The sequence below is a fragment of the Protopterus annectens genome, chromosome 9.part0 (genome assembly GCF_019279795.1).
Source record: "Protopterus annectens isolate FY-2018-M chromosome 9.part0, PAN1.0, whole genome shotgun sequence".
Taxonomy (NCBI): Eukaryota; Metazoa; Chordata; order Ceratodontiformes; family Protopteridae; genus Protopterus; species Protopterus annectens.
The window spans coordinates 1,326,005,890-1,326,150,068 of NC_056743.1; the positions used below are offsets into that span (position 1 = coordinate 1,326,005,890).

General features: G+C 39.7%; 1 long non-coding RNA gene across 2 annotated transcripts; it reads right to left on the reverse strand.

The window, feature by feature from the left end:
* Positions 1 to 34,373: 34,373 nt before the first annotated feature.
* LOC122812051 lies at positions 34,374 to 86,796 on the reverse strand. 2 transcript variants are annotated; one of them, XR_006366332.1, is made up of 3 exons: positions 86,613 to 86,796; positions 60,994 to 61,049; positions 34,374 to 35,688 (listed from the first exon to the last, which is right to left on the reverse strand). It is a non-coding gene; the product is annotated as an uncharacterized LOC122812051 (long non-coding RNA). The 2 variants fall into 2 exon arrangements; XR_006366331.1 differs by lacking the exons at positions 60,994 to 61,049; positions 86,613 to 86,796 and adding an exon at positions 40,632 to 41,258.
* Positions 86,797 to 144,179: the final 57,383 nt, after the last annotated feature.

Consider the following 144,179-nt stretch of genomic DNA (forward strand, 5'->3'; position numbering starts at 1 on the left):
CTATCCAGCCACCTCCAGGTCATGTACCTTACAGCTCACTAGCTCCATCCCTAATTACCAGATTAGCTGCTAGTATAATCTGCCCTCAACCCTAAACATAACTTCCCCTACTTACCACACCATCTGACTTGTTGTGTGCATAATATTTGCATGTCTCAGACACTCTTTTGCTTCCTCTCATTTAGCCTTTCTACTTAACTGAAAATTCTAAGTATCTAATTTCATGGTGTTCCCTCTTGTTTAGACTGTCTCCTTACATATCTCACCTGGAAACTTTAATGTCATATGATTCCACTCCAAAAACGCATGCCTTGATTAATTAAAGATATCCTTTTCAGGGCTCTAAACATATATAACGTTCTATACAATTTAAAGAAAAAAAAGAAACTGTACTAACCATGTTGTAAGTCTTTCTTAAAATGACTTTCCCACAACCAATTCATACACTCACACCACCACTCTTATTATAATTACAATTGTGCTTACCCCTGTGTTCCTGACTGTTGTGACTTATTTTGACTCAGTTTGTTGGCATATGTTATTTCCCTTAGCACCCCATGCCTTACCTTTCTAGAAACTCAGATTACCATACTCCACCTGTCTCACACTTACTCAAAGTTATATACAATACCTAGCGCTAAATCATTCTAATTCTCTGTCTCAAAAAGTTTACTACAAACACCTGCTATCCTATCTCTGAATCCTAAATTTAGTCAGAAATATGCTTGCCTTCCTCACTCCTGTTTATTGTGACTTTCTTAGCACAAGTACAAACCTCATTCTCAGCACTCACTAACTCACACAACAAAAACTCAAACACCAGTGAGAAAAGATAATGCTGTGGTTGGAGTGCAGTGCACTCAGGGCAGTTTTCTTGTTAGCAAATAAGTTGTTATAGTTTGTACATTTATATATTTGTTTTACTTTAGCAGGCAGCCAGTGATTATAGGCAGTGAATGATAGCAGCTGAATAGTATTATGTAAGTCTTTTTTTTTTATTTTATTATGGGCAGTGGACAGCTGGGTTAATTTGTATTTATGTTAAGTAAATTAGAAACTTGTCTCTGACTTTGCAAAGTGGCATGACTTTACCCCCTTATTTTTGGTCTGTTCTGTTTGCGATTTTCTGTCAAATCATTGAAAACTGTAGTGACTATATAATGACAGACATTTGAGTTTCATACATTGTATCCTTCATAAAATGTATGCTCATACAAAACCTGTTATTCTAGCAACTTGCTAAGTACGCACGAGTAATGTTTAAACTTTGTCACTGATTTGAGGCCTTTGTTCACCCTCCCTATTTTTGCTTTGTTCCTAAGTCTTTCACTGAAAGTTTAAGAACTATGTTTGGAATACTTATAATGAGGCTAGTGACTATGTGCTTACATGAAATGATGTAAAAATCACTGTGGCTATTTTTGTTGCAGTCAGACTCCTGAGGTATACATAGTGAAGAAAGTGACAAACTGCTAACCACTGGGGACTGTCCCTGTTGTCCTTTAAAGAATTAATGTGTATTTCTGTGAAGCAAGTGGATATTGTACTGTGGATAGCTAATACATGTGTATGTGAACCTGTGAATACAGATAAAAAACATTACTATAGCCATTTTATGTATTTTTATAGTAATCAGATATCTGAGGTGTAATTTGTCAACAATGTAGCCATAATTGCTGCCTGTGTTTGAAAATAACTGACTCTGCTGTTTCCTTAAATAGTCATTATACTGTTTTTGCATAGCTAATGTGAATTTGTTTGAAGCAATTTAGAATAGTTTACTGAGACAGGTTACTGTGTGTTTATTTGAAACTGAGTTCAAATAAATGACTGTGGCCACGCTTTTATGAGAGACATCAGAGATGTACACAGTCAGCAAAGTGGCTATAATGTTTGCTATGAGGGCTATCTCTGGATTAAAAGTGACCAACTCTGATGTCATTTGTACCACTTAAACAGTCATATTCTGACTTTGCAGGATTAATGTGTACTTGAGCAAAATGAATTTTTTGTGACTACTGTTTGTGTTGAACTATCTTACTCTGGTTGACATTATGTAAATTGCAATTTGACATCTATGTTATAGTCAGCCAACACACTGGCTGTAACTGCTAGGTACTGGAGCAAAGTGATTGACCCTACTGCTGTTTGAATAGTTTAAAAAGTCCTTAGCCTGACTTTGTAGATCTGGAGAGCATTTGTGAGAAGTAAGATGGACTATTTTGTTGTGGCTACAGTATTTTTGTGTGAAACAAATTTAAATTACATTATTCTGATTAATTCTATTACCATGATTGGACACCTGGAGTATACACAGTAAATGAAGTGGCTATAATTGTTGGGAATGGGAGCAGTATGTGGATAAAAATGACAGCCTGCTGTTGTTTGATCAGAGTTAAACAGTCACTGATCTGGCTTGGCAGGAATAAAGTCGCACAACGTGATGCATTTTGTTGAAATCATTGTAAAATAATCATTGTTGTGGATTATACATGTGTGTATGTGGGAATATTGCAGTGTACCTAAAAGTTACAAATTGACTGTAGTTTCCTTCACTTTCCTTTACAGTCAGTGGTTACCTTTGGTGTTCTTAAAAGAATGGGGTTGAAATCGACTGAACAGCCTACCTGCCCTTGGAAGAGTGGTTTCTGCCCAGAAACTGTAGTGTTATTTGCCATTTTGGGCTAATTTCTATCTCTTTAATCTTTCTGATATAAAAACTGCATTTGCCCAGTTTTTGTGTTTGTATAAGCTCAGCAGATCCTGCCCAGGTGTCCTGCAGAGACCTACAATACCAGAGAGCCAAAAGGAAAGACTTTGGAGTGTTTAAGTACCATTTTATTTTGTTTTTCTTGTTGTTTATTGCTATTTCCACCTAAACACTAATTTTCTGGTGTTTATTGCTTCTCAAAATGCTCATTTTACACTGAAATTGCATGTATTTTTACCTGTACTTTAAAATTAGTTTTTTGTTGTAAATTGTATTTTTAACTGTTACTGGCTTCTCACTCAAGTGCGACAGACATTACTACACTATAAAAATGTTTTTGCATTTGTTTCTACTGTTTTCTTGAAAAAAAAAACAAAAAAATTTAAAAATCTTGCTATTTTCCACCTTACTAAGCTAGAAAAGTCCAGTTTCAGATACCTGCTGATACCTGGACTGTGTTTAAGCTTTTGTGTTTGGCCATACCTTACTTGGGCAAAAAAGAATTTTCTTTGTTCACCAGTGAGAGTGGGGAGCTCTGAACAGCCTACCTGCCCTTGGAGGAGGGGTTTCTGCCCAGAAACTGTAGTTTTATTGGCCATTTTGGGCTAATTTCTATCTCTTTAATCTTTCTGATATAAAAAACACATTTGTGTGGTTTTGCGTGCTGGGTAGCACCGGTTAGCTAGGGTTAAACTATTCCCGACTCCACGAAGTCTACTCTTCGGTTTTTCCCTTGGAGCTAGACAAACCTTCAACTTTAGCAGTCAAACCATTCATTTTATAGCCCAGCACTTGCTTAAAACTCATAACAAGCACTAAATACCCCTAGCACTAGCCCCCCATATACTGTCCAGAAGGAAAAGGCTCTCTATTCGTCCACACCAGTCAATCAGAAAAACAGCTCACTCTATCTATTCAGGCATGTCCAAATGGCAGTTTCTGGTGTACTCCCCAGTCCAACTGGTGAATCTAGGCATTTTGAGGCAATGTTACAACTGCCTCATGTACACAGCCAACCCTCTCCTCCTACCACCAAACACTAATATATACGAGAGATGCAATTATACAGCAAGACTGGAGGCAAAGCTCTCACAACCCCAGACAGTAACTGACTGTCAAGAGGAGAAGAGTAATACTTGCAACACACCACCAGTCTCACATAGACCTAACAAACCAACAAAGGCAAATAACACACATAAATACACAAAAATATACTCAGAGGCTCTAAATAAAAATCTGCAAAAGTTACAGAGACCTCCAAAGCAGACATCAAAGCAACCTCCACAACCCATTACCAACCATTAAACACATACTTCACATAATCAGTGTGCCACACAATCACAGCCCTCAAGGCAAAATAACATACACAATACACTAGTGATAGGTGACTCTCAGCACACTGATGTCCCACTAACTAGGCTGGACAAGGAGAAGGTTACAGTTAGCTGCCTGTTGGGCACCAGGATCCACCACATAACACAAGCACTCAGGTCACTCCAGAACAAGTCCAAATACGACTCTGTCATTGTACATGTTGGTGTGAATGACCTGAGACATACCTCCCTGGACTACATGAAAAGAGACATGGAAGAGCTCTCTGATCATGTAGCCCAGGCAGGTATGACCCTGACCCTGAGTAGCATCCTACCCTCACCAAGAATGATTCCACAGTATAAAGAAAAAATGATCGACTTCAACAATTGGCTAAGTTTCTGGTGTCATTCAAAGGGGATCCAGTATCTGTCTGCCTGGGATGACATGCTCGACAAGCCATGTTGCTTTACAAGAGATGGCTTGCACCTGTCACCCTTAGGTTTTCGAATACTGGCAAAGGCTCTTGCTGCCCCCATAGTGCCTTTTTTAGGCAAGGCTCAAAAGCCAACCCACCACCGTAAATAGCACAAGTAACCAAAAACTGAGGGTAATGCTACTCAATGCCAGAAGTCTAAACCTCAGAATGCACACACTCGAGGCACTCCTCAGTATGGAGAACATCGATATCTGTGCAGTAACAGAAACCTGGTTTAAGGCTGCAGAGAGCACCCCAGCACTACCAGGCTATAACTCATACCATACCTTTCGGCTACAGAACCCGGACCGAAACACAAAAGGCGGGGGTGTATCCATATTCATCAAGGATACTCACACCTCCAGGTTAGTGACGCAGTGCAATGCATCAGAGATCATCCAAGTGCAACTAACAATGGGCAAAACTGCAATCCAAATTGTAGCTTGCTACAGATCATCCACCATGACCCATGACCCCCATTCCGCATTTCTGGAGACACTGGGAAATATGAAGGTCCTACCAAACACCCTAATACTGGGTGATTTCAATTACCCAAACATTAACTGGGAGAACTACTCAAGTACTAACTCCCTTTCCCAATGCTTCCTAGAATATATAAACTCGAACGCCCTGGATCAACTGGTCAACACCCTCACCAAAGGGAACAACATATTGGACCTGGTCATCACCAACATGGGCGACCGGTGTTCCACACCTGACTTCAACTCCTCGCTGGTTAGATCAGACCATAGACTAATCACTCTGGACATTCACATTCCACCCCCAACCCCTATCAAGGAAACCACCGTGAAAAACTTTTCAAAATCAAACTTCACGTTGCTTAAGACCGAGGTGGAAAGGTTCACAGCCCCCACACCAATGGGCAATGCTGTCCAAGCTGCTGAACCCTATACAAAGGCACTCTATGATCATCTGCAGGAATGCATGGATCCTGCTATCCCAAGTAAAACCAAGACTCCCTCCTCCAAGAAAAGGAAACCAGTCTGGTGGATCCCTGCCATAAACAGACTCTACAATAGAAGGAGGAAACTGGTATAGATAAGAGCAAAATCCCTAGAAGGAAAGACATCCCTGATCAGTATCAGCAAGAAACTACGATCCCTCATTAAATCATCCAAGGCTAGCTTCGAAAGAAAAATTGCCAAGGACTCCAAAGATAACCACAAAGCGTTCTTTAGCTATGTCAAGAACCTAAGTGGAAACTCTCATATCTGCTCTGAGTTGGTGCAGAATGGCACAAAATACACTGAACCAAAGGATATTGCCAACATTTTGGCAGACAGGTTCAGTGCAAACTTCACACCCCTCTCACCCCCTAAAGGGCCCATAACCATACCAGAAGAATGTAAGGCCCCAGCAATCTCCAACACACAGGTTAAAACAGCTCTATCCAAAGCCAAAAACACAGCCTCAATGGGACCGGACAGTGTCCCAGGCTGTGTCTTACAAGAGCTCCAAAACGAACTAACCCCTCACCTAAACACACTGTTCAAACTCAGCCTCTCTACAGGCTACGTACCCACAGAGTGGTGCACAGCAACAGTTATCCCACTCCACAAAGGTGGCGCCACAACGGACCCCAGGAACTATCGCCCAGTAAGCCTGACTAGCTGGTCTGCGAGGCTATGGCATGCATCATCATGGAACTCATTAACAGAGACATTGGGAACCTCCAAACTTTGGACCCCACCCAGTTTGGCTTTGTTAAGGGCAGATCATGCCTCTTAAACCTGATGGACTTCTTTGAGACAGTTACCAAGGCATTAGATGAGGGTAAGGAGGTCCGCACAGCCTACCTAGACCTCGCAAAGGCTTTTGACACCATTCCCCATTCTGGTATTATAGCCAGACTCACCAATCTGAACATTAACCCCTACATCATGAGATGGGTTGCAAACTGGCTCATGGACAGAACCCACACAGTGAGAGTTGTGGACTCTAGTTCCGACTCTAAACCAGCTACAAGTGGCGTCCCCCAGGGCTCAGTCCTAGGACCCCTCCTGTTTGGTATATATTTCTCAGAGGTACAGGCAAGCACAGGAGAACTTTGGCTGACCAAGTTCGCAGACGACTGCAAACTAGGGGCCATAATTGATTCTCCAGCTGTGACAGACCCTCCAGAAGGGTCTCACTGAGATGGATACCTGGTGTCAAAATCATGGCCTCAAGCTGAATGTCAAAAAGTGCATAATCATCCCCTTTGGAAAAAACAAAATACCCGCAAACTACCACATAAGTGGTAGCCCCCTAAATACAGAAAAAGTAATAAGGGATCTGGGGACCCAAGTAGATAGCAATCTCTCCTTTGATAATCATACTGCAAGGTGGTTAGAAACTCCTTCTATGTGGCCCACCTAATCTCAAAAGGGTTCTCATCCAGAACAAAGGAGGTTATTGTGCCTCTCTACTCATCACTTATTAGATCCGTTATAGAATGCAATGCCCCATTTGGGATGTATCTTACAAGACACCTGCAACAGCTGGAAAGACCACAAAAATACCTCACCAAGAGGATTACTGGCCTCAAACAGATGACTTATGCAGCCCGACTAAAGAAACTCCAGCTGTACTCGGTTGCATACCGCTTACTCAGAGGTGATCTCTGCTTGACATACAAGGCCATGTCCAACCCAGAATTGATGGATATCCTCCACCTAAAAAAAACAAATCCCTGAGAGCCACATACTCTAGGGATATAAACCTTACCACAACGATAAATTGGACGTGCTGAAGGGATAGATTCCTGACCCAGAGACTCCCCATGCTTTGGAACAAGATTCCAATATACATCAGGCAGAGCCCCTCACTAGCATCTTGACGAGAAACCTTGATAGGTGGATGGGAAATTGAAAGTTTACCCTGGGGATCACTGCAGTGGCTCTGCTGGACAGAGGTGCAGGGAACTAATGGCTCTGCTGGTCAGAGGCACAGGGAACTAATCTAAGGGGGTGGCGAAAGCCAACACACTCTGGCTAGGCTTATAAATGCCCTTGGGCAGATAGCCTAGTACTTACCTATGAACCTATGAACCTATGAACCATTGGCACAGTAGCTAAACAAGTAGCAATCCCATCTCACAAGACTTGGTTCTGTGGTTGAATTTTTGGCTATTGATTTTTCTGTATGGAGTCTCCATGCCCACTCTGCCTACATTTTTCCAGGTACTCTGGTTTCTTCTAACATCTCAAAGACATGCTGTAAGTGAATTATCATTCTTCTAATTTGCTTGCAGGTAATCCTGTGGGATGGCACAGTGGTGCAGTGAGTAACATTGTTGCTTCACACCATAGAGGCTGCCTGATTCAATCCTGATAAGATCTGACTGTAAATTGTCTTGAATAAAATCCTTGGAGACATAAATCATGTTGTGGCAAATAGCTTTTATTCAGTATAGGATAGCAGCTACTTCAAAATCACAAAAAGGGAATCTAACATGGCAGACTATAAAACCTAACTTGTTTGAGCATATGCAATGTAAAAAATTAGCAATTTCTCAGCTTAAGCGGTTCTTTCGGAAAATTTTCCACACACAATTCACACATTTTAGCTGACAGATACATCATGCAATACTCTTTTGTTTCATCATTCAAATAACAGCTCAAATTTTATTTATTTAATTATTTGGCATCTGTTGACCGGGTTGGTCCCACATTGTTACATTTCTGGAAACCTCTCCATTTCTGAACATATTTCCCAAGCTAGTTAATGCTAATTAGTCATCTTCTCACCCCTGGAAATGTTTGCAGGTATTGCATTATCGACTTAGTGATTCAGAAACTTCCTTACACCAGTAACATTTTATAAACTAGGAGGAAAATGTGAATGCTGTCAAAAGATGATGGTCATACTTTCACTTTTATGGGAACACTCTCAGTGCAAGTATATCCAGCTAAGCTGTGTGAGTGAGGGGTGCATCACTATGTATGCGTGTGAACATGTATGTGGATGTCTGTAGGAGTAAGGTTGAGGCTACATGAATTTGTGTATGTGTGTGTGTGTGTGTGTGTGTGTGTGTGTGTGTGTGTGTGTGTGTGTGTGTGTGTGTGTGTGTGTGTGTGTGTGTGTGTGTGTGTGTGTCTAGGTGAGTGTGCAAGTCTGTGTGGAGTATTTGTTTGTAGATGAGTGGATGTGAGGGTTTGTGCATCTGCGTGCATGTGTGCAGGGCCAGCCCAAAGCCTAGTAGAGTAATTGGACACAATAGGGTCCAGCACTTACCAGAAATGTAACTAAAATAACAAAAAAAAATAAAAATATTTGATGACCAAAAAAAGGGTTCTTCTGCTTTAAAAAAACTGTAGAAAATGTTTGCTACAAATGAAACAAGCATCTTGCTCCATTCAACCTACCACACACTGAGCACTTTAGCACTTCAGACATGACCACAGATGCAATACCGGCATTTGGTAATAACTTAAAATTTCACAGACAAATGCAGAATCTACAATCCATGCCACTGAACTGTCCAGAATTTCTCAGAGATTTTTGTCTCATATTTTTGATCTGCTCCTTATAAAATGTGTGATTATCTAGCAAATCATTGAGGACTGAAGTCAGTTAATAATGACAGATATTTCGGTTTCAGATTTCACATCTTTCAGAAAATGCATGCTAATGCAAAACCTGCCATTCTATCCATTTTCTAAGTTTGTATGAGCAATATTTAATATCTGTCCGTGATTTGGGGCCTTTGTTCCCCAGTTATTTTTGGCTTTGCCCAGATTTCTTCCACTAAGAGTTTGAGTATGCCATACTCACACCATTAGCACCTGCCAGATTCAAACCATGACAGATTCATGAGCAAGGGAAAAAAGGTCTTCACCTTGAAGATCAAAGGAAAAATTATAGTCAGTCAATAATGCCAGACTTTAGAGTTTCATACTTCATATTGTTCAGTTTTAGAAAAATGCATGTTGATGGAAAACCTATTTTATTAACCTTTATGTGAATTAAAATACTATTTAAAAAATGTCCCTGGTTTTGAACATTTGTTCCTACTTTATTTTTGCCTTTGTCCAAAATACTTGAGTAAAGAATTTGAGACATATTGTTGTAGCTCCCAAGCAGACATGCACCTAGAGTAGGGCAAAGCGGGCAGCCTTCCCAGATGCACATTATTAGGGTGCTGGAATGGCAGGTGCTGATCATTCAGTAGTGCAGTGCAGCATTCATCTCTGGAATGGCAGGTGCTGATCATTCAGTAGTGCAGTGCAGCATTCATCTCTGGAATGGCAGGTGCTGATCATTCAGTAGTGCAGTGCAGCATTCATCTCTGGAATGGCAGGTGCTGATCATTCAGTAGTGCAGTGCAGCATTCATCTCTGGAATGGCAGGTGCTGATCATTCAGTAGTACAGTGCAGCATTCATCTCTGGAATGGCAGGTGCTGATCATTCAGTAGTGCAGTGCAGCATTCATCTCTGGAATGGCAGGTGCTGATCATTCAGTAGTGCAGTGCAGCATTCATCTCTGGAATGGCATGTGAATTCCGATACCACTTATATTGTCTCAGTTAACAGTCGAAGGGAGCAGATCAGGGAGTGGCACAAGGTTCATACGTAGTTACTAGGTATGCAGTCCAAAAGACCATTAGGAGACTAGCCCAAATAAGAAATAAATGAGTGGTAATTATTAATTATACAGTTATAAGAATACTAAAAATCTAATGCAACATAAAAGGCTAAGAAAAAAGGAAAAAAACAAAGTTTAACTTCACACTGAAATATATGACAGTAAGTAAAAGTCATTTAACTCTGGTGCCTATTTTGCAGGTAGGGTAAACCAAAGGGGTACAGTACAGTACATGCTCTCTGTGTTCTATGCATTCTCTGTATATGCATGCGCGTGTGTGTGCATGTATGTATGTGTGTGTGTGTGTGTGTGTGTGTGTGTGTGTGTGTGTGTGTGTGTGTGTGTGTGTGTGTGTGCTTGTGTATCTGTATATTGGATAGCTCGGACAGAAACCGGCATCATTGCATGCTTCTCCTGCTTAAATGTTGAATGCTGTTCTCTGGTCTTCAAACGGTAACTGCTCATATTAGTGCTTTCAGAGGCTCTGTTCTGTGCCACAAGCAGCAGCAGCAGCTGTGGTAACCCTGCTAATCATCAAGCTAAACCTGGATGGATTAAGCCAGACAGATAGTGATTGTCCACTTAGGGGTTATCCAGAATGATGAAAAGCTGGTGTCACAGGGAAAGCATTGTCTTAGAGAAAGGATGGGAGCCAAACCAAAATAATAATAATAATAATGATAACAATGATAATAATAATAATAATAATAATAATAATAATAATAATAATAATAATAATTACTATTATTATTTTCTAGAAGTCTGACAGCAAAAATGAAAAAAATAATACACAGATTTGCTCTGAGCTACAGCACAACGGCACCACTTATACTGAACCAACTGATATTGCCAGTATCTTGGCAGACAGTTTTAGTGCGAACTTTACTCCCCTCTCACCCCCAAAAGGGCCCATCCACATACCCGAGGAATACCAACTCCCTATTATCACGACTGCACAAGTAGAAACCGCACTGACCAAAGCTAAGAATACAGCTTTCATGGACCAGATAATATACCGGGTTGTGTCCTACATGATCTACAAAAAGAACTAGCACCATACCTGAGTGCCTTGTTCAATTACAACCTCAGTTCTGACTTTGTCCCCACTGAATGGTGCACTGCTACAGTCATCCCACTCCACAAAGGCGTGTGAGTACTGATCCTGGAAACTGCCCCCCCCCCCCCCCCCCATCGGCTTGACGAACCTGATCTGTAAGGCTATGGAACATATTATTACGGATCTTATAAATAAGAATATAGGGAACCTTCAAACCCTGGACCCCACACAGTTTGGGTTTGTGAAAGGTAGATCATGTCTGGTCAGTCTTATAGATTTCTTCGAAGCTGTCATCAGAGCGGAGGATGAAGGCAAGGCTGTCCACACAGCCTACCTCAATCTAGACAAAGCCTTTGACACCATCCCACACTCTGGAATCATTGATAGGCTCACTAATCTGGGCATTAACCCATACATCACTAGATGGGTTGCCAAATGGCTCACTGACAGAACCCTCACAGTGAAAGTACCTGGCTCCAAATCTGACTACTGGGCAGTTACAAGTGGAGTCACACAGGGATTGGTTCTGTGTCCTCTCCTGTTTGGTATCTACTTCTCTGAAGTTCAAGCCAACACCAAGGGACTCTGGTTAATCAAATTTGCGGATGACTGCAAACTGGGAGCTATTATTGATTCTCATGCTGATGTGGATATCCTACAAAAAGGCCTAATGGAAACCAACGACTGCTGTCAAAACCATGGCCTTAGGCTCATTGCCAAAAAATGCATCATCATTCCCTTCGGGAAAAACACAGTGCCCACAAACTACCATATTGAAAGGAACCACCTTAACTCTAAAGGTGTTATAAGGGATCTAGGGACACAGGTAGATAGCAATCTCTCCTTCGACAACCACGTCGCCACTGTAGTTAGGAAGTCCTTCTATGTGGCACATCTCATCACAAAAGGGTTCTCATCCAGGAAAAAAGAAGTCATTATCTCTCTCTACTCAGCCCTCATCAGACCCATTATAGAGTGCAATGCCCCATTTGCCATGTACCTCACTAGACACCTCCAACAACTGGAAAGGCCACAGAAGTTCCTCACAAAGAGGATCTTAGGACTCAAACAAGTGCCTTATGCAGATAGACTTAAAAAACTTAAACTACTCCATCTCATATCATCTACTTAGAGGCGATCTCTGCTTGACATACAGATCCATGTCTGACTCAGTTTTGCTAGACATGCTTCATCTGAAAAAAATCCCAGTCCCTCCGTGCTACTCATTCCAAAGACCCCAACCTTATCACCACATTAAACAGAACCTGCTGGAGGGATATGTTCCTAACCCAGAGACTTCCAATACTCTGGAATAAACTCCCCATTCATGTCAAGCAGAGCACCTCACTGGCCCACTTCAAGAGAAATCTTGATGAGTGGATGGGAAATAGGAAATTCACCCCGGGGATCACTTCAATCGCATTGCTAGATAAGGGCACAGGGAACTAATGTCTGGAAGCCAGATGACTGGGAACACCATTAGGCTAGGCTTGCACTGGCTCCAGGGCCGTTAGCCTAGTACTTACCTATGAACCTATGAACCTATAAAGGGGAAAAGATTAACAAGTCTGCTGAAATCTGAGACTATGTGTCACAAATATGACATGGTTAACTTGCTTTGCATCATAGGGCATACATGAAAATCTAAGAGATGTAATCAGTTACTAGATGACAGCAGAGTCACAGTATTACCCAATAATATCACTATATCTTGACCAAACATGTAAAAATATAAATAGAAATGAGACATTTCTATTAGTAGTAAGATACTGTGGGACTGTATGTTACTGTGTAGTATCATTCCTTGAGGATGTGAAAACACTTGTTTTGCCTTGAACTTTGACACTTCTTAGGAATGATTTTAAACAGACAATAACATCAGTCTGTCATGTTGTCTGTTATTGCTTAACTAAACACTGACAGTTACATCTGGCAATTTCTCAGTAGTATTTCAGAAGGGGAAATGTTTAATCATTCTATCTAAAATGTTGTCACAATGTAAAAAGTCAGTCAAGTTCCGCCATAAAAACAGTTAGTAAACAAGAATATTTTCCAGATTGGAATTCTTCATTGTTTTGTATACATTATATAAAAATACTATTAAGTCATTCAAACTGTACGACTGAAATAGGAATATGCAGTTTACAGATCCACAAGGTGCAATTTGCTTAACCCTAAGATACCATCCTTGTTTTATTTGTGAGTGCAGAAGGTGCATATACAGTGGCTACAGAAAAAGGAAAGGATGCCACACTCAATGAGCTATGTTTCATCCAGCACACTTCACTGAATCAAGAAATAAACAAAAGTCCCAGCGCCAGTGCAAAGAGCAAGTATCCATTAATGGGAGGAGGCTACACCCTACCCTGAAGTCCAGTCACTGCATGCTGGTATTAACACTACTCTAATCTTAAGAACATGTGTTTTTAGAGGGGGAGGAAGATTTTCATCTGCCAAAGAGTACTTACATTTTGTACACCAAGATTTTGCTTGATCCTAATTTGGGAGAAATGGGGTCAGCACTGCTTATCAGTGACTTTCGATTCCATCATCTTAACAGATGATCAGCATTGATACTCATTTATTTGGCTTCCATCTTGTTGACTTTAGCAAGCACTTGAATTGTTTTGCATATTTCCTGGCTATTACTTACTCCAGTTGCAGTATCTGCCAAAAAATAAAAGGGAAAAAAGGTGCAGCTAATATTTCTTTGTTTCTTCTTTCGACTGATAGAGATTAGCTTTGTGAAAATTATTTAAATATTTAAAATATTACTACACCAATATGTCTGCTGCACTACAAACCCCATCTGTGATACCAACTTCATTTATACCATGTTTTCTGATTTCATTTTATTGCACTAGCCATTTAGAACTCAAACACAGCCACTTCTGCATATGTACCTACAGTTGCGGTTTAAGTCATCTTAGAAATATGCAATTGTCAAATCATTAACAAGTGCAGTTGACCTAGAATTCCACTGCTGCTGGGAAGAGTGATGTAGCAACACAGATACAAATCACTAAGACAATATTAATAAAGGATGAGCTAGGAAGGGATGCTGGGAAAGGAGAGAATGTGGATAAGATGTCAAGGTTGCAGAGCAACAATAGGTTCACAGAAATTTAGAAAGGAGCACGTTGGGTCGGGGTTGTGGAAGGCTGTATTTGCTTGGTACAATCAGGTGGCTGTGGGGAATACCGAGCACAAGCAAGACTAGTAAATGGACATGTTAATAGTGTTGTGCAAAGCACAGTACAAGCAGGTGCATTTCAAGAGTGCTGCAGAGCTCTACCAGGAGATGGGGTTTCTCTTGATGCCCCCCCCCCCCCCCCCCAGGGGCCAGGAAGAGAGCAGCAATGCAGGAAGACTTTAAAAATAAGGGACAGTGCACTCAGAGTAGGTGGGAGAAGAGGCAACAGCAATATAAACAGGAGGACATAAATCTAAAGGGAAATGCCTCTACAGAAGGATCCAGGAAGATAAAGGAACTGAAAACATGGCAGGTAAGGTTGCCAAAGGGTTAACACAGCATTTAGCAGGATAGCAGAGCTGTTAGAAAAACAAGAGCACTTCCTATGATGATGAAGACAGGAAGTAAAGTCTCAGTGTTTTGGAAGGGTAAGGACACAGACAGGGTAAGGACACAAGGAAGGGGCCCAGAAGTGATGACATACAGCGATCATAAGACAAAAGTAATAAATAAAAGAAAAAGAATGAAAGTACAGCTGTGTATGTAAACTTACTATTATAGTATATGTTTGAATGATCACTGCTGTAGTAGCCTAAACTATATGGATTATATTGTGCATCGGATAAAACAACTGGCCAGCTTCCACAGCTTCAGGACACTTTCTACTCACTCAAACTGGTAGTCAGCTTGAGCTGAGATGACTAAAATACAGGTGTGGGCATCAGGCCCTTCAGAGCTTTCATGACAACTGGGAGAAGGAGGGAGACTGAGCTCTGAGATGACACTGTTAGGAACAACATAAATCAAAAGCCAACACCCTGGCATAAAAAAAACGCACACAAAAATATAGGGGGTGTGGAGGGAGGGAGTGGCGACTGCAGCAGTGATCATTCGAATGTCTACTGTTATGGTAATTTTACTTACACAACTGTACTATATTCTTCATATTCATCACTGATGAATTAGCCTTAGCTATACGGGTAGATTGTGCTGGCTCAGAACAATTGGGAGGCATACCTCTCAACTGTACAGATTTTCATAGACTGTCTAGATTTTTGCCTAATATTTTTGGCCTGCTCCTCATAAAAATCATTGATGTTGAAGTAAAAAAATGATGACAGACGTTTGCGTTACAGACTTTATACACTTCAGAAATTCAAGCTAATGCAAAATCTGTTATTCTAGCAACTTTCTGTTTGTAAGAGCAACATTTAAAAATTGTCCCTGTTTTTGGGCCTTTGCCCTCCCAAATTATATATGTCTTTGTCCATATTTCTCAGTCTTAGAGGTTGAGAGGCATGTTGGGAGGTAGACGTAAAAGGGTCCAAGAGCTCCTGAAGAATGGTCCTAGTAAAGTCTGGCCTAGAAATGGAGAAGGAATCTAGCTTGTAGTGCTTTGTAAAAGTACATTCAGAGGACCAAGTTGCTGCTTCTAGAATACTTCTAGAGGCCAGTCCTTTACAACCCTTTACAAAAAGCCATATATGAAGCCAAGGTTCTGCTAGAGTGGGCCTTTACTCTGCTTGGAATAGTTTTGTTATAGTGAGTATAACAAAAGTTAATAGCCTGAGACGACCACTTGAAAATAGTCTGTTTTGACACGGATTGCTTCTTCTTACCTTTACAAGAAATGAACAACTGATTGGAAGGGTCTATATTATATAATCAAACTTTCAAAACTTCGAATCCAATATGTTCGACAACATATGATCAAAGTTCAAAAGTTTGAATATATAATAAAAAACAAAAAAAAACTTACCTTAACAGTGCAGGCAGGGGGGCAAGCCCCCCTGCACCCCCACACCCCCTTACTTAAATATACCAACTCCGAAATTGCACTTCAGTGTAGAAAAGGGGAATTTTCCCATTTTGCACTGAATGGCGCCATTATGCTTAACCTTCGAACACTTGAAATGTCGTTCATATGGTGTCGACCATATGATGTTCGACATTTCAATCATTCGAGGTTCTAATAGGAACCTGATTGGAAGTTCTGAAAGAGTTTGTTCTGTCAAGATAGAGCTTGAGTTGTCTGTGAACATTCAAGATATGAAACATTTTTCTCCCTCATTTTTAGGATCGGGGAAGAACACAGAGAGATGGATAGTGTGGCTTAAAATAAAGTTGGATACTATCTTAGCCATAAAAGAAGAATTAGTTCTCGAATAAATCCTGTCTCTGTAGAAAATTAATAAGGTTGGCCCACCATAAGAATTTGCAATTCAGATACTCCTCTTGAAGAGGTCAGAGCAACCAATAAAACAGTTTTCCATATTAAAAACATCAAGTCAGCCAGCTGACCTGGTGCAAATGGAATAAATGTTAGCATCTTTAACACAAAATTAAAGTCTCAAGAAGGAGCCACAATTTTTCTTGGAGGTCTCTTATGCAATACCCCTTTCAAAAGCATTTTGACATGAAAACGTCTTTAATGCGGGGATCCATGGGCAGACATGCTAAAACGGCTGACAAATGAACCTTGATAGAGGATTAAGACAGATTATAGAAAAGTAACTCACACAACTCTAGCCCTGAATGGGTGCTGGCTATGTTGTTGGCAGCAACTAGAAAGCCTTTTCCATTTGCTTATATATGACTCTCTAGTAGTAGGTTTCCTTACCTCCATTAGTATCTGCTGCACATCCTCAGTAAACAGGTGTTTAAAAGGTACTAAAACCCTATCATCCAGGCAGTCAGTTGAAGTTATTTGGGGTTGGGATATATAGAACACTCCTCTATTTATGTAAGAAGATACAGACTATGAGGAAGCCTGTAGTAATTGCCCCTGGCCACTTCCAAAAGAAGGGAGAACCATTGTTGCCTGGGCCAGAAGGAAGTGACCACAATGTTCTTGGGGGATTCCTTCTGAAACTTCAGAAGTACCCCAGATATCTGTAGAAAGGGTGGAACAGCATATATGAGCATTTCTATCCAAGAAAAGGAAATTGCCTCTGTCTTCCAGGCTTTGTTGTATGGAGTCCCAGAGCAGAATTTTGCCAGTTGACTGCTCAGACAGGAGACAAAAATGTCTGCTTGAGGAACTTGCCACAAATGGATCAAATCTTAGAAGACCCCCAAACTACTTTCCATTCGTGGGGGTCTGCCCTTGTCCTGTTCAGTTTGTCTGCCACACATTTTTGCTCTGATGGAATATAGCATGCCTGTAGACTGAGATTTTTCTGTAAACTTATATCCTGTGCTAACATGGCTAGTCTACATGGGGGGGGGGGGGGGGGTAAGGCCTGGTTCCTCCTTAGTTGTTCATGTACCACATCACTGTGGTATTGTCTGTAACAACTTGAAGAGGTCCTGGGACCAAAGGTGATTCAGAGAGTTGAGAACTTTGATAAGAGCAAGTATCTCTTTTATATTCATGCGCTTGTGTCTGTCTTTGTTAAACAAGATACCTTGTACTTTTATCTCCTTTGACACTGCTCCCCAAGCAAAGTCTGAGGCATCTGTGGTGACTGACTGCTTTGGAGCACGAGGGAAGAGGGGAGACCTGGACTCAGGGATATTTCACGTCTCCACCAAGTGATTTCTCTTCTGAGAAATCCCAGAACTGGAAACTGAAAAGATAACTGATGTTAGAGCTGGGACTAAACATACATCAGATACCATTGTAACTTTCGCGTGTGGAATCTTACCAGGGGTATCATGAAAATCACAGATGCCATGAGACCTAGAATCCTAAGGTATTCCCTTGCATTTCTTACATCTTCTGGGAGGTTCTGAGAACACAGCCAGGCAAATCTCCTCAGCATAGTACCAGTGGTAACAGCCTTGCATGTAATATCTAGAGTCATAAACACACTTTAAACAGTGAGTTGTGACCTGAAAATTTGAACACATTAAACCACACAAAGCAGATTTTTCCACACGAGGGAACTGCAGATAAAACATTCCTCATATTTTCACAATTAGTTAGAATAAACTTTAACATATGCACCTAACAATTAAAAATTCTAAAAATTGAAGTTGCAGAAGCATATACTTTTTCCCAAACAAATTTTATGAGGGACAGACCAAAATCATAAGGAAAAAATCTGAACATAATGCAAAAATATGTACAAGTGAGAGGTATTCCAGTGAAACAGGTGCAGGAGAAGATACTTTTAGTTTTCTGTTTCATTTTGCTAGGAAAGTGAGGCAAACAGGATTATTAATGGCAACAACAGCTTCTGGGATGGGCACAACATTCTGGCTAATCAGGTGCATTTTCCCTGACTCTTCTCTCAAAATCAACAAGAGTGGCTTTCCCTTGCCCACTAAAGGGACCCCAACAGCTAAAAAAAGATGTGGTGAACCCCTGCTTGAATTGTGGCTGCATGCACAACAGCAGACGGATATGGTGGGAAAACGATGAGCGGTCTGAGGAACCAGATTTGGTCACAGCAGAGTCGTCCACTGGCTGAGGCAAATTGTTACCCTGCTATAGTGACAAAAGCTATTTAGTAAACTTCTTCTTTCTGTGGCTTGAAGAAGGACTAAATGTGGGACCGGTAGTTTGTTCCATGGTCAAGCCAAAAATGCTGCTTCTTTCTTGGGGAAACTTAAAAACACAAGCTGGTAAAATTGAAAAAGTATTAAAAAGTCACTTTTTATCCAGTAGAAAAATATAAAAAGAACTCTAGTACACTTTACCAGCCCCAAAAAGTAATATGAAAACAGTTTTTACACAGAAAAAGCAGTTTTAGAATGTTTAAATTGACTTGTAAACTATCAGAAACAAAAGCGTGCTCACGTTTAAAAATACAGTAAAGTCATGTGACAGTCAATAAAAATGTACTTTCCCACACAGGAATTTAAACCTTAAAAAATATATTTGGAAAGTCTTCCTCAAAGGGAATTTATCTTTCAGCAATGCAACAACACAAGCCAACTTTTGATCCTCGAAAGCCCGAGCAGGAATGTTGTCTTCAGTGGGAGGAAAGCTCTGAAGGGCTTGCTGATCAAACCAGTGTTTCAGTAACCTCACCTCAAGCAGACCTACAGTTTAAGTACATGGAAGGTACCCTGAAACTTTGACAACTGTCTGGCTGTTATTTCTTGTGTAGGATTTAATGCATACAGCTTAGTCTACTATAGTAGTGATCGATATGAACATGTATGTGTTGAATGGGCAGCTTCTGCACAGACACACACAGACACACACACACACACACACACACACACACACACATATATATATATATATATATATATATATATATATATATATATATATATATATATATATAGTTAGCAATTATAGATAATGTTAGATGTGAGTGTGAAAGAGATGTTTTCTTGGGATGGATACTGCCTTAAATCTCCCAGCAGTTTGAAAATAATGGGGTAAGTGCCACATGATTGAGCACTTGGAAGGAAGGCCTCTACCTACTGGTGAGGTGGCACAGCACAAAGCAACAGAGGTGGGGGAACTCTGCAGACAGGTAGGCACCAGGAAGGTAGGCAGCAGAGTGCCTTTTCTGTTTAACTTCCACTGTCATATGCAAGTAGAGAATGGAGTATGAGACATACAATCTACTGAGTGAAAGTGGAAATGGTGCTATGAGAATGCAATAGTGAGAATAGTGAATAGTGAAAGGAAACTACAATGAAAGATCAAAAGCTCTTCACCAGGGAACATTTGCATGCAAGTCTGAATGGGAAACAATATATCAAGGGTGAAAACAAAGTGTTCCTCTAAGTTATATTTAAATAGAAATGGTGTGGAAGTATATTATCACTACTTCAAGCGTGGAGAGAATTCAAGGAGCACAAAAGGAATGTACCAGAACAGGAAGCATTAAGAGACGAAACATGAAAACAGTAAAAAGGGGGTGATGCTATACTATTGTATAACTATGTAAAATCATGAATTAGCGGGACATTATATTTGGAAAAGAAGCTGTAATTACAGAAATCATAACAGACTGGCAACAGTGGGAAAGGACCTGAACATAGTGATGCCACAATGCAGGATGTACAGAAGGGAGAGACCAGTAAAGCAAGCAGGTGTAGCAATGTATATTCAGTCTGGATAAAATGCACAGTGAAAGGACTGATAATGGTGAGAAAAGGAAGGGCATATTAGAAAGACTCGAGAGATGAGTAGTAGAAGATGGTTATTGGAAAACTAAGCTGTACGTACCGCCAGATGCAAGAAAGAAGGATGACCACAGGTCAAAGCCGCAATAAGTGGATAGGTAAAAAGCAGGTGACAGAACTGGGAGACCTGTATTTTCCAGACATTAAATAGCAGATGCCCTCATCTAGGCTAAGGAGCAACAAGGAACCAATTGATGTTTTGATTAAAGTTGATCTTGAATAAAGAATGAAGAGCCCCCAGTCAGGGAGAAGAATCAGGAATCAGGCAGCTATTTATTTACTTACTTACTTATTATATGTTTTAAGCAGAGCAAAGACGTATTGAGAACCTATTTCAGCCATTGCATAGAAACACAATAAGATAAAGAGTTTGGCATGACAGTCACTGATCAGAAGTGATAACACCACAGTGTGAATCACTACCCTAAACAAATACTGGGGTATTCCATACACAAAAACATTTGGGAATACAGGATGGTTGACTTCAATCTGTCGGCAAACACAGTCACAAATACTACTCAAAGGTGGTAGCAGTGAAGGGAAAACTGAGGTTGCATTAAAAGCAAGGCAAGAAAAAGAAAGTTTTATTCCAGGACATGAAAATACTTAGGATGTTAATATGATCTGGCTAAAGAGAGAGAATTCATTTTCCATTTCACTTGAAATGGAAAGGCTCGTGGGATGACTTGTTATCAATATGTCAACATCATATGTTCAGTTATCAGTTTACTCAGTTACCTGATTGTTTCCAGCCCCCTCATAAGAGCTACTAACAGGGTCTCTACCCGCTTCGCTCCCCACCCTGCCCCCATTCACTCCCGCCCCCAGTGGTCCTACCTTTATTACACTCACAAACCCCTCCCATCTTTCCAATAGCCAATCACAGCACTACCCCAACACTACCTCCTCCATCTTCCCACTACTATCACATGCCCTCAACTAACATGTACAAGCATACCTTACCTATGCTCAGTGCATGCACTCTCCTTACATATCTTACATCCTACCAAAGCTCCATCATTCCCCCACTCAGCCACTACCACTGTACTACTACTCACACCACCGCTCATGTCTCACCCTCACTCAGCTCCCCTCCCACCAACTCAAGAACCATCCCTATGCACCCCCACATATTCTACCAACTATATTACTGAAACATAAATCATCCCTACAACTTAACATAGTAACCCTCCCACCATAACTATTACCCACAGATCACAATCATAAAGTTTCCCTAATAAACAAACACATTCAAAAACTGAGAAAACTAATAACCTCATGCATATCAAAACTAGACCTAAGTGGAGCCATCTCCAACCCCAATTCTCATAATCAGACTAGAAACCATAACTTCTCCCATATCACAGCCAATAGAAAGCCAAGTGACTTCCTTCTACTAAGCCTAAATATTAGAAGTATATCCAACAAAGTCCATGAACTCCATGCCACCATAGACTTGTACTCCCCAGATATAGTCATCCTGACAGAAACCTGGCTAAAACCTCACATTACCAGTGAGCAAATACTCCCTACCGGTTACAGCATACTAAGAGTAGACCGGCTAAACAAGAAAGGAGGCATTGTAGCTATAATATTTAAACAGCATCTAAACATCCAGATCTTAAAATCATCAGCTCCACAAATAGGCAATGAAGAAATAATATATACCAACCTCAAAAATAAACCTAAACAAAACCATCAACATAACTGGATGCTACTTCCCACCTGGCCAAAACATCCCTCCAGTAGAAAACCTCAGCTGGCCTACCCACCATCTCCCCCAAGAAACTATAATTTTAGGTGATTTCAAAATTGACTGGCAATCCTGTTCTGGCAACCATCCAACCCATCATGTAAACCTTCATGGTTTCACCCAACTAGTCCAGTCGCCAACCAGGATAATTAAAAACTCCAGCAAGCACACTACCCTGGACTGGATACTAGTCAGTAAGAGCCCCCAGTCATATATAACAGGCTGCTTATCAGATAGCCTCAGTGATCACTCCCCGACATTCCTACTCAAAAAATACCTATACCAAGCTAAACCTGTCATCTACCATCAAATACATAAAAAACTAAACTTTAACCCATTCACATTCATCTTATCCCTCAAAGATTGTAACTAGCATCCTCTAAAGTACCTCAGTCTTGATGACGCAGTTGAATTTTTTAATACTACCTTCCTGAGCATCCTTAATTACCATGCCCCCATAAGACTTTCCAGAACCAAAGCACAACCCTCCCCATGGCTACAGAAAAACACTAAGTCAGAAATGAAAAACAGGGATAAAGCCTGGGAGCACTGGTGCAAAACCAAAACCCCTTCAACTAGACAGAAATTTCTAGAACTACGCTATAGAATCAAAAAGCTAATAAAACAGGCCAAATTCCAATACTACCAGTCTGCCCTAGACTCCTCCCAACACAGCCCCAAACAATTCTGGTCCTCCATAAACTCCATCCTCCACCCAGGTAAAGTCAGTACCCCTCCTCCTAACATCCCTCACAAAATATTGCTACCTCATTCAAAACACACTTCACACAAAACATACTATCACTAGCTAAACAACACAACCCCCCTCCCCTCCAACCCACACCTTCAACTAGTAATCTCCCCACTGCCTTCTCTTTTTTTCCTGTACCTACCTCCAACATAAAAAAACTCTTAACTAAACTTAAGCCCACCAAATTAGCAGCAGACAACCTCCCAACTGAATACCTACAAATCGCAGCTGATGTTCTGGCCTACCCAGTATTCATCTTGATTAACCGATCTCTGTCAGAAAGTTACGTTCCCACACTGTGGAAAGTATCACATATAATTCCCCTCCACAAAGGCGGCACCTCCACAGAACTAACCAATTACCGCCCCATAGCTATTCTCTCTCCACTCTGCAAAATATTAGAGAGATGCATACACTCTCAGGTCTCAGACTACCTCCTTACTAACAATCTCCTTTCCAGTATTCAGCATGGTTTCTGACCAAACCATAGCACCACCACTGCCTTACTCTCCTTTACTAACACTATCCTTCAGCATAAAAACAATGGCTATCTCTCCTCTGCTACTTTCCTAGACCTATCTAAAGCATTTGACATGGTCCCACACAAACAAATCATCTCTGTCCTCAATAACCTATCCTTCTCTCAATCAGTCACCAACTGGTTTCAGAGTTACCTGTCTGACCGCCAACAATCCATTGTATGGCAGAATGACATGTCTCCCCAACTACCTGTCTCCATAGGGGTTCCCCAAGGATCCATCCTTGGACCCCTACTCTTCTCTGTTTTCACCAATAATCTAGCCTCTGCCACCAAACATGGCACACTCATACAATACACAGATGACTCAACCATCATTTGCTCAGCCCAGTCCCTACTCAAACTGCAAAATGTCACACAGGAAGCCTTTTCCTCTATTGAACTTGGTTATCCGATGCCCAGTTAATACTCAACCCAAACAAAACTAAACTACTCATCTTCCAACCCACCAAACATACTTAAAACAACTCTCTCTTTAACATCACAGCAAAAGACAACACCACTATATACCCAACTGAACACACCAAATTGCTAGGAGTGAAAATAGACAATAAACTAAAATTTGACATTCACATATCCGTGACCATAAAAAAAGTCCACAAAAAACTAGGAGCGTTATACAGAAATAAGCAACTTCTCACCAAAGCAGCAAAGATTTCAATAGCAAATTCCCACTGTATGCCTCTCCAATATATACCAACCTAAGGCAATGCGATCTAAACAAGCTAGAGACCTGCTACAACAAAATCGCCAAATTCGCCACAGGGGCATCCTACCATAGTCACCACTGTCTCTCACTTGCTGAACTGGGCTGGCTTGAACTCCCTCACCTCCTTCAGTGGTATCAACTCTCACTCGCCCACAAACTAGTAAACCATCCACTAAATGTCCCATCTCTCCAGAATCTACTCCAACCCTATCGCACCACCAGACCATTAAGATCCATCAACAAAAATCACTTGCAGATCACTAAAGCCAATAACTCTGCTGGTGAAGCACTATTCTCTTGCACCATAGCCAAATTATGGAACTCCCTCCCACCCACAATTACCTCCGTACCATCATTCACCCACTTCAAAACTTTACTAAAAGTGCACCTAAAAACATGCTGGCTATGCCCTTGCAACTCCCACTCTAATATCAACCACCCCATCCAATCACTACCTTTCTTTCCACTCCACTGACTACCTTGATTATAGCAAGCTCAGATGCTCATAAGCCTAGTACTTATTATACAGCAGGAACTTCTTATTGTAACATTTGTTAATGTTTGTTATGTACTTTGCAGATAAAGATTCTAGTTGTCTACTGATGTATTATGTTCTTCATCTGTAAATATGTTTGTAATTAATTGCTATGTTAATCAAATTGTTAATCGCTATGTAATCCAATGTAACTACTGTCTGTTTATTTTAACTGTGGAGCTTTTCTCCCCGGGCCTCCGCTGAAAATGGACCTACGTCCAGTCAGACACTCCCGGTCAACAAATGCAAATAAATAAATAAATAAATAGAAAAAATGATCACCACAGGCTATAGTGAAGGTACTTGCAGAAGTTTTTTTTTTTTTTTTTTGAAATTTCACATTAAATAGAAATGCGTCAGAGTGTTACTCAAACAAGGGGTGTTATCTGTAGACAAGATAATTGCTGCTCCAAATAAAATTAAAAACTTATGTTTGATGGGTCCAGACAGCATAACAAACAAAACTTTTGCTAAACTCCTTTCAATCATTTTAAACAAAATATTACCATTAAGACATGTCTGTGACCTATTGCAAACAGGCAGAAGTAATACAAATTCACAAGGAGGAGGCATGTCAGATGCAAACAATTTTAGACTAATTAGCTTCACTGATGTTCTGTGTAAAATCACAGAGAAAGTCATAGTGGAAATTACATAAAATGACAAAGGAGACCCACTTCTGTTACATGTGAAACAGTATGAGCACAGTAAGCGGCAAGCTTGAGTTTTGAATTTTGTGATATTCCTTGAAGAAGTAAAAGCAGCACTTAAGTGATGGGCTGACACTGCATTCAGGTTACCTTGATCTAGCGAAGGCATTTGACACTATTGCACATAAGGGAATACTTGTCAAATTAAAAACACTGAGGCCACGATTCATAGATAAATGCTGCACTAGTGCTAAATCTCAAGGAGGTCACTGCACAAACAGCCACACCACTAATCAGACATGTACAAGGCAGTGAATAACACAGGCATATCAAGCAAAGAGCAACATAAGAAAAGAGAGGTGTAGTTATACCAGGATAACTGCATAAGAAAAGAGAGGTGTAGTCATACAAGCATAACTGCATATGAAAAGAGAGGTTTAGACATACCAGGATAGCTGCACAAGAAAAGAGAGGTGTAGTCATACAAGGATAACTGCATAAGAAAAGAGAGGTTTAGACATACCAGGATAGCTGCATAAGAAAAGAGAGGTGCAGTCATACCAGGATAACTGCATAAGAAAAGAGAGATGTAGTCATACCAGGATAGCTGCACAAGAAAAGAGAGGTGCAGTCATACAAGGATAACTGCATAAGAAAAGAGAGGTGTAGTCATACCAGGATAGCTGCATAAGAACAGAGAGGTGTAATCTTACAAGGATAACTGCATAAGAAAAGAGAGGTTTAGTCATACTAGGGTAGCTGCATAAAAAAGAGAGGTGCAGCCATACCAGGATAACTGCAAAAGAAAACTGAGGTGTAGTCCTACCAGGATAGCTGCATAAGAAAAGAGAGTTGCAGTCCTACCAGGATATCTGTATACGAAAAGACAGGTGTAGTTATACCAGTATAACTGTGTAAGAAAAGATAGATGCAGTCATACAAGGATAACTGTGTAAGAAAAGAGAGGTGTAGTCATACCAGGATAACTGCGTACCACCCTTCTCAGGCACATCATCTCAACCTCTTCTAGCATCCTCAGCTGCACTGCCATTACTGCCCAGGTTTCTGTACCATACAGTAGTACTGGTCACATCACTGTTTTGTACACCTTACATTTCAGCTTCTTTGACATTCTTCTGTCACATGCTACTCCTTACACTCTGATTCTAGCTTTGACCTCCTCATTCAGATTACCCTTCTTCTCAACTACCCCTCCCAGATTCTCAAAGCTGTTAAACCTTTTCACTATTTTCCCTTCTATCTCAGTTTTTAGCTTTTTCTGAAAGTCATCATTTGCTGCCATGACAACTGTCTCATCTGTATATAGTTTCATCCCATGTGCCTTTAGTTTTGGATTCTATTCCTGTATCTTTTGCTGAAGCTCTTCTCAGAGTCTGCCTGTAGTACCACACCATCTGCATACAGAAACTTTGTTGATCTGTCCCCTCTGATTTGTTTGCTAATGTAGTCCATAACCAATGTGATCAGCAGTGGGCTCAGAGCCAAACCCTGGTGCCTACCCACTCCCACTGGGAACCCCTCTGTTAGATTAAACACTGTTTGAACTTGAGTCATTGGATCCTTGTACATAGCTTGCACTAATTCTACCAATGTTTCTGGGACTTCGAGCCACCACAGTAATGCCTAAATCATCTTTCTTGGGACCTTGTTATATGCTTTCTTCAAGTCTAGGAATGTCCATTTAGACTCTTTCCTCATCTCTATCTTCTTCTCAACTATGTCTCATTGCAAACATCAGGTCAGTTGTGCTAACATCTTGATCTGAATCTGAACTGCTCATCTTCCATCTTACTAACTACTACTCTGTGTATCAATTTATCAGTCACCCTCTCCAGAATTTTCATGCAATGTGACAGGGGTTTGATAGCTCTGTACTGCCAATGGCTGTAAATGTCCCCTTTGGTTTTGAACACTGGCACTAGTATGCTTATTCACCAGTCATCTGGGATATGCCTTTCTCTCCACACTGTTATGAGTACCCCCAGGAGCCATTTCTCCTCTGTCTCCCAGCATCTTTATCATATCTGCTGTGAACTCATCTGATCCTGCTGCTTTCCCTGACCATCTTAATTAGTGCTATTCCTACTTCTTCTATGGTGGACTCCTCCTCTTCTCTTATCGTAGGCTGTGTCTGGGGCAGTACAGCATCTGTAGGGGTTTCTTCATTTAGAAGCTACAGAAAGTGCTCCTTCCATCTGCCTTTGATGTCCTATGTACTAGTGAGAAGGTCATTGCTGACATCTATGTGAAGTGTCTCTGACTATCTTCGTTATCTTTCTATCTTTGCCTTACAACCTGATATAGTTTTGTTGTTCCATCTACTGATTTACTTTCCAAAAGTTGGTAGACTAGCTCTGATACCTTGTTTTTTTCTATTGCATCTGCTCTCTTAGCCTCTTCGTTAACCAGCCAGTATTCCTTCCTAATGTGATTCGTCCTTTCTATCTCCCACTTTTTCCTCCAATTCATTCTTTTGATGACTTCCAGGACTTCTGCATTCCACCATCAGCTTTCCATATGTACCTTAATTCTGTACCTGGCTTGGCCATATATTTGTTCTATAGTCCTCAAACATACTATTTTGAGACTCTGCCATTCTTTTTCAACTCCATCTACTTCCTCTTCTTCCTGAGGTGCTAGAACCCTGAGTAATTTCTTGAAGTGTTGTGCTTTCTCTCCAGTCAACTTCCAGGTATTCAGCTTGGTCTCTGTTGACCTTAGAGCCTTCTCTGACCACTGCTTGTAGCTGACTGTGGCAATCAGTGGTTTATGCCGTGGGCTGACTGTTTCACTGGGGATGACTTTGCAATTGCTAATTCTACCCCAGTGCCCTTTCCTTACTAGGAAGAAGTCTACCTAAGCTGCATCTTGGCCACTTTTGTATGTTCATAGATTCATAGGGGGTTACTAGGCTAGCAGTGCTAGAACCCTTACAGTCCTAGCTATTTTAATCCCGAGTTGCCTCAATTGTCCTTGGTTAGATGGGCATAATTTGTAACGAGTCTATGATAAACTCTGACTACTCCTGCCCATGAAGGAGATGGGTGCCACTCCCAGAGGTGAATCTGTGGTCTCCCATCCATTTGTCCAGGATGCACTTGAATAGGGTCAGTGAGGAGCTCTGCTTCACAAAAATTGGAAGTTTATTCCAGGGTAGCATCAATCTCTGGGAGATATATCTACCTCTCCAGCATGTTCTGTTAATGTTACAGGCTAGGTTAAGATCTTTAGAGCGAGTGACTCTTGTGCCATTTTCTTGCAGATATGCAGCACTTCCATCAGGGCAGGGTCAGAGAGTGCCCTGTGGGCTAGGCACAAGTCACCTCTCAGCAGCTTATACAATACAGGGTACAGTCATATGGCTTTCAGTCTATCCATGTAAGTCATAGGTTGGAGGCCCTATATTTTCTTGGTGAGAAACTAATGTGGTCTCTCCAGCTACTGCAGGTGTCTGCTGAGGTACATGCAGAAGGGAGCATTGTACTCTATTAATGGTCTAATGTGGGTCAAGTACAGTGGAATTATAACATCCTTAGACCTGGAGGCAAGGCCTTACTTATGAATGTGCAACATAGGAGGCTTTCCTTACCAGTGCGGAAACTTGGTGGCCAAAGTTCAGATTGCCATCTACCTGTGTTCCCAGAACTCCTACCACTGGGTTTGAACTTGGGAGGATGCTGTCAATATTGTAATAAGCTGGGAATTCTGCTTCACCATAGGGGATAATAATGCACTTTTTTGTGTTTAGTTTTAGACCATGGCTTTGGTACCAGTCATTTGTCTATGTTAGCCCCTCCAGTAATATGTTAACAGTGTTGGGGGACTCGATGATTGCATCCAATTTGCAATCATCAGCAAACTTGGTAAGCCAAAGGCCATCTACTTTAGCCTAGACTTTCAAGAAATAGATTCTAAACAGTAAAGGGCTTAGCACAGATCTTATGGTACGCCAGTGGTGACAGGTCTACTGGTAGAGGTGGAGTCACCACCTTTGACGGTATATGTTCTGTTGGTGAGCCATTTGGCTACCCATCTTGTGATGCAAAGATTAATCCCTGGCTGGGAGAGTTTCAGAATGATAGAGTGGGGGACTGTGTCAAAAACCTTGGCTAGGTCAAGATAGACAGTATGCACTCTCTTATCTTCATCCAGGGTTTTGGTGACTTTCTTGAAGATGTCTACTAAAGCCAAACTGAGTTGGGTCTAGAGTTTGAAGGTCATCTATGTCCTTGTTGATAAGGTCCAGAATGATTCTTTTCATGGCCTTGCAGATGAGGATGGTTAGACTTATGGGTCTATAGTTCCCAGGATCGCTTGGTGGCTACCCTTTATGCACGGGGATTACTGTTGCTATTCTCCACTCTGCTAGAACAAAACCGGCTCTCAGGCTATGGTTAAAGAGAATACCAAGTGGGTCTGCTAGGTCCTGTTTTATAGGTTCATAGGTGTGTACTAGGCTAATGCACCTGGAGCCTTTACAAGCCTAGCCCATAGAAGTGCCCTGGCATCATGCCATCTGACGTTAGTTCCCAATGCCTCTATCAAATAGAGCCACTGGAGTGATCCCTGGGGTGAACTTTCTATTACCCATCCACTCATCAAGATTTCTCTTGAAGAGGGTCAGCGAGGTACTCTGCTTGACATGTATGGGAAATCTATTCCAGAGCATGGGCAGTCTCTGGGTGAGGAACCTGTCCCTCCAGCATGTTCTGTTGATTGTGATAATAAGGTTGAAGTCTCTGGAGTGTGTGGTGCGGAGAGACTGGGATTTCCTTAGATATATCATTTCTAGCAGAGCTGGTTCAGACATGGCATTGTAAGTCAAGCAGAGATCACCTCTAAGTAGGCAATATGAGACAGAGAATAGCTGGAGTCTTTTGAGTCTCTCCATGTAGGACGTGTGTTTAATGCCAAGGATCCTCTTCATGAGGTACTTCTGTGGCCTCTCCAGCTGTTGCAGGTGTCTAGTGAGGTACATGCCAAATGGGGCATTATACTCGATGATTGGTCTAATGAAGGAAGAGAAGAGAGAGAGACAATGACCTCTTTCTTCCTGGATGCAAAACTCTTGGTAATGAGATGTGCCACACAGAAGGACTTTCTGAACATAGTGGCAATGTGGTGGTCGAAGGAGAGGTTGCGGTCAACCTGCATCCCCAGATCACTTATAATGCCTTCAATGTTCAGTGGTCTCCCATCTATGTCTTAATTAGTGGGGAACTGAGTTTTTACCAAAGGGGATGATGACGCATTTTAGGCGTTAAGCTTAAGGCCATGGTTTCGACACCAGTCATTGGTCTCGGTGAGGCCTTTCTGTAGGATGTCTGCATCACTTGGGGAGTTAATAATGGCTCCTAGCTTGCAGTCATCTGCAAACTTGGTCAGCCAAAGTCCCTTTGTGTTGGCCTGGACTTCTGAGAAGTAGATGCTGAACAGGAGAGGACCCAGGACAGACCCCTCTGGGACTCCACTTGTGACTGGTCAGCAGTCTGACTTGGAGTCTGCTACTTTCACACTGTGTGTTCTATCTGTGAGTCAGTTTGCAACCCACTTAGTGATATAGGGGTTGATGACTAGTTTGGTGAGTTTATCAATAGTTCCTGAGTGAGGAATGGTATCAAAGCCTTGGCCAGATCAAGGTAGGCTGTATGCACTGCCTTACCTTCATCCACAGCCCTGGTGACTGACTCAAAGAAGTCAATCACATTGAGCAGGCATGACCTCCCTTTCACAAAGCCAAATTGCTTGGAGTCTAGAGTTTGGAGATTTCATATATCTTTGTTAATCAGGTCCATGATGATGTGCTCCATAGCTTTACATATCAGATTTGTCAGGCTAATGGGGCAATAATTCCCAGGGTCTGTAGTTGCTTCCCCTTTATGAAAAGGGATGACTGTAGAAATGCACCATTTGGTAGGGACAAACCCTGAGGAGAGGCTGTGACTGAACAGGGCACACAGATGTGGTGCCAGTTTGCTTTGTAGTTCAAGTAGAACACAGCCAGGGATATTATTGGGTCCCATGGAAGCTGTATTCCTGACCTTGGACAATCCAGCGTTAACCTGTGCTGCAGTAATGATGGGTGCCTGGCATTCTTCCGATATTGTGATTGGTCCTTTGGGGGGGAGACGGGCACTGAATCTGTCGGCCAGTATGTTGGCAATATCTGTTGGCTGAGTATAGGAGGTACCATTGTGCAGTATCTCAGAGCAAATCTGGGTATTGCCGTGGAGGGTCTTGATATAGCTATAGAAGGCTTTGTGATTGTTTTTACTGTCTGCACAATTCTGCCTTCATAGCTGGCTTTAGAGGATTTGATGAGGGATCTCAACTTTTTGTTGAGGCTAATAAGGGAGTTTTTCCAGTCTTGGGACTTCACCTTTTTCTGCAACAGTTTCTTCCTTCTGTTGTAGAGTTTATTAATAGCAGGCGACCATCAGATTGGCTTCCTTTTTTAGATTGCTTAATAAGCAACCTGGGATGTTATCTGGTCCCATTTAGGCCATGTTGTTGGGCTTGGAAAGGGCAGATATGACCTGATCTCTAGAGATACTAGGCAGAGGACTGGTATCAGGTATGCTTTGGAGTATGGCTGGTGTGGAAAGGGGGGTGATGTTTCCGCCAAATCTGTCAGCTAGCAGCTTGACAATTTCCTCCAGTATAGTATTAGTGGTGCCATTTGCTACCAGTTTGGCACATACACGGGCATTCCATTTCAGATTTTGGACATAGTTAAAGAATGACTTATGATTATCCTCAGCTAAGGATGCTATTTTAGCTTTGTAATTAGCTTTAAAGAACTTTACAAGATTTCTGATTTTCTTGTTCAAGCTGTGGAGGGAATTCTTCCTCTGTTGAGTCAGTTCCCTCTTGTTGTTGGACATCAGTTTCTTCCTTTTGTTATATAACCTGTTTATACTTGAGGTCCACCAGAGTGGTTTGTTTTTTCAGAAGGACCTGGTTTTAATCCTGTCAGGTACAGTCATTATCTGTGATTGTGGTGGATATAAAACTTTTTATGTCATCACTTAGTAGGCTGTAGTTTGCTTTGGAAAAGTTTTTTTTGCTCCTGTGTTGGTAACTGATTCAACGGTTACTTCAAATGGGATTGATTTATGGTCTGACCTTATCAGGGAGGGTATCACACAGTGGGGAGTGCAGTGACCTCCCCCCATGTTGGTGTGCTATGTCTAGGACATTTCAGTCCCCTGCAGGGGTGCAGACTATCTGTTCCAGAACATTTGTATAGACAAAGCCCAGGGACCTTTGGGCAAGCATGTTTGTGCTCGTGTATGTCACCCAATTGATTTAAGGATAGTTGAAATCTGCCATGACTAAAGTGCTGGGCTGCATGGTGAATGACTCCTGTAAGTCCATGAAGGCGGTGTGCTTTTCTTGGTTCATGGTGGGGAATCTATAGCTAGCAATGATGTGGTAGGGTATTTTTCCTTTAGTTAATTGGGCATGGAGTAGTTTGATAGAGTCATACTGTTTGACCAGTCTTGAGGTGCATTTAGCTTTACTGAAGATGTATACACCTCCACCTTTGGTTCTTTCATGCTCATTTTGAGGTCTGAACATGTGGAAGGCATTGCAGCCTTGCATAGCCGGGGTGCCCTCTGTGGCCTTGAACCATGTCTCAGTGACTGCACAGATGTCAGCATCTTCCAAGATGAGGACTCCTTCCAGGGAGTGCAGTTTCATGTTTAGACTCCTAGAATTAAGCAGCAGAACCTTGAGTTTGTCTCAAGTGGATTTTGTTACATGGGAAATTTTGCTGTATTGACATTGCCTAAAAAAAGCACTATGGGGGAGGCAAGCACCTTTGCCAGTATCTGAAACCCTAGAGGAGACAGGTGCAGACCATCTCTGGCAAAGCAGCATGGCCTGTCAACCATGTCTTCCCAGGCTGACAGATACTGGATCCCCCTGGACTGACACCACAAGCTAAGCCAATTGTTAAATCGATAATTTTTTGTTTATATTGTGGCATCATCCTGGGTGAAGGTAGAATGCTGCTTAGGGCTAGGTTCACACCTGCCTAGGAAACATTATCTGAGAGTTCAGTCATGTCTCTCTTCATATAGTCCAGAGACATATGTATCAAGTCGTTTACCCCAACATGGACTATGACAGAGTCATAGCAGTACTTGTTGTTGAGTGACTTGAGTGCATATGTGATTTGACGGATCCTGGCACCTAACAGACAGCTGAACGTGACCTTCTCCTTGTTCAGCCTGGTGAGGGGGACATCTGTGTGTCTCACTACGGAGTCACCTATGACCAAGACATTAGGTTTTGAGGTGTTTTGCCTTAGGGGCTTATTTCCTGAGACACTGGTGTATGTGATATTATGTGTAGTGGTTTCTACTTGCACAGCACTGTATACAAGTGAGTACTGCCGCGTATATGGGTTTATGTGTCATGACCTCATTTTGTGTGAGAGGAAAAATGTGTGTGTTGACAACCTGTTTGATGTCTGGGTTCTAGTTATATGACAGAACTGATTCCAGTTTCATAGTGTAATTACATCTCTCACGTAGGGTATTTGTTTTAGGAGTAAGTGGCTGTCAATATACATGAGGCAATTACTACATTGTCTCAGGATGCCCATATCAATTAGGCTGGCTGTATGTGCTATTAGGGAAGGGAGTGGGTTAGTTTGCTCAGTTTTTGCGCTAGGACTAACTAAGGTGTTTGCTCTATTGAGGGCTATGGATGATAAGTGTGGCAATGCTGTTCAGTGCACAAATGAGTTGCCTGTAGTGCAGTAGGGAAGCTTGGGAGGGTTCCACTGACAGATATCTAGGGGAAAATTGATTTTCGAGGCATTTGTGTCTATACAGGGCTCTGCTAGTGCTAACCCCTGTTGCATAGTGCACTGCAACACACAAAATGCGAGGCTTAAATGTAGGTAAAATTAAAACAAGTTAAAAGAACACCATGAACTAAAGAAAAACAAAAAAGGAGGTGAAGACTTTGGAGCTAAGTTCCATAAAGTATCTTTATTAAGTGCTTTCATCCTTGGTACAATAGGACTTCTTCAGAACAACTCATCACAACAACTGTTCACATTTGTTGAGCAATCAATTAAGTAACTAATCCAACACCCCAATCTATTGCCATGGAGACCGTTTAAAAACCCCATACAACCAATATAAGGCCTGATGTTACAACAAATTAGACTATTACATACATAAATACTATACATATCATCCATTTCTAACCAATAACATGATATAACAAATAATACATACAAAACCTTTCCTCACAGCAAAATCTAAAACTTATTACTTTATGTTTCTAAATAAATTTTAAACAAAAAGCTGCTCTCAATTTTAAAAGACTAGACAGAGAAGTGGTTTCATTGAAACCAGGATATACAGTGGCATTAGAAAAAGGATGGAAAGAATGCACTATACAAACATATAGAAAATAATCTCTCACAGATTTAAATTTTTAATTATTGTTCAGGTGGATTTAGGGTGGAGAGGTGGACCTGTGGATGATTTTGTGGTATACCAGGAGCTTAGATGGCAATTACAAACTAATGTCACTTATCAATGACATATGCCCATGCCCATTGGTATTAGTCAACCTGACTGGATCACCTATACCCATATATTACACCACATCATGCAGTCTGTAATCTGTGTTCTCCTGTCATGAGGATACTGTGCATTAAAGAGGTTGATTTATACAACTCTTCCATCTACAGGGTACCATACAGAGTCTGTGCTGCTGCCCACAGCTCCATTCTTTTGTGAGTTTGAGATGAAAACACTCAACATGTTTTTTAGAGGTGGGAGGACCCCCACAAAGACACAGAGAGCATGCAAACTCCAAACAAGTATTGGCCTGACGTCAAGATGAAACCTTACACTTTGCGCATGGGAAGCAAAGACCTTAACCATTATGGCAACTTGTGTCAGATCAGATTTTTGTGGTTTTATCTCTCCATTATTTTCAGCTTTGTCCAGATTTCTTGTGCTTAGAGGTTAAGAGGTATAATAGTAGCCAACAGATACATTAATGTGGCTGCAGAACCAAACTGACAGCCTTGTTGGTCAAAGAAATGTGGAAGAAATGGGGTAGATAGGAATGTAAGAAACTGGAAACAGCAAGCAGAAGGAAAAAGAGAAAGGAAGTCATAAGGTGTGAAAGGTAGGGGAAGGGCATTTTTTTTGTGCAAACAAACTCCTTGTTTAACTGCTACACTAGAAGGTAGGTAGAGAAAGTAGTGAAGGACAGTGTTGAGGCTATCTTGGGATCATCATCTTCATCTTCCTCATCAGGTAGACCTGCAGATAGGAGACATAATGGGAAAAGTGCCATAAGTGTAACATCATTGAAACACAGTTGTCTTTAAGGCAAAGAACAATGATACACACCACATCTAGCAACCAGCTTTTCCCACAGCCTGTGACACCCCACTCTGTTGAGATGTGTCTCCTGATGAGCTAAGAGACAAGCATGTACACATTATGAGCACCTGTTTGAAGTCTATGCAGTTAGGTTGAAAAAGAAAAAAAAATCACACTCACAGGCACCTCTGGGCATTCTTTTTGCACTTCAGTTTCCCACTTCTATAATGTTACAGGCATGTGATTCCTCAAGTTACCTTAGCAGTGTCAGCATTGTTCTGTGGACTGTTGGTATACATGAGGCCCAAATCATGCCTGACAATCACCTTCTTGAAGGGTCCATCAGTCTGACACAGAAACCACTATTTGAAGTGGGAATGGAAGAAATAAAAACATATTCATCTTCAAACACAATGCAGGAGCACTGTGTCTGAAAGTGGTACCACGTTCCTCTGCTTCACAAGATAACAAGTGCCAGATGACATTCCAATGTGGCATCAACTTGTATAAATATGCATCACTGAGATTGTCATGTCATCAAAACATCACTACTCAGTTGTGCACAACATGCACACACCTACTTCTTGCATCAGCCTTGGTAATTTGAGAACAGTTATAGGAAGAACATGCATTCTCTCAAATTCAGCATATAAGTAAAATACACTGACTAGAGTCTGGATGATATCCTAGCCTACTCAACAAAAATCCACAATCTGGTCATCGGTGAGGAAACAGTAGGTCAGGCACTACCAGTAATGCTAATGAGCACTAAACCTGCAAGGTGCACAATCCAGTCAACAGTTCTGGTTGTTACAGGGAAATAATATTGCTCTGCTATTCTTCCATGTGTTTTTACCTGAAATCAACATGCTCAAATGGGGGAAATGCTTTAATGCTATTACAGCATGTACCTTTTCCTGTATGTGTTATGTGAATAGTAGTCTATTTTTCAATGTTGCAGGACTTATATATGGAGATCTTACACTTGGGTGTATAAAATCAGTGTAGAGAAGATATTCTTCACAATTCTCTAAAAATGGGTGCCTCTGCCCAGTCAGGCAATCCAGCTACCAAAACTTAAGCAAATAAATAAATAAAGTACAGAGTTGCCCACTGTTAGGGAAGGAACCCACAGAAACATACACGTTTAACTCTGTGACCCTAAGTAGGACAGAAGAGTAGAAGGATCTGGAAATTATATCAATACACAGCATGAAAGATTGGTAGCGAAAGCCAGCAGGATGCTGCATGCATAATATCCAGAGTGAATTCCAGAGATGTTAAGGTCATCCTTCCATAGTACAATGCACACTAATTAGGATGCCCCAGGAATACTAGGTCTACATAGAGGAATGGAAAGTAGAACGGCGAGAAGAATTTAATGGTATGTAACCCAGTTTCCAGACTCGTGAAGAAAAAGGGAGGCTGTACATTAGGAGTGTCTTAATTTAAAAAAATGAACACTAGACGCAAGACAGATAAAAGGGGGTACAAATTTAATGCACCACATTTTTAGGGATCAAGTGGGAAGTTTGGAGTTGAAGGGGTAGAACATAAGTAGGGGGAGGGAAAACAGGGACAAAAATGGCAACTTCAAAGGGGAAATTACAGAATAGACGTAAGGAAATATAACTGAAAGGATAGGGTGGTAGGTCCTTTGAAAGAATTACCTGATGCAATTGTACAGTATAATTCAGCAAGAAGTTCCAAGCATTTTATTTTTCATTTATTTATCCTTTGTTGACTGGGTTAGTTCCACTAGACTAGTGACATTTTTTTCAGGGGAGACTCCTGTCAGTACAGTTTGTATTTAGCCACTAGCAGTGATACAGTGTGTCTCCCCTGAAAAAAATTGTCACTAGTCTAGTGGAACTAACCCAGTTGTTTTTGCTGTTTTGTGATCAGGAAGTTACATAATTAAGGGGGATGTTAAGGGCAAAGCTTTTTAACAATTGCCTTGTTTCTTGATTTGTTGATAAGATGAGCATTGTGTTCAGTTACAGTTTTAATATTAATTACTGCACTTGCAGTTTCTATTTTGCCACCAGCAGTCATTTACTGTGTGTGAGCTTTAGATCTCTGCTGTCTGTGACTATAAGATCATCGTGTTAGCATATAACTAAACAGGTATGGGAAGTGAATGTAAATACATGCACATCTTATTTATACATTTGTTTAGTTATTGTTAATTTAAGTAGTTGGTTGGTTGATTAATTAGTCATTCTGTGGTCAGTAGGGAGTCTAGGAGGGATGCAGTCTGAAAGTTGACCACTGAGTGTATGTGGGAAGTATAACAACTGGGGATAGCAGAAACAGACAAAGTAGGGGAAGCTCTGACAGCAGGTGTGAACAGAAAGTAATATATATGTTCAGTTGCACTTTGTTATAGTATGGTTGTGGGGATTCACTTCATAACACTGAAAGCTCAAAACACTGAAACTCAAAACACTGAAACCAAAACACTGAAACTTCAAAATCTTGAAAACTCAAAACACTGAAACTCAAGACACTGAAAGCACATATCATACATATACTGAGTTTAAACAACATAAATCATAGCACTTTCCACCAAGTGTAAGCAGGGGGCAAGCCCCCCTGCACCCCCTACACCCCCCTGCTACTTATATATATCAACTCCAAGATTGCACTTCACTACCAGTTGTGGTAGTAGACCAATGTATCTCCTACCACACACAGCAAATTTACAAACACTACCAGTTGTTCAAATGCATGCTGGAGGAGATGATGTCAACACAATTCCTGTCTGTAGTGGTGTAGCTTGCATATGCACTATCTAGCAAATAGTCCCTCAGAAGATGACATGGCCACAGTTAAAAACTATAGCAAATGTTGCTATAATCTGTGCAAACACTCGCTATTTTTCTCATCGTGTAGCAAGAATGTGGAATTCACTACCTCACAGTATCAGAACCAACACAAATACCAACAAATTCATAAAGATTCTTAAAAATGTTCTTAATGACTCCTGGCTTTGTTCCTGTACTACTCTAGGCTAACTAGTTTTAATAGCGTCTGGTCATACTTTTTCTTCTTCCCTGACCACCTCATAATCTATGTTCTCTCTCATATCTAGATAATCTCTAACCTTATCTTTTTCTAGCCACCCCCCCCCCCTACAAACTCTTCCTCAGCTTACTTTGAGAAACTACAATATCTACAGTACAATAAGGAATGATATCAGATGATTGTATAATACACATGTCAGTTTTAATAGCCTAGAACATAACTTCTAGTGTACTGTATGTCTCGTATATATTTTTATTTGTATAATTTCTTGTATAAGCTTTTGTATAATCTCTGTATGTGGAGCTTTTCTTCTTGGACCTCCACTGAAAATGGGCCTTATCCAGTCAGACTTTCCTAGTAAATAAATGTAAAATAAATAAATAAACAACTGAAAGAAACCTATTGTTATGAAAATAGAAATTCCCAAAAAATGCATACTTAGTTCACTTACATGTTACGTTTAAAACAAGTGCATCCATTATTTCACAGAGGAATTTAACTAAAATTCCATTTTAATATCATGCACTCGTTCATTTAAAATAAACCAGAGGCCCAGGCTTTTGTATAAAATAGTAAAGATTCCACTGTACACCTCAGACCTGTACTCTTTTTTAAACTCTGTACCTGGAACCAGAACTACTGCTTGCTGTTCTGGCACTCTGTGCCATCCCATTCCACATTCTGGCATCCCCTCGACTTTAAGAAAAAAAGGTCCTCTATTATCCGAGGAGCAAAAGAGTCCTCTCCTACTTCAAAACTATTCAGGACTTAAATGAAAAGCTCTTTCTTCCTTTAAAACTGTAAGAAACTGTTACATTTGTAGCAAGTGGCTTGCTACAGCTTATACCACATATGAAGCACTGTAGTGTTCAGTCCTGACCACAAAAGCAATATCAGCATTTGTTTTGAATGCCAGTACATAAATAAATGCCTGTTACTGCACTACTGACTAACTGGAGACTACGTCAGTCAGCCCCTAACATCTTGTGCCTGGGGCAGCTGCCTCCTTCTCCTCATCCCAGCTACACCTTTTCTGGGAAATCATGTTTATTCTCAGTCAGATGAACTACCAAACACATCAATTCCTTTTCTTTTTGTCTCTACTTTTATGTAGTTATTTTTATTTTTCTTCACCTGTGATAAAATGATATATGTTCTATGCCTTAGCATACATAGGTTCCATCTTTTTATCATTGTATTAGAAATTCATTGAGAATCAACATCCTTAGCTCCCCAGAGGGCTTACTTGGCATAATGATTAATAAATACAAATATATGATAAATATAAAAAAAAAAAAAATTACTCCATTACTATCCAAAGAGGAGATTGTTTAACATCTGTATATCTCGTAGGACTTGTTTTTAAGCTGAAATGTACAGGTCTGAGAGGATCAGCTTCAGGGTTGAAACTACAAAATGAACTAAAGTTTCTGAAAAGGTAACTTTAAAAGCCCTGAATTCTGAGTACACATTCTGTTCTTAAACTGAATGTTCTGATGGCCTAAATAGTTTTCATCTGTTTTACTGAAAGTGATATTAGGGTGTTTTCCAAACCAGGCTGACACGAGTATGTTGACGGAAAATGCTTCCATTCATTCTTCACACTTCTTTGATTAGTAATCTGAAAACAGCAACATGCTAGCAACTCTTTCACTCTCAGCATTACTGTAACCTTGCAGCCCCCTCCAACACACACACTCAGATATAAGAATAATAAGTGTGTGATCAGGCAAGTCTTGGAGAGCAAGATAGGTGAGCAGCTGATAAAAATATATTGAGACACGTGCCAGTTAAGAAAATTAATTAAAAAGAAGAAGAAAAGAAAAACATGCACACCCTTTTCTATAACTCACATGAAAATATACAGTTGTACCATTTCAAAACAGGCATTGCATGACATCTCTCGTGTTTGGCCAATTGCAGAGAACATCACATTTCATTCTCACTAGATTGCAAGTCATCTGAAATGGCAGTTTGCCAAAGAAGCTAGTTTCTCCTTCCTGTATTTCTGTTAATGGAGATGAGCTCTGTACTTTGCATGTGACTGCAACTGAAAACAGAACAGCATATAGGGGCGAGTCTCAAATCCTGCAGTCTTATTGGTTAGTTGTCCTTTAGCACTAGCACATCCTATGCATTACACAGCTCTTTCTTCAGACTGCCAGTATTACAACACTGGAACACAAAAACAATGTATTTTGGCCAGAATCCATGTCTTCTCTTTCAGCATGTTCTAACAAACAATGAAGCGGAGATTCACATTCTGTATGTTGGCATCTTCCAAGTATTTCCTCTGGGAAACATTGTTGCATGGTTTCTCCCTCCCCTCTTCCTTTGCTGGTGATCTATAACATGTTAGCTAAAATGTGTTGAACTTCAATGTAAACGTCTTTATAACATTTGTGTAATAGTTACTAGCAGTATTCATAGTTACTAGCAGTATTCAGATACCTGCAGTGTACTGACTCCTGGTACATATTCCTAATAGCTTCATGCCTCTCCCCATACCTAGAATCAAAATGGACTTCATGGATGACTGTTTATTTTTAGCTTTTGGTCCCCACGTGAGTGAGGCCTGTTCAACACAAGCTTTTATTTTCAAGGATGACTGAATTGCAGTGGAAAAGTTCAGTGAGTCCCACAATATGCAAGTGATATACAAACTCATACCTAGAGATGCTGTAAATATTTATAGTACACTGTAATCCACAAGTGCAAATCTCTCAAGGACAGACAGATCCCCTTACAGTACTCTAAACGCAGACATTTCCAAGCTGAAAATTCAGAGAGGGAAAGAGTCATGCAATACAAAAAGAAATCCATAACTAATGAATTACAGGTTGTTTTCATTTCTCAGTTGTTGCACTTACATGGTAGTTACATGCTTTCAAGTGCTGAAAATGTCATAGTATCAAATATTTTGTATTAGCCTCGAGTTGTTCAGCTGACCATACTGCTCAGCTGTTCCTGATTAAGCAGATTGTCCCTAATTTTAACTTGTATTTTTGCCCTGTCGTTCTTAACATTTTTTTTTTCATAACTTATTAAGGATACACTCAGTCAGTAATGCCACACATCACAGTTTCATGCTTCTTATTATTCAGAAAATTCATGTTGCTGTCGTTGTGTCTTTCGGCTTTTCCCGGTTAGGGGTCGCCACAGCGGAAACTCCGGTCCGCTAATGATTGGCAGTAGATTTTTACGTGCTGACTTGCCGGCCCTGATGCACAACCTTCAACGAAGGTACGCCCATTCACGCATGTCTCCACACAGAAGACGGTATAGCTGAGAATCGAACAGGACAACGTCTTATTGTGAGGCGGCAACGCTACCGCAGCACTACCACTGCATTATTCAGAAAATTCATGCTGATGCAAAACCAGTTATCCTAGTAACTTTTTATGTGAATTTGAGTAATAATTACAAATTGCCCCTGGTTTTGCACCTTCTCCTTATTTTGCACTTGTCCAGAAATCTTGAGCATGTATGCTGGGAGGTATGCAGCTGACTACATTACTACTGCTCTTTGTAATAATTGCTGCATCAAAGCTAATGTTATTACTGTACCGCCATTCTCCCATCGAAGTGTCCCTAAATAAAAAAGGAACAACCCTCAGTAAACCAGAGCTCTGATAATAGACATAATGTTGCAAAATTAGTCTGTGATCTGCACACTCCTGTACTCAGCAATCTCATACTTTCACAAATAAGATTTTGCTTCAAACCCCCTTGATGACCAATACAAATGAGCAAATCCACAGTTGGATAATGTCAGGAGTGGATCCACAGCCTGAGCCATGATAACAAAACTGGAAGACAGTAACTGTTACTAAGCTGAGATGAGTGAAAGGCTCGATTGTGTGTGATCATACCTCTCAACCTCTTAGAGCAAGAAATCTGGACAAAGATATAAATAATGGGGGGACAAAGGCACAAAAATAGATACAATTTTTAATTCTTGCTCTTACAAACATAGAATGTTGATAGAATAACATGTTTTGTATAAACATGCATTTTCTAAAAGGTATGAAGCCTGAAACTCAAATCCCTATCATTATTTTTTTTTACTTCTGTTTTCAATGTTTTGCCAACAATGCCAGAAAAACAAAATTTTATGAGGAACAGACCAAAAATCTGATGGAAAAATATGGACATTCTGTGAAAATCTGTACAGTTGAGAGGGAGGTGCGTCATCCACATGTTTAGTGCTACATAAGTCCTAACAGAAAGGCTAAAAGAGTTAGTATAGCATCACACAGGGATGAATAGAAAATAGTACACGTCAACATATGACCAATGATTATAACAAAGCCCATTTAATACAACTGTACATACACAGACAGAGCATTTAATAAAATTAATCTGAAACACATTTCGAAGCAGTTAGAGAGTAAGGCATGGATGTTTGAAAAGCTGTGCACTAGATGTCTTAAAACCTTTACAGAAAAGCTGGCCCAAATTTAGTTAGTTAAAACAATATGGTATCAGCACTATATGTAAGATAAATTAACAGACTTAATTGTATGTACTCTTTGGCAGGCAGGAGGGAAACGGGAGATGTGAAATATGAAGCAAACTGTTAAAATACTCCATGTGCGAAAAAAGTAATGACACAGGGATTTCTCAAAAAAAATACTCAATAAAAAGATATATTGGCAAAGTGCAGGGAAAGTACACAATCAGGAGAAATTTTAATAAGTACTCCTGAACAGAAATTTTGTTGGATTCCTAGGACAGCCTCCAGTCCAAAGTAATTGATAAAAAATAGCAATGAAGTTAAAAGGTACCTTTGACAAAATGAAGGGTAGAAGGGAGGAGAGGATGAGACAGGTAAAAGAGAAGAGGGGAAGATATGAGAGGAGGGAGGGAAGAAAGGGAAAGAAAAGGAATAAAGATTAATTATAGCTCATATATGTGCGGTGCATTCGTATAGTAAGAGAAGCAGGTAGGTTGCTGGGACCTGATAGTTCCTACCTGCTTTTGCTTTTAACTTTCTGCTCTGAGTTTCTGCACTTTCCAACCAGCTATTGTCCTACTTGCATTGTACATGCACCAGACAGTAGGCCATGACTCTGTTCTCTTTGCAGATAACATTATTTACAGTCTCAGCTATGTTTCTTCATGTGATTAAAGCTGCTATTGAGTATCTATCATACAGTCACTAAATGTTACTGCTGGGATAGACACTTTTACAAAACAAAAGCCTCTTAGCCCAGCTCAGTGGTGGGAATGGGATATAACAATGGCTATGACCCAGATGACCTTGGTTCATTTAGTAGTACAGTTGTTGAAGCAGTCTACTAGGGAGGTTGTGTGTGTGTGGCTTTTACATCCTCTCCCATCCTGAGGGAAAGAAGGATTCTATGGACCATAGTGTCTCTACTCTGCACATCAGTAAGTCATGCCTACAGCCATGTAGATGTATGGTCATAACAATATAGACCACAGTAGCTCCACTCTGCACATCAGTAAGTCACACCTGCAGGCATGTAGGTGTATAATCATAGCAATATGGACCATAGTCACTCCACTGTGCACTGTAGTATGTCACACCTGCAGGCATGTAGGTGTATGATCATAGAAATATTGACTTGACCACAGTGGCTCCACTGTGCACAGCAGTGTGTCACACCTGCAGGCATGCAGGTGTATAGTCATAGCAGTATGGACCATAGTCACTCTACTCTGCACAGCAGTACATCACACCTGCAGGCATGTAGGTGTATGACCATAGCCATATGGACCCTGGCCAATCCACTGTGCACAGCAGTACATCATACCTGCAGACATGCAGTTGTATGGACATGGCAATATGGTCCATAGCTGCTCTACTGTGCATAGTAGTACATCACACCTGCAGGCATTTAGCTGTATGGTCATAGTGATAAAGATCATAGTGGCTCCACTGTGTACAGCACTACATCATACCTGCAGGCATGCAGTTGTATGGACATGCAATATGGTCCATAGCTGCTCTACTGTGCATAGTAGTACATCACACCTGCAGGCATTTAGCTGTATGGTCATAGTGATAAAGATCATAGTGGCTCCACTGTGCACAGCAGTGTGTCACACCTGCAGGCATGTAGGTGTATAGTCATAGCAATATGGACCACAGTGACCCCACTCCGTACAGCAGTACATCAAATGCAGGCATATAGGTGTATGGTCATAGCAATATGGACCATATTGGCTCCACTCTGCACAGCAGTACATCGTACTGGGAGACTGGTGGTTGAAAACATGCATCCTCTGTGAGTAGCAACTGCAGAAATCACAACTGTCTAGAGACGTTAGTTAGGAGACCCCAATTCTATCATGAATATTGAAGTGTATCTACTTAAAGGTGCATATGGCTAGCATCTTCTGGTCCCTGTGGTTATTTTTTTACTACTGTACCTGTGTGTCAGTGTGGATGACAATTTTATCTCCTGACTCACTCTCACCAGGGGGAACAAATGAACTATTAAACTATTTCCCTGGGTGAAACAACAGGTCATTAAAGCAACCTTGAGGGTAGAGTTTGGTTGTATTTAGGGGCAGATTGCAAAAAATAAAGGTTTCTTACTCCACCCAGAGAGTAACTGAATATTACTTCTATTAATTACACTCAGAAAAAAAACAGGCACCTCACTAGCGTCCCAGCTTACACTGATCTGATACTACTGACACAAGCTATGTTCGTACAATAATGTGTGTTATTTCACACCTGCAGTAACTGGAAATTGCCATTGTGAGTCATAATCAAACAAAAATAAGGCTTCATATGCTAGAATTGTTTCCAAAGCATTTTTTGACAGACATATCAGGTCCAAATTCTGAGGTGTGGTGCAGTGAGTAGCATTCTAACCTCATAGCAAGATGTTTTCTAGTTTGATTCTCAACTGGAGTGCCTTCTATGCGGGTCTGTAAGTCATCCATGTGTTCATGTGGGTTTTCTCTGGGTGCTGCGGCTTCCTCCTATATTCCAAAGATATGCGGTAGGTAGATTGGTAACTTCTAAATTGTGTGTGTGTGTGTGTGTGTGTGTGTGTGCGTGTGTGTGTGTGTGTGTGTGTGTGTGTGTGTGTGTGTGTGTGTGTGTGTGTGTGTGTGTGTGCGCATGTGGGTGTATGTGTGTGTGTGTGTGTGTGTGTGTGTGTGTGTGTGTGTGTGTGTGTGTGTGTGTGTGTGTGTGTGTTTGACAGAGAGAGAGAGATGAAAGAAAGGCCTAGTAATCTACCTGCTCTCTCTCCACCCCGTTGCCTAGTAGACTCAGTGGATGGTAGTGGCTGCTCACAGGGTTGCTATAGGAACCAGCTGCCACTCATAAGTATGAATGAATGGCATTGTGGCAGAGACATACACAAATACTTGTTCATAGCAACATATATCACCTTCTTCCATATTCCACAGACATATACACCACAAAGAACTTACTGTGATGGTCTGCTTAAATGACTGCATCCCTTCCAAGAAAAGAAAAAAAAAACAGTAGATAATTGGAAAAGGTAATTAACCATTATCTTCCTTATCCTGCAGCTATAGAACAGACTTCATGCTAAAACTCAGAGCAATCCTGTATAAACACCTTTAAGAATTAGCTGAAAAAGTTTATTGAGATGAGTTCTGCAACATGAAAAATGAGCTAGTATCTAAAACAGGTCAATGATGAACTCAAATGAACATAATTAGCAAGAAGAAATGAATCAGTTATCAAAGGAAATGTCTGCATTAACAGTCCTCATTTACATATGCCATTATGTAAATGATAAATCCATACTATTGTACTGGAGTGTATAATTACTGTATGCAGGTCACATGTCTTCATAGCCGGCCTTAGGCATAGGCCAACTAGGCTGCCGCCTAGAGTACTGGTGCTTTTCCAGTATTTATTTGGTGTAGATAGACCAGGATGGGGCACTTGCTTGTGTGTGTGGGGGTGCCATGGAGCCCTTTTGTCTAGGGCACGAGCTGACCTATGGCTGGTCCTGCATGTCTTACCATTGTTAACTAATGAGGTTTTAATACCTGGCCATGTCTGAAAAGGATCTGTTACAATCAATGCGTTTATCCATATGCCAGTCATATAAATAATTATACTCTTTTAGTGGAAGGAATGAAGAAAAAAGAAAGGTATATATCCTGCTTCTTAATGTTATTCTTCAGTCAGTCTCTCTCACACACACACACACACACACACACACACACACACACACACACACACACACACACACACACACACACACACACACACACACACACACACACACAGACACACACACACACACACACACACACACACAGACACACAGACACACACACAGACACACAGTCACACACATACACACAGACACACACACACACACACACACACACACACACACACACACACACACACACAGACACACAGACACACACACACACACACACACACACACACACACACACACACACACACATATATATATATATATATATATATATATATATATATATATATATATATATATATATATATATTCAGGTAAAGTGGAGGGAAGGAAAGAGTTCATCAACAAGCATTCTGACCCAGGATTCAAATGAATGGATGTATTAATTAAAAGCACAGGCTCTAGTCTATACTTATAAGCAAAGCACTGAAAAGTGCTTATTTTACCAGGATTCAAATGCAAACTATCCAGATTATCATTCCATCTGCTCTAATCATAAAACTATAGAAGCAGCTGAGAACTGTGGATCTTTTTAATAATATAAAATAAGGTAGTTTTCTTTGTTTCAGCAACAAAGTCTGCTGTTTTCTCATAACTGCTGTTGGTATGCCATAATACACAGTAAACCCTTTGTTGCACAAAACTTGTTTTTTTTCAGGCATTTCATTTCTACATCTTTGAGATTGTATGTTAACAGTTACTATGATTCACATTCACAGCCAACATTCCTACATAAAACACTGGCTGACTGCAAGAATAAGGATGCCCTTTTGGCAGACTTTTTTGAGTATGGTACAGTAAGATGCCTGGCTTGGGAGGGATTTGTGGTTTGTATGCATAGTGCATTTGCATATTAAACAAACAGAATCACATCACTACTGTTTTTTTTTTTTTTGTCTGCCTTTCTGTGCCATTCTTTCTCTCTCTCTTTCTCCATCTCTCTTCTCATTTTCAATATACTGTAACATATTTCGTTTTTCCTCACCAGCAACGATCTGTGATGAGACGGTCTCGCTTTGCTGCAGTAATATAAAGCCGGTAACTATGCACATAATGTGCTTCAGTTTACATCCTTTTTCTTAAGATCCCAGTTGATCATGTATACTCCTGTAGAACTAGTTCACACAGGCACCAAATGTAAGGATGGGTTACGGGGACTGGGCTGTTTTCTTCACCCTCTGAAAGTGATATGTACAAATAACTGGAGTATTATATATCTAGCAACCATACCTCTCAACTATCCAGATTTTCACAGAATGTACAGATTTATGCCTCATATTTTTGGCCTGTTACTCATAAAATTTGTGGTTTTCTGGAAAATCACTGGGATCATCTGAGGACTGAAGTTATTAAATAATAGCATACATTTGAGTTTCAGACTTCAGATCTTTCAGAAAAAATGTATGTTAAAACAAGCCCTGTTACTCTAGAACTTTCTAGGTTTAGAACCAAGGTAGTGGTAAAAGCATTACCAAACAAGACCAATAACCAACGAAAAGCTAATGTTAGAATTAGGTGGTCACCAGCCAAATGATTATTGCTAGACAACATTTGGCTGGTGATCTCTTGATTCTAACATTATCTTTACATTAACTTTCTAGGTTTATAAGAGCGATATCTAAAATATGTCCCTATTTTTGAGCCTTGTCTCCCATTTTGTCAGGCTTTGTCCAGATTTCTTGCTCTAAGAGGTTGAGAGGTATGCTAGCAACTGTCTATACAATGTTTACTTCCAGAACATTTCTGAAGTCGGGTGTATCAGAGACATCTCCTGTGAAATAAACCATAAAATGTGACAGAAAACGGGATGTATAGGCTGTAAAATCTAGATAAGAGAAATATACCGTCTAGAGGAATAGAACTTAGTACTTATGTAAGTCCACAATTCTCCACCCCCACCCCCAGCATGAAAAATAATTACATTTGTGTCATTTTTTTCTTTAACTCCAGTTAAACTCTTGTAAGGAGGGAGGGTTCTGTATTTACAGCTGGTGCTGGGTGATTACTGACAGTACGGTTGGTGTAGATTATGACTGCTTGATTAAGTAACTCTGTATACAGCAGAGCAGTGACATAAGCCAGAAAAGGGTAGGACACCAAGCACTGAGGTCCGTCAGCAGCAGTATGAATGTCAGCATGACAAGACCCGCTGAGAGAACATAGAGTTCCCTGCAGCTAACCTTTCCATAATGATGATGATGATGCAGTTAGCAAAATTAGTGATAACAAAAATTGTGAAAACTGCTCCAAGTGGTCCCAAGTAACTAATGGAAATGTACAAAAACAGAAATGTAGGTAGCAGTTTCCAGGATACCAAATAATTTAACAGTCTTATAATGGCATATGTTGCATTGAGGTCCCATTTGTTGTTTGATTTTTTATGCAATCCTTCTGACCTTCTGGCTTCATATAACAGCAGTCATAATTTCACTGCAGTACTCAAACACACACACACACACACACACACACACACACACACACACACACACACACACGGACACACCCCTTGCCAATTCCCATCTGTACAGTCTTAACACAGTGCAAGTTTTTTTTTTTTTTTTTTTTTTGTGGAAAAAAAACAGGAAAGAGTATGAGGTGATACGGGCTTCTATCTAGCTGGATTAAGAAGGAGACTACAGGCTTTTTATTCCACCTGAGCTATCATCATCTCGAGCAGATGGGGCCTTGGTTTAGCGTCTCATCTGAAGGACAGTATTCTGCAAAATAAACAGAGTTAATTCTTTCTTACTGCAGAATACTGCAAAACTGGGCCTTGGGTTGGCTATGCAGTTGCATAGCTGAGCATCTTTCGCCAGAGATGTGTGCGCAGGTTAAACTTATTCAGTGAAAACCGGGTATATAATGGCAAAATATAACAAGATTTTCCTGCAAGATAATGAAGGGCAATATAAAGCTGAATTACTGAGTATATTTTTCTGAAACAATCTAATTTACTGTTTCAGTGTGCCAAACGGTTAACTTGTCATCTGTTCAGTATGCAGACTGGAGGACTGGCAGCCCAAATTCTGGGTGGGTCAAGAGACCTCCTTCTTTAAGAATCAAGCAAAGGACATTCGTCTACAGAGGTGCCTGGTGGTGGTGGCTTAGGAATAAACATTGATGCCAGTTTGTTTAATCAGGGCAAACACAGCAGTGCCAGCACATTAACATGATGCTGAATGTCAGTAGGAGCACATACCAGTCATTGTAATATGCACTGCATGTCATTGTGCCATCTGGGAAAGGGGGTTATAGCATGAGGAATAATCTTGACTCCCTAAGACACCCCCCATCCCACCCCCACCCCCGCTGCCAGTGACAGCTGGCTTATCAGTGTCTCTTACCTTCTGCTACATCTCTAAAACCAGATCAGTGGCCAGACAATTCTCCCCTGGAGTGAAATGGAAGGATCACGGTGTTCAATGGCAAGCAGGGAAACTTGATGGCTAGAGGTTCTCTGAGGCCTAACACAAAAAGTGTAATGCTATGCAGAAGCACAGTACTGGAATCAAGCATCTGCTCATATTAGTATGATTCTGGCTGACTACTACTTTAGCTTTCAATTATCTTCAGTACCTGTGCTTTTTTGTTCATTTATAGATACATATATTTTTCTTATGCCTTCTGGATATCAGTTTTTTGTCTACTAAAACAGTTGAAATTTTAATGAATCATAACCATGAGTGCTGCAGCTTAACTGTCATGTGAAAAATATTTTTTATTGAGTTTGTGGTAGTTTAATCCTATCTTTACTTAAAGTCTAAAGCTTTAGAGTTGTAGCACAGTGGCATATCATAGGCAAGTAAGGACAATGCAGCTGCCTATGGCCTGTATGCTACTCGGTGACATTACATGTGCAGTACTGTAGCTTGGAATGTACAGTATGTGGTCATTTTAATTTATATCTAAAAATAAAATAGGAAAATGCAACATAAGATGAAGCTGTAATTTATTTTCACAATCCAAAATGAACTCATTAAATAAAGACAAGGTGCCCTCCCCAGACTGGTTTGTCCTGTAAGTTTACAGGGTTGTGTTACAGTAGTAACGTTTGCAATTAGTGCTTCTGTCATAATGATGACATGGAAAATTGTAATGTTAACTGTCTATTGAAAAAATGTGTGGTAAGTGCACAGGGAGCCCACAGGGACAAGCTAGTGCTTCTGGAGTGATGGAAATTTACTGCTACATTAGTTTATGCAACACCTAGCTTGTAGAGATCAGCAAAGAATCCCCCCCCCCCCCCCCGAGTCTCAGCACTGGAGCACCTAACTAATAGAAGCAGCTGCAATGCTAACTGTTTTTATTTAATAATTATTTTTTAATAATTTTCAAGAGCAATCTGAATGATTTTTTTTCTGGACCCTTTCTAGCCATGACCTCGACGATAAGATCAGAAATACAGTACACATTATCTAAAACAGCAGGTATTCAGAGCATGTACTGGAAGAAAAATGTAAAATAGTACAGTATTTTAGGTTTAAAATGTACAGAAAGGTAACATCTGCAAGTATAACCTGGATAACATAGCACAGAGATTAAAATTATAATAATGATACTAATAAAGCAATGAACATCAATTCAATAACATTGGAAGGTGAGTCACAGAGGTAGTAATATAACAGGCTAGTTTCAAAACATTAAGAAAGTGGGAGAGGAAATAACTAAAAGTGAAAAAGATGAAAAGATGTTGCACAATAACAGGAGAAGGGAGTTGTGGAAGTATGTTGATGGTAATGTATATGGTTGGGTTAGCAGGCAGAATGTGAAGACGAAACTTTAATGAGATCTGATTCAGCCAAAAATTAATAGAATTAAGTTTATATGGGATAACTGACAGCTGAAACAAACGTTTGAGGTCAACAATAAAAAAATAGTCTATACAGTCTGAAGGAGGGAGGAGATGTAATCTGTGAAGCAGCAGTTAAGTTCAAAACAATGAGATTTGGCTGGGAAGAAAACGTAAGAGCTGAGGCTTGAATAGAAACTGCAGGAATAGACTGTTCTGAGGATTCTATGACAAGTACCAGAGATGGGGACAGATAATGAGGGAGAAATAGACAAGAGATGAAAACGGAAGATTAGGCAGTTTAAAAAGCTAATACACTTAGTTAAAGTTAAACCATAAGAAGGACTGGGAACCAGCTGGCCTTTTTTAGAATAATGTAGAGATGTTCAGTTCTTAATGATAGAAAATTAACGTGAGATTCTGCTCAGTAAAGTGTAAAAAGTCTGCTATCATTATAGAGTATGGATGTGCAACCAGCAGTAGGCCATACTCTATTTTATGTATCAGCATGCATTCACCAAGACAGGCTGTGGCATCTGGGAATAGAAGACTGGTAATGCTTAGGCAGGTATATAGTTGCTTAATGAGCTTGGTCTAATCATGCCAAAGGCATAGTTAGTTGAAAGACTGGACAGTCAAAGTGCTAAAAAAAGGTCTAGCAGCAGACATGCCTACCAGACAGGAGGTCCGGTATAGTCAAGGAGCAATTCCAAAAACATGTTCTTGTCAAATATGATCCTAAGTTTATTATAGAAGAATTATACATGAGGGGGGTCTGGGGTGGCACAGTGGTGCAGCAGATAGTGTTGTCACCTCACAGCAAGAGGTTCCCTGATTTGATGCTTGGCTGGGGTGCTTTCTGTGTGGTGTCTGCATGTCCTCCCTGTATTTGCGTGGATTTTCTCTGGTTGCTCCGATTTCTTCCCACATTCAAAGACATGCAGTAGGTGGATTGGTCACTCTAAATTGCCATGGGTGTGAGAGTATGTGTGGTGGGGAAGAACAACCACAGCAGAGCTAGTCATCCAGGAATGTAAACCTTGGTTCTAGATGATTGTCACTGCTAAGTGACACCCCAACCCCATGTGCCAAAATGGGAAAAAGGGGTTGCAGATGGTTGGATGGCAGTGATTCTTAATAATTATGGATTACAGTCCAATAAGGAGGTGGCTAAATTATCCACATAAATGCTGACTGGAAGGCTGAGCAAGGCCAGTATAAGAGTACTAATAAACAGGCTGAAAAGTGGCGGTGTACAACTGATCGTTTGGGATTGCAAAATTTGATAATGCAAGAACACGAATACTATTTTCTCTACCTTACATGTTGTAATATTTAGATATTCAAGATGACCTAAATAATGAGACAAAGAGCTGTAACATGAGGCCAGCTTCCTCAGTATGTAGTCCAGTCTGGGCAGTGATACAGAATAACAGACCACATGACATGTATTCTGAACTCTGAGATAAGCTAGAGGTGCCAGATTCATAGCGGTATATACGTATGTTACAAATCTGTTGGTTTGTTGGCTTGGAAGCCAGCAGAGGATGTCATTCTAGCCCTCTCCATTGTTGTTCATTATGAGGTAAATCACTTATTTATGGCTCTCATTAACCTTTCATACCACTAGAAGAAGGTAATGTTAAACACTAGTGATTTTAGAAATATAAATTCATAATCATTTTTGTTGCTATGCAGACTACCAACTGTATCCCTACCACCCTTTATTTGAATGTGTTTTGCACATCCATTCAGAAGCTTGATTCTGTATCACACATTTTTCACATTTGCCACACATTGTGTCATACATTTTGGTAAGGAAATGTTGAAAAGAATGATTGAAATACAGGTGCAAGTTTTACAGTGCAAAATCTGAAAACTACTACCAGAGGGATCTTCATCCTGTCTACTCACTTTATAATCAGTTGCATTGAAAAGTCCAAAACATATTTACAGATGGAGCCTGAGTTAAAGCCTGGATATATCTTCACTGTATACCCATATATGATTGATTACATATTGACTTAGAAAGAGCAGAGTCATCAGACAGGGTAGGTATGTAGGAAATGCCTTGTCATGCCAACTCTCTTAGCTGGTTCCTTACTCATTACATATCAAATCTCTATTCAGGGATCACACCCCCAAGTGCTAAACATCATGGCAACTTAATGGAGACAAAACCTTGGTTCAGCTATCTTCCTGGCACTTTTCTGCTTGGATACTTGGAAGCTAAGACTGTATATTTTGAAGCAACAATTTTTCATATGGAAATGTAATGTATCTGTGACGTGCTTGCATCCAGTGATGTTTATCTAAAGAAGGGGTCTGCATATGGAACTGCTGAGATTTTTAACAATTCATTTTGATAGTTTTCTGTCTGCTGACTGATTTTTCTACCCTTATATGTGAGATTCAAAACAGAGAGTATTTTCCTATAATGCAAGTCTAAGTGCTAACTTGGACTGTAGTCCAATTTTATTTATAATATAAGCTTGACTGAAATACTTTTTCTGTTTGAAAGTGGCTGTAAAATATTTATTTGTAAATTAGATCATTTGAGTACTTGCAAGTAAAATAATATTATATTTTACTAAACATCTTTTTGATTGGGTTCATTGAACAATATGCATGTTCACATTGTAATAGGTATAGTAAAGCTGATATGTTGTCTGCCTACTAATGACAGGCTAATGTAGCCACATTACCAGTTCAGGAAATTACCAGATGGATGCGTATTACTACTTTTTTACACAAGTATCTACTGTTTTAATATTTACTTAATTACTCAGTGGAGTAAGTGCCTATGTTGTTCTACACAAAAAACACATTTTTAGCCAGTGACATTTTATTACTGAAGATGAGCAAGGTCTGGGTCCTTGGAAAATTAGTTAGTCTCCTGGTACATAAGTGTGAGTGCATTTGTGTGTGTGTGTGTGTGTGTGTGTGTGTGTGTGTGTGTGTGTGTGTGTGTGTGTGTGTGTGTGAAAGTGAGTTAAGGAAGAGGAACACTGCATTGTGCATTGTTATTCTTAGAACATTGTTGTCATATCTTTACGAGTACTGGTCACAGCTGGAGCCATTAATATGGCATTTATTGATCATTTCTAGTTTATTAAACATGTCTGGATATGGACAGCCCTTAATTCTGGATCAGTACTGACATCATGCACTGGTGAGTAAGGGTGGAATTAGAACTGATGTTCACTCAGTTTTGGTACTCTCCATTTACTGATAGGGTAACAGGAAAATAAAAATACTGTTAGAGTAATATATCTCCAGATCTCAAGTGTGGAGTGCTGGGATCAGAACTGCTTTTTTCATTAGATTTTTCCAGAGGAAGGCATGGCTGACACTGTCAAAGGCATTATTAAATGAACAAAGAATACTGGTGAACTTGCACTGGTTCATTTTATGGTAGATTATGGTAAATTGTGGCTATTAGTGTGTCAAAGGAGTGGTGGTGATTAAAAGAAAAAAATATGAATTTGATGATTGCAAAAAGTTCATGGCATTTTAAAAAAGTTCCCGAGTCGATGGGAGATAAAAGTTTCTAATATCTTTGAGCAGATGGTAAGATAAAAGGAATAGGATCTCCTCCCTCCAAGAACTATTAGAGAAATAAATATTTTACCTTTCAGCCAAAGTACCAAATGAGAAAGGAAAACAAAACTTGTGGGCAAGAAACTTTGCATCAAAGCATATTTAAAAAAAAAAAGAATACAGCACATTGGTACCAAAGATGATGTTCCTAAGAGTTATTTTCCAAGAAATTAAATTACTTAGGTTCATAGGTAAATAGTAGGCTAGCTGCCCATGCAGGCCATTTTAAGCGTATCCAATTACCCTTTTTGTGCTCAAAATAACCTATCCCATTTGATTAGAGATTGATCTTATTCATACCAAGGTTGATAATTATATATTTCATCTAATCATAATAACTAGGATCATACCATAGATAATTTGAGGGATCCATGCATGAGATAAAGCATCTAGGAGCTGCCTCTGTCTGTTAGTAATATAGGAGGCAGTCCTGGAGTAAAGTTTCTATTTCCCATCAACAGATCCAAGTTGCAGTTGAATATGGACAGGGATGAGCTTTGTTTTATGTGGATGGGGAGTCTGTTCCAGAGCAGCAGTATGTTCTGTGAGATATACCTGTCCCTCCAAACCATTCTGTTGATGCTGCAGAAGAAGTTTGGATCCCTAGCCTGAGTATTCCTGATGCCATTTGACTTTCTGATGTGCAGTAAATCCATCAGTAATGGGTCCTGTATGCCACACACAGGTCACTTCTTAGCAGTGTGTAAGATACTGAGTATAGTGACAGGGCTCTGAGTCAAATTATGTAGGACATGCTATTTAGGCCTTGTATCCCTTTAGTAAGGAATTGTTGTGGGTGTTCCAGTTGTTGCATGTGTCTAGACAGATACATCCCAAAGGCCATTATACTCATTGGTTGGCCTAATGTGGGCTGAGTAAAGGGGAACAATCTAGACACAATTCCTTTATTTAAGAGCTTCTACTTCCCTCTATTTTTCCAAACTGAATAAAGAAAGTGACAGAGGCTGCTAGAAGAGAAGCATATGGATCAGTGTAGTATGGAAGCAATGAAGATACCTCAGAGGAAGGAAAATGTTTTGTTTGCTGAGCTGATGCTGTTATTGTATTATTAAAGGTATCCAAACATTCAGAATTAATGCAAAAGGATGAGCTGTAACTTACTGACCTACTCAAACTAAAATCTGGAATGCTCCTTGTGTAACAAGGCAGGTTAGGGTTACATTTCTGGATGAATCATTTAATTACACGGCTGAATGAATGGACTCCCATTGAAAGGTAAGTAATGGTATAATATGCACATAGGATGATGAATGAATCAAAGCTTTAGCTTCTCATATAATTAAAGGTGACTAACTGTAGAAAAGAGGTCCCTAAAGCTGTTACAGAATGAGGAAAAGCAGCTAAGAACTATTGAGAAGTCACTTATTTCCGAAATAAAGGTAGGTGGCAAACAGAGTGTACAAGAAATGCTGGGCAGATTTCTAGGCATGGCAATATAGCAGATGAAGTTCTGAGGCTCCATGACAAGCTGAGTAACATAAAAATGATAAACAGATGCTAAGGAGAAGAGTATGAAGGCTGATGGCCACATTTCTGAATGAAGGAAGTGTTTTGTCCTGCATAAGGAAGACCTAAAGAAAAGAGGAGCAAGGTATCTTCCTTCTCATAAAAGTAGATAAGATGAACAACAGAGCCAGCAGTGAGAATATATACCTCTTATCAGGTTTCTTGAGAAGCCAACAAATTGGACATAACTGCTGTTTCTGGGGAAAGACTGCAAAGATTCCAGTTAAAAATGGCTGGCCTAGAAATTGAACTGCAGCCTGTCGACAGGTTCCGCTGTTGTGTCTGTGTGTGTGTGTGTGTGTGTGTGTGTGTGTGTGTGGTGGTGGGGGTAATTGTCTGTGATAGGAAATTTACAAATGCTACAAGTTTAAAGCAAAACAATGGATTTTTTTTTAAGATAGAGAATTAAGGGGGTCTGATGTTGGTGGGGCATACGAGAGTTACAAATGACTTTTTAGGATATCTGGAAAAGTAACAGGCATTCCGTTAGATAATATGACAGTCAAGACAGGTTGCAATCAGAACCTTGCTAGTTTATTAGACTTACTGGCCATGGTGTGGAAATGAAAGAAGAAGGCTTTACAATTTCTAGCAGAAAATAGACACTTTTAACAAGGATATATAGAGACATGCAAAATATGGACTCTAACATCTCTTCTTTGAATTTTTCCAAATATTTAGGGTTACTAATATCTTTATAAGAATGAATCCTATTTCTAAGTCTGGACATGGTTAAGTTTATGAAATATTTGCCAAGAGTGCCTTTTATCAACACTAGTAATATACCTGGAATTGTCCCCTTCTGCAGTTTATATGGAGTTACATAGGATCATAGGTGAACAATAGGCTAATAACTTTAAATGGCCTTTTTAAGCAGAGTCCAGAGCCATACTTCACAGAAATGTTAGAAAGGTGTTGATCCCATAAGTTATGTGGGAGGGTATATAAACCTGGACATGTGGGGTTGAGCATTTACAAGTTTCCCCTTTCTAACAGAGATATAGGTACCTGACCAGGAGTAAATTTGTGATTTCCCATCCAGTGATACAAGTTTTATTTGAATAAGTGCATGGAAGAACTTTGCTTCACATAGATGGGAAGCCTGTTCCAGAGCTACAGTATCTGTTGGCATGGGAGGATATGGTCAACAAACCATGTTGCCTTACCAAGGATGGTCTGCACCTGTCCCTGCTGGGGTTTTGGATACTGGCTAAAACATTGTTCTCCCCCATAGTGCATTTTTAAGCAATGCAAAACTGATAAACCTTCCAATTTAGTAAAATCAACCCAAGGGAATCTAGTATACGAAACTACACTCCTTCCACACTCTCCTCACCTTGGAGAATGCAGACATCTGTGCAGTTACCAAGATGTGGTTTAAAGCCTCAGAAGGCACCCTGGCAGTGTAGGGATAAAATGCCTTCCACATATTTCAGCACAGGCAGGCATTAAAGGTGGACGTGTCTCAATCTACATCAAAAACAAGTATACCTGAAGGCTGGTTAAACAAGGTGACATGTTTCAGCTTTTCCATGTCCAAATTACAAGAAGTAGATTCCCATATCACATCTTTACAAGCTATGGATCACCCTCTATGACCCATAAAACCCATTGCTCATACTTAGACCTACTGGACACACTTACCATTCCACCCAATACCATGGGGGACTTTAACTACCCCTCTATAAACTGGGAATACTACACAACCCCAGACTTGTAGGCCAGAGATTCGTGGATTTTGTAAACTCAAAATCATTTGGCAAGTTACTCCATATGTCCACTAGGGGTGCAAACATACTTGAACTGGTACTAACAAATACAGGAGAACACTGCATGCCCCCCCAGAGTAGTGTGTTGTCTGGTAAGGTCAGACCATAAAGCTGTCTCCTAAATAAAAATCAGTGCTGTGACCCCAGCAAACCCTGTAACAGTTAAGAACAATTCTAAGGCAAACTACATATTATTAAATGATTACTGACTAAATTTCAAATCCCCCCAAACCCAAGGAACACAGATACCTATGCAGAATAGTGCACATAAATCTTGTACACTCATGTCAATAGATGCATAGAGACAGCTATGACTACCAGAAACAAGCCCAAAACAAACTCAAACAAAAAACACTCTGGTGGAATCCAAACATGAACATATTGTACACCAAAAGGAAAACATCACAGCTAAAATTAGGACTTGCAACACCCAGCAGGATAAAAACTCTCTCATCAGTCTAAACAAATAACTAAGAGGACAAATTAAGTCTACCAAAGCTAATTTTGAGGTAAAGATAACCTCCTAGACCAAGGACAACCACAACGCTTTCTTTAGTTATGTCTGAAACTTCAAAGGCAATACACAACAGTACATAGAACGGATTGTTTATGGAGCCAGTTAGACTGAGCTGGAAGATATAGAAAATCTGCTGTCTAATTTCTCCTCCCTGCCCCGAGGCCCCTCCAAGTGATATCATCAAATGTAACCCCCTCAACTACCACTAGGGAGCAGGTCCTAAATGCATTCTGTAAGATTAAGAACACCTCATCAATGATCCTCAATAATATCCCTGGATGCCTCTTGAAAGACCTGAAGCATGCCCTATCTGGACCTCTGGAATCAATATTTAACCATAGTGTCCATGTGAATGGAGGGCTGAAACAGCCATCCCTCTGCACAAGTGTGGTCCTTCAATAAACCCTGGGAACTACAGATGCAGAAGTCTGACTAGTCTCATATGCAATGCTATGGAAAGAATTATCATGGAAATGATTATCAATGATATAGGAAACCTTCAGACACAGAATCCAGCCCATTTTGGTTTCATCGAAGGCAGATCATGCCTACTCAGCCTGGTAGACTTCTTTGGAAAAGTCACCAAGGTAACGGATGATGGTAAAACAGTGCATACTGCCTACCTTGACCTGGCTAATACATTTAATATAGTACCCCACTCAGGCTTTGTAAGCAAATTCGTGGAATTAGGCATTAACCCATGTGTTATGCACTGGATAGCCTACTGGCTCTTATATAGAATCCACAATGTTAGGATAGGGGAGATTACCTCCACAAAGAGGTCATTGATTAATGGAGTCCCTCAGGGCTCTTTGCTGGGCCTGCTCCTTTTTGGTATTCACTTCATGTAAGTCAAAGCTAATGTCAAAGGCCCCTAGCTGACCAAGTTTGCAGATGACTGCAAACTTAGAGCAGACATAGAATCTCCACAAGATACTAACATCCTACAGAAGAACTAGCATGGACAAATGACTAGTGCCGAAGCCGTGGCTTAAAACTCATTGCCAAGAAATTCCTAATAGTACTCTTTGGGAAGTCAGCCAGCCTAGGAAACTACCTCATTGATAACACGCCTCTAACAGTGGACCCAGTAGTCAGGAATTTAGGGATGTATGTAGATAGTTACCTGGCTTTTGACCTGCATGTGTCTAAGGTAGTAAGAAAATCATTCTATATTGCTTAACTTATAAGCCAGGGTAATGGCATCTATGTCCAAGGAGGTCATCTAAAAAAGTGTGTGAGCGAGGCAAAAAGGGCATATGGTCAGAAACTCCAAAATCACTTCTCTGATGAAAAGAACACAAGGTGACTGTGGCAAGGAATTCAGGCCATAATAGATTACAAGCCCACTTCTTCTTGATGTGAGGCACAGCACTGAATTCCTGAACAAGCTCAACATATATTTCATCAGGTTTGAAGAAGGAAACAGTACAAAACCAATGAAAGTTCCAACAAGCCAGAATGAAGAAGTGCTCAGCATAAATCCAACTGATGTCCATAGAACCCCGAAGAGGATAAATCCGAGAAAAGTGGCTGGTCTTGATAACATTCTGGGAAGGGTCCTAAGAGTCTGTGCTGGGCACTTGACAAATGTACTCACAGGCATTTTCAATACCTTGTTGAAACAGGCCATTATTCCCAGGTGCTTCAAGAGCACCACCATAATACGTCTGCCTAAGAAGTCTCCACCAAAGAACCTCAATGACTACAGCCCTGTGGCTCTCACCTCATCAGTAAGGAAGTCCCTAGAAAGGCTGGTGAAAGACAACTTAACATCCAGACATCCATCATCCTTGGACCCACTCCAATATGCATACTTACCAAATCAATCCATGGTAGATGCTATTTCACTGGCACTCCATCTATCACTGGGCCACCTGGAAAACAACAACAGCTATGTGAGCATGTTATTCACAGATTTCAGTTTGGCATTCAACATAGTCATACTTCAACTGATAGAGAAGCTAAGTCAAGTAGGTGTCAGCACTGGAATGTGCAATTGGATTCTGGACTTCCTTACTGAAAGGCCACAAACAGTATGTGCAGGAAAGAACACCCCAAATAGTATCACCCTGAGAACTGGTGCACCTCAAGGCTGTGTTCTGAGCCCTCTGCTATTCACTCTGCTAATGCACGACTGCACTGCCAAGTATAGCTCTAATCATATAATCAAGTTTACAGGTGATACCACAGTTGTGGGTCTCATCAGCAATGAGGAGGAAACAGACTATAGAGACGAGGTGAGACAACTGATAACTTAGTGTGGTAACAACAGTCTGGCACTCAGTGTGAATAAGACCAAGGAGGTAATCATGGATTTCAGAAGAAACCATAAGAAACATTCCCAACTCATAATCAATGGGAAAACAGTGGAGAGGGTAAAACGCAACAAGTTTCTTGGGATGCACATCTCAGAAGACTTGTCTTGGTTTGTGAACAGAAATTCCATTGACAAGAAAGCACAGCAATGTCAACACTTTCTGCGAAGGTTGAGAAGAGCAAATCTACCAGCCCCTGTTATCACAATCTTCTACAGGGGCACAATTGAGAGCATTCTGACAAATAGTTTTACAGCTTGATATAGCAACTGCTCCACCACAGACCGCAAGGCCCTCCAAAGAGTGGTGAAAGCAGCAGGAAAGATTACCAGGACCACTCTACCATCTATTCAAAACTTACACCAGTTTCATTGTCTCAAGAGAGCCAGGAAAATAGTCATGGACTGCACTCACCCTACATATGGACTGTTCCTGTATTTAACATCTGGGGGGGCGTTATTTTAGCATATGTTGCAAAACGGCCAGATTTAGCAGAAGTTTCTATGCTCTGGCCATCAGGCTACTGAACTCCAATAGCAACTTACATCTCGTTTGACATCAGGGACAGTAGGTAATACGATGAGAGAGAAGCATATTTGCGTGCAATAACCTTAAAAGGTCTTAAATACACTGTGTAATTAATCTAACAGAGTATAATCCTATTTATGTACAATATCTGCTGATGCTAAAACAGCATCCTGTACAATAAGTAACAGCTGTGAAATCTTTGTGCAATAAATATCATATTTCCTTAGACTAGTGCCAACAGAATCCTGTGCAATAAGAAGAAGCTGTGGAATTCTGTGCAATAAATACTTTGTCTCTTTAGATTAGTAAATGTTTGTTGATATGTAAAACATAAATTTTATGTAGTAGGAATGTCTAAATGTAGTAATGTGAATTGTTGTATATGTTAGATGTGTGCACGTAGAGCCTGGGGTAAAGTAATTTTATTCAGTTACACTTGTTGTGGAGTCTGAATGACAATAAAGTTTACTTTGACTTTTGACTTATCATTCCTCTGTATCGGCCTTTATCAGACCCATTATTGAGAATAACTCTTCCTTTGATATGTACCTGACCAGGCACATGCAGCAACTGGAAAGTCCACAGACATTCATCAAAAAAAAAAAAAAAAAAAAAAAGAATACAGGGTGTAAACATGTCCTATACAGATCGCCTCAAAACCCTATCTCTATACTTAGTTTCCTACAGACTAACAGGCAATCTGTGCCTGACATACAATGTATCCTTGGATCCCACTCTGATGGACCGTTTGCACATCTGCAAAACCAAAAGCATCACAACTACTTGATCTAGGAACTAGAACATTGTTTGTGACATACATAGGACATGTAGGATAGTCAGGTATGTGTCTCAGAGACTTTCTCTCCTCAGGAACAGGCTTCCCATTCATGTGAAGCAGAATATTTCCCTAACCTTATTCAAGCATAACGTGCACCAATGGATGGGAAATATTAAATTCACCCCAGGTCTTGCACGTATGTCTCTAATGGACAGAGGCAGTCTATAAATCATACCCTGACTTACATACACCCATTAAATAAAGTTCAAGAAACTTGTGTGTTACATTTGGGATGTATGGCTAGGCTTATATAGGCACCAGTGGTCATTAGCCTAGTATTCACCTACAAACCTATGAACACATACTGTCCTTCCAACATGTTCTATTTATGTTGCAGGCTATGTTTAGGTCCCTGGATTGGGTGTTTGTAGTGTTATTTGTTTTGCAGATGTGCAACAAGTCCATGAGGTGGGAATTTAGTTTAATGGTTAAGGAATTTACCTTTCAGCCACAAGGTGCAGGGTTTGATTCTCACATGGGATAATTGGCTAGGCTTAAAATGGCCCAAAGGGAAGTTAGCCTAGTATTAGTCTATGAATCAATCAAGGCTGAATCAGAGGCTGAATATAAGGACAATGCTTTGAAGTGGTCTGCTTAGGAGCTGTTTTCTATACTATATATTCATTTTCTGAGAAACGTCTATAGTCACACCAGCTATTGCATATGCCTGGTCAGATGCATGGCAAATGGTGCTTTGTACTCAATGACTGCTCTTATAAGGGCAGAGTACAATGGAACAATAACATCTCTGGATCCAAATGCCATACCCAATGTAAAGATTGGGGAAAGATGGGTGAAGGCTGCCAGCCTAGTCAAATAGAATTTGATACATAATTCTATCATTTGTATATATAAATGTAAAATACAGGCTTGTGTTCTTAAATGAAAGAAAACACTGTAAAATGTGAACTTTAAGATTGTTGCAACATTGCCATCTGCTGTAAGGAAACCCAAGCCAAGCATTTCAAATGTTCTTTGAAGTTACAATTATCTAAATGGTGGTGTCGAACTGGCTGGCTGAACACATTCTTTCTATTGTCTTAACTTAAGGAATGATTGCTAGAGTGTACATGTGAAATGTATTTTATTGTTGTAGCTTCCTGAGCAGGTGCTAGCTTGCTAAATAATGCAGTTTGTTTGCCTGGGAACTCCAGACTAAGTGTCAAAATGATGTAATGTGAATACTGGGAAAACCTAAGTGTCAAAATGATGTAATTTGGGAGGGCCTTAGCAGAGCTGTTTGTTAGTGAGTTTAAAAACTATTGTTGAGAGAGAGATTGTAAGCATTTTGTCTTGGACCATCAACCCCAGCACTGCTTATGCTATATATATATATATATATATATATATGTATATATATATATATATATATATATATATATACACACAAGTAGGATTGTAGTACTGTGTTTTCTCTTAAGAATAGCTAAAGATTAGAAAGTTAGAGTAAGTGTTTTTCTTTGACATCAGACCTGTCCTACTGTATTATTTTAAGTTTCTGTGTGATCTCTGAACTCTTATACATCTCTGTGGTGTAGTAGTTTTGTCTTGTGTTTTAATTATTTATTATTAAATATTTTAAAAACCTTTACCTGTGGCTGGTTTGTGTAGAGAAAAGTAGGCTCTAGAGTACATTGCATATTTATAGAGTTTATTGTAATAAGCCACTCTAATAAGCCTTAGACTGAATAGTCACATTACCAACTGGATAATAATATTGCACAGTAATAATTGGACACCCTTTTAAGGGCCTTTGGGTAGCTGATAATTATTAAGCTGGTGGTGGCAGTAATTACTACCATATAGTCTAGGTAAAGGGACACAGTTAGAGAATATGTGTCAGCCTTTCCCAGGTGTGTCTGTGAAGTTGTATAAATACTTATCGCAAAGTGTGTGTGATGTGTCAACTACCTGGGACGGGGCACATAGCACTGGTGGGACAGAGAGGGTACTGGAAGTCAGCTTGCCAGCTAGGCTGAGATCTGGACCCTATAGCTGTGCCAGTGGGGAGTCTTATTGGGGACCTGGAGAGCAAGGGAGCAACCAGCCCCAGACTGACTGTGATCTCTGTGTGCACTTAAGGGAAACTGTACTTTACTGTGTGTATCAGTTATCCTTTCCTCTTCTATGAGATGACCTCCCTGGCATTAGTGGTGAGGATTGAGGCTCCTTGATTGCTGGACCAGGGCAAGGTCATCACACTCTTGCTTATAAATTAACCAGCATGAAATGATTTTCATACTAATATAAAACATGATGGTGAAAGGCCAAGTCATTGTCTACATGTACTCCCAAATCCCTGACTACTGGGGACACTCATAGAGATGTATTATTGATGTAGTAATTTGCAGGGATGGCTGTATTACTGAAGGATGTTATTATGTACTTAATAGCACTGCATTTAAGACTGTGGCTCCAGCACCAGTTATTACTGAGATCATGTACTGATAGCATTTTTAAGTATGCTAAAAAATTATTTTATGCTAGCCCTGTTGCTCCAGTTACTATTGGAACTATGTGGGCCTCTTTATTCTACATTGCTATAGTTTCATCTAGCATATCCTGCTATTTTATGACTTTATGCCTCTTACAGGCTACAATAATTGCAAGGCAAAGCTATTTCAGTAATCAATGCTTCTTTGTCCTTTATCCTTTAATGGCAATATCTGTTTTCCTTGCTTCTACTTTGTTAACTGATGGTATTGGATGATCCTATGATAATAACTTGTTTATTTTCAGTAATTATTAGTAGCTTGTGTTTTCAATGCTTCTGAGCTACCTGTATGGTGTAATGAATATACAGTCCCCAGTGCAACAGTCCTGCTACATTATTGCTCCTTTCAGTGTTCAGATACGTGGGCATGAGATTAACACAACCAGCAACAACAACAGGAAGAGCCGATGGAACTGCAGATAAAAAAGAAGATGTGCACAAACAAGGAGATTTCATCTCCAGCAAATGTCACAAATAAAAAAAAGGCCTGTATAGGAGGAAGGAAGAGAACAAGGGGAAGGAGGGATACAGATCAGAAATGCAGAGCTGCAGTAGACAGGTAAAGTAGTACTCGAGAAACAAGAAAGAAAACAATCGGAGAAAAGATGGGCTATGGTAGATAAGGAGACACTGCTAAAAGTAATGGAAAAGAAAGCAAATGGTGTGAAGTGTTGGAGAGGCAGATAGCTTGAAAGATAATCGGAGATCTGGAAATATATAAAAGTGAGGAAATCTGCAGAAAAAGAAGAAAGAGAAAGGACAGAAAAAAGGCCAAAGTCCTTACATGACAGGACAATTACTGAGATATGGTGATGGTGTAAATATGCTTAATGACTACTTTATTTGTGTGTTATGATTCTTCATTTACTAAAACCTACTCCTGAACTTTGAGTAAGGCTGGAAGTGAAAAACAATGACCTGATTGGGTTGAGAAGAAATATGGCACGATGGCTTCTGTGTTATGGACTGATGGAAGAGTCATTAGCCAGCACTGAAGAGGAGACCAATGTGTGGGGTAAAATAAAGCAAGAATGAATTGAAGGTGAATGCAGGGAGGGTGAAGACTGTTCATTTGGTGCTATGAATGGTGAAGGTTGCGGAAAAGAAAGGACAGAGGACAGTTAGTTTCTAAAGTGAAGGGTCATACTAGAAGGGAAAGAACTGGACTCTCCGAACCACACATTCAAGGGACCTAAACCTTGTCACCACAATAAACAGAACATGGAGGTATAGATTCCTGTCCCAGAGACTTCCCATACTCTGGAACAAACTACCCATTCATGTCAAACAAAGCTCCACATTGGCCCTCTTTAAGAAAATCTTGACGACTGGATGGGAAATAGAAAATTCACCCCGGGGATCACTTCTGCGGCACTGCTTGACAGGGGCACAGGAAAATAATTTTCTTGGGTGGCGAAATCTAGGGAAGCTTTTTGACTAGGCGTATATAGGCCCCAGGGCCGATAGCCTAGTACCTACCTATGAACCTATGAACCTAAAGACTGTGCACATCTCTTAAGAAATTAGAGTTTGTTGATCACTATGTAAGCAATAAATAAGTCATAGTTCAAATAATGACTCATAACATAATAGCTGGAAGCAGCCAGGGAAAGAACTGAATAAGAATAGAACAAAAGTAACCATGTGAGGGGGGTGGCTCAATCTGTTTACAAATATGAATATTGTAACTCATATCTTTTAACTGTAAGCACAATACTGTGCATATGGTTCTTCCGCTCATTATAAGTATGTGACATCTTCTGCATAAAGACGAAACTGATATGTACTCCCCTTCTCTGTATGTCTACAAAATTGATACATATGTACATTTAGCTATTAATAAAATATTATTTTACGGTATTTGCTAATATCTAGAAATTGCATATACACTAATATATGCTGAGTTGTACACATTTACTATAATGAACTTTTCCAGACGTCTGCTAAAAATGGGTCATGTCCAGCCAAAATTCATTTGTCTAGAAAAAAATAAAAATAAATAAATAAATATTATCCCATTTGTCTCATGTGATGTGAGCTCACTTTGAAGTTATTAACAATCTTGAGTATACATTGAGCATGGTAGGGACATACCATTGTCATGATTCATAAAAAAGAATATACAAATGAGAGTGTCATCTGGCCTCCCTGACTTCCTACTCATTCAACCGCTTTTCTTTGAATTTATTTGGTAGTTTAGCATGGGGACTGGCCATCGACATTGTATGCATAGGTTTAACACTACCATCCGTAAAGTATCTACTGAGGGACCCGGCCCTTCACTTAATAATTCTATCATTAAACTAGAGATGTTATACTCAGGGCCTAGGCAGAACAAGCAATAAGAATGAAAGTCTCTATGAGGGATTTGCTTTCCAAATGTAAGGCATTTAATGACTTTAACTGACATTAATCAGAAACAATTCCAAAAAAAAAGGAACAAAAAAATGTTCCCAAGTGGGGCACTTAGCTTTACTGAATCTCTGGTCTCAGGATTGCCCTATGAACTGGTGACAGAACAGAAAGCAGTCTACATTGGACTGACACGTCTAGCTAGTAATATCCTAAGATCCTATAAATACAATCCTGGGTATTGACTAGAGTATCTATGGTATTACATTGGGATGAAAGGGCTAGGCTTGAAATGACATCTAATAACCTCCTATTATCCTATAAATACAGGGACAGCTGATGACTCCTTTTTACCACTGATGTCCTGACATTGGGTAGAGTGGGTGTCTGCCAGATGGGGTGTAGTGAAATTCTGTGATATTCATGATGACTACAGTCTCCTGCAGGCAGGAATTCTCAAAACCCAGTATTGCAACAGTGACTGCGATGACCATCATAGTTAAAATTAGGGCTTACTATGACCAAGGGAGGAATGGTGAGTAGAAGTAAAGAGAGACTGTGGTAGACATAGAGCTATATGAGGTGGAAGGTTGTAGTGGTGGTGAGTACGAAAGGGTCAGGAAAGGTTGGAGTATGTTGTAAAAAGTAATCATGCAACAGAAGAAAGATAAAGGATGGAAGGAGGGGAGAGAAAAGGAGAGCTAGTAAATAAAAACAGGCAGAGAAGTCAACTAAGAGTCCAGCACAAACAATACTGAGGGGGTGATACTGAGGAAAAGCCAGGTTGGTAAAGGTTGTTGGGAGACACACTGTAGGCCCACGCTGGCAGTGATCAACACAACCAAAGAAAAGGTATGATTACTGAAAAAATATGTCTGTATATAAATCTTTTGTAGATAGTTAATGAAGCTGACAAGAGCATGTTAGTGTTTTTAAGATGCTTTGATGAATCAGTGTATTAATATGTCTATTAATATGAAATGTTACTTATATAGTTTCTGTGTTTTCTGTAGTAAATTGTTTGAGGGGAAGTATTTTGTCTTTGTATAACAGTATAATATAATGTATTTAATAATCAAAGGGTAGGAAAAGGCACTGGACCAACAGAGACTTTGCTTAGGGTCCTTGAGGTAACATACAGGTGGGAGTTAGGTAGGGTTAAGTATACTGTCAGAATGTAAATGTGATATGGCATTACGAATTTGCAAAGTAAGTATGTGTGTGGATGAAGAGGTGGACTGAGTGACATGGTGTGTGTTCCTCATTTGAGAGAGGGGATGATAGATGGGAGAGGTGTTGGAATAGAGACTAAACTAAGGGGGGGGGGTGCAGAATAGTGTGAGATTTGATACATGATAGGGGATAGAAAGGGAGAGGACTGAGGGGGTCTGACAGACATGAGAACATAAATTCAAAGTAATGCAGGGGAGATAAAATGCAGAAAGGGGTATTAAAAGCCATGAGATAGGGCAGGAGGGAATATACCCAGGGTGAGTTCTACTGCAGACTTTCAGTTACTCTACACAGAGGAGAACACACGGGGCATCAGAGGTGGCATACAGGTCTGAAAGAAGAGAGGGAATGGAATGGTGGAGAATTCTAAGATGAAGACATTTATATAGTCGTGCACACATGGTAAGGAAAACAAAACAGAAGGAGAGATGTGCATGGAGAGGGAGTGGCAGAAATGTCAAAAAAGGGAAAAAGATGCAGAACAAGGTTGCAGGTTGAGTAGGTAGTGAGAACGCAGAGGAAATGAGTGAGAAGGGAGATTAATTTGGATGGCTAGAGTGTTGTATGTGATGAAGGTCAGTGTAATGATTAAATGAAAACAGATTAGTAAGTAGAAGGGAAGGGAAGAGCTTCAAATGAGAAGTAAGGAGAGGAGAGAATAGATGGGACAGAATGGGAAGGAAAGGAAAATGAATATGTAAAGATGAAAGGTCTGCAATAAAGAGTTAGGAAGGATGTGAGTGATAAGATGAATCTGATTTGCGTAGCAGGAATGTATAGAGGATGCAAGGAAGTTACCAGTGTAGTAGCTGAAGGAACAAAAGGAAAAGGTGAGACTGAATGTAGTAAAGATGAAGGATGGTAAAAGGATGACAAACACAGAGGAGACATCAGAGGGTTATGAGAATTCTGTGTATATTTGTACAGACCAAAGTAAAGGCAAGGAGAGGCAGGAGGAGTGGGCTGAGGTAAGGAAAGTACAAGGGTGAACAGCAAGGAAAGCTGAAGTTTGGATTGAGAGGATAGGGACGGGAAGAGCCAAAGGGCAATTCTGCATCTGTGGAGGAGGAAGGCAGGAGGAGGAGAGTGAAGGGTTTCCTTGTTTGGAGTGGGGGTAAGAAGGAGGAAGAGTGGTAATGAAGGGGGATCAGACTGACGTATACAGTGAGCTGAATAAAGAAAAAAGTGTGTAATTACTACATATTGGAAGTAGGCCGAAGGCAGAAGTGAATGAGGTGAAAGGGAATAGTTAGCGTATTGGAGTGATGGGAAGGTAGAAAAAGGAAAGATTGAGTCCATGTGATGCATGACAGGCTGATACAGGATATATCATATAGGTGAGAATGTGAAGAAAGGAATTTATGGACAATTAAAATTTGTTAGACCAAAGTACAATATTTGGACCAACTAGTTCTAATGGTCTCCAACCCTGGTTTATTAAAATGTGTTGAGAACACTTCACACACCAGTTACAGCATACTTACAACCTCTGTCTCTGCAACAATGCCATGTGAGTAATATGGGAACAAGCAGTGGTAAACCACACCTTAAGAAACTAGTACATACCATTGACTTTAGGCCTGTATCCATCTTTATCATATCAGGTAAGATATCCAACAAACTAGATTGGGGTTGGTTTAATGGTTGAGGTGTTTACCTTGCAGACGCAAGGTACAGGGTTTGATTCTCACCTTTGGGATGCATGGTTAAACTTAAAAAGGCCCCCTGAGGTCATTAGGCTAGTAATTACCTATGAACCTATGAACCAATGAACTTATAGATTGTCACCAACGTTCAAAAGTACGCCCTGTTATTCAAAAAACAACATGGTATCCGGTCAGCCAGAAGCACCATGACAGCCTTGAATAGTGTAACCAATTATGTAGTCTTAAATACAGATAAAGGCAACATAACAGAAAGAGGAAGAGATAGTGTCACCTAATTACCACCTAGGCTACATAGCAAGGAAAGACAGATAATCCCACTTAAGAAAGTTGGATGTTACCTTCCGTATGTGAGAGGAGTAAAAGTGTAATTTGAAAGGTAACAAATGCAAGCTTTAGCCCTCCTATTACCTAGATTAAAGATGGAATTGAGAGGTCTATGTGTGGCCTAGTTGACTACTTAAGGTTTGATGGGTTATGTGCCATGATCGAAGGGGGGAAAAGAAGGTAGTGAGAAGGGAAAGTAAGAAAGTTTTGTCTGTTTGCCACCTGAGCTAGAGAGAGAACGGTTGAGAAGCATACCTGCCATCTAAGATTAGAGGTTAAGGATAGTAATAAGTGTTACAGTAGTATTTAGAAGGGGAGTGAAAAGAAAAGTTTTGTCTCTCTACAAAATCTGCACTTCCAACATAGCAGCCAGCTATATGAGCAATATAATATAGTATACTACATAATAAATTCACACTGAGGAACAGTTTGGAAGCCATGTTATTACCTGCACAGACAGATTGTTGTCTATTGAACTGCTGTGGACATGTGTGATCACTTTATGTAGGAATGTGCAGGTTTACTTTTACTGAGTTGCCTGCACTGCTCCATAGTACATCATATTAACTGTGTATCATTTTTGCTGCCAACCCTTGTCTCTAAGGTGCCAGACTTTTAGAGTCTATAGCAGACAGTTTTCCCTTCAGTTACCTTCAACCTTCTGACCTTCTACTTGCATGTCTGTTAATATCTATGTTTTTTGCCTTTCTTGCCTTTCTTCACTAATCCTCAACTGAAATACCTGACAAATTTGTAAGAAACACTGCATTTGCTGCTTAGGCACAATTTCTAATCTGCACTCATTTGGAGCTCCATTGTAACAGTACTGCTCTCTTCCCTTGTATGACATTTTATTGCATGGCTTCTCACCAAGGTCATCTAGTTTTATGTTTTTCTTTTTCTTTTTTCAGAGTAAGGAGGGTAATCACATAATCAAAACAATCAAATTATGGAAAATGTGAACATTTCAGTTGAGTGACACAGCTCAAATCCAAGAAATCAATTTAAAAGAATCTGCTCTGAGACTATCTTAGCCAGGTAGAAAATGGCACTTGGCCGCATGTATTTCTGCTAAAGAAGGGTCCACACTGATGAGAAGAAATTTACAGTGGCATGACAGTGGGGTTAAGAATAAAAGAGGGACAGTGAATGGAAACAGACTCTAGAGGTACAGGAATGATTGATATTAATGTAATAAAACAATGTAATTTAGGAAACACATTTTGTATCACAAAAACCCATCATATTATTGTTAAATCACCTGACTGCATGGATTAGAGGGATGGACCACAGACTATAACCTAGTCATTATGGGCTTGGGTGCTATAAGAACTGGGGGGAGATGAGTAGCCTATATCAGCTCATCCATCCAGGATAAGGGACTTGGGGTACTGCATGCAATAAGGGCACGCCCTGATGGAGAATGAGTGTATCTCCCTGGCTGTGGGTAGCGATCATGAGTGAGCTGACATCTTGGATGATAATGCCACGCTCTCTCTGTCTGACTGTATCCTAAAAGCCTCCACCATGTATATGATACCTACTTCCCAACCCTCCCCTCTCGTTTACCTGCATTAAGGGTGAGTGGCAAATCTTACAGGTTTTATACTGTAAGGTTATTTTCTCTTTCTCTCTATCTCTGTCTCTCTCTCTCTAGAGAGGGAGGACCCACCTGCAGCAATATAGCAGGATTCTGCCTGAACCCCTGAACCCCTGCTCTCACTAGATCAGAGGCTATCTGGGAGGATGAGCTAATTAGCTGATTATAGCATGAATGGATGTCAACAGGAAGAGATATAGACACAAAAAAATAATAAAACAAAAAAGTATTGTTAAGCATAAAAGCCATTCCAGAATTAAAACATTGAATTCAACTAAGGAACATTCTTTCTTTCCTGAATCATGTTACCTTACTTTACTTCATTTCAAACAAACCTTGCACCTGTCTTGTAGCTTTCTGAAGTCTGATGTTTTACATTAAAAAGAATAAATAAAGAATGAGTATTTATAGCAATATAGCATGGGATGCCTTTTCATGAGTCTTCTTAGGTATCACCATGTGGTCTGTTGTACCATGATGTCATGAACTATGGTGTGGTGTTTGCTACATGGAAGCTCATTGTCACCCCATGAAAAGCAGGGTTAAACAATGCCACACCAAAGCATCATAACCCATTAATGAAATCCAGTTCAAACTTAATGAAAACTTAAAACTCCTTTGTCATTTCCATCATGAAAAATACCTAGGGTATACTGGGAGGTAGCCTATGGGGTTGGGGGGGTAAGGATAGGCTGTACTATCTTGACCAGGGCAAAACTGCAGTGGTAGCAGAAGTGGAAGTAGGGGGCAGCTGGCTAGACAGGGTAAAGGGGTAGATCAAACCCAAAGAATAAAACTGAGTAAAAATTCTGAAATAAAACTTAAAATACAAAAGATAGAAGAGGTGTCAAGGGAATACTTAAACCAGTGTGTAAGCCAACAGTTAACCATTAACTTGAGCTTTAACTTTAATAGTTCTTTGGGCATTGTAATTTTAAACCTACATGCACTCAACCTACAGCCAAACAAGGCTGGTAGACAAAACAGATTGATTAATAAACATTTTAGAACATTTACATTTTTCTTAACCTATTCAGTTAGCAGAACAATGATTACAGAACAAGGAATGCACTTTCAAATCAGTTTAAGATTATAAGTGTACATACACATGGTATTCCAAGGTCAGCTTCCATAGTTCTTTCTCAACTACACTATGCATCAGCAGAATTTCTGATCCCAGCAGAAACTACCTGATTAACACAGCATGGACTTTGGATCAAGGACAAAACGTGGAACTTGAATGTTTTGAATGGGAAGTAATCTAACAAGGGTTTGGTCACGGTTTATTTTTGTAACAGTACCTCACAGCACAGCTAATGATAATTTATTTATCTGTTCATCTGTTGGATTAATACCTTTGAACACAATAACCTTTTATGCAAGTTCTGTGTTAAAATTCAAAATATAAACACCTAACAAGGACAGTATAAAATATATAGCAACAAGACAAAGCCTGTAAAGTACCATACAGGAAGACATTAAAGAAAGTCCTGAATGCTAATAAGTAAAGCAAGTATAGAAACAGTTATTTTGCAAGTTAAAGGCCATTGACGCATGGGGACCACTAAATATCTGCTAAAGAGGTACAAAGGAGCTACTGCCATTGCTATTTTTTACTTTTAGTGCCCCCAATAATATACCTTAGGGTCAGGACTTCTGCTTCAGTAGGTTTGGGGGGCAGATCAGACTGGAGCATTTGACAGTATCACATACACAGTCCTGCACAGCAGGAGACCTTTTCATATGTTCAAAGTGGGCAGAGTTAATGACATCATCACTAATATGACCACATGTGCTGTCACTTAGCTCTAGCCCCCCTTCAGTAGCAATCTGCTGTACAATTAATTAACTACCCCCTTCACTGGGCATATGTCAGATCGTAGGCAGAAGTCACACCCTCCATCCTAGGGTGGGCAAGCTGAGGGTGCATGTAAATGCTATAGACTATGTAAAATGAACTGAAGAGATCTGTAGTCTGAATATCAGGAAACACAATAATCCTAAGATACATTATGTTTCTATGGTCTCATACCCAGACTTGTGATCATTTCGTGAGAACTGTTCCTGTTTAAGCATTTTCAGCTGAATGTTTAATCAGTGGACAGCACTGTGGTGCAGAAGTTAGTACTACAGCACACAGTGCTTGGCAATCCAGTTTGGTTCTTGGCTGGCGTAGTTACTATGTGGAGTCATCTCTTCCCTCTGTCCACACATATTTTCATCAAGTACTCTAGCTTCCATACAAATGTCAAAGATCAAAGATATGCTGTAGATAAATTTTGTGTGCGTGCGTGCGTGTGTGCGTGTGTGTGTGCGTGTGCGTGTGCGTGTGCGTGTGTGTGTGTGTGTGTGTGTGTGTGCGTGTGCGTGTGTGTGTGTGTGTGTGTGTGTGTGTGTGTGTGTGTGTGTGTGTGTGCGTGTGCGTGTGCGTGTGTGTGTGCGTGTGTGCATGTGTGCGTGTGTGCCTACATCCTGCAATGGATTACTCCCCAAGGTTAGTTCTATTAGTTCTCTCCATTATGCACACAGTGCCAGGATGGACCTTGGCTCCCCTGTGACCCTGAATAAGATAAAGTAAGTAATGGAACATGATTGCTCAGCCAGTTCAGTGATATAATTTCTTGCACAAAATTTGCAGTTCTTTGCTTTAAACTCAACTGTACATAAAATACCTACATTAATTTAATAGTTTATATTATACTAGTTATGGTATTTAATGGTCTGAATTTAATGGTATTCTGCAAAGGATTTTCTACTTGTCTTAGTGGAGAGTCTTGCATGCCTCAGTGAGCCTTAGAACTCTCCACAGTTTTGTGCTTTGAGTTTCCCTCAGTAAACAGTTCTGGAACAAGAAGACAAACTGTGATCAAAACCGTAGACCATTGTGAGAATTCTGGTTAAAAATTAGGGGACCTTGTCCAGATGGGTTTTTCTAGGCCCTACTTCTGTAGCAAGACCTGGAGGTGATGTATGCTAGCAAGGACCTGCTGATCAGATAAGTCACGTAAACTGGCCAAAAACATCCTGAAATAGTAATGTGGTATCCCTTGCAAGGTAAATAGCATAAGTAAGGGGGCAGTACCTGCAGGCTGGCAAGCAGAAGTAGGATGACTTTAGGCAACTTAGACTCTGGCAATGGAAATTGGATCTAGGGTCACAGAAGATCCCCATATTGATGGGGAAAGAGCCTGAACTTGTTTAAGAGGTGAAAGAGCACCACATATATAGATATGGCTTCATTCCTGTACATAGTGAGGGCTTGACTGAGACTTCCTGAGTACAAGTAGCCTCTCTCCTTTTCTTTATTTGCTTCTCATGAGAGGCCCAGGGCAGGTATAGGGAAACTCACAATCCCAAGACAAGGTACTTGTAGCTGAATTTTTTTTCCTGGAGGTGAGAAGGTTGTCACATCATCTGTGAGACACATAGAGGAAAAGACGTGGATTTTTGTGCTTATATACCAATGAGTTAAAGAGAGTGTTCAACCTCTTAAAAAGGCAGCTGAGATGTTCAAACAGACATGTCTTAACATGTCCATAGTCTGAATGTCAGACTTCGGCACTCATAGGGAAAGTGGTATGATTCCTAGAAGAGTGTAATTAGGAGGAACAGGCCCTCCAGTCTTAACTGGGGCAGCACTGTGGCTTAGTGGTCATATCTCTGCCTCACAGCTCTAGGACCTTGAGTTCATTCTTGACCATTGATCATGTCTGTGTGGAGCGTTGCACATTCTCCCTGCATCTGTATGGGGTTTCTCTGGGTATTCTTGTTTCCTCCCACTTTCTAAAAACATGGTTGATTGGCATACACTAAATTGTCCCTACACATGTATTTACCCTTGATCTTATGGCCTGGGTCATGTCCATAAAGGGGCAAATAAAAACAAGTTCACTTACCCTGTTAACAAATAAATTAATAAATTAAATAAACTAGAGTGATAACAGTACTGGACTTCTGTATAAGTCAGGTATTGGTTGTAAAGAATAAAATGACTGAATGAAAATGTGATAGTGTAATTGATACACAGCTCCTTGAGCCAAATGTCAATAATCGACTTTAAGGTCATATTATCAAACCTAAGGTCATATGTACTGGTCATTCTAGTGAAGGCAGGGACAGAGATGTCAGTCTCCATACTTCTAAGTGAAACTCAAAGTACAGGATTCTGATAACTATAGGTTCTACTAATTCCTTTCTTTCTTACACATAACTAAAATTGTAACAGAACCATAGCTATGTAGTCATATTGCCACAGAACAACCAATTACTTCTCCAGAGAAGCAAGGAAATGCAAAGGATGCAATTTACCTATCACAGAGTGGCTTTCCCATTACAATTGCATGGTCATCAAAACGTTGATCAACAAATTACAGGCAGTACCAAACATAATCTGTCAGCGTATGACTGGAGAACCAGAGAGTAAACATCAACACCACTGCATGACTCTACCAAGGGACAACTGCTTGCCTGTTATGAATGGAGCAAAACTCCTCGTTTATACTGCAGTCTATAACTTAAACAAGAGCATTGCAGTTTTTGCACAAAGTAATTCTAAGAAAACATCACAAAAAATAATATCTAGCAAAGATTCAACATTCGGCCAAGGTACTATGTAGTCTCTCTAGTTCAATATTAGTTCCACTGATATGGAATTTTCTTCATTACAATATCAAGGCTTTGTCCGTTCCTCTAAACATCACCAAGACATTAAAACCCTACTTCCTGGATGAGGCTTATTGCAATTAGGTGGGCTCACTGAAATGGGTAAGATAATTCATTCGGGTCTGATTCATGGAAAAACTGCTGCAAATAAATCTGACTGCACAGAAAGAGTCACATAAGTAGAGCTAGAATAGAATATGTTCTTTTTATCATATTTCTGTAATTTAAAAAAACATTATACGTTTCTACAGTGTAGCATATTTACTTAAATGCTTTTTGCCGCCATGTCTGTTGTCCCTCAAGCCCTCTTCTAGACGTCTCAAATCCATTTGTTCTCAATGTAGGGGCCCATGAGTACCAAGAGATGGCTGAGGGGGGGCTGTCATGCAAGCAATGATGGGGGAGCTTGTGACCTCACTGATGCCCGGTCATTCACATTCTGCCACAAAGTTCATCCTTATCACAATGGCTTGGGGGGGGTCTGACTTCATCTTCCAGGGCCATCCATGTTTCAGGAAGAACCCTAATTCTGCCCCTCTCACTAAGCAGGCATATCATTAAGAACACAGTCTATAAGGGGAATGTTTACTATGTCTCTAACCCCCCCTCCCTAGATGTTGGACACTAGTGTCACATCACTATGGGATATCCTTTACCTCCCCACTATGTGTCTATGCTCCACTAACATGCCCATGACAGCTATCATCTCTGTCTGGAGATTACAGCTCATGTCCCTTAGTCTATGGCCATGAGTATCATTCTGGCCTCCCTTGCATAGGATCAATATGCTAACTAGAAACCACACCACCTTCCCCTCCATCCAGGGTGGCAAGTGGGAGAGTCAAAGTGAAACACTCACTCCTAACCCTGCCTGGTGTTTACAGTGCCCAAGCTACTATCTGAGCTTAGATCATCAGGGAACTATCCCTGCCTGGCGTTTACAGTGCCCAAGCTACTATCTGAGCTTAGATCATCAGGGAACTAACCCTGCCTGGCGTTTACAGTGCCCAAGCTACTATCTGAGCTTAGATCATCAGGGAACTAACCCTGCCTGGCATTTACAGTGCCCAAGCTACTATCTGAGCTTAGATCATCAGGGAACTATCCAGGCCTTTATCAATGTTCACCACATGACCACTGCGCTATGTGTAAGTAATCCTAACACAAAATTTGCTAGCACACATGTTTGTTAATATTCATTAAACAATGCTTTCACCATTCCATCACTTGTGTTGGGCTGTTTTTACCACAGCTAAGCAAATAATACAGTCCTTGCAAAAAAAATAAAAATTCAGGCTTTCTTGCCTATTGTAAACCCCCCACTGAAAATTTCAATGCACAGATACTACTATATTGAAGTTAGTTGGAATGCAAGACATAAATAAAATGAATAGGTTGGCTAACATGCCATGTATCAGTGCCTCTACTTGACTTCCTGCTGTCATCATGACCGATTGGTTAGCTCACATGTTTAGTAGTTCTGATAGTAGGAATGAAGTTGAAAAATCACTAGTAACCAGTCAAAGCACCTCAATGTTGGCACCCCCAAATCAATCCAGGCTGAACATTTTCGAGTATTTCAAAAAAGTTTTATTATTAAGTGCTTTCATCTTCTTCATAAACCTCACCAGAATAATACCACACAGATTGCTCCTAGCCTTTATATATGCTTCCAATAAAAATACCTAATTATCAAAAATTACATCACTTCCTTTTCAAATTAAAATCGCACCAAATTAATTTCCTGTAGCCTCACATAATAAAATATATTTATGTATTCCTAATAGTAAGGGTAATATGTGCACATCTTCACCTTTATACTAGAAATTCTTAAACATCTCAAACCTTAATAAATACATCATAAAATCCATTAAGTACGGAATTCCATTGAATTAAATAAAAATAAATTATAGTTTGGCTGCTCTCATTTTCAAAACAGGACCCAGTGATATGTACCCATTAAGTGCTGGAGGGGGGGAGTATCTGCATCAAGTCGTAACTGCCAAACTAATTTGCAACTGTGTCTCCCATTACCCAAATAAAAATGTACCTTTTTCACAACCCTTAATGTGCCTATACAATGCATTTGATTCAACCCATCTGAATATATCATAATAATGCTCATATATCCTAGTTCTCAAAGTTCTTTCTCTTTTACCAATATAAAAACAAAAACAAATCTGGCAGTAAGCAAGATATACTACCCCTTTTAAGGAGTAATCAAAATGTCATTTAGCCTTCATAGGAATACTTGTAGTGGGAAGATTCAAGTCACGACAATTTGCTTTATATTTACATTGGTGACAGGCCCCTCATTTATATGTACCTACCTTGCTAGAATTGTTGGACATATTTCCTTTACTAAACCTGCTTCTTAAATATTTTTAATACTTGAGCCCTTATTATATGATGCTACAGGAAATTAATTCAGTGTGATTGTAATTTATAAAGGAAGTGATGTCATTTTTGATAATTAGGTATTTTTATTGGAAGGATATATAAAGGCTAGGAAGGTGTGGTAGTATTCTGATGAAGTCTAGGAAGAAGATGAGCGTACTTAACAATAACATTTTTTTGAAACATTCAAAGATGTTCAGCCTGGATTGATTTGGGGGTGCCAACATCAAGGTACTTTGACTGGTTACTAGATCACAGTTTTACCTAACCATTCAGGTGCCTAATCAGTGCTATGCACATTTTATGATGACATATTTGTCTACTGGACTAAAGAAATAATTCTAATAAATATTTTGCCATGTCTGTTAAGAATTTCACACTTAAATTTTCACTGCTCTGAGGATCACAGTTACATTCTTTGTATTTTCAGTGGATGCAATGTTTGGCTAAGACATGAGATGGGAACACATTGGATTTTTGAATGTTAAATAATACTCTTTTAGTGCTTTTTCACTTCTCTTGCTACCCCTATGTCCCTGACTATAGGCAGTTTTTCCAGCACTTATTTTTATTCTCCCAGTTTTACCTGCTGGGAGCTGGTCGTGGAACTTAAGGGCATCCAGGAGGGTCTAGCTGTCACCATCAGCTGGGGGGATTACTTTATGTGGTCTATCTTGTGTCTCCCCCCATCCTACTGTTCTCTGTGGCATTTTCCAAGAGGTGGGTGTGCAATGGAGACAAGACATCACTCCACTTCTGCAGCAGGCCAGCCATGTCTCATCACAATATCACCCCCTTTGGACCACTCCTCCCAACTGCAATATTCCCAGCCTCCACTAAGGATCATCACATGAGGTGTCCACAGTCCTGCCTCCAGGCATGGTAACTCTCACCCCGCCCTGCAGCTGCATCAACTACCCAAGCAGCTAACCAAACCTGGGTCAAATGTGCCGTAGACAGGGGTTTATCCCTCTATGCCTCCAGAGCAACAAAGGTCACTAAATAATTCTTGAAACTGCTTCTGCAGCTATCAGCTGAAAGCTGAATACCAAAGCAGAATGGTAGAATACTTTCTTATCCTGTGGCACTAAAAAGGTTATAAATGTTTAGAAATCAAGTGCTGTGATCTGCTCTCAGCCCTACAGAAGCTCAGGTGTTATCTTCGGCATTACTGTCTGCCTTTGTCTATCAGAGACTTGGGGAAGACCGGGAAAGAATTTCCAATTCCCATCCTTTAGTCAAGGTTACACTTAAATAGGGTTAGGTTTGGATTTTGCTTCACATGGCTGGGGAGCCTGTTCCAGAGCTTGGGGTTCTTCTGAGACACATATCTGTCTCACCAACATGTCTTATTTGTGTCACAAGCAAAATTTAAATCTTTGTATCCAGTGGTTCTGATGCGGTTCATTCTACGGATGTGCAAAAGGTCCATCTGAGGATACTTTGTATGCCAAGTATAGATCACCTCTCAGTAACTTGTAGGAGACAGGGTATAGAGATAAGGTTCTAGAGTGATCCATAAAGACAAATGTCTTCATACCCTGGATTCTCCTGGTAAGCAACCTTTGTGGGCATTCCAACTGTTGCATAAGTCTGGTTTGGTACATGCCGATGGGGGCATTATACTCAATCATGGGTCTGATAATGGTTGAATAAAGTGGCTGTATGACTTCCTTGGACCTGGATGCCAGGATCTTACTTATAAGTTGGTTGACATAGAATGATTTTCTTACAACCTTGGCCACATGTTGGTCAAAAGCCAAATTACTGTCTACATATGCTCCCATTTCCCTGACTACCACTTCAGCTCTTCAGGTTGTCTTATCAATGGAGTAATTGGTCTGGGTGGCAGTTTTCGCAAAAGGCAACATAATGCATTTCTTGGCATTGAGTTTTAGTCCATGAAGTTGGTGCCAGTCATTTGTCTGTGTCCGATTCTCTTGTAAGATGTTTATGTCATGAGGATAATCTATGATAGCTCCCAATTTGCAGTCATCTGTGAACTTGGTCACTCAAAGGCCCTTGACACCAGCCTTCACCTCCAAGAAGTAGATGCCAAATAGGAACAGTCGCAGCATGAAGCCCTGAGGTACCATGCTGGTGCCAGTCTCTTAGTGGAGGTAGTACTGCCAATCCTGATTTCCCATTCGCCAGTGTTCAGAACCTATGGGAGTCAGGTTCAGACCATCCTTTGCAAAGCAACATGGTCTGTTAACCATGTCCGCCCATATGCTGACAAATATTGATCCCCCTGAAAAGACATCAGACACTATGCCAATTGTTGAAGTCAATCACTTTTTGATCGTACTGTGGCATCATCCTTGGTGAAGGTAGAATGCTGCTCAATGCAAGGGCCATACCTGTCTGAGACACATATTCAGAGAGATCAACGTCTCTCTTCATATAGTCCAGGGAAGTACATCTCGGGTCATTAACTCCCACATAGACTATGACAGAATCATACTGGTACGTGTGGTGTAGTGACCTGAGTGCATGCATAATATGGCAGATCCTGGCTCCAGATAAGTAGCTAACTACCTCCAGATAAGTAACTAACCATTATCTTCTCCTTGTTCAGTCTGGTGAGTGGGGCATCTATGGGTCATACAGTGGAGACCCATATGACAAGATTCATGGGCAATGTGTTCGCTTGTCTTATGAGCTGTGCTCTTGAGGTCCACTGGGTGTAAACGCATGCATGGTGTTTGGTGTTGCTTTTGGTGAGTGCTTAAGAAATTGCTGAGGATAGGTGTTACCATTTATAGAATTAGGAGGTCTTTGAGGTTTGGGAAGATTACTTTTTAGTGCCTCATCATAATTTGGTGTGTGTGTGTGTGTGTGTGTGTGTGTGTGTGTGTGTGTGTGTGTGTGTGTGTGTGTGTGTGTGTGTGTGTGTGTGTGTGTGTGTGTATTCTTGACAGCCTTCTTTGCATGCAAGATTTTTGTCCCCATTGAAATCGTGTATGTGCATCTCTTGCATACTGTGTTTATTTCTTTAAGGATTAAATGATTGTCTATAAACATGAGACAATTGCTACATTGTCTCAGGATGCCTGTATCTACCAAGAATGCTATGCAGACATTTGGAAATTGTATATCCATGTTGTCTGGACCTGTATTTGTGCTGGCTACTGTAGGTGATGGACTGGGTTATACAGAGGTCCTTGGGTATTCTCTGGTGTTTGGCACTAGACTATGTTAGATTGTGCTGAGATTTGATAGTATTGCTGTTTAATGTGCAAACTAACCGCTCTAAGCTTGGGCCCACTCAATGGCTTTGTTCTAGCCATACTAAGTTACAGTTTCAGTTCAAAGGGAAGTTTTATAGATCAATTTACTTTCAGGGCATTTGTATCTGTGCAGCGCACTGCTAATATCTTGATGTAATGACACCAAGAAAGATTGTTTGTGAGTGTCATGCTGCAACAAAGCAACTTAAACTACCTTGGCAATGCAATTTCAACATTAGGGACCTTTAGAATAATTTAAAGGTAAAGTTAACAAATAAAGCAAAACTAAAGCAGTAGCATGCTAAACAGTTAACTGAATTGCAAAACAATCTCTTATCTGCCAAAAATGGAGAAGGATTAACTCAGAACTCCCCCCAGAGTGTGGCAAGGGGGTCAAGCAGATAGGAGCTCTGGAAAAAAGAGCTGGAGGCAATTTGTAGTAAGGGACATTTACTCAACTGCAATAATAGTTTGCTGGGTGGGCACTTAGTATTATGGATATGGAAAACAGTTGATGGGGAAGTACTTAAATAGGTTATGCAGCAGACAATAGCAAAGAAAGATAGATGGGAGGGAATTTGGAAGTCAGATTACCACAAGGGATGGAAGCCAGAGAGACAGCTTTTTAAAACCACAAGAGAAGAGTGGGAGGGTTGGGGAAAAATTCAAACTGGAGCTCTAGTCCTATGGTTAGACTTTCAGAAATGTTTATCTTAATGGTAGGTGGGGCAGACTCAAAGAAGAGGGAGATAAAATAATAGCAAGGGATACAGAAAGACAATGGAATGCAACTTTAAGCAGGTATACACAGCTTTAAAAAGTATTGAAGCACAAATCCTGGAGCAGAATTCACACCACTGCAATCACACCACACATTAAGACACCAGGCTACTGGAATGCAGCTTTAAGCAGGTATATACAGCCATGAAAGGTGTATGCCGCGGTGGTACAGCGGTAGCGTTGTTACCTCACAGCAAGAGGTTCTCCCGTTCGATTCTCGGCTTGGCTTGGGAGTGCCTTCTGTGCGGAGTCTGCATGTCCTCCCCGTGGTTGGGTAGTGTTCGAAAGACATGCGTGCGTAAATGGGTGTGCCTTCGTTGAAGGTTGGGTGTCAAGCTGGCACCTCGGCGTTTCGTAAAAATCTACTGCCAATCATTAGCGGACCAGAGTTCCACTGTGGCGACCCCTTACCAGGAAAAAGCCGAAAGACAAACATACAGCCATAAAAGGTACTGAAACACAAATCCTGGAGAAAAATTCATAATACTGCCTCTACCACAATCCTACCACAGACTAAGGCACCAAACTATGCAGACATTTGCCAGCAATGCTGTAATAAATGACGAAATGAGGCTTAAATCTGGGAGTAGATCACAGTCCTGCCACAACTGTGAAAGAAGGTATTCTGGGTTACAAATACAAAAAAGTTACCTTTCACATGTAATTCTACTTATGGAAATTGAAGTATGGTATAATGTATAAAAAATGCTAAAATCTTGCAGTAATACAAAATTTTCACATGACTGCAAAAGAAGCTATAAGACTAAGGTTCCAGAACAAATAAAAGAAATGCAAATAGATAACTTTTTTGGCTAAATGGCAGACAAAAAGCAGAGAAGTGCAAACATGTATCACCACACAGGCCACTATAAGTGCAACTTAAAATATTTAAGCAGAATTTAAATAAAAATATTTTTCTTCCCCTTTGATAAAAAGCTTGTATCTCACAGCTCTCAGAGTCTTGAATGAAAGACCCTGGGGGGATGTGGCTCTGTGCTAAATATAGCAAATGTGCTAGAGAGAGATCTAATCAATTAAAGCCAATACTGGACCTCAAGTCCCATGGTTAGAAATTCAGAAACTTTTAGCTTAATGTCTCATTGGGGGGTAGGGGAGACTCAAAGAACGGGAAAAACACTAGCAAGGTAAACATAAAGGCACAGGAATGCAACTTTAAGCAGATATATACAGCTATTAAAAGTATTGAAACACAAATCCTGAAGAAGAATTTATAATACAGTCACAATTGCAATCCAACCACAGACTGTGGTATCAGACTACTGGTATCTGTGCCTTTTGTAACCAAGGATCATTTGGGATCCTGTCAGCTAGAGGGTAGGGTGGAGGGGTAAACTTGAGTGGCCACCAGCCAATTTGCTTAGCTCAAGGAAGTTTGATGGATCAGCAACTGTACCATTTTCTGGTGGAGAGCAGAGAATGTTACACAAAGCAACAATGTGTGACTTCAAGTTACAAAGGTGTTAGCAGTATATCAGGAAAGATATGAATGCACATGTGCTTATATGTATGTGCACAGTGAGTGACCGCTCAGTGAAACCTAAGCAAGTAGCTGCATAACAAATAAATTGTAAGAAATCCCAGCAGAACGGCCTCAGTTCATGTTAATTCTCATTTCTGTGCTAGAGACATCCCAAACCTGGACAGCATACAAGATCCTCTTCCAAGACCAGAGTAGACTCAGTTGGTGATATTGGCTCTATGAAGTGTGGGATCCAGAGATGTACAAACCTGTATAGAACCAGTAAGAGACTCAGACATCATCAGCAAAACTGTGCAACAAAATGAAGGACATATAGTATCAGTCAAGAAAAAGATTTGTTCTCTTGCTGTCAACCCATCATGGAAGGCATTTCTGTGTGAGGCCTTAACCCTCCCCTGGTGGCTCTCATGATCACCCACATCACTGTGTGAACTCCTATGCCCTGTGTGTGTGTGTGTGTGTGTGTATGCCTATGAGTGTGTGTGTGTGCATGTGTGTGTGTGTGTGTGTGTGTGTGTGTGTGTGTGTGTGTGTGTGTGTGTGTGTGTGTGTGTGTGTGCGTGCGCACGTGTGTGTGTATGTGGGTGCATGTGTTGTTGTATTTCTGTTTGTGCATGCTTCCACCACATGTCGTAAGGGCTGCAGTCGCCAGTATGGGATTGCCAAGCCTGTCTACCTGGTATTGGCTATTTCAGTGCTGTACAAGCCTTCACTTATACAGTGACATTCAGCTGACAAGAGCCCTTTGTCCCTCCCCTAGGATATATCAGCCAGCTTCATCTGCACAGTGCCATCCTCCCTCATCATCAGTTTCTTCCAGCGTCAAAGCTGCTATTCAAACTGAGGTTATCTGAGTCATAGCTAAAGCTTTATCCCAACATAGAAAATACTGAAAATGGTCTGACTATTAAAGTTACATTAGATAAGCGATCATCTGATAGAAGAATGAATCCACAGTCCATACATTTTAAGTCATTTACAAAAACTCCTATAAGGACCAAGTTCAGCTTGTGTGTTTACCTGCTGAACAAAATTAATTTGCAACATACTTTAACTAGGTCAATTAACTAGTTCATCTATGTTAAAAAAATGAAAATTCAATTTCTAATGGTTGCCATGTGAAAATTTACAATTTCCAGCAGAAGGTAGTCTAAGTGTTTTCATACAGCTTTACTTTCCAGGCGTACAGACAAGCCTGCTGCCTAGCTGATTAAGCAGAATGTGTGACTTACTGAAAAGGATTTGGCGATAATTTGCTCCTTTCATTAATCAACATTCAGTAAGCATGTGGCTGTAAGGGAAGCGTGCCACCATTTCATGAAAATCGTCGTCAGGACAGACAACTGCCTGAATCTTCTGTCTGTAAATCTATTGTAAATTATGGCTCATTTGAATTGCTAGTTCGGCAGTTTTAATTAATTAATTAAATGGTTTGGTGTAGATACATACACCATGTGGAAATATACAAAAATCTGATACAGATAAGAATAACAAATACAAATTGTGCTAAACCTACCAAGCCTCCCTCATCAAAAAGAAAAGCAAGCATCGTATGTCATCTTTTGTTCTGGATGGCTTCATCTGATGTACATTTGAAAAAATGATGTTATCCATGAAAAAGACAAATATGTATATATAATATTGCAAATTATTTACAATAGGAATTAAAGAGTGAGAGTGAGAAGGGAAAGGGAGGCTGCACATCAAGAATGCACTTCCGTACCTAAGCAGCAGACAAATGGCAGACTGCCAAGAACTGTGCTTCAGAGTAAGCAGATTCTATAAATGCGCTTTAGTTTCAGAATGATAGCTCTGTTTCTGACAATTGCATTTGCAAGCTGTGATAGACTGATTTTACAGATATGAAATACCTTGTAACTAAAAGTCTCACATATATTAGTAATTTTATAGATTGCTTGTGCTATGTAATCATTTGCACTAAACATTCTATCCGTAACGGGTAACACAGAAACATTGATAACAGAAGCAGAAAATGGCTGATGGCTGTCCGTGTCTCTCTCTCTCTCTCTCTCACTCTCTTTTCTCTCCCCTCAACTCTCTCTATCCCTCTCTTTCTCTCTTTCCCTTGGTTCTTCATTAAAACTCCAGGCCTTTCTACACAAATATTCACACAGGTAATTTGAGGTCACTATGCTGTGTATTTTTTTGACTCTTTCTACTCACTGCAGTATGATGCCTGATTGCAACGGGGTAGCCCCACCCCCCTAATCTAATGAGTTCAGGAATGGGTGTAGCAAGTCAAAATTTCACAGAAACCCATGAGTTTGAATCACGACTACAGGCATAAATCACAAAAAAGAAACCAAAGCAAACTACAGAAAAGTCAGAAATAAGAATTGTCATCCATGCATTTATTCCCATAGAATTTCTCTTAGTACTATACTATCTCCAAGGCTGCAGCACCAGTGAAAACAAATAAATTTTGAAGACTGTTAAGAATGAAACTTCAAAGCCCCCCAACCACACACACAAGTTCACTCATCTTTCTGTGACTTTGCAATGAGCTGATAATACAGGAAACGAGTGGGTGCTGGTGCACACTTAGTAACGGTATTGCAGCACTTTATTATAGCAATATGTATACTCACGTGCATCAGGAATCCCTTTGCTGCTGACAGGGCTGTACATATGCACACATGCACACACACACACACACACACACACACACACACACACACACACACACACACACATACACACTAAACATAAATATAACCAAATGCAAATTTGCATATCATCAATATGTTTGATACATCAAATCCATCTCATCAATTGTCATTCAAAATGACAACATTACCAAATGAAAAAGAAAGATGCAGGAGGATGGAGGCAGTGAAAATGGTGGAGAGGGGAAGGTGGGAAAGAGGTCAGGAAAGAATTCAGGTTTGAGGCAGTGGTTTGGCTCAGAGAGCTTTGGAGTGCCGGAGGATGTGAAGTCTGCAGGTCAATAAGTGCATTTCAGGAGAGATTATAGAAACTAGATATGCCAGTAGGTTGGCTTATTAGCACAGCAAAAGCAGAGACAGAGAGATATGAGAGAGAGAGAGAGACAAACACACACACACACAAACACACACGTGCACAGAGCCTGGCCAGGTATAGGAAAGTAATGCTCACTATGGGAATAGAGCAGAGGCGGGATCAACAGAAGGAGATGAGGAAGGAGAATGGAAGTGCAGCTGGAGTAAAAGAGGACTGGGAGGAATAAGAGGAGAAAGTCAAGGGAGGACAGTATTGGGAAGGGACTGTATTAAGAGTACAGGAGGGTTGGAAATGGATCACATACTGCACAAAAAGGAAGGCAAGCCATCTCAGAGAGTCAAGAAGTCTAGTGGTAGAGCAGCTGCAGTGAGAAATGTGGTAGGTAGGTGTGGTAGTGACTTGGAGCAGGAAGGGAAGCAGGAAAACAGAACCAGTACAGGGAAAGAGATACAGAAGACCCAGTCCTGATGATGCAGAGGGATATAGCTGGCCTTGTGGAAGCCTTTATCCAGGCTGATAAATCCTTTGCTGTTAGTAAGATACTTCCTTCACTGAGAATGGCATCTAAGTATGCAGAAAGGATTACTAGCTTCAACTATTGGTTTAAATTATAGCATCATTCCAAGGGGATTCAGTGCCTTTCTACTGGGATGGAAATGTGTGGGGTCCAGACCTGCTTTGTAAGGGATAGGCTCTACTTATTCTCAAAAGGACTGAGGGTACTAAAAATCCACTTTTCATCCCCCATTGGCTTTTTTAGCCTGGGTCAGATTGATGAATATTCCAATATAAAACCAACAGATGAGAATAAAATGAAGGTACAACTCATTAATAACCATAGCCTAATTAAAAAACTAAGTTACATAGAGGATGCCTTGCTTTTAAGGGAACTGGGGGATATGCATTTACAGAAACATGTTCTAAGACCCACCCTGCATTGCAGAAATACCCAGCTGTGACTCTTTCTTTTCATTCTGGCCCAATAAGCAAGTTGGTGGTGTACCCATTTTCAATAGCCAAGGCTTCAAAAGGAGGACTATAGATACAAATTACCAAAAAAAGCATTCCACACTCAGGATACAATAAATGCCATAATGTACAGTTTTGTTACATTTAATTGTTCCCCCTCCATATTATCTAATGAATGTGACTACTTCCTTGAAAAGCTTATAACCATATCCATAATGGAAAATGCTTTTCTATTCAGTGATCTAAATTATCCCTCAATGACTGGAAGAATTATGCCTCAACCAATAATTGGGTGCAAAAACTATTCACTTTCATAAGCTTTAACATTCTTGAAGAAATTGTAAAAATGCCAGCTAGGCAAATCACATACTAAACATTACTTTGGCAAACAACCTCACCAGCTATGATAAGCTTAATATTGTCCCACCCCTTTTTGTCACTCTGACATCAGTGCTACAATGTTCCTCATAAACATTATACCAAACCTGATAAAAAACTATATTACTTTTAAGGATTTTTCCAATAGTACAAGAGTGCCCTAAGTAACCTCCTTACATTAATCAAATGGGACTGTATCTGAGGTCACCCTGTCATAGATTGTTGGTGAATTGCTTAATGCCCCTTACAACACTTTAAAATAACTGCATTGAAAAATTCATCCCATTCATGTAAAAATAAAGTGGAAAATTCTAGAGTAAATCTCAATGGTGGCATCACAAAATCAACAAGGTATTAAAGCAAAAAAGAAAAAAAAAAGCATACAAAACCATCAGACTTTACCAACTCAACACGAAAAGGATAAGATCAGCTAAATACAGAAGGAGCACACTAAAACAATCAAATGAAGCAAAGCTTCATTTGGAATAAACTTGCCATCAAGATGAGTGAAACTAAGGCCTTCTACAACAATAAAGCAAAATAAATAAGAATGTAATGTTCTAGAACAGAATGGTATCAGCATAATAAAGCCAAAAGATATAACTAACAATAGCACAATGATTTGGAACAAATTTCTAGCTGAAAATGAGAACCCATTCTACTTCTATCTCTCACCCCATGACATGATTCCACATGAAATTAAATCTGAAGTGGTCACCTCTGCCCTTAATATGGCCAGAAACACCAGTTACATGAGCCCAGACAAATACCTGGAGGCCTAATTTGTACAATCAAAAAACTTAATATGTACCCTTACACATGTTCTTAATAGGGTCCTAACAACTGGCAATGTTACTGATATCTGGAAGGTTATTGTGGTCCCCATTGACAAGGAAAGCGTTTCCATGGACCCCTCCCAATGATTATTTACCTTTGTGCCTTTACAAGCATATTGTGCAAGGAGACTGAGAGATTCATCATCGAATTTAGACAGATGCAGGAAACCTGACCTAGCCCAGTAAGAGTGATTGATTGGTCCCAAACGTGTTGGTAGATTAGATAGGAAAACAGTAAGGATGCTTCATGCTCACCAAATGATTTATAAAAATCAGTGTATACCAAGATTATATATTCCCTGTTCTGAAGGCAGGATGGGCCTCTTTGAAACTGATTACATGTATAGATCTGCTATCGTGGGACTCCACACATATCTGCTGAGCTCACAAGACCCACATGTAGTGAAAGTTTTGAAACATGAAGAGAATAAATCTAAGATGACTTCCCTGCTTAGGCTTGCAGAAGCATATTGGCATCAAGCAGGAATGGAAATCAAACCACAAGTAGATAAAAATCAGGCAGCAACTGAATGTCCTAAAAAACAAAAGAAAGATAAGATGAAAGACCAGATGAGAAGGCAAGAAATGTGGAAAATGCATAAATATAGTTGCAAGTATAGAAAACTTCTGGAAGAACACGTTGATCAGGAACAAACGCAGGAGTGGTTAAGGAGAGGTGAATTCAAACCAAGAGATGAAAGGTTAATATTGGCGGCACAAGATAGTGAGCTACATACACGTTGGTTTACAAAGTCCATTGAACATGTGGGAGAAACAGACAAATGAAGGTTTTGTAAAACAGAACTGGAAATAGTTGCTCACCTCATTTGCTGGTTGTGAGATACTAATAGCAGAAGGACTGTATGCTGAAAGGCATAATAATGTGGCAAGACTGTTGCACTGGGTATTGTGCAAACATTATGGTATTGAAGTGGTTGAAAAACACTGGAAACACAAGTCACAAAGCATCATAGAAAACGATGAAGTCTATATCACATTGGATCATCCATTTCCAACAGTTCAAAAGATAGATGATAGAAAACTGGATATAGTGGTCCATGAAAAGAAGGCAAAAGTAGCATTGATCATTGAAATCAACACACCCAGTGACTACAGTGTCTTGCGCACAGAAAAACAAAGTCATAAAATATCAGAATTTGCAGGCAGAAATGAGAGCAATGTGGAAGAAAGATACCCAGATAGTTCCTATAGTATTACGAGCAACGGGTCTTATAAAAAGGAATCTACAATCATATTTATATATGTTACCAGTACATGTAACCCCATACAAATTGCAGAAGTCATTACTGGGCACATTGTGAGTGTTGTGAAGAGCAATTCTGGTTGACATCAAAGACTGAAGCAATACTAATTTCATGAACTTTAATTGTACTTTGACTTAGGAATGGGGTACATTCACGTCTTGGTATTATAAACCCAAAAGATTTATAGAAATTAAAAAAAGGGGTTGTGTAAGGTAGATCTTACTTAACTCATTAACACTCACAGTACTGATTGCACTATGGTGTTAATCATGCTGGTAATGCTATCTAAGTGGGCTGCTTGTCTTATCCATGCCAACAGTACCTGAAAGGCAGATCACACATAGTACTTTTGTCTTGCTGTAGCTTAACCAGAGAATCAGTTTTGTGGTACTTAGTGACATGATTGAGCACAATCATGGATCGTAAGTTCCAGGGATTAAAAATCACAGCACTGGCCTTTAAAAGTCACAACAGATAGTCAAAAATCAGAGCACTTTCTGATGTTTAGCAACTGAATGTCTTCACTTGCTAGGCCTTATAAAAACAATAGCAGTGAATCTTTGTACAGACTTATTTTTTTGCATTCAGTCAAGTATGTACTCATATACAGGCCTGACTTTATGAAGCACGTACAGTTGTGTAAAATCTTACCATAACGGTAGATGTCCTTGCCTTCACTGTATTCATTCCTTATTGGATTCCCTGCCATGAAGCCCACCGTCTGGCCAGTCTACCAAAATCTACCATTGCTTTAAAGTACACTGAATGTCACCTACACACTCCTCATGCAGCATATGGCATAAAGGTGACATTCAGGCGTACCATCCTCAGAACTGATTGCCCCAGTAGGAACAGCAGTCCAAGGAAAACCAAAGAGAGCCTGCACATCAAGGAAGGAAAATAGACTAGGGGGATGGAAGGAGAGAGTGAATACTGCAGTGGTGAAGGCAAGGACATTATCGTTATGGTAAGATTTTACAGAACTGTACTATGTTCTTACATTCACTGCTGCAGCATTCATTACTTATGGGAGAGTGCCAAAGCTCAAGAAGAAACATGGGAGGTGGAAGCAGCAGTAGAGCCCTCTCAGACGCCATGAAGAATGACATTAGCAAAACCACCTCTAGCTCTGGAGATACCATCCAACTTGTAATGTTTGATAAAGGTATGCACAGAAGTCCAGGTATCTGCTTCAAGAATAGAATTAGTGCCTGAGCCCTTGAAAAAAGCACCAAAAGAAGCCACAGATCTAGTAGGATGAGCCTTTAAAGATGAAGGAAGGCTCTCACCATGAAAAGTGTAACAAACGGAAATTGCCTTTGCAATCCAGGTAGGAATAGTTTACTTGTAAACAGCCAATCCTAAAGACCTAGGATAAAAGGAAACAAACAACTGATCAGATTTTCTGATAGCTTTAGTCTTATCCAAATAAAATCTGAGCAGTCTATGCAAATCTAAGGTATGCAGCACCCTCTCACTGTCAGATTGTGGAGAAGGGAAAAAGTAGACAAATTAATAGACTGATTAAGTGACAACTCATTAACAATCTTGGGCATAAAAGAAGGATTAGTACACAAGGACACCCCGTCCTCATGAAATTTCAAAAAAAGGTGGACAAGCCATAAGGGCTTGCGATTCAGACACCCATCTGGCAGAAGTAAGAGCTAACAAAAGAACTGTCTTCCAAGAACAATGTTGCAAGGAAGCTGGAACAGCAAGCTCAAAAGGAGTCTGAGTTAATTTCTCCAGAATGAAATTAAGATCCCAGGAAGGAGGAGAAGGCTTCCTGGGAGGTCTAATATTAAGGACACCTTTAAGAAATTGCTTAGCCTCAAATCTAGAAGCTAACAGGGGAGTTAAAGGCAGACAAGCAGAAAGAGCTGATAGGTGGACCTTAACATAAGAATAGGCCAAACCAGCGCTGAGCAACTCACACAAATAAGAGAGAATCAAAGGAACATCCACAGAAAGTGGGTCCAGGTCACGAGAGACACCAAACAGAAAACCTCCTCCATTTAGATAAGTAGGATTTCCTAGTAGTAGGTTTTGTAGACACCTGCAGGACCTGCAGCACATCCCCAGAAAAAAGGTGTCTGTGAGGGATCAAAACCCTATCACCCACAGTGTCAGGTGAAGTGTGGACAGGTGGGGATGGATGAGAGATTCCTTGTCTTGTATGAGTAGATCCACCCTGTGAGGTAACTTGTGATGCTTGCCCTTGGCTAGGTGCAGAAGTAGAGGAAACCAGTGCAGTTGCAGCCAAAAGAGAGTTGCCAACAAGATTTTGGGCACATCTTGTTGAAGACTGAACAAGACACTCAGAATGAGAGGATGGGGAGAAAATGCATAAAGAAACACCCCCTTCCAAGAAAATGAGAGGGTGTCCACCTTCCATACCAGAGGACCTGGGACTCTGGCACAAAACAGAGGAAGTTGTCTGTTCAGAGGGGAGGCAAAGAGATCTACTTGAGGAGTACCCCACTGGTGAACAAAATCCGGAAATACATCCCTGTGAAACATCCATTCATGAGATTGAGTAAAGGACCTGCTCAGAGTGTCTACCACAATGTCCTGATCTGAAGGAATATAAACTGCCTGAAGAGTCACTTGATACTTGACAGCTAGAACCCATACCCGAAGTCCCAGCCAGCAAAGAAGGTAAGATCATGTCCCCCCTGTTTGTTGATATACCACATAACTGTGGTATTTTCTGTGAATACCTTGAGAGGCCCTAGAGAGAAAAGAGGATGAAAGGTCTGAAGAATCAGCAAAAGAGCTCTCATCTCTTTGCAGTTGATGTGCTCCTTTTGCTGACAAGGTGACCACATTCCCTGAACCTTCAGAGAGCCAAATATTGCTCCCCATCCCACATCTGAAGCATCTGTGAACAGATCCTGAGAGGGAAGAGGAGGATGAAAAGGGAGCCCTGGATTTAGAGACAACTGCTGAATCCAGTACAGAAGTTTCTTCTTGAGACAAGGGAGAATAGGAACTGTAAAGTCCAGAGGATGTGCATAGTGAAGCCACACTAACTTCAGAAACCACTGGAACTTCCTCATGTGGAGTCTGGCCAAAGGAAGCATCAGAATGGTGAAGCCATGAACCCCAGAGTTCTGAGAAAATATCTGGCTGTAATGGAGGCCAGGGGAAGAAGAGTTTGAAAGTAACAAATGAGAGTTAAAGCCTTTGGAGGAGGCAGGGATGCCAGCATTGGCACCATCTGAATCCTACAACCCAGAAAGATATGATCCTGAGAAGGAGTCAGGGAAGACTTTTTGAAGTTTATAGTGAAGCCCAGGCTTTGAAGAAGAGAAATGGTAAAATGCAGATTTTGTAAAAGGACCTCTGGAGAGGATGCCTGAATAAGCAGGTCATCCAAGTAAGGAAATATTTGGATGCTTTGAAGTCTGCAAAAAGCAATTGCAGAAGTGAGGCATTTGGTGAACACCCTTGGGGCAGTAGAAATCCCAAAGGGCAAAGCACAGATCTGAAAATGCCAGAAAACGACAGCGAAATGCAAAAACCTCCTGAAAAGAGGATGGATTGCAATATGTAGATAAGCATCCTTGAGATCCACAGTCACCAGAAAGGCCTGAGGTAGCAAGAGAGGAAAAAGGGACTGAAGGGACAACATCTGAAAGGAAGGTACTTTCAGAAAAGTGTTTAGATGAGAAAGGTCTAGAATTGGTCTCCAAGGACCTTCTTTTCTGGGCACTGGAGATATTCTTGAATAAAACCTCTTCCCCCTTTGTGACACAGGCACCTCTTGAATAGTACCCTGACAAAAGAGATCTCAAAGAACCTCTGGGAAAAAAGGAAGTTGTCCCCGTGGAGGTTGAGGAATGCTCATAAAAGGAGGACGGGAATTCCACACCATGAAGTATCCCTAATGAATGATGACAGAATCCAAGAATCTTTGATGATTTGAAGTCAAATAGGAAGAGAAAGAGGAATGTAGCTGGAAACAGGTGGATAGTCAGACAGCACCTGGTTGGTCAGGAAAGGAAGGCTTTAGAATCCCTGAAGTCTGAGTGGCCATAGCAGCAGGAACCCATTTACCACCCTTTTTACATTTAGCAGGAGGGCAAAATTGCCTACAAACAAAGGCTGGCTTAGAAGGGTAGTTTCTCTGAAATTTAGGCACAGAAGAAACAAAGATATGTTTAACCTGCTGTAAGGCCTTCCCTTGTCTTGAAGAGACTTAAACAAACCAGCAACTGCTTCCCCAAACAAAAGTTTATTATCCAGAGGAGCATCCAGCAACCTAGCTTTAATATCCTTAGGTAAAGGTTGAAGCCTAAGCCATGAATACCTCCTCAGTACAGAACCAAAAGCAGCAGCCCTAGAAGAGGCACCCGCTGCATCATAACTACATCTGATAGAATGACAAACTACTTGAGAGGAAGTCCCTAGCAAGGAAAGAGCAGAAGATTTACTCTCAGAGTCTGGAAGATCAGAAAAAAAGCTGACAAGCCTGAGAAAGAAGAGCCAACACATACCTAGATATATGGGTCTGATAATTAATAGCCCTAAAAGCTGGGGTAGCCAAAGTATAAACCTTCTTACCCAGCCTGTCCATGATTCTGCTGCCCTTGTCAGAAGGCAGTAACTTAGACGAAGAAAGCAATTTAGATGGTTAATCAGAGGCTAAAGACACCCCAGAGGGGTCAGCAGCAGGACATTTAAACAAAAAGGAACAGTCCTCAGGCATCCTACAAAACCTATCAGACTTCTTGGGAGCAGGGGTAGAGAATCAGGTGCTTTAGAGGCATTAGAAAAAACATCTAATAAAACAGCTAAGACAGGAGGAATAGCCACAGGTTTAGGAGATTCCATCTGCAGTAACTCATAGTACCTCTCATGGATATCAGAAACCTGGGCACAATCCCACATACAAAAATTCCATCATCCTAGAGATTGTGTCCCCAAAGCAAATTTCCTCAGATGGAGTATCTGGACTATGACAGTCCTCCTCCTCAGACCCATCGTCTAAAGGAGAAGGAATCTGGGTAGAATAAGTAAGTGATTCTTCATCAGAATTCAACTCTTCCTCAGAAGAATTTAATTCCCTAGGCCTTTAAGGTGATGAAGAGCAAGAAGGAGCAGGAACCAAAACCCCCTGAGGAGGTCTTAAAGACAGTAAAGCATTAAATAACCCCTGAGTAAAGGCCTGTCACTCACTTTGTGGATCCCTAGGAGCAGAACAAACATGTCTAGTTTTCTGTTTCTTTTTTAAGAGGGTGTCCGTCTTAGAAAACTGAGAGAGCCCTGACTCAGGACAGCATTCCACAACCGTAGTAGGAACTTGTTTCCTAAGAAGAAATTGTGGCACCCCCCTAGACCCCTTGGAAACAATCAACCATGGTTCCCCCGAATGCCTGAAATGGATGCCTGCAAAGCCTCATTGGATGTGTGCCTGCCAGATCCTCACCAGCCTCCAACCCGGATGCAGCAGAGGAATCCAACAACACAATCAGGTGAGTCTCTGGGTTTGTAATGACCTCAGCAGAAACTCCCAGCAGAGGACTGACACCTTCTTCTTTCCTGACAGCTGACCCTTGGGGCAGGAAGTTCCATCCATTGTATCTTTAGTAAGCAGCTTAATATGCTGGTTCTCAAGGTACAATGAAAGGGAAGAAAGCCGACTATGAAGGGTTTTCAGAACGAACACATGACAAATAGAACAAGACGTGTAGTCGCGAGAAGCTGTTAGGTAAAATAGGCACTTATTGTGGTGGTCTTTATGGGGAATCTGTTTTCCACACTGGCATTTACCCTTCCTGGATGACATTAACCCCCCCCCAAACAGAACAAAAAAAAAGATGAAAAGAACAAAACCCCCAACTGGGTACTTATCTGCAATGGTGAGGACTTCAGCAAACAGGAGAAATCACCAGAATTCCAATAAACAGAAAAAAAAAAATGGCAAAAAAAACGGATGGAGGCAAACAGAGCAATGGTTAAAAACAAAGTCTGGACTGGTGACAAAGAAGTTCTGAGGATGGTATGCCTGAACCCCACCTTTATGTCATACGCTATGTGAGGAGTGTGTAGGTGGCATTCAGTGTACCTTAAACCAATGGTAGACTTTGGTAGACTGGCAGGATGACAAGCTTCATGGCAGGGAATCCCATAAGTAATGAATACTGCAGCAGTGAATGTAAGGACATCATCATAAATCTAGAAGCAAGTCTAAATTTGAGGTCTAAAATCACAGCACTATGCCTAAATCTCAGCAATTGAGAGGTAGGAACACAATGAAGGTGAGAAAATCACTTCAACTGAAAAAGAAATGGAAAAACCTTCTTTCAGTTAGCTGAAAATACTTTCTCACATTTAATTTTCTTTCAGCAAGAGAGCTCCAGGCAGTTGCAAACCAGCCTAGAAGCAGTCAGAGATATCACATTTAATTATATGACTTTTTTAATTATAAATTATATGGTAAGCGTTAATGAGTTAACCTTTTGTTTAGTTTTTTTTTTGGGGGGGGGGTTGTTTTTTTGAGAGCATGACCATCAGTCCATGCAGTTTATTTCAATCTTATTAAAGCATCCAACACTGTACCTCATGATGAAATCATACATAAACTCAGGGACCTGAAGGTAAATAAAGTCATAATAATAGTGTTTGCTACCAACGCTGCACACCAAGCTCAGCACTGCCAAGCCTTAAACCAACTAAACTGGCTAAAGCTTAACAACTGCATAGTATGCTCTCAGCTGGTTATGGTGTAAAAATTGATATAGTTTCCTGAATGATGTCCTGCATTAAAAATATATTACTGCACTACAACCCCATCAGGAACCTCTGTTCTGGTGATACATTTCTACTAAGCACTACTAAGGCAAATAATTCATCTGGGACTCAATATACTCCTGTTACACCTCCAAGGTCTGGAACACCATCTCAACCCAAGTAAAAATGATGAACAACTTCCAAGCTATAAAATGTAGCTCAAACAATCCCTTCCCCAATCCTGGTCGTGCTCATGTTTATTACCAGGTCAAGACCTCTAGTAAAAGGACAAGCTTCTTATTGCTTTTGACAAACTTTTTGCCCTCTTCTACTTGAATCATTACACCCCTAACAAATTTCCCTCCCGTATTTGAATTAATAAATCCCTTTTCCCCTCCCTAAACAACACTTCTCTTCTTGCTCTTTTTCTAACTGCCCCCATCCATCACTCTACCCCTCTCATGCATCTCCTATACCATGCATTCTGTCTTATGCTGTTACCACTATCCTCCTATATAGTATTAATATCTTCAATCCCCTCCAACATTATTTTATAACTTACTTCAATATATCTCTCAAACCCTTTACAAACCTATACAATACTAAAATCTACCTTCCTACATCATTTTTAACTAACTTCATTACATATATTAAACTCCTTACAAGCCATTCTTTATTGAAATGAAAAACACAAAACTTCTTTACAATAATGTTTCCCTTCTGCAGTAACAATCCATTTATTATTTTTGTTGTTTCATGAGAAACTGATGTTTTTTTTAAAACTGTCTGAAATTCACTTGTTAATACAACTGCACTGTGGTGGGACTTTTCTCACTAGGCCTCTGCTGAAAATGGGCTCTGCCCAGTCGGACTTTCCCAGTCAACAAAGACAAATAAATAAAGAAATAATAACAACCTGGGTCCATAATTGGCTACATGGTGACATACAGCAGATAAGAATAGGAGGACTCCTGTCCTCACAGTTTCCAGCCAACAGTGTCCTGAAGTCACTCCTTTTCTCAGCTTTTTTCTCAGATGTCAAAAATGACTCCAACATTTTTTTTACCAAACGTACAGATAACTACAAACTTGGGAGACTTCAACTTAACCCTGCTGAATCAGCTCCATTCAAGCAACATTTAACACTGCACACAAATAATGTATTAGAAATGGCACTGATTTCAATGTAAAAATGCATCATTTTGTCATTTGCACACTGTTGGTTAAAAAAAAAGCTGGCAAACTAGTAAAAACCTTGGAGTCCTTGTTGATGATGGTACCTATCACTGCTACCATCTGCAAATGCATTTGAAGTTGCCCACTTCATCTTCCACTGAGTTGTGATCTATCCAGAAAGATAATTTCACCTTTCCTATAGCCCTTCTTAGACCAGTTATAGAATACTCTGCCCTGTTCTGTAACCTATTCACATTATGTGGTATAACTGGAGACAGTAGCAGCATTCCTCACAAAGAAAATCAAAGGGCTTCAAGCCGTCTCTGGTAACATACAGGTATAAAGACCTGACTATGTTTTAGATAACCCTAGTTTGTTTAATGACTTGTAGGGAAGATGTATATGCCCATCTTGGTGGAAAACAATGTCAGAGTTGGCTGCATGCAACTGCAAGCTTTTGAAGGAAGGGAGTGGTGCATGCAGTCTGACGGCAGTTGTGTGGTCGATCAAGCTACCACATGGTAATAACTGTTACTGAGAAAGTGCACGGTAGCATGCACTTGTGTGGAGGAAGACTAAGTGGCTCTCCAGAGTGACACAGTTCACATACCTCCCTCCCATCCAGAGGAAGAATTAAGATATATAGAAATGTCTTCAAAGGTAGGATGCCAATGAGAGCACAAACAACCAAGAAGGGTATCTAAATGATCTCCGCTAGACTGCACACACCATCATGGATGTGAATATGACCCACCACCAGGGAACAAATTGGCTCAAATCCAACTAGGAGAGGTTTGATAATTGGCAGGTACAGAGACATTAATGACCTAGGGGGTAAAAAAAGAATCTAAGGACTTCAAGCTTTGTTTTGCAGTTAAAGACCATGCAACTCTGTCTCTTCTCTGTATCTTATCAACCAATATCTGGAAGAAGGCTAATGTGATCCCTATCTACAAGAAAAACTTTTCCGCAGATGCTCTCCCAATAATTACTTACAAATTAGCTTCACAAGTATATTTGCAAGGTAACAGACCATTGAAGGACTCCTTACTTTGCTTAGACTATACCCTTGAGTTCTGAACACAAGGGAACACTTGGCATCAGTAAAACATAATATCAATCATACTATGGAACATGATGACTACATATGTCTAGACTCAGCCTATCATTCCATATTTTCAAAAACAAACTGGCTGATTATACAGGCAGCCACAAATTCCAACATAGGATCTGAGATGTCAGACTTCTTGGTGGAAAATAGAGCATGAGCTTATTCAGAACCCTATGAACCCAGGATAGAAGAGTCTTGATAACAGTCATGGGAAAAAGCAGGTTACAGTGAAAGCAATGGTAAGGCTTTGATTTAGTATGAAATGAGAAAAGGTTACCAAGGTGATCAACAAGGAAGACAGGTGATGTATACTATGGTGCACCTAGAAACCAAGCAGCTGTCAGTTGAAATGTTTGAGATGGTAGCAAGCAAGGCCAATGATATGACAGAAAAAATACCAGGACACAGGGTTAGAGGCAACATTTTCAGAAGTATTGTTTCTGCTAGAAAAGGATTAGAGAATATAATAACTAACTTTGACAGTGAAGAAGGGAGAAGGGCCCAGAGCGGGTAGGAGGGTGGAGGGTACCTAACAGAGAGACAAGATGTATATCTAGGACAGGTTCCATCTTAACGTAGAATTAGCATCAGTGTGCAAATTTAGGTTTAAAAAATATGGCATCATGATAGTTCCTTTAAATTAAGATGGAAGAATGATGTGACAGGAACATAAGAAAATGATAGCTACCCTAGCACTAGTCAGAGGGAGAACATATAGCATATCTGACTAGTGTTACTAGTCAGATATGCTATATGACTAGTGTTACTATACAATGCAAGGAGTCTGTGTAAGAAGATGGCAAGGGATCTGGGATCCAGAAGGGAAGAATGAGCATTGCTGGCATTGTACAAACCCAAGAAAAAGGCAAGAGGGGTGGGACATGAAGGTATCATGATATTGAGTATTTAGGAATGACAGGAAAAAAGGAGGAGTAGTGTGGTCTACATAAGGAAACACGTCAAACATGAAAACATCAAAAAGTAGGAAAACCACCCCATGAGGAGGTCAAGGGAACAGCAAGTGCCAGAAGCTAGAGTATGCATCCTGGTGAGTAAAATGCAGGAAGGAGAATGGGAGTGGTCTGCACTGATACAATATATTGGCATGAAATGCACCAATGGTGGAAAATGACAGTTCTGGGGGAGACAATAAAGGGGATGCTTGAAGAAGGTTATATTCAATGGGGATCTAAATTAAGCTAATTAAATTACTCTAAACTAAGATATCCTGACCACAGGGTAGAGAGGGACTTGGAGGTAAGTGAATCTGAGGACATGATGAATTTAGCCACGTGCTGTGTAACTGTACCTAAAAATAGTACCATAGCTAGGGTGGAACAAATCAGGTGACTGTCCTGGGAGGAAACATTCACTGGGTGAGATCTGCAGTGCTGAAAACCTGTCAGTCAGGCACAAGGGAAGTGCCAGGATTTATTTCAGCAGACACGGCTGATATTATGGTTGTTGAAATGAATGCATCCATTAGCTTAACTATAACGTGCAGTTTGTATAAAGCTCCTTGTCACAGTTCTTAAGTATAGTAGTCTTTTTTCAGTATTGGTCTTCCATATTGAGTTGGGGGAGGCAAGAGTTTGGATACTGCCCACAATGCCAAATGACCTACCCACAGCTTTGCCAAAAGTGGTCTTAATAAAGGCAGAAGTGATCAAAGACATCCAGGTGAAGACACCATTTGTTAACTGTAATCACATGCCACTGTGTGGTTTAGACTAGAGAGAAAGGTAAGAAATGAAAGACAAAGATAGTGGTATGTAATTTCATGGGGTTGGAATAAACTGAACCTGGTGAGATGATAAAAGAGGAGTTAGGGGACTTGAGGTAAATTGGTCAGTGAACACACCATGGGTATGTACTCAGCTATAAACAAGAGTATGAGGAAGTAACAACATGGATTAGAAAATTATAAAAACAAGAAAGCCAATGTCACTACTTAGAACTAAGGGGGTAGGAATTAGGGAGGTAGAGATGACATGCAAGACATGAAAGGAAAGGGATGGGAAGTGGAGGAATGAAAATACAAAAGAGCAAATAGACAGGTGACAAAAGAAGCGAAGAGAAGATAAAGCAAAAAAGAAAAGCAGTTGGCAGAAGGGGATAAGAATGGTAACAGATTTTGTAGTTAAAGTGCCATAAAGAGCAGGGGATGGGAGAGCACAAAAAGCAGAGAAAAGAAAGGCAATCAATGAATAGTTCACCTCAGTCTTCACAAAGGAAGGGGAAAGGAAGGACACCATGCCAGAAGAGAATGAGAGCTTAGTGAGGAGAGTAGCGGGCAGGTATTAACATAGAGGGGGGGCAGGAGGAAGAGAGGGAATCTGGTACCCTAAAGGTTAGTAAAGCATGTGGCTGACATTGACTGCTTCAGTCATAAGGAATCAGGCTAATATGCCAGCATGTCCCTTGACATAGCTCTTCCTCAGATCACTGGTCACTCAAAAATAGGTTAGGATGGCAAAATGAAGAGTTATTTTCATCTGTTAGACTGTCTAAGTGTGTGTGTGTGTGTGTGTGTGTGTGTGTGTGTGTGTGTGTGTGTGTGTGTGTGTGTGTGTGTGTGTGCGTGTGTGTGTGTGTAGCCAGTAGACCAGCATGTTTTGGGTTAAAAACTGGAGCACCAAGACAAATTTATACAGACTTGAGGTAAACATGTAAACTGCATGCAGACAGTGGCTGGATTGCATACCTCTCAACTGTCCAGATTTTCTCAGAATGTCCAGATTTATGCCTCATATTTTTGATTTGTTTTTCATAAAATTGTGGTTTTCTGGCAAATAATTTGCAAATAATTGAGGATTAAAGTAAAAAAATAATCACAGACATTTAAGTTTCAGACTGCATATTGTTCATAAAAATCCATAATGTAAAACCTGTTATTCTACCAACTTTTTACGTTTGTAAGACCAATATTTATAATTTGTTTCTATTTTTGCGCCTTTGTCCCCCCATTTTTTATGGCTTTGTTCAGATTTCTAGCTCTAAGAGGTTGAGAGGTATTTCTGGATATGAGAACCAAACTCTGGCCTGGATCTGTAAGGCAATAAACCATAGTAATTATCCACTCTGCTGCCCTATGCTCTTCTTCTACAAAATGGCACAATGTATGTCCATATCTTTAAGATGTTTAGCATTTCTAGCCTATGTCAATGTTAACAAAATGTATATTATTGTCTGGCTATCTGTAACAACCATGCATTGTGAAAAACATGTAGATGAAGCTGGCCACATGCAGCTGCTGCTATTTCTTCATTTTCTATCCTGTTATACCAAATTTTACATGATGTTGATTTCTCTCTCTTACTCCTCGAACAGAACATCATTGCTTTGCCATCAGCAATGCTAACTGGCTACCATTGTAAGAAAGATCACAACTACTCCTTGCCACTTTACTATTGAAACGTCAGTATTAGCTATTTCTCATTTCTTACAGATTACTTTGCTATTAAAGAGAGAGTTTACAATCTTATATCTCAATCTAGTCAAACTTTTTCATTCAGTACTACCATCTCCTCAAAAATGCAATGATTATTGTATCACCAGTGTAGACCAAAAAATGGGCGAGCTATTCCTTACATTATGATACCCTACTACTCTTTTAGAATTTAAGAAAATCTTTATAGTCTATTTCTTTCAAGAAGTTAACTGCCTTTGCTTATCTGGTGTTATTTGACTTTTTAAATTTCTCCTTCTGGTCTTTAGTCTTCTTGTTGGATAATTGGTTTGACTTCTGATGAGTTTACAGATTATATCTTAGCTTGAGATGTTCCTTTTTTTTCTTCTCTTTCCTCCAGTCCATCTTTCCCTTCTCCATACCTTCCTTTCTAATTTATCTTTTTTCTTTTTTGTTTAATTTCTTTCATTTTCCTTTCCAAGTCTTGTTTCTTTGGTTCTTTACTCATTCCATTTCTCATTCTTGTTTTTCTCTTCTCTTCTCTATAGCTTTACCAGTTTTCTTTGTGAGTCAGGGCTGATACATTTTATTGTATGTAGTTTGCATAGTAGAGATTATTGTTGTCAAAGTTATTTCCCAGTGTTGTCAATGTTCTTACTGTAGTCATACTTGCTATTATACGCTTTATTTATTGTTAATATATTTTTTTACTTTGAATTATTTGTTTTCCTTGGGGCTGAGCCTGAAATAGTTCTTGTGGATCAGTGCTTCACCCCATTTAGCAAATCTAAATAAAGATATAAATAAAATAAAAAAAGAAAATATCAGCATGTATACCTACTCTGAATTATCTGTACATGGGAAAAAGGGAAGATTCTGAGCTTATGCAATTTTATAGTTAATCTCACTAACCACAGCTAAATGTCTCTGCCTAGGTGAAACTTTTTGTAGGAAAATATTTGATTAACTGAGATGAACATTATTAATGTCATTCATTAAGCAAGGTTATTTTTTCTTAGAAGTATTCACAAGAATTCTTATGGGCCATATGCAAGTTTCCAGACTTGTGGTATAACCTCAACAAACTTTGAAACCTAAAGGACTAATCCAATGACTATTTTCTGACAAGTAAGGATAAACTTGTCTCACTGTAAATGTCAAGATGTATATCCTCTGCTAGGTGGTTTTGCATTACCTCTACTGCTGTGTGTGTCATACATATCTTGGTCCTGCTGATGACCCATAGCTGTTTTCTGGAGAATTTCATTAATATGATCATTATGCTTACACTTTAAATGTGTATGACAGCAATGTCAAAATGTCATATGTTTATTTGTAATTTTTTCATTTTTTGTCAAAAGAAAATAAAAAAGATTGTTCAAAAAGACTGAGTTTGGTAAGTTGAATTATTTATTGGCATGAAATGTGATCATGTGGGGTATCATAAATGATCAGACAATGGGCACATTTCTGATAATCCCTTATCCCCTCCAAACTTACAACAAACCCTCCCCCAAACTTCCCCCCATTTTACATATCTGAAGAGCAGGCCCTCAAAGCCCTGTCGAAGGCAAAGAACACGGCCTCTGTGGGACCAGATGACATCCTAGGCTGTCTTCTAAACAGGCTAAAACATGAACTAGCATCACCACTAAGTACTCTTTTTAATCAGAGCCTTACCACAGGCTTTGTTCCTATGGAATGGAGGAGAGCTACAGTTATTCCCCTCCACAAAGGTGACTTAGCAACAAACCCTGGGAATTACAGACCCATAAGCCTAATCAGCCTCCTCTGTAAGGCCATGGAACATATCATTATGGACCTCATAAATAAAGATATGGGTGTCCTCCAAATCCTGGATCCAACCAAATTTGGCTTTGTGAAGGGCAGATCCTGATGAGGGCAAATCTCTGTAGAAAGCATACCTCGACTTGGCAAATGCTTTCAACACAATCCCACATTCAGGCATTAGTTATAAACTTAACAAACTGAATATAAATCCCTTTGTTATAAGATGGGTTGCCAACTGGCTCACAAACTGGATACTCCCTATCAAAATGGGTGACTCCACATCAACCTGCAGACCTATTACCAGCGAGGTGCCACAGAGGTCAGTGCTGGGCCTTTACTGTTTGGTATATACTTCTCAGTTGTTCAAATCAAAACTAAAGGGTTGTGGCTGACTGATTTTGCAGACAACTGCAAACTAGGTGCAATCATTGAATTCCCAAATGAAGTCAGTATACTTCAGGATGATCTCACGCAGACCAATGACTGGCATATTAGTCATGGTCTTAAACTGAATGCAAAGAAATGTATCATCATTCCCTTTGGCACAAACAATGTCCCTTTACACTATCAAATAAATAACAATACCCTAAGTACCCCAGAAGTGGTAAGAGACCTGGAATCACAGGTTGACAGTAACATTAACTTCAACCACCATGTGCCTACCATTTTGAGAAAAGCATTGCCTTGAGAGCAAAAGAAGTTATAATGCTCTACATTCAGCACTTATCGAGCCCATAATTCAGTATAATGCCCCATTTGGTAGGTACCGTACTAAGCATCTACAGCAATTAGAGAGACCTCAGATGTTTCTAATAAAGAAGATCAAGGGTCTCCAGCATGTGCCTTACATTGACTGACTAAAATCCCTGTCACTATACTCCATATCATATAGACTTTTTAGGGGAGACTTATGCCTGGTCTACAGAGCAGCCCAAGACCCAAACCTAATAAACTTACTGCATATCCATTAATCAAATGGGTCTAAGGCTACCCATTCCAGGGACTTAAATATGGCCTACAACTTAAACAGGACATGCTGAAGGGAAATATTTATCTCCCAATGACTGCCATGTCTTTGAAACAGCCTACCAATTCATGTGAAACAGAGCACCTCTATGACACTGCTCAAAAGGAACCTGGATGAGGGGATGCAGCACGATAAATTCTTACCAGGGATAGTGCTCACAACCCTCCTGGACTTGGGCAGTCATCATGAAATGCAATCTTGGGTATTGACTAGAACCTCTATGGTATTACGGTGGGTTTAAACGGCTAGGCTAAAAATGACCTCTGGGTCAATAGCCTAGTAATCTCCTATAATCATATGATACAATTAGATTTAATGTTCAGTAAAAGAAGTAATTGTGCAAACATGCAAATTTACCTCGTCGAAATCAAAAGAGCCCATTGAAACATTTGTTGCATTCAGAGTGTCATGTGAGAAAGAAAATCTAAAATAAGTAAATTTAGAGTAAAAATGATTCCAGATGTCTCAGACAAACACAATAACCAAGAGGAAACATGTCACAGAGTTAACCTCATGTTGATATTGTAGCTATAAGGCCTGCCTGCTAAAAATTCAATGACCTTTAAGTGTGAACCTCCAAACAGTTTGCATTTAACTGTGGTTAGGGGGATTAACTCTAAAATTACATGAGCTCAGAATCTTCCCCTTCTCCCATCTACAGATAATTCAGAATAGGTATACATAAGTAGCTGAATGTGAAGGCACAGCCTCCTCGAAACACGATTTGCAGGAACAAAGCAAAGAAGGTACAACAACAGGTTTCAGAAACTACCTTTATGAAGAATTGTAGTTTAATGTACATTGCGTTAGAATTCACAGCATCATGTCTTATACATCAGACAGGGAGCTGATATGAGCATTATAAAAAGTAAGTGCCCTGTTACTAAAAAGTTCACAAAAACTGGAACAAAATAAATTATTTTGATAAAATGTATAAAAATGGCATAATATATTTGTTTCAAATTATTTCATTTATTTGAGCAGTGTCAAGAAAATTAGTTTTTTGTAGGTAAAGTTTGTTTTAGAATCTGCACAGACTGAAAAGTTAGCTATTTAAATATACAAAAGAGACTCAACCAGAAACTAAGTTGGAAATCTGAGTTAAAATACTAAAATTAATAACTAAAATGTGGTGTTAAGACTAGATACTGATGCAGTAGAATATTTACTCAAACATTTGAAGCATACAAGGTGCAGGGTTTGCGTCTCACAATGGATAATTGGCTAGGCTTAAAATAGCTCACTTTAAGGGTTGGGAGGATGGCCTACTGGTTAAGCTGTTTGCCTTACAAACACAAGGTGCAGGGTTTGAGTCTCACAAGGGATAATTTGCTAGGCTCACAAAGGCAGTTAGCCTAGTACTAGCCTATTAAGTCTGAATCAATACATCCTGAAACAGTTGCATAAACTTGCTGTGGGCATTATTCAAACCAAAGTGTCAGAAAGTACTTACACAGGAATATAAGAATAAGAAATATAAATTTCAATTCTAGTTAGATGATATAGTAAATATGTCCATAGGTAATTACTAGACATGCAGTTCTGGAGAAAATTAAGGACCCTAGCCCAAATTCTCAATTGCCCCGAAGCATTTATCTGGTTAAATGACATGCTGAAGGTCACACAACAGGCAAATACAGTCTGAGAAAATCAAACTCTGTATCACAAGACATAGCTCATTAACAGCTCATGGCCTTAATCCTCTGTGCTGTCAGAGTAATACATCTTCGATAACATTCTTTGATTGTCAAAGTTTTGCCATTTCTGTATGCTCAAAGCTTTATAGAGTAGAATCAAGAAGTAGTTAAACTTCAGGCAAAAAATGGGTGTACTTAAGAAACAGACAAAGCTTAATGACTGAGTCAGTAGCATGGCCACTGTTTTGAAGTCCATCAGAAGTGGTATTTGTGTGAACAGCAAAATCCTAATAAAACAATAAAAAGAGAACACTATCCAAATTGTACAGTTGTAAACTGAAGAAGACATGCTTACCATCCCAAGAGCAAAGTGTTCTCCAGATTTGATGCAAACCAAAGATTTTGATAAATGAGGTTTGGTGAAGAAACCTCCATGCTTTGTACTTTTAATTCAGCCATGGGATGGTAAGATTTATATAACTTCCATCTGATATTTTGTCAGCACCTGAAGTGCTTTAGATATCTGCTGCACAGATAATTGAGAGTCTTGACACTGATGTTAATATAACTGATATCAGACTAGTACTATGTCAAACATGAGAAGATTATGTGAGACTGAGTTATTAAAGACACTGAGATAAATGACCTCAAGCTGAATGCAAGCAAGTGTAAAATTTGATTTACAGAACTGTGATACTGGAATCATGTCCTGATATCTGAAGGTTTGAACCAGATACTAAGAAAGTTACATCCCTACTGCCTATGCCAACACCCAAGGACAAACAAATTTGCTTGAAATTTGATGAAGTATCTTTCTAAGTTTATTCTGAAATTATTGAAATGTGATGTGGAACAGTACAAGAGTAAAAAGCGGTGTCTTTCAGCTTCTCCCATTAGGGGTCACCACAGCAGATCACCAATCTGCAGATTGATTGGCAGTGGAGTTTTTATTGTGTCGAGTAGCCGATGCCCAACCTTCAAAGAAGGAACACACATACGTGCACCTACTGCATGTCTTTAAAACTCAGTTGACCATAGGGAGGACATGCAAACTCCACACAAAAGGTGCTCCAGCCAAGAATTGAACTGGAGAACCTCTTGCTATGAGGCGACAACACTAACCATTGCACTACTACAGCAAAATAGTACAAGAACAGAGATAAAAAAAGAACTTTGAACTGCTTACTCAGCAAATGAAGTGCTAAACTAAAATATTTTCATGTGAAACAGTCTGTCTTATAATAAATAGATGCAAGTCAGAATGATACAGTTACCAATGATCCCAAAAGAAGGTAAACATGTTGTATATGGATACAAATCCTTTGCAAAATGCAAAATGCCAAAGAATATAGGTTCAGACAGAAAAAGTTGAACTAGCCATAGAAAAGTTCTATGAATATATTTATTGGAACACTCACTGATGGAATTAAGCCATAAAACATTGCAGTGTGTGTGTGTGTGTGTGTGTGTGTGTGTGTGTGTGTGTGTGTGTGTGTGTGTGTGTGTGTGTGTGTAAAAAGTACAGGGCTTCACAAAGACTTCAAAGAATATTGTAGAGATGTCAGAAGTATGATTTATTTGTGAAGTATAAACTAAGAGTTGCATGTGGTAAACGTGCTGAGTGTTTTCTATCTTCTACAGCAACAGGATGCTTTACTAGGATACTGAATATAAGTAATCCAGATAATTTCACAGTTATTTATGGCAAACAAAAGGTCATTGTTTCAGCCATGTACTCAAAATGATCCGGTATTAAGAATGCTTCAAAACAGAACTGATAAAGGCAGTCCATGTCCATAACCAAATGTTTACTGTAATTCAACACATGGTCAAGGCAAAAGGACAGTTCAAACTGCAAAGCATCATGAAAAACATTATGAGAATTAAACATGCCTTTTTCAACTCAAATATCTTTGAAAGCAAAACTACTTTCTCAGTTATTGATGAGTCATAGATTAAAGAATATAATACATACTTTACTCCCTTAATTCAGGCTGAAAATCTGATTTCAGTTAAGGACAAACAAAAACAAAACAAGTCTTGACGACTGTACTACAACGATCAAACAGCAAGATGCTTATTTTTTGAAAGGGGGTGAAAATGAATATGCAGCAATTTTCCACAGAAGAGGTTTTGTAGTTCAAATTGAGGTTACTGAAAATAAATTGATGATATTGATTGAAAATGAATATGTAATACAGAGACTGTGTTTGCAAAAGCATCAGCTAAGAGATAATCAAAAAGTGTCCAGAGATTTATCTAAAACGGCTTCTCAGTAAACATTTCCAGAAATATCTGTGGGTGAGCCACACAGTATTCATTGGAGTCCATTATATCCTGATACTGTCTGAAAGGGGATTATCTTTAATAGTTCCTAGTGCATCAACATTAAAAGTGCAGAGCACAGACCCTTCCCAAATATTTCTCCAAGTATAGGCAATTGTTGAGAAAGCCAGTAAGTTACTCAGGCAGTAACAAGTACTGAAAAATTGCTCACTTAAATGCAATTTCTGATACATGTACTGCAGTTGTACTACTGAAATGTTTGCCTTGGTACATGAAACTATGAAAGGGGAAAAGTATTAATTACAAATCAGAAAACAACAATCTTTTGCCCATCCTTCTCTTATCAACTCTCCTCCCCAATAGGCGCATCCCAATATTTTTGTAGTTTTCTTCCTCGCATTTCCTTTCTGTACTCTTCTATACAACTATTTCACTCCTCCCATCATGCATATGCATCTACTTCTCCTAAGAGGAACTTAAACTACCCTAAGCCAGTTAGCGACATATGAATCATGTCCTACCTACACTCAAACTAAGTCCTCCACTAAAACCTACTTATCCCCTGTCCACAGATACAACTCCCTAATTTGTCCATTCCTCTTTAGCATAGACAAAATCCTAACTAAAAAAATATACATTACTAACCTACACCAAATACAAAACCCCATATGCCTTTGCAAAAAAGTACTAAAACTATTGCTCCATAACCTTCAAAAACTCCACCACTCACCCCAATAAACTAATAAACCACTCTACCCAACCCTAGCCCAACACTAGCCCCACCTAAAAAAATCCAACACCCAATCTACCAAACATCATGTATAAATACTCCCCTCCTCAACAGTCCTCCAAAACACAACAAATTCCATTTTTTTCTTCCAGCCAAAAAATGTATAATCTCAATATCTGAAGCATCTGCAATAAGATGTTAGACCTTTGTGCATGGATTGAATTCCATCAACCTGATATCCTAGTTATCACTGAAATGTAGTTCTGGTCTGAAATCAAAGATAAAGAATTCATTTTTTTCCAGTTACACTATCATTAGGCAAGACCAAATAGGAAAATGGATTGGAGGTATGGACATTATCTTTCAGTCCATTCCCACTTCCCAACTATTCCACAATACAGTAATGAAGAAATACTAATACACAAACTTCACCTAAACAATCAGAAATCCATAATAATTGCAGCCACCTACACCCCCCAAAAAAATGTCAAGACTACCGAGAACATATGTAGCTACTTATCATCTACTTTCAACCAAGAAACCATCCTGCTGGGTGTCTTCAAGATAGATTGAACCACTAACAAGCCTAACTCTACCCCCATAATATGAACGTCTTCTCATTTCACTCACCTGATGTAACTACCAAGCCGATTTGACAAAGTATCCAAAAAAGCATCCATACTAGACTGCATAATCTCAACCAACCCTTAAAAAATTAAGCTAGCCAGCACCCTCCCAGACTGTCTCAGAAATCATCACCCCACCTACATCATCAGGTCCCAGTTGAGAGATGATAAAATCAGCAAGCAAAGGAGAGTAGTATTGCTGGAACTGGAAATGAATTCATCCTCATGTCTTGGTGAGTACATTTACAAGGCGGACCCTGTTTTTTACAAAATCTCACCAAGATGGCATTGATATATAGATTGTATTTTATATAGCATATATCATGGACATAAGTAGATTAAACATAAAAAAGATCCTGGGTGCACAGGTCCCAGAATAAGAAAAGTGACCAATTCTAGTAGGTGCACTGGTGCTGGACTGGAAAAAATGACAATGTAGAGTCCTCAAGACACAGAAACATTCTTACAATGGGGCTAGGTCAGGCTCAGGCAGAGGATGGCCTCTCTGTTGAAGAAGCAAGTATTAGTCCACAAAAAGCACAAAAACTGACAGGCCAAAAAAAAAAAAACATACAGATGATAAAGTGGACTACTGAGGAAAAGAAAGAACTTGTGTATTGTTACTATCATGCAAGAAGCCCTACAATTTCTGGACAGAAAATATACAAAAAGATTAAGAGAGGAAAGAAAAATAATTGCACAAGAAAAACTGTCAAAAGCTTCAAACACAAATCTGTGTTCATTAATACAACAGATTTATGAAAAACATTATATAGACCAAGAAACCTTGGGCCATTTGGAAAAAGAAGCAACTGAGGAAGTGCGAAAACATGAAGAACAAAATCTAGAGATTTTTGAAAGATATAAAAAGAAATAAGGATATGGGAAAGAAAGATAGATCTGACATTGTACAATATTTACACAAAGGAGAAAGCCAAATTAATCAATACAAAAAAGCAGTCCCAAAAATATTTGAAGAGAAATACAGGCAAAGGCATCCAGATATGGAAAATTTCACAAAACAAAAAATAAGATCACAAAGAGGGAACATAGAGCAGAAGATAAGTAAAGTAGAAGTTAACAAATGGAAGCTGAATTTATGTAATACCTGTGAAGTGAAGGATTTAGTGTAGAAACTCTAACATGGGTTATATCACAACATGATGTAACAATGAGTCCCCTGATTAAGGAGAAACAGGAGGAGGAGGAGATATCAAGAAGAAAGGATTAGAAGATATCAAGAAGAAATATGGACATGGGAAGAAAAAGAGATTTAATATGGTGCAATATTTATGCAAAGGAGAAAGCAAAATTAATCAATACAAAAACAGCAGCACCAAAGATATTTGAAGAGAAATACAGGCAAAGGCATCCAGATATGGAAAATTTTACAATACAAAAAAATAAGAAAACAAAGAGGAAAATTAGAAAAGAGGATTAATAATGGAGAAGTTAAAGACATAGAAACTGAGGTTATGGATTGCCTGTGAAGTGAAGGGTTTGGTGTAGAAAATCTAACTCTGATAACACCACAGCAGAATAGAGCAATGGTTCCCCGTTTTAACGAGAAACCAATGGAGTGGGAAACAACTGATCAGTTGCCATATAAAGATACTTTGGACCCTTCCATAGGAAACCAGTTCAAAAGTTCAGTTAGAGTTGCACGGCAAGGGAAGGAACAGGAAACCGTTGCAACTCTGACACAGTCAATGTTGTGGAGTGATAGGCCAGTGAGTTCCCATATGAAAGAGCAACAGATGACAAAGGATGAAATTGTAGAGAATGTGACACAGGAAGATGCTCTGGAACAAATGTCCACAGGAAATGGAGAATAAAGAATGTGCCTTCAGTTTAGAAGAAAATGATCTAAGAGAAGAGTTGTTTGATTTAATAGAGATGAACAGTCTTATTAAGATCAAAGAAAGAAATAGGCTACAGAAACTCAATAAAACCCAAAACCTTAGAAGTTTGATAAAACATATGAACACAGTAATTAGGACTCTTCATAGAAATTCATGTGATATTGCAGAAGTAAATAGGATATATTACTGTGCAGCTAAATTAATAACATATAAAGTCTTACCACAAAAACACAGCGCAGTAAGGGAAAGGAAGGGGAGAAATCAAATGCCATCATGGAAGTATTGAATAGAGAAAACTATAAAGCAATTAAGATAATAAGTGTCACTGTTAGAAGAGTACAGAAGAGGGAACAGAGCAACAAAAATACTCAGAAATATAGACATGATAAAAGCAATGCACAGTATCAGAACAGGTCAGGATCTATTGTGCACTGTTTCAAATAATAAACTAAAAATATCAGCACAGGCAGAAAAACTTAGAAGACAAGCAGATAAATATAAAGGAAAAGTACAAAATATGAAATTTACTGATGACCCCAAAAATGTTATACAGAATTAAGAAACAAGACAAAAGGAATTTAAACACCACTAAAAAGGAAAAACTGATACATTTTTGAGAAAATATCTTTGAAGATCCTGTGGAGCATAACAAAGATGCTGAATGGATAGAAGAAGTAAAAGAAGGAATTCAAATGTACAGGATATGAAATAGGAAGAAGTAATGCCTAAAGAAATTGAAACAAAGTTAAGAAAATCTCCTAATTGGAAAACCCCAGGCCTAGATGCAGTACCTAGCTTCTGGCTAAACGTATTAGCATCTTTACATGAAGATTTAACCATGAAACAAAACTAAAAATTATTGATATGTGCACCCAGAACAGATGCCAACCTGGTTAACAACAGGAAAAACAATGCTCCTCATTAAGAGTGAACCTGCAAGCTATCCTAAAAACTATAGACCAATAACTTGCCGTCCAACAACGTATAAACTATACACTGGAACTGATGCCAACAGAGTTTATAGTCATTTAGAAGAAAACTCAATCATGGCACTAGAACAAGAGGGTAACAAAAGAAAGTCATATGGAATAAAGGATCATTTGTTGTTAAATAAAGTTATAGTGGAGAACTGTAAAAAGGGGAAGAATCTAACCATGGCATGGATAGACTACAAAAAAGCATTTGATAGTATCTCACATCCATGGATAAAAGAGTGCTTAAAAATGTATAAGGTACACTCTACACTGATTGATTACATTACAGTGACCATGAAACAGTGGCAGACCACTTTGCAATTAAGCCATGATAAAGGACAAATTATTATTCCAGGGATAAAAATTCAAAGGGGGATATTCTAAGATGACTCTGTCACCAATGCTCTTTTGTCTTGCCCTTAACCCATTACACTGTCTACTTAACAGATTAAGTCATTACTACAATTTGGTTCCCAGAAAACAACAAAGTGTAAAGACTTCTTGTCTTTTTTGTGGATGATTTAAAACTGAAAGCACAACTGCAAGTGGTCAAAAATTTTCAGATGATGTAAGACTGTCATTTGGTCTTGATAAATGTGCAAGAACAACCTTTAAATCAGGAAAGCTGCGGCACCAAGAAAACACCAGCCTGGGACAGTAATGTGATATAAAAGAACTTGAGTAAGAAGGAGTGCATAGATATTTGGGAATTGGTGAATGATCAACAGTAAAACATGAACAACTGCAAATAAAACTTAGTAAGGAATACTAAAATTAATACTGAAAACAGCTCTGACATCTAGGAACAAAGTTCATGCTATAAACCAATTTGCTCTTCCTGTCCTAACTTACAGTTTTGGAATGACTGACTGGCCCCAAAAGGTATTGGATCAGTTGGAAAGGAAAACAAGAAAAATGCTTCATGCTTATCAAATGATTTATAAAAATCGGTGTCTACCAAGACTATATATTCCCTGCTCTGAAGGCGGTATGGGCCTCCTTGAAATTGATTACATGTATAGATCTGCAATCATAGGACTGCATACATATCTGCTGACCTCACTAGACCCAAATGTAGTGAAAGTTATAAAACATATGGAGAATAAAGTCTAAGATGACTTCCCTGCTTAGTTTACCAGAAGCATGTCGGTATGAATGGAAATCAAACCAGAATAATAGATAAAAATCAGACAGTAACTGAATATGCCAAAAAAAAACAAAACAAAAGAAAGAATATAAGGTGAAGGATCAGATGAGGTGGAAAGCAATGTGGAAAATGCATAAATGTAGTTGCAAGTAAAGAAAACTTTTGCAACAACCTCATGTCAATCAGGATCGAATGCAGGAATGGGTAAGGAGAGGTAAATTTAAACCAAAAGATGAATATTACTGGTGGCCCAAGACCATGGACTATGTACACATTGGTTTGCAAAGTCCATTGAACATGTGGGAGAAAGACAAATGTAGATTTTGTAAAACAGAATTGGAAACAAAGTATTATAGAAAATGATGAAGTTTATATCACATGAGATCACCCATCACCAACAGTTCAAACAACAGATGTGAGAAAACCATATATAGTAGTCCATGAAAAGAAGACAAAAGTAGCATTGATCACTGAAATTGCTACATCCAGTGACTAAAGTGTCTTATGTACAAAGAAACAGAAAGTCATAAAATATCAGGGTTTGTGGGCAGACATAAGGGCAATGTGGAAGAAGGATACCCAGACAGTTCCAATAACTGTAGGAGAAACAGGTCTTATAAAAAAAAAATTACAATCATACTTAGATATGTTGCTGATACACTTAACTCCACATGAATTGCAGAAGGAGTCAGTTCTGGGCACATTGTGGGTGCTGCAAAGAGCACTTCTGGCTAACATCAAAGATTGAAACAATACTAATTTCATGAACTTTAATTATACTTTGACTTAGGAATGGGGTCCATTCCCATCATCGTACTAGAAACTCAAAAGACTTGCAGAAATAAAAAAAAAAGATTTCAGTTACAATAGCAAAAATGGCACGACACAGCCATTCATGTATAAACATGTTTAATATATCCAAGCTTTTGAGCCAAAGCTCTTTTTCAAGAATAAAAACGCTTTATTAAAACCACACAATAAATAGACAACACCAGCCAATCAAAAAGCACATATCATTAACACATTAGATGTAATGTCATTTCATTAAAATAACTACTTCCAAAAATGTAAATACATGTATAGTATAGCATAATATATAATTATTGTTAGTAAAAGTAAAACCCACTGCAACTGAGAGGACGTAGTTAACAGAAAATAACTTATTGTAAAATATAAACTTCGGACTCAACACGACTCTATACAATTTTAAAGAACAAAACACCCCACTTTGTTTATAGGAGCAATAAAAGTCTCAAAAGAATGCTATGTGACAGACCTAGCAGAAATGAACAGATTTTAGTTGAGAAAGCAGGTACCTATCCATGCAACCGATGTAATTATTGCAAATTTATCACAAATGAGCAAGTTTTCACACATCCAGAAACAAAATATGTTTTTAAGCCAAGATTTTTAGCCTCTTGTGACAGCTCGGGTTTGATTTATTTAGCGACTTGTGTAAAATGTTCAGCATTTTATGTTGGTTTAACAAAACGTAAGCTTAAGAACAGGGTGTACAATCACATCTATGATATTAAGAAACTAAATGAATTGAATGCCCTAGCGAAGCATGCACAAAGTTACCCAGGACATTCCTTTGTGTTTAGAGTTCTGGAAATAGTGGAACCAAACACTAGGGGAGGAGATTATATTAATTTATTAGAACTCAAAGAATTAAAATGGATTTTTAGATTAAAAGGGCATTATTATCCAGGTTTGAATCTTTATGTTTCAATTAAACCATATCTTAATGCACGTAGGTAATTGGTTTGAATTTTTAAATGTTTTTTGATATGTTTTTTAATATGTTTTTCTACATATATTTATGAGACATAGTATTTATTTATTTATTTATTTGTTGCATGAATTTATCTCATTTTTGATAAGCTTGACACATTTGATTAGCTCAGGATTAGTACAATTTTTATTCATTGTTATATGTAATTTAGTTTGTATTAACACAGTATAGATGACCATTCACACATCATATGCATAGTCAACATTTCTCATCTCATGTCTTATCCTCCCGTTCCACCCTCCCTTACATCCCTCCCCCCCCTCCCCTCCCTCCCCCTTTTCCTTCTTCCTTTTTCCTCCCTGTTTTTTTGCTTCCCCCTTCCGTCCTTTCCCTCCACCCCTCCCATTCTTTTCCCTCTTTTTTCCTACTTTCTTCCTCTTTCCACTTTCTTCCTTTATCCCTTCACATGACCCCATATAGCCATATTTTTGTGTATACATACATTAATTTCAATATTCTACATATAGAATGATTATCAGTATATACATAGGTTAGTTAAATCAGTAAGACCTACTGAAGAGGTATGAAATAATAAAATATAATAAAATATCATACCTCTATATAGTTTTGATCTATGTTCACTAATATATTTAATTCAGACATTTTATCATTATATTGTTTTGTATTTTAGTACATTTATATTTGCTTGTCTAAATGTGTTGTACATACATTCAATCTAAAGGTTATAGTGTAGATATATGCATATATTTGCGTTGGCCTTTTTCTTAAAGCATATGCATAACATAATAATTCAAACCTATTGAAATTGCTCTTATTTCACATCCACAGTGAATGTTTAAGCATTAATTTAGTTCATATGGATTTTTAACTTTTTAGTGGAAGTGCTTTATAGAACATGTCCTTATAATGCTACTGTTTTTAATTGTTGTTGCCTCTAATTGTCTTAATTGCTTTATAGAATTATTGAATGTGTTTAATTGTCTTTTTAAATAATTAAGTGTTGATGGGTTTTATATATAAAGCTGTTCAGTTTGTAGAAACTTTTTATGGTCTGAAGAAGCGTACAGGAAGGTACGCGAAAGCGCTTACCACAAATAAATCTTTTTGTTCTTTAAAATTGTATAGAGTCGTGTTGAGTCCGAAGTTTATATTTTACAATAATTATTGTTAGCTTATCTATACTTGTTTAAACATTGAAATGACTATATTCCAATTAACTTTATTCAGATCTAAAAATACTATCAATCAGTAAAAAACAAATAAAAATAAGAATATCAAACTGAAACATATATAATGCATAGTGCCTTCTAACTAACATATGCCTGCTTTAACTTTAAAATAGGTTTAATCCTATCCAAAAATTAAAAAAAAGACAGAGAACACCACCACCCTAAAACCCATAGACTTCTACTCCATGAGAAACTTAACCAATTTTGGTAAATCCATATTTAATAACACACTTAAACAATGCGACTGGGAACCCCTCAAATATCTGCCTCTAGATGAAGCTGTCACTTCAAGAACTCCTTCTCAGCCATACTAAACCAACAAGCCCCAGTGTGACATAAAAGTATGAAAATAGGAGAAAAAATAGAAAAAAGGAGGTCATTGTCCCACTGTACTCATCCCTCATTAGACCCATTATAGAATACGACGCCCCATTTGGTATGTACCTCTCAAGACATCTGCAAAAACTGGAAAGGCCGCAGAAATACCTCACTAAAAGAATCACAGGCCTAAAGCAGATGCCCTATGCTGACCGCCTTAAAAAACTCCAGCTATACTCTGTCGCATATCGTCTATTCTGAGGCGATCTCTGCTTAACATACAAGGCCATGTCAAACCCAGAGCTGTTGGACATGCTACACTTAAAGAAATCCCAATCCCTCAGAGCTACACGCTCCAGGGATCTAAACCTTGTCATCACAATAAACAAAACATGCTGGAGGGATAGGTTCCTGAACCAAGGACTCCCCAGACTCCAGAATAGACTGCCCATACATTTCAAGCAGAGTGCCTCTTTGGCCCTCTTCAAAAGGAACCTTGATGATTGGATGGGAGAAAGGAAATTCACCCCGGGGATCACGTCAGTCGCCCTGATAGACAGGGGTCCAGGGAAGTAAATAGTGTGGGAAGAAATAGCCAGGGAATTGTTATGGCTAGGCTTGTATAGCCTAGTACCAACGTATGAACCTATTAACCTAAATAAAGTCTGCCCCATGGCCTACCCATCAAAATAAACAACTAATGACAGACAAAGACAAAACCAGAAAACAATGGTACAAAACTAGAACCTGATCCTATCTAGTTAGATATCAGTACCTCAGAAACTGCATAAAGACACAATTTCTTTTTGATGGAAAGTACTTCTTCTCCACAAACCAGGCTACACATACAAAAAAATACAAAACATTTTGGCCATATTTAAACAACCTCCTAAAACCATGAAAACGAAGCTAAAGATACTGATAAACTGCTGAAAAAACTAAAGTTGGACAAACAAGGAGCGAAACTGCCCAAGGATAAAAAGAAAGAATTTAATGTAAAGCGCTTTTCGTTTGCTTGATAAGCAAACTTCTTCAGACAAATACAAAAAGTCAAAGAACATTATATACTTACTTGTGACATCACAAATTAATACACCAATTGACAATTAAGTAATTAAATAATTACATCATGAACACAATAAAACTTAATTGACTCCTAGGAACAAATAACTCAAAATCTAAAGCTAAGCTTTAGATTTTGAGTTATTTGTTCCTAGGAGTCAATTGGTGTATTAATTTGTGATGTCACAATTAAGTATATAATGTTCTTTGACTTTTTGTATTTGTCTGAAGAAGTTTGCTTATCAAGCAAACGAAAAGCGCTTTACATTAAATTCTTTCTTTTTATCCTTGGGCAGTTTCGCTCCTTGTTTGTCCAACTTTAGTTTTTTCAGCAGTTTAACCTCCTAAAACCAGGCAGAAAACTTACCCTAAATTTTTTCCCATCTGAAACCAGCAGAGATATTGCAGACAAATTTGGCAAATACTTCATATCTAGTGTTCTAGTTAACTCAAACAATAACAAACTACACCCACCACCCCGACCATAGCTCCACACCACAATTCAACCTAACAACCATCCATTCAAATACATCAAAAAATACATTTAAAAAATGAAAGCCACATTAGCTCCTTACAACCGGCCATCTGAGCACCTCAGTATTGTCTCTGACATCATTTGCAACCTTGTATCTATCCTAACTAATAGATCCATTACATAAAACTACATTCCAGCCCTATGGAAAGCTTTCTTCATAATCCCATTACACAAAGTTGGCGCATCCACCGAATTGTCAAACTATCATCCTATAGTAATCCTTCCTCACCTTTCCAAAGTACTTGAAATATGCATATATCAGCAAATTCTAGCCTTTCTGCTTGAAGAACAATTACTTTCTCCTACCCAGCATGGCATTTAACCCTACTACTGCAAAAAAACTGTCCTACAACATTTACTAGATGCCATTAATCAAAGTAAAAACTCTGGTAATTTTGTCTCTACCCTTTTCCTGGACTTGTCAAAAGCCTTCAACATGGTCTCACATGAGCATCTCCTGCAAAGTCTAAATCTTATAGGCCTCACAACTCCCTTAACTAGCTGGTTCACCAGCTGCCTAAATATTTATACCCAGTGTGTAAAATGGAAGGGCTCCCACTCCACATTCCTTCCAATCACTACAGGAGTCCCCCAAGGCTCCACACTTGGGCCAAACAGTTTTCAATATGCTCATTAATGATGTGTACAAAGAATCAAAACTCACCACCATAATACAATATCCTGATAATTCAGTTTAGTTTGGTCAGCCCCAAATCTTCCCACCTTAAAAACAATTACACGAGAAGCTTTCACATCTATAGAAAACTGGCTAAATAAATCTCAATTGCTCTTAAAACCCTCAAAAAACAATCTAATCCTATTCTTTCTTGGAAACATAAGTCAGAACAACACTGACCTTAATATTACCTCCTCAAACAACACCAAAATTGAAAATGTCACCAACACAAAATTATTAGGAGTTATCATTGATAAGTTAAAATTTAATCAGCACACTGGCCCTGCAGTCAAAAAGTCACACTGCAAACTAGACTGCCTTTACAGAGCAAATAATCTACTAACTGATCATAGTAAAAAATAGCTACGACCTCCCTTTTACTTCCTACCCTTCTGTCTGCCTCAACAATATTCATAAATCCCAACTCTTCCACCAAACACAAAGTAGAAATCATCCACAAAAAAGTTAGGAAATTTGCCTGCAGCCTTTCAAACTGCTCCCAACACTGATCAGCGCTCAATTCCCTCAACTGGCTTTCCTCAACAAATCGCCCACTCCCAGCTTTGCACAGCACACAAAATACTTCAAAATGCACTCTCACTGTCAAATCCCATCCAATGGCATGTATCAAATAGAATCCTAATATTCTCAGAGCTTTAACTTTTGCTAACAAATGTAACACTTTTTACTGTGACTTGCATTTCTCTGTCACCATCTCCAAGGCATGGAATAAACTTCCAAACCACATCACGCTTTTACATAACCTGTAACAATTCAAATCTGCTCTAAAATATCATCTGGCAACTAATAAACTATGCAACTGTGCCACACCTACAATTTGAAGTATATAATTCTAACTCAGTCCACTATGGATACTATGCAAGTGCATTAATATTGTATTTTTGACTCTACTCACTATATCATGAAAACATGTATTTCCTTAATCTGATATGCTTTGTAAATAATTTTGAATTGTTAAAAATGCTTTTCAAACCTTGTTTTGAGCTTTTCTCCTCAGGTCTCAGTTGAAAATGGGCATTTCAGTTCCCAAACAAACTTTCCCGGTAAACAAAAGCAAATAAATAAATGAATAAATAAATAACCATATCACACTCTGAAATAATTGACAAAGCCATATGCAAGTAACTGGTTTCCATTTCTTCATTATACTATCCTGATATATCAAAAATTACAGTGGGAAGCAGGGAAAATCTAACAACTAAAGGCTTGTTAGCCAAACAGCACTGGCTAGAAAAGTAATTTACAGAATCCTGAGGGAAAGACTGGTTGCCTTCCTAAAGGACAACAACCAACCTGGGTGTATGGATAGAAGGACCCTTCTGCCAAGTCTGATCCAGTTTTTTGAGTTACAGATAAACTTGACACGGGGGTACAGACAGAATTGGTACACCTGATCTTCAAAAAAGCCTTTGACTTGGTCCTGCACAGGTTGCTGCTAGGAAAACTGCAGGTACTGGAGTAGGCCTGAGATTATGAAATGGATTGTTGCACAGGTGGAGGGTAGGATGCAACATGTGGGGGAGAGGGACATTGCATGAATAAGGTAAGTGACGGGTGGAGCATTGAAGGGTTTGGTTATGGGTCCAGTGCTCTTCAATGTGTTCATGTCAGTAATCTCCAAACTCTAAACCCTACTCAGTTTGGATTTGTAAAAGGCAGATCATGTCTCCTAAACCTGATTGACTTCTTTGAAGCAGTCACCAAAGCCATAGATGAGGGTAAAATGGTTCACACAGCTTATCTAGATCTCGCCAAGGCTTTCGACACCATCCCCCACTCTGGAATTATAGATAAGTTCACTAAACTAGGTATAAATCCCTATGTCACAAGATGGGTTGCCAACTGGCTCATGGACAGAACCCACACTGTGAAAGTAGCGGATTTCAAATCCGACATCACACCAGTGACAAGTGGTGTACCACAGGGTTCAGTCCTGGGTCCTCTCCTGTTTGGTATCTACTTCTCTGAAGTGCAGGCCAACACAGAAGGTCTTTGGCTAACAAAGTTTGCAGATGACTGCAAACTAGGAGCCATAATCGAAACTCCTAACGATGTGGACAAACTACAAAAGGGCCTCACTGAGACAGATACCTGGTGTCAAAGCCATGGCCTGAAACTCAATGCCAAAAAGTGTATTGTCATCCCCTTTGGTAAAAACTCTGTACCCATGAACTACCACATAGCTGGTAGTCTACTTAATGCTGAAAATGTGATAAGAGACCTTGGAACACAGGTGGACAGTAGTCTCTCCTTTGATAATCACATCGCCACAGTGTTCAGGAAATCCTTCTACGTGGCTTATCTCATCACAAAAGGATTCTCATCCAGAAAAAAATAGGTCATTGTTCCCCTCTACTCATCACTCATTAGATCCATTATAGAGTACAATGCCCCTTTTGATATGTACCTCACAAGACATCTACAACAACTGGAAAGACCACAGAAATACCTCACAAAGAGGATTACTGGCCTCAAACAGATGCCCTATGCAGACCGTCTCAAAAAACTACAGCTTTACTCCATCGCATATTGCCTACTCAGGGGCGATCTCTGCCTAACATACAAAGCTATGTCAAACCCAGAGCTGTTGGACATGTTCCACTTAAAGAAATCCCAATCCCTCTGAGCTACACGCTCTAGGGACCTTAACCTTGTCACCACAATAAACAGAACATGCTGGAGGGATAGATTCCTGTCCCAGAGACTTCCCAAACTCTGGAACAGACTACCTATCTATGTCAAACAGAGCTCCTCATTAGCACTCTTCAAGAAAAATCTTGATGATTGGATGGGAAATGGGAAATTCACCCCGGGGATCACTTCTGTGGCTCTGCTCGACAGGGACACAGGAAAATAATTTTCTTGGGTGGCGAAAGCCAGGGTACATTTTTTGGCTAGGCTTGTATGGGCCCTAGGGCCGATAGCCTAGTACCTACCTATGAATCTATATCTGAGGGATCACAGAATAGGATCTGTAGGAATAAAGACTAGATTTAGCCACTTCATAGACTGCACAGGTAGCAGCAGTACTAGAGTATGAGGAATAGGCTAATGAAAAACTTGGAAAAGCTGAACTAGTAGACAGAAAGGTGGTAATTTTGGTCCAGTGCAGACAAATGCAAAATACTTTATATGAACCACAATAGCCCTGGTCTGAAATGTCAGTTGAAGAGCAGTGGAGCTGACTGTGAAAGAGCTGGTGAATAATCTGGAGATGATTATACACTTGGATAGACCACAAGGTGGAGGTGGATGAAGTGCATCCTCTGGGGGATTGATTCTAGAAGCGAAACAGTAATGTTTCTACTACTCCAGCGCCAGAGCAAGCCAGACCTTCAGAAATGCATGCAGTTCTGGTGGCGATACAAGAACAGAAACTTCAGGCTGGTAGAAAATATTCAGAGGAAAGTCACCAGAAATGTATGTGTAATGCAGGGAAGTGGATAAGACCCAAAACTAAAAGAAATGGACCTCTTCTCACTAGAAAGAGAGAGAGAGAGAGAGAGAGAGAGAGAGACAAGATAAGGCTGCAAAAGGTCATGTCAGAAATAAGTTAAAGGGTCACTGTGTACAGGAAAAATGGGGCACAGGCAGTAGATTATAGAAGTAAACTAATCTGTTTGGATTTGTAGAAACACTGCTTCACACAGAAAATGTCGAAGTCATAGAATGGTACTGGAATGGGTGGTGAAGGCAGAATCCATAGAGGGTATGGAGCAGATGGTGAAAGGATGAGAGGGAGGAGAAGTATGTAGGTGTGATAAAATAAACAGGAACCTGGTCCAGTTAGCAGCCCAGACAGCGAACAAGTTGGCTGGAGCTGGAAAAGAATGTTATCTGAGGCTGCTTACCTTTAAGGGGAATGGTTGGGGGGGGGTCTGAGGATTCACTGGGGTGCTTTGAACATGTATAAAAGAATGACCGGGCTTAAAGGAAAAAAAAGTATGGTGGCTCCCTGGTCAGCAAAGCAAATGAGCAAATAATATGTTAACTGTCCTTAAAGGCCAGACTAGATAGGTTAACTGTCTTATTTGGCCATTAGTCAATGGTAATGTAAAGACAACTAGCACACAAGTTAGCAGTGTTGCACAAGCTGCTTGAAAATATCAGTACTTTGGTTACTCTTTGGTCCTTTTTGCTGTGAAATCTCAACCTTTTGCCATTATTACAATGACATTGCTATATTCACTGGAACATACAAATGAAGACAGAAGGCTACTAGACATCTGAGCTTAACATTTAAGTACATAATTAGGACACTGTATGAACTAAACATCTAGGTACCCTAGAACAGCAGCAATGTGAGGAAGTAGCAGTGGTCCTGAGCAATACACCTTGAAACACACATGGTACAGAGAGCACAGGCTTTACTGTCCATGAAACATTTGCTAGGATGCTGATTACTGAGTTTGTCTACCCCTTCACATTAAGGAATTGCTGCTGAGAAACACGAGTCTCCCCACAAATACATGACATCAGCCCCAATGTACATATTCATTTTTAAGGCATAGTTCTTCGCCCATCTTTACGTCAAACAGTTCCACCTAATAAAAGTATATTTTGCATACTACATTAACAATGATAAAAGTATGTTTTGCATATATCTACTTGGTAACACACAGGCATTTTTATCTTCGGTGTTTCAAACATAGACTCTGTTTCTTACCGAGTCAAAAAGTAACATATGAGAAAAACGATTCATAAATAAAAAAGTATACATGAGCTAGAAAGAGGGTAAACTGTGGCATAACCATGTTATGTGTTATATTCCAGCTAGTAAGCCAATTAAAAACACAAAAAAAAATTATTGTGAAATTTTGATTACATGTGTTATGTTGCTACTTGCATATTTACATAATATACTGCAGAACAAAAAATATGTGGGTGCATATATGTATCAGTGGGTTGCATCATGGGGGCTTGGTGTACAAATCTAAATTTTCTGGCTACACTCCTCCTACTGGTTCCTGTCAGTGTGGGGTGCTCACGTTTGCATTCATCCTGTCCTAGATTAATTCCTGTCACAATATATTTTTCATAGTTTCCTTCTATAGACATTCATTTTATATGTTCTACATTCTAATTTAATTATAAGATAGAAGAGTAGCATTTCAATTAATGCTGAAAGCTGACCTTTAATGACAATATTGCTGTTCTGAATCAGCAAAACTGGTTTACTATTGTGCTGAAACATTTCCAGTCATCACCACCTCTCCGTCTTCACTGTAAAAAAATTGTCTGTTTTGTGGCGACATGCGTGAATGGGCATTCCTTCGTTGAAGGTTGTGTGTTAGGCCCTGCAAGCCAGTATGTAAAAATCTACTGCCAATCATTAGCGGACCGGAGTTCCGCTGTGGCGACCCCTAACCGGGAAAAAGCCAAAAGACACAAAGACCTAGAAAACCTTCCCATAACGAGACAAATGTATAACCTGGTCTTAGTGAATGTGAATAATTATGTTACCTTGGGGGAGGGGTCTCGGCCAACATAAATCCTACTTAAGCTGGAGAAACAAATCAAGCCAGTTACAGCTAGAAATAGAGATGGGATTTACATTTGCAGGGAGTGTCACACTCTTTTGTTTAAGAGCATGAAGAATGAAGCACAGCTGTTTTTTTTCCTACACACATAACACATGTCCAGTATGGTGTGTGTGTGTGTGTGTGTGTGTGTGTGTGTGTGTGTGTGTGTATTTATATATATATATATATATATATATATATATATATATATATATATATATATATATATATATATGGGTCTACTTTGAAAGACCGACACGCCAGTTCGCCGACACACAAATCACCGAGACCAGATAACCGACAACACACAAAACCGACAACGCAAAACACCGAACACCATTACACCGACACGCCGAACGTAAACAACACATTACACTACATAGCATAGCCACTAGCCCTAACCCAAACCCTAACCCTAAGGTCCGACACTATCGCACACTCACCCTACCTGCACCCTAACCCTAACTCACTTAACCCACCCCTAACCCCAAGGTCCGACACTATCGCACACTTCACCTACCTGCACCCTAACCCTAACTCACTTAACCCACCCCAAACCCCAAGGTCCGACACTATCGCACACTTCACCTACCTGCACCCTAACCCTAACTCACTTAACCCACCCAAAAACATAAAGCCCGTCACTATCACACACACACCCTACCCGCACTCTAAACCTAACTCACTTAACCCGTCCCTAAACTACAGTCCCTCACTATCACACACTTACCTTACCCGAACCCTAACTCCAACACTAACACACACTCACCTTTCCCACAGCCTAACCCAAAACCCCACAATATCGCACACTTACCTGACCGCTCCTAACTCCGTCACTGTCGCACACTTACCGAGTCGCGATCACACATTACCCTTGTCGGTCTTTCTGCTGTCGGCAAATCACCCTTTCGATAAACTTACCTGTCGGTCGTTTGGTCTTCGTTTTCCGCGTGTCGGGAAATCGTCGGTTCGGTCTTTTAAAGTAGACCCATATATATATATATATATATATATATATATATATAGATAGATATATAGATAGATAATATAGAGCTATATAAAACGTGTATGCATGTTCATGCATTATTTTTAGTACATTTACATATTTACCAGATCTGTCATTGCGATGTGTTTGAAGCAGGTAACAGTGACACATGGTCTCCTGAGGTATTCAGCAATGTAAAACAAGTGAGGGTAAGAGAAGAAGGCAGGCTTTATATCTGACATAATGTTAGATGTAAGGTGAACTCAGTACGACTGCAGATGAATGCACTGCTGTACGTCTCAACTGTACAGATTTTTGCAGAATGTTCAAATTTTTGCCTCATGGCAAATTAGTGGAAAATCATTTTAAGATTGAAGTTATAAAATAAAGGCAGGCATTTGTGTTTCGGACCATACCCTTCAGAAAAGCCATGCTAATGCAAAACCTGTTATACTATCAACTTTCTAAGTTTGTAAGAGCAATATTTAAAAATCGTCTCTATTTTGGGGCCTTTGTCCCACTTTTATTTATGGCTTTGTCCAGATTTCTTGCACTAAGAGGTTGAGAGGGAATTATATATGCACACACACATATATCACATTCTTTTTATTTATTTTGTTGTTCTTATGATGGCAGGTAGACTGATCCAAACTGGACTATTTTAAGCCTTGACCTAAGTAGTTTAAGAAAGGAAGGAATATACAAAGAAGCACAACATTCATAACTAAGGTACAGTCATTATAAAAAAAAAGTTAACCGGAAAAAAAAAACTTTGAGAACTACACTGTTGTTTCATTTAGGGAATTATGGCACAGGTGAATGTTCATCTCAGTGATGAAACTGGTTCGGAACTAGGAAGGTATCTAATTTTTATGCATAAGGAAGGCTGTTCCAACTCCTTTGCTCAAAAACTGAGAAAGTCTAATGACCAGATTTATAAACTAACATGAAGATGCAGAGAGAGAAGGGGGAGAGGGGAGAGGAAAAGGCTCAGAGCAAGACAAATACTGGAAGACCAAAGTACCTCGAAAAGATAATGGTAAGAGTGAGGAGGTGACCGACATGTAATGGTCTACATATCAAGGAGGACATGCAAAAACTATGGTCTGAAGCTAGTACCCAGTTAGCTTTGAGTAGCATGAAGCAGTTTGTGCTTCTGTTTGGAAGAGACCATAATGAAGCTGTATAATAAAAGTAACGCTTAATGTTAGGTGCAGTGTGACAGTGATGCAGACACAAGGACAGGGGCAACATATCCAGCCAAGGGGTGGAAACAACCATTTCACTGCCCATCTTGTATAAAGTGGAGAGCTTTCGGATGATCATGCCACCATGTTAACCAGAAAACAGAGTCAGGCTGAGCCATAGCCTTGGGTATTTAAAATAAGATGCTGTTACTGTCTTTTCCTCCAAAAGGAGATGCATATCAACATATAAGCAGTACAGCGCAGACTCTGGCATCGGCACTGAAAAATATGACATTTTACTTGATGAAGATGATGAGTTTATAAGTTTATTCTTGATGAAGCTCAAAGGAAGCATTTACTAGGGCAGACAGGATATTCATGAACCATTCAATGCTCAGATTGAGATCTTTGCTGAAATGATGCTAAGAGCAACAACAAATTGCTCATAGTTAATTAATGTCATGTGATTTGCATAGGACATGGTATAGATGTCTGCAAAGTCCAGGCTAAGTTAATGGAAACTGAAAAAAGTGTGGTGTTAAAATTAATCCCTGAATGATAAAACAAAAACAACCATATTCAAGAAACATTAACCAATGTGAAAATACTTTGCATTCAACAAAAGCATTTGGAACCCTTTTACTGCATTTAATCCTAAAAGGAAAGGGTTTGAGCAGGGTAGCATCAACAATAACTCTGAAGGAGACGTTCTTCAGGAAGCTGGCAAATCAGGTAACATTCAATCAACAAAGGAAAGAGTAAGTGGAAACAGAGTAAAAGACCTTTGTATAATCAATAAGTAAGGCCCCACTCAAATTCCTGAGACCCTGTTGTGTCTTTCTTACCACCTATTCAAGCTATATTTCCCATTCTCTTGTACCATATTTCAATGGTTTACCTCCAAATCACTGAAATGCAGCTGTGCAAGTGATCATTACACCAAAGCGAAATGTCGAAATGAAAAATGCTTTTCCTCCCAAATGTCAAACATGGTAAAATTGGTTTTCAACATTCAATATTTCCAGAAGTTCAGCATGAAAACCCATTTGCCATCTGAGACATAGTACAGGAAGAGCTGTTTGACATTGTAGTTATGGCAAAACAAAAACTGACATTTCAAAACTGTGAAAATATCCTTTCGCACAAGTGATGCTCGCACAAATGCATTTCAGTGATGTGAAGGTAAACCTTTTTCAACATGTGGTACAAATGAAGTCCTAAGCACTTCATTTCCACTTTCATCACCAGCAAGCCAATCTCCCCTACCCTTTCCCATTACATTATTTTAACTCATGATATTTTAATCCTGTCCTACCCCCAAAACTAATTAAATTAATTCAAAACCCTCAAAAGCCCCCCTCTTAACATCTCTAAGCAGTACTAAATATTCGTCAGCAAACAAGCTGCAAAAACGTACTTCATCTTCCTCAGTGTCCCTGTCATTCATAATCTTCCTCAGTGCTCCAGTATCCCATAATGCTCCTTACTCTTAACTAACACTTTAATAACCAACAACATAATAATGGAGATAGAGAACAATCATACATTGTTCTGTTCCCAACTATCTCACTCTTGGCAGTAATCCAGTCTGTGCTCCACTCCTCGCAACTTACAGTATAGTGTCTCTACCCACCCCCATCCACCCGTCTCCACAAATCTGTACACATAAAACCCCAACTCATAGAGGCAAATGTGCTTTTTATATAAATGAAAATAGACCCCATCCCTTTACCATCTATCCAGTCTATATAACCAAACACTTTTATCCTTGAACATAAACTACTTAGTAAAGTCTTTCTGTCCCTGCTGAATCAACTTTGATATCACCCCTTCGTCCTCTTCACTAACATTCTTGCAAAGCATCTAAATGGCTCCCTATTGAAATCTCGACATGCACATTAGCGAGTCTTGCTATAATAAAAAGAAAATAATGAATACCTAGCTTCACTCTTCACTTTTCAACTTCCCTTTTAAAGGTGGACAAAACATCCTATACCCCCCTTATGTACAGGGGGGCAAGCACCCACACCTCCAAACTTATGTAAACCAACTCCAAGATTGCCTTATCTCAGAGAAAAGGAAATACTCAGAGAAATGTCAGTCTTAAACTTAATATATGTAAGTTCAGATTTTTGGTCTTTTGGTCTCCACGTTTCAAAACTTTCCAATGTGGATCCCAAGATTTCAAATGGCTACCCCTCTAATTCCCTGGACTCTTCATCATTTTCTCCCCTTTTGACTAAGCTATTGTCACCCCCCCCCCCCCTTTTATAGATGATGGCAATTGCTGAAAGTACAACACTTCTTCAAAACAACCCTCACACAAACCTTACTACATCCCTCTTGACCACCTTATAGAAATCTACCAGGAAGCCAACCTCCTCAGTCACCTTTCTGCCTCCCAAATACTTGATTACTTCTCACATTTAACATTCCTCAGCCTTCCTATCCATTTGTTTTACTTCTCTTCTCTTCAGCATTCTTGGGAACAAAACACTAACTTTCCAGTCCCTGGTCTTCCTCCATCAGCTTCGTCATATGCAAATCCTAGTAAAAGAATGGACGAACCTGTGCCACTTCCTGATGCTTGAAAATCTCTTCAATCCCCTGCCCCTTCCCTTGTTCTGGTCCTTTAACTTCTATGCTAAGTACCATGGCCTAGCTTCCCCTACACTACACTAGAACAGGCCTCCTTTTCACTTTAGATCCACTTTACTTATCAGCCTTTCCTCAGTCCTTCAGACTCTCTCCCATACACAGATAACCACTCTGTCCACTAATGTCTACTCAGTTGTCAACCTTTCCAAATTTACCATTTGCCATTTTCCTACTTCCCTTACTCTCTTTACCCACCATATCTGCCCCATTTTTCTCATTATTCTGTCCCTCAGTACAATGTCACTCTTACTCCTTGCCTCTCTTTTGACCTCTTTGTTCACTTCAGTAACCATCTTATTTATATCTCTTGACCATCATTTTTTCTCGCCTCCATATACTCAGATTACATCACCATCTACACACCCTCTCACCTGTCATCTACACTTACAATTTGCATGCACTTGATCATGAAAGATTTCCGACACTTTGACCAAACTCCTTTTTTCCTAGCCTTGGTTTTAATACCATAATCAAGTCCCCAAAAACTATCCAACCCATTTTATCCCTCTCAGTGCCACTAAAAATTTATAGCAATCCTGGAGAACCTTTGTATTGTCATTGTCAGGTCTGTATACTGAATCTACAAGGCATACATCACTGTATTCTACATATCACCCAAACCTCCTCTCCTGGTACCCATTTTTAACTTGATAATCTGATTCACCTTAGTAATGTATGCTAACCCTAACTCGTCACAAATCACATTGTGCAGCTTATCTTAAAAGAAGTCCTTTCCATAACACTTCCACTACATAACACAACTCTGACAATCACCACGCATACACACACATGCACACTACATCAGTTTCTAAGCAGAACTTTACCCTAACTCTAAAGCATTCATACTCACATACACACTAAATCTATCCCTAACCTAACCCTTACCCTAACCCTTAAACTCTCCTAGATGCATACATACTATATTTATCTTCTTATCTATTACCTTAACCCTAAAAAATACACATTCGTACTCAAACTCCCAGCCCCATCACTTACCTTTGTCGACCAAATAGAAATTGTCTCAAAATACTGTTCACCGAAATGAGCATTCACTCAGCCCATACAGCAGTTCACTTGCAGAGCACAAACGAGTGTCAACAAAGTGAACTGTAACCATGCATGTATATATATATATATATATATATATGGGTGTATATTATGTTATCATAAAGCCATTATATCGAACAGCTTTTCATCGACCCGTAATAGTTGAACTGTTATAATAGCAAACACCCGAGTGAGCGAATTCTTTCCCTGGGAAAGAAACCGCTTGGCCATCCTTGTGAGTTTGCCCTTTTCCTCACTGTAGTGCAATCTCAGATTTGGTATATTTAGTTAGGGAGGCACAGCCCCCACATTGGGGTGTGTGGGGGGCAAAGCCCCCACTTTGTAGTTTGTAGTTCATGGTAGGGCAAGCAATTTCTTTCCCAGGGAAAGAATTCGCTCATTCCAGTTTTCGCTATTATGAGGGTTCGACTTTTAATGGTCAATGAAAAGCCTTTCAATATAATGGCTTTTCGATAACATAATATAGACCCATCTAAAACTCATAACACCTAAAATCAAAACATCGAGGCCATAAAATCTAAAATCCATAACATCTATAACTCATAACATCGAATTTCATAACATCTAAAATGTATAATATGTAATAGTGTATCATCAAATGTGTAAATGTTATAGTTTAATCTGTTAATCTTGTGGTATCACTATGAGATATTGTAGCTTTTATTTCTATACTTATTATTTATATAGTGTAGGAATTTATACTATTCATATAGTTTTTATTTTGCCACTCTGTATGTGTTTTTAGGCCATACAGGTAAGTGATATAGACATTATGTGCACATTCTTTATGATGATCGTGATACAATGGGGTTAGGAAAGTAACTTTTTCCCACTGTAGTGCGATGTCGGAGTTGGTATATTTAATTTACAGGGGATGTGGGTGCAGGGGGGCTTGCCCCCCCCCTGCAGAAACATAGTAAAAAGTGTGTTTGTTAGTTTGGTGTCATTATATGTGGAGGGGATGTTATTTTCATGTGATATGTAGCGTTCAATGTTGTGATGCACATTTTAGATGTTATGAAATTCGATGTTATGAGTTTTAGATGTTATGGTTTCGATGTTATGATTTTAGATGTTATGGGTTTTAGATGTTTTGAAGGGGGAACTATATATATATATATATATATATATATATATATATATATATATATATATATATATGTAGTTGTAACTCAAAGGTGGAATCACATTGGGTGGAATGTTTTTTGTTAAGTGATGGGGCTGGGAGTTTGAGTACGAATGTGTATTTTTTAGGGTTAGGGTAATAGGTAAGAAGATAAATATAGTATGTATGCCCATACAGCAGGTCATATGAGTGAATCACATATTGCTGGATTTAATTTTATTTAGTGTAGGTAAGCAGGAGTGTGCAGGACAATTAAAGCTCGAATGAGAAAGTGGTGGTCGGGAAATGTGCAAGGCTGTGTTATGGCAATTGTTGTGAATATGTAAATGTTTGTGGGTTAGGTTTATTTAGAGTAAGTACTAGGTAAGGGAACAGAGTCAGTGTTGTGCATATTTTGTGTTGTCTGTGTTCTGTGCTCTTTTGTCATAGTAATGGTCATAGGATCATTGGATAATAGGAAGTTACTAGGCTATTGTCCCTGAGATCCTTATAAGCCTAGCAAAGAGTTTAGCCCATGGTTAGACAAATCAGCACCCAAAGTCCCTGTCCAGCAGGGACACAGATGGAATCTCAGGGATGCATTTTCTATTCCCCATCCAGTTATCCAGGTTGCACTTAAAAGGGGGTAAAGAGGTACTCTGCTTGACATGGAGATGGAGTCTATTCCACAGATGGGGGAGTCTCTGGGACACAATTCTGTCCCACCAACAAGTCCTACTGATGTCACAGACCAGGTTGAGGCTGCACGTGTGGGTTACTCGAGTGCAGTTTGACTTGCAGATATGCAGCAGTCCCATCAAGGTGGGATCTGAGATCACTTTGTATGCCAGACAGAGGTCACCTCTGATGAGACTATATGAAACTGAGTAGAGGGATAGGGGTTTTAGCCTATCTGTTTATGGTAGATTTTTGAGGCCCTGGTTTCTCCTGGTGAGGAACCTCTGTGGTCTCTCCAGCTGCTGCATGTGCTTTGCAAGGTACATGCCTTATGGAATTGTACTCCATAATGGGCTTTATAAGGGAAGAATACAGGAATGTTATGACCTCCTTGTCCCTGGATGAGATACCTTTACTTATGAGGTGGGCCATGTAGAAAGCTTTCCATACAATGGAAGCAATATGGTGGTCCAAAGTCAGGTTGCTATCAATCTGGGTGCCCAAATCCCTCATGACTGATTGCATGCTTAGGGTATTGTTATTAATGTGAACATTTCTGGGGATGTCACTCTCCCCAAAGCAGATGATGCATTCAGTATTTTTAGTATTCAGCTTGAGGCCATGTTTCTGGCATCAGTCATTTGTTTGGTTGAGACCCTCTTGGAAGATGTCCACATCACTAGGGGAAATGATGACAGTACCCAGATTGCAGTCATCTGCAAACTTGGTCAGCCATAGCTCATTGGTTTTTGCACCTTAGAAAAGTATATCCCATATAACAGAGGCTCCAAGACCAAACCCTGGGGTACTCCACTCGATACGGGTCTACTGCTTGAGGTTGCCTCCCCTATTTTGACTAGGTGGGTTCTATCAGTGAGGCAGTTAGCTACCCATCTAGTAACATACAGATTAATGCCTAGTTTAGAGAGTTTACCTATTATGCCCAAGTGGGGAATAGTGTCAAAGGCTTTGGCCAGGTCATGATAGGCAGTGTGCACCATCTTCCCCTCATCCATGGCTTTGATGACTGTCTCAAAAAAGTCAACCAGATTTAGCAGACATGACCTCACCTTGACAAAGCCAAACTGTGTGGGATCAAGTGTTTGGAGGTTGCCGATATCCTTGTTAATGAGGTCCATGACAATCCGTTCCATGGCCTTGCAGATCAGGCTAGTTAGGCTGATGGGTATATAATTTCCCGGATCGGTGGTGCTCCACCTTTGTGTAAAGGGATGACAGTGACTGTCCTCCACTCAGCTGGGACAAAGGTGGTACTCAGGCTTTGGCTGAATAGGGCACCTAATGGTACTGCAAGTTCCTACCTGAGTTCATGTAGGATGCAGCCTTGGATGTTATTGGGTCCCATGGAGGCTGTATTTTTTGCCTTTGAGAGATCAGTGATGGCCTGAGCCATAGAAATAAGGGGAAGGGAGCAGGTACTGGGAATGTCCTGATTTAATGATGGGGGGACAGAGGAATGAAATTTTTGCTGAATCTGTCAGCCAGCAAGTTTGCTATATCTACAGCATTTGTATATGTGGTGTTCTTGACCACCAGTTCTAAACAGATCTGGGTGCTTCCTTTGAGATTGCAGACATATGTGATGAAGGCTTTATGATTGTCTCTAGTAGATTTGGCCAATTTGGACTCAAACTTTGCTTTGGAGGATTTCACTAGTGCTCTTATTTGCTTCTTCAGGCTAAGGAGAGATTGCTTCCATTTGGGAACCTGCTCCTTATTGGTCCTGGACAGCAATATTTTTCTTTTGTTATAGAGATTATTTATTGCAGATGTCCACCATACAGGTTTAATCTTCCTTGCTGAGGATGATTTAGTCCTGTCTGGTATTCCTGATTCCATGCATCTATGTAAATGTTCATATAGTGCTTTGGTACAGTTTTGGATACTGGTGCCAGTTCCTAGGGAGGGGGCTGTGAAGCTGTTTATATCATCCCTCAGGAGTCTGTAATCAGCTTTGGAGAAGTTTTTTTGTTTAACCCTAGCTAGAAGGGGGTCGTGGGAGATGGTGACTTCAAAAGTGACTGCTTTATGGTTGGATCTTACCAGGGAGGATGATACTGCAGGGATGCTGTAGTGGTTACTCATGTTGGTTAATACCAAGTCCAAGATATTATCACCTTTTGTGTGGGTATCAGCTAGCTGTACCAAAGCATTTGCATTGACAAAATCGAGGAATCTCTGGGCATTTGTGTTCTGGCATGAGTAGGTCCTGTTAGGGAAAGGGTTTAATAATGTAATGTATAGGGTTAGGGGCAGAGTAGGGTTAGGATTAGCACATATGAGTAAGATGGTGTGGGGGGGTGAAGCCATTTCATTGAAAACTCATTTTACTGAAACTCATTTCATAGAAATCTTTTTCCACAAGAACTACATACTAAAACATGTTTTTTCATAGAGGCAAGCCCCCACAACCCTTTACTTATATATAGTAACTCCATGGTGACATGGAGAAAAGAAAAAACACCACACACAGTGAATCACTGCTGGAGAGCAAACATAAGCATCTACAGATCTAGGGGTACAACATGATGCTGAACACTGCAATCCATACGTACTCTGCTAGACTCACTTCCCTAATAATGTCTATGATAAGAAATGATAGCGTCACATACTCTCCACACACTTCTACACTTTTCTAACACCTTAAGCTTCCTCAGCTGCATTTCTGTGCCACACAGAAGCACTGGTTACATCACTGTTCTTTTACACCCTACTTTTCAACTTCTACGGCATTCTTCTGTCATTTACTACCTGTGACACTTTGTGCCATTTGTCTGCAGAAGTCTGATTCTAGCTCTGACCTCTTCCTTCAGACTTCTGTACCCTTAACTACACCTCCCTGGTACTTGAAGCTTCTTTGTCAATTTTCATCTTCTTCCTAAGAAAGCTGATTTGGACAGTCTGGTGATGATTTTAAAGTCCCTGTGGCTAACATCAGAAAATAAGTAAGAGGGGGGGGCAGATTAACAAAGATACTGTTAAGCAGGAGTTGTGGCACTGCAAGCAGACTGAACAAAAATTCAGCAAATGAGAGGGAGGAATGGAATGCAAAAATGAAGGCAAATGGGATGAAATGGAAAACAGACAATACAGCTGTCATGGCAGGAAATGGGGAAATCAAAAGATGCTGAAAGTAGATATAGAAGGGAAAACAGTGGAACAAGTTAACAGCTTTAAGTACTTGTGAAGAGGCATCAGGGAGAAGAAAGGGCTGAATGAGGAGGTCAAAAACTATAATTAGAGGGGCTGCAGCCAACTGGCACAGTAGTGTGCGACAGAAGAATAGCAGAGAAGCTGAAAAGGAAAGTGTACAGAACAGTGGTGCAATCAGTGCTACACTATGACATAGAAACCTGGGCAGTGAGCAGCTGAAGAAGCTATAGGTGATGCAGATGAAGTGCCTGAGATGAGAGGTAGGATGTGCACTGTGGGACAGACAAATAAAAAGACATCGGAGCAGACACCAAACTAGCTCGAGTTGCAGAGAAGGTTGACTAAAACAGATTTTGGTGGTTCTGGCATATATGCAGAATAGCAGAAAACAATTTGGTGAAGAAGATTTGGAGAGCTAGGAAAAAGATGAGAAGAACAAAGGCTTCCAGCAAAGAGATGGATGGATTGTGTGAAAAAATGACTGTTATAGAAGGTAGGAAAGTGTCATTGATGCAACAGCTGGACCACATGTAGAAAATGAAAAAAAGAGGGTTGATGATCATGATGTTATAGTAGAGAGCTTCCGCCAAAGATTTTCACTAACTATTTGACTTGGAGTGATGTATATTCTAATAAAAACACTGGAAGCTTTCTAAGAAGCTCAGTACCAATACAAGACTGTTAAATACTCTGAAAGGTAATTTGCAAAGGGAAACCTTGAAATCAATGGAGTATGATAAATCTTAACCTAAGTACGGGTTGTGGAAACATAAAAGAATGAAGCACACCAACAAAATCTATGTCTTCCTCTCAGATTCCTGAAAGATCCAGGAATCAGAGGATGGGGGGGACTAAGTCCATGAATAAACAAGTCTTTACCCAAAAAGAAATGAATGAGAGACAAAAAGAGAGACAGAGATAGAGGGAGAAAGAATCCCCATTTACTTCAAAAGCAAAAGTCACTAAAATAATTTAGTTACTTAGCAGGCTGGTGCTCTTTGCTACGAGAGACCTTTTCATCCACAACTTTGTTGCATAACAAGCACAATAAGGTTTAAAAATATTATTCATATTCACCAGGAACACATTTTAAACACCATGCAGTAGAGTTTGAAACACTTATAACACTAATGCAGAAAGAAAGAAATTAAACAAGAAGTGACATACTGCTGTTTGCTAAAGGTGCATGTCTAAATGCATGCTTGTTACAGAGCAGAATCCAGTTCAGTGATGCCTGTATTGTCTTGCTGCAGCTTGCATTAGCAAAGAACAGGGTTCTTGGGGTAGTTGCACAATTATTTAAGGAGGTTCGGTTTCTTAGCCTTGCAAGTAATGAGTTTCTCAATTATCATCCCCCAATATGAGGATGATGAAAACGTTTGTGCAGTTTTCAGTTGAATTATTTGGAGTGATCACAAAAAAATAGAGATGCATTTAAAGATCAATGAATTCTAGTGCAAGTCCTTATTTTAATCATTCTTTGTTACAATAGGCTATGGATGAGGTGCAAAAAAATAAAGTGACTGGAGAATCACATCATACTTTTGCAATATAAAGACAATAAGGTTATTCTAGTGTAACACAGTGGTGTTGTCTTTCACGCAAACTACACACGAGCCAGCACATTTTATTTGTACAAACAGGACAATGTTTGCAGCTCACCTATTGTGAAAGATGCTGAATACTCATAAGAGGGTATATGTGAGATGATATATGAGCTTCCATGACTATCATGTGTTAGTCTCCTTGGTAAGGATTTAAGAAATTATGTAGCTGGTGTGAAGTGGGCAACCATGGTGGTGCAGCAGTTAGCATTGTTGCCTCACAGCAAGAGGTTCTCTGGTTCAATCCTAGGCTGGGGTGCCTTCTGTGCGGAGTCTGCATGTCCTCCCTGTGGTCGCATGGGTTTCCTCCAGGTGCTCTGATTTCCTCCCCCATCCAAAACACATGCTGTAGGTGGAATGGACATGCTAAATTGGCCCTAGATGTGAGTGTGTGTGCCTTCTGTGGAAGGTTGGGCACCGGGCTGGCAACTCGACACTCTAAATCTCCACTGCCAATCATGAGCAGACAGGTGATCCACTGTGATGACCCTTAACCAGGAAAAGCCAAAAGAAGAAGAAGATATAGCTGGTGTGAAGTAAGACATGCCCCTTGTTGACGGTTTTAAGTACCCCAGAATATCGGTATTAAATGCACATCAGGTCTACCCAGACTCAAAGGTACTTGAATGCAGATGCAGATAAGAGTAGACATGTTATAGTTTACTCAAATTTCATACTGGATAACGTTTTATGGGTAGCAAAAAGCATGACTAATTTATTTACTTATCTTATTACATCAAAACCCAACCATGCTCCATAACTTGAAAATATGTTTTTTCGTCAGATCATGACCTGTCCTGCAGTGCTAATGTTCACGCATCACTTCAGGTGGTTATTATTATTTTCTGAATTATTCCCTAAAATATATTGGTAGAGATGTAGCCATGCTACATAGGAGATTACTAGGGTCATAGGAGATTACTAGGCTATTGACCCAGAGGTCATTTCAAGCCTAGCCATTTCATCCCAATGTAATACCATAGATACACTAGTCAACACCCAGGATTGTATTTAATAATGACTGTCCAAGTCCAGGAGAGTTGTGAGCACTATTCCCACTAAGAATTTATGGTGCCCCATCCACTCATCCTGGTTGCCTTTGAACAGTGTCATAGAGGTGATCTGTTTCACATGAATAGGTATCCTATTCAAAGATGTGGCATTTGCTGGGAGATAGATCTGTCCCTCCAGCATGTCCTATTTAAGTTGCAGGCCATATTTAGGTCCCTGGAATGGGTGGCCCTAGTCCCGTTTGATTTACAGATATGCAGCAAGCTCATTAGGTTTGGGTCTGAGATTGCTCTGTAAGCCAGGCATAAGTCTCCCCTGAGAAGTATATATGACACAGAGAAGTGACAGGGACTTAAGTGAGTCTGTGTAAGGCACATGCTGGAGTCCACTGATCTTCTTTGTTAGCAACCTCTGAGGTCTCTCCAATTGCTGCAGGTGCTTTGTACAGTACATGCCGAACATGATTTCATCTTATAGCAATATAGTTTCACATTCCTAATATAATTTTATGAGGCTACAGAGAGCACTGTGGTGGGAAGACCATTTATTCTGGTAATTATTTCTATACCAACTTGCAGGAAAAGCACTTCGGTTTTGTACATTTTGGCCATTTCTAGCAAGAGTCTTTTTGCAATTCAGTCCTTGAATTTTGGTTAGTGGTCATATGCTATACAGTATTTCCAGTCACATTAGACTGTTAAGCTTCACAGATTAGCTTACTTAGTGCATTTGCTCACATTAAGAACTGCAGTTCCAAACATTTTTGTCTGTTTTGTCAAAGCTGGTTAATCTATAACTGGCAGCACACTCATAAAAAGACAAACTGCACAAAGTACCTAGGTTTAAAACGTTTTTATTGACCCTAAAGCTAGAATCAATGGCCTACCTTATTGCTTTATTTTCTTGAGGTCACAAATGACTGATATGTAGATACCCCTCCTGACCTACAAGATGACACAGCTAATGTGACATACTACCATGAGAGAAACTGAGATTTCACAATCCATCTTCAAGCAGGAACTGGCAAGAATATAGTATAATTAAATTATATTTTCTTTGTATGTGGCTCCCTTGTGTTGGATTAAAGGGAACGGAAAGCACTTTGTGATGTGAAAACATTGACATCTGTATGACGTTGTCCTTTAATGTTCAAGCTTAGCTGACTGAACCTTGTGTTCTTTTGCCAGCTTACTGATTAAGGCTGATTTTAAGGCAGCATATGAGGAGTACTATGGCCCTGATTCTAGAAAAGCATAAAGTCAACATATTGATCCTACTGGGATAAAAAAATGATGCAATAATGACTAGCAAGCAGATAATGAGAGCTACTAAACTGCTGTTTTCCAGGCCATGAACAACAAGTTTCCATAGCAGCTTGCAATGGTGTACTGAATTATAAGTCTTAAAAATGTAATTGAAAATGAGGTGATACTGTACGTGTGTACCCCACGGGCTGGTTCGCTCAGTTGTGGGCATGCTGTTTGCATAACATCCATTTTCAAAGTAGTGCGATCTTGGAGTTGGTATATTTCATTTTCAGGGGGTGTGGAGGGTGCAGGGGGATAAAAACATAAAAAAGAAACATTCTATTGGGCCATGGGCATAAGGTGGGCAGAATTAAGACGGTTCTTGCTACTGCGCAGCTGGTGGGGTGTGCATGTACATTTCCAAAAATGACGCCAGGAGGATTTCCACCATTCATGTGCCTAAGGCTGGTGTATGCTGGTGTGACATGTGCAGAGGTTTACTATGCTTATGCAACCCCCTTAGGCTGTTACATACATTAAAGTTCATGTTACTTTGCTGGCATTTTCTGTTGTAGGGCTAGAGCTCTCTCAAGATTTTGCTGATAGCAGTGAGATTTAAGACCCTAACTTAATTGGGAGGCCCAATTAACAAAAAGGCTTCCAAAAGTCTTTGAAACAGTCAGTTTGCTTTTATTTAATACATGATATATACAAGTTGGACAGAGTTTAACATTTAACAGGCTTTACTCTCGCAGTGCTTGGTGAATCTGGTTGCCTTATTGGGTCACACCATAATTTAGTACTTCAATTCAAAGTAAAAGTAATGTATTCAGTGACATTTTTTTGTGTAAAGTAGAATGTGCAGCTGAAAGCGTGCTATTTGTTGGAAGAGTGACTCATGGTCTGGACCAGAACAACCATGCTGTTTAGCAATCATCAAATAAAGGTCCAAGAAAGTTGCTATGATAAAATGCTTCAACACTAGTAGTCTGCAGCCAGTAAGAATTGAACCATGAAATAAATATAAGCTTGTTTACAGCATACTTGAAGTTCTTGGAAGTAGTTTTTGTGTGATCAATGCCAAATATTTTGACATGAGAGAAGGCAGCAGAAACAGCAAAACAAACTGTACACGTAGAGCAACAAGCGACTGCACTGGGGGAGAAGGCAAGGAGGAAACATTTGTGGTTGCGCAGAGATTTGTAAAAGAAGGAAGAGTCAGATTTGACTCAATATGTGAAAACCAAGATAGCATAATGGGCATGTTTTGAAAAAGATTCACTGAGACCTGCAACAGTGAAGCTTTTGCTAAGTCTGGTATCAGAAGTTAAATATGAGAAACCTTAACCTATAATGATTGAGGTTCTTTTTTGCAGTCCATAGGATCAGTCCAGTGGCTCCCTGTCGTGCATACAGTTGACCCATTCATTCCTCCATTGTAGCAGGGACCTTCTGGTCCATTTGTCCCCAAGATGGAGCTAAGAGTTGCCATTCTGTTGAGCTTGTGGACTGTCCTATCCCCACCTTCTTCAGTACCTTGTGTGTTCTATTATAGCTACTTTTAGGGAGTGTATATGTGCTTCTGCATATGTGCAGCTTCCTGATTAAGTGGCACACCATTGTGCAGTGTGGGCATACTTGGCTTCCTGCTGCAGGTTGTACACCTGCACCCCTGCAGGCATCACTGATGCAGTGAACTGACCTGCCTTCCTCCCCCAGAGAGGGTGAGCTTGTGTCATTTTTTCACTGCCATCCTCTCCAAACTGGACCCTCCAGTATTAATGCTACTAGTAAAACACGAGTCATCTGGAGTGCTGGAAAGCAGTATGGGTACAACAGCCAAACTAGAATTCACAAAGTTAAATAAATCAGAAGAACACAGGAGAATACCAGTTCAACCAAATTTTGAATCCGATTATAACAAAAAATCCAAATGCAACGGAGAAAGCTTTTGAGACTAGCTCTTTTTCAGGAGAGGAAGATAATGGAGGTCTGTGGGGAAGACTGAAAAAGGCAGGATGATAAGAAAATTAGAAATTATAAAGCTGAATTTGAAGTACGCCCCCATATAGAGGAAAGGGAGATGTGAGAGAAATTGGTATATGTAAATATGTATTGAAGGGTTTTGAGACAATGAGGGCTAAGAAGAAGACAAACTGAAAAATATATAGGTAAGAACATAACCTAGGGATATTGATGGATCCATTATATATTGCCACCTACAACCTCGCATTACACAATCCTGTGCACAAAAGCTTATAAACTACAGCTTGACTCATATACAT